Source organism: Pinus tabuliformis, chromosome 6 (assembly GCF_031772625.1).
Source record: "Pinus tabuliformis cultivar Carrire ecotype Pingquan chromosome 6, CPIR1, whole genome shotgun sequence".
Taxonomy (NCBI): domain Eukaryota; kingdom Viridiplantae; phylum Streptophyta; class Pinopsida; order Pinales; family Pinaceae; genus Pinus; species Pinus tabuliformis.
In genome coordinates this window covers 1,300,614,861-1,300,759,039 of record NC_142292.1, presented here as the reverse complement: position 1 = coordinate 1,300,759,039, position 144,179 = coordinate 1,300,614,861, and positions in this window count along the sequence as shown.

Genomic DNA, 144,179 nt, shown 5'->3' with positions numbered 1-144,179 from the left:
CTATTGGTATAGGTAGCTAACAGTGGCTCCACTTGGGGATGGTTTTTCTTCTTGAAAGACCAAGAACAGCAGGTCAGACTGCCTTGGCTTGTGACTTCTCTTCAAAACTTGAAAACTTTCTCTTTGTACTTCAAAACTGGAGGCTTTCACCTCTGTGGAAATTTTGAAACATAAAGCTTTTTTTTTTTTTTTTTTTAATTACAGCAACTTCTTAAACTGAACTATTTGTATGCTGAAAGGAACTATATACAACAGATTATGTACAGAAGGAGAAACCCTACTATATACATGGAAAGTAGTCAAAGTAGTGCTTCAACATCCGGCCATTCACAGGGCCCTCTTCAACTTCAATGCCATCCAAATTCTTCAAAAAGTAAGTATTATTTCCTTGTACTGCCTGAATTACAAAAGGCCCCCTCCAAAGGGAGTCAAATTTTCCATGTTTTCCCTTGTCTTCTCTTCTTGAATCCCATTTAAGCACTTTGTCACCAATAAAGAAGTCTTCAGCTTTGGTTCTTCTATCAAAAGTTTTCTTTAACTTTTCTTGTAAAGCTTGAACTCTACTATAAACTTGGTCTCTAGTTTGCTGCAAACATATTATTTGATTGATCCTTCTTTGCATATCATTTGGTTCAGCTTGACTTTCTTGAAGAAGTTTCATGACAGGGATCCCTAAAGATGAAGGGAATTTGGCTTCTAATCCATAGACTAACTCATATGGGCTGACCCCAATGGATCTCTTGGTTGTTAGCCTGTCTGCCCATAAGGCATTTACAAGCTTTTTGTGCCAATTCTTCTTATTTTCTCCCAACACCTTCTTTATGATGTTTACAAGGCTTTTATTTGATGATTCAGCTAAGCCGTTTCCTTGAGGGTAGTATGCAGTGAAATGGCCCAAAGTAATATGAAATCTGTGGCAGAAGTTCACCATATTCTTGGATCTAAAAGCAGCAGCATTGTCTGTTATAATCTTGTCAGGACAGCCAAATCTAGAAAGAATATTAGCCTCCAGAAATTGAATGATAGTAGAATCATTTGCTTGTCTACATGGAACAGCCTCAATCCATTTGGTGAAGTAATCTGTGGCTGTTAGTATCCATCTATGTTGGCCTGAAGAAGAAGGATGAATTTCCCCAATGAAGTCCAGGCCCCATTGCTGAAAGGGCTTCTCTGTTGCAATAGGCCTCAAAGGAAGGGGCAGTAATTTTCTCTTTCCCTCAAATACTTGACACTTGTGACATGAAGTGGTAAATTTTTTAACATCAGAGAACAGAGTAGGCCAATAGTAACCTGCTCTTAATATCTTGTCCACAGTGGACTTCCAGTACAAATGTCCACCACAATCACCTGCATGAAATTCTTTCATAACATTATCAGTTTCATCCATATTCAAACAGTTCAGCAGTATACCTTCATGATTTTTCCATAGTAAGTTACCATCTATGACACAAAATCTTGAAGCTTTCATTTTTAGAAATCTAGATTTGGTTCTGGACAATCCTGGGGGAGCACACAGGTTTTGCAATATATAACAAATATCAGAATACCATAGGGATTGTTCAAAGGCTACATTGATCTTTGGAGTCGCCAGCTCCAGTTCGTTGTCCAGTTGGTTAATGTCCAAGGCTTGGAAATTTGTTTCAGACATTAATTTAGCCAAACCTTGCCCTTTTATCAGTTTTGTGGGTTTTATTTCAATGTCAAATTCTAAAATGTTGGCAATCCATTTTCCTCTTCTGCCCTCCAAGTTTTCTTGAGTGAGTATGTCTTTCACAATGGGACTTGGTACATAAGCTATAACATGGGAGTACAGGATGTATATCCTGAAGTCTTTGATGGCTTTGACCAAAGCATAAGCTTGTTTTTCCATGATCTGATATTTCAGAGGTGCATCTCTAAGAGCTCTACTAAAGAAAGCAATAGGTTTCTCATTTCCTTGGTCATCTTTCTGTAGTAAGACAGCAGCAATGGTATGCTGGGAGGCAAAAGAGAAAATGATGAACTCTTTGTCGAATTGAGGATTTGTTAAGACTGGAGTTTGGGTAAGGGCCAATTTGATACCTTCAAAAGCTTGATTTGCTTCTACTGTCCACTTTACTTTTGAATCCTTTTTTAGCATGTTGTTTAGTAATCTGATCAGTTCCGCTAGGTTTGGGATAAACCTCCTTAAAAAGTTGATCTTTCCCAAAAAGGCTTGCAATTCTTTGATGTTTCTTGGATGGGGCATTTGCAAGATGGCCTGTATTCTGTTGGGGTCAATTCTAATGCCATCCTTAGAAATGATGTGACCTAACAGCTTACCTTCTTCCAAGCCAAATAGAGACTTCTTAGGATTTAAGGAAATCCCATATTTTCTACATGTTATGAATATCTGTCTCAAGTGTTTCAGATGTTCTTGGTCAGATTTTGAGAAAGGTGTGAGGTCATCTAAGTAAATGACAAGAAAGTCATGGATCTCTTTAGCAAAAGCAATATCCATTGCTCTTTGAAATGTAGCTCCTGCATTTTTCAATCCAAAAGGCATTTTAACATATTTGAAAGTTCCCCATGGGGTTGTGAATGCTGTTTTATCTTGATCATCAGGGTGGACTAGGATCTGATTGAAGCCTGAGAATCCATCAAGTAATGATATTCTTGAAGCCCCCACCACTCTTTGGAGAATGTGATCCATTTTAGGTAAGGGATAATTGTCTTTGAGGGATACTTGGTTTAAATTCCTTAGATCAACGCAAAGCCTAATCTCACCGGTTTTCTTTCTTGTGGGCACCAAATTTGAAATCCAGTCTGAGAACCTGATTGGGGCTATGATACCAGCTTTAAACATTTTTTGTACCTCTTTTTCAATTGAAGGGAGAAGCATAGGATTGATCCTTCTCAATTTTTGCTTGAATGGTTTTTGGTTAGGCTTGAGAGGGATGGTGTGTTGGATAACAGAGGTGTCATAGGATTTCAAATCCTCATAACTCCATGCAAACACATCTTGGAACTCTTTAAAGAGGTCAATGTATTTAGGCTTCTGGTCAGGAGGTAAAGATGCAGACAATTTTATTATTTTGGGTTTTTCAGGAGTCCCAATGTTGCATTCTTCAATGGCAGCATTGAGGGGCTGCATTTTCGGTTTTCTAGGGACATCATTTGAGTCAAAGATGTCCTCCAATGGAGTTAGGCCTGTTGGTAAAAAGTTATCTTTTAGTTCTATGATATCAGCCTCTGTACCAGCTACTTCATCCACATGCAATTGTTCAAGTTCTTGTATTTTCTTCTTGTCAAAGTTTGTTGGACAAAGCATTTGATTTGTTGTTTTGGGAGATATTGCTGTTTGGTCCTGTTCACTCAATGGCTGTGTGTCTTTCACAGAATCAACATCAAGGTTCAAACCTGAAAATTCGTGCTGCAAGGTTAAGAAATTATTTATCTGTGTGTCATCCTCAAATACTTGCCAGTCTTTAACATTGTTTGGGACAGAAGGTCTGTGTTTTATCTCAGCTGTAAAATAGTGATTAGGTTCAAAAGGCAATTTGCATGTACTAGCAAATGTGGCTAAACTGTGTGCATGAAGATTGTGGGCTCTAGCTATCTTGGTTATCTGAAATTCAGTGAAAGTTTTAAGCATTTCAATAGCAGCAGACCTATATGACCTTAGTCTTTTGTCATTGGTGACAAAATTGCCTTTCACTTGTTGGATAATAAGGTCTGAATCTCCCATGATTGAAAGTTTTGTGACCTCTAATGACTTTACCAGTTTGAGGCCTATCAAAAGAGCCTCATATTCTGCCATATTGTTGGTACATCTGAAATTAAGCCTATAGGCCCGACCTTGTGCATGATTGCTTTGTTTGTTATGAATCCACACTCCAGCTCCTGCCCCTAATTTGTTGACTGATCCATCAAACTCAAGAAACCATAAGATCTCCCGATTTAAGGGATTTTCAACATCCTTTCTGTAACTTGGGATTATCAGTTGGAGTTCTTGTCTTTCATCTGTTTTATCTTTTAGGACTGACTCATCAATTGGTTTCTCAATCTTGACTTCTTGGGGACTCGGTTGCTTATTCTCATGCATATTTTGTTCAAGTGTGACCGATTTATTATCACTCTCAGGACTTGTATCATCATTGAACAGAATAAAGGAATCCATATCTGAATGGACTGCATAAATGGGGAAATTTTGAGGTTTTTCTTCACTGCTCACCATGTATTTCATAAGTGACTCTCTATATAGCCTCTTGGGTTGACCAAAGACTGAGATGGTGGCATATGACATGTCTAATTGCAGGGAACCTTGGAGTTTAGCCCCCCATGATCTTGATAACAGCATTCCATATTTGGGTGGGATATCAGCAACTACAACATCCATTAAGATTGTTTTGTTTGGATACTGGACAAGGGATACACATAGATCTTTTATCAAACCTAAACACTTAACTTGGCTAGAGTCAAATGAAAATAGATCCTTATATGGTCTTGTAATGTCTAGGTTGAGTCTCTCCATCACTGATTTAGGCATAAGGTTATGAGAGGCACCTGAATCAAACATTGCATTATGTAATATCTTATCATGAACATGCAAGCTGACATAGAAAGGTAGGATCCTAGTAGCTGCTGTTTTTCCATCAACCTCTGGACCAAAAAGCAGTTCAGGGGTGTCATCCAACACATTGACATCATCTTTATTGTGAGTGAGTTGAAGGGATTTCTTGATTTGTTGTTTGTATATGCTATGCTTAGCTAGCTCTGAAAGAGGGATGGCTATCTTCAATTTTCCAATTTCAGCTTCAAAATCAAACGGTCTTTCAGATTGGGTCTTGGTGTCTTGTTTAACAACTTTTTCTTTGGTAATTAAGTTTTCTTCTTGACTCTCACTTTGATCTTGAGGCTTGTCCTTCTTGTCTATCTTTTGAAAAGTGTTGCCTGGATTATGCTGCAAGGGTGAAGTAGCCATTGGTTGTTGTTTGGAGGGAGATGCTTCAGTTATTTCTTCAACTGTTACTTCATTTCTTATTGGATCAGTTTTGTCAATTGGCTCTGTGACAATGGTTTTCTTAGGCAGTGGAGTGTCCTTTGTTTTGTCAGGCTGTGTCACATTTATAGTTCTGCTCCTTAGCTTGTATTGCTTATGAACTTCATAAACAGCTGTGTCATAGCCTTGTTTAAAATCAAATGACTCACCCGATTTGGTTTGGAACTGCTTAATGTCATCATCCTTATGATCTTCTTGACTTAGAAAAATTTGCTGATCGTCGTTCAGGCCCATTAGGTTAATGTGGGTATCATCTATCTGTTCATTTGAAGTGGATGTTTCAGCATAGTTTTCCTGGAATGGTGGTCTAATTTCTGGTTCAGGGCTTGCTCTACCAACATTAGGATTCTGATTTCTCCTAAAATTTGGATTCCTGATAGGGTTATTCTGCGGTGCTTCCCATGATGACTTCCTCTCAACTGATTCTACTCGGTCACCTAATCTATGCATCCCAGTGATTATTGCATCTAATTTCTGATCCCAGCCTGAAGGCTCTTCTTTGAAGGTAGTTTTTCTTTCAGTTCTAGTCCTATTCCTCTTGGCTATCAGGTTGGCTTCCACACTCACTGCTATGTCTTGCATTTCAGCTAAAGTCCGAGGAGCTCTTTCTCTTAATTGGTATGCCATATCCGAATCAAACCCATCAGGAAAGGTGTATAGAGCTAAATCAGGTGGGGGTCTGAGATTTTGGGGAATAGCATTGTAGACATTGTTAAAACGAGCACAATAGTCCAAGACAGTTTCTTGGGGACCTCTTTTGATAGTATTGTATTCAGATAAAATATGAAGTGGGTCCTTTTTCTTCTCCCATCGGTTGATAAAGCTTTGATACAGGGCTTCAGGGTCAGCTATAGAGTTTGCTGCTAGTGATCTAAACCATGTTCTTACATCTCCTGTTAGGCTTTGCACAAAAATTTTCATCCTTACCCCATCATCATCTATCTCGTAATTTTCAAAGTAATCCTGCAATTTTTTAGTATGTTGAAGGGCTGAATAAGAGCCAGTACCATCAAAATATGATATCTTAGTTTGATAATCTTGAGGCATAGGCCCTAGATTAGCTGGTAACTGCAGTGGGGCATATCTATTAGCCATGTTTGGTGGGACAACAGGGATAACAGGGATGAATGGGACAAGTGGAGGAAATGGGATGAAAGGGGTGTGTGTAGTTGATGGAGTGGTTGAAAGGATACCTTGTGAAGTGGATGAAGAGCTAGGAGATTGTGGACCAGTTGTATAAGGATGTAGAGAAGCCTTAGCAGGGGTTGGAATGTCAGTTTGAAGACCTACTTCAGAACTTGAATCTGATAAAGTCCCTTCTGATTTGTGTCTCTTGAGGATTTTTGAAATCAAGTTTGGATTTTGAAACTCAGGTGCTGGATCAGGATCTGGGTTTGATCTTGTGTAACGAGTTTTCTTCTTAGGAGCCAGCTTCTATAATTTTCTTCAAGAGAATTTCTAAGGAGGCAGTGATATTTTGACAAGGACTGGTCAGTTATGGCCCAACTATATGAAAATTAACACTGAATAAAGATTGACTGAGGCAGCTTTTATATACTCCTGCAAATGCAAAGCAAAGGCAGTTTCTAAGGCTATCTGGCTGTCACTCAGGCTTTATCTACAGCATTAAGATTCAGACAGGAGGTTACAAAGTTCATCGAGGTCCCCAGTGGAGTCGCCATTTATGTTAACACCCAGGTTGTTCCCTTTGACTCCTGAGGGAATACGGCCGGGGTAACCACTAACCAAGCTTTGGATCACAGGTTCTAGCCAACCTGTAATCAGAGAGGGCTCTCTCTTTGACTGTTTAACTTTGTTCTTAAGAATCTTAGGCTAGATATGAGGTGAGGGTTTGGTTTGAAATTTTGGTTGAATGATGTCTTTTAGTACCTAAGATGAGATCTTCAGACAGTTTTAGTCCATTGGGCAATGGAGTCTATGGCTGTAGGTTGTTTGACATGTTGAGTGGGATTGTCTAAACTGCAGGGCCATTTAAATATTCCATGAAACAAACTTAAAATTGAGGTGATGAAATATGGTTAGCCAGCGGAAAGCAATTAAGAGTTTTCCACTAAACTGGTGATATGAGAATAAGATGTATTGCACAGGAGCAGGCTTGAATTCCTGAACAATGACCCCTTGTGAAAATTATAGTCTGAAGGTGCAGCAATTAAGAATTACACTATCATAACTATAACTGAGGAAAACATTCATAACAGCATAGATTGAGTTCAGGGTATTCCATGAATAAATCCTGAAACTATTCTTTTTCTTTGCTATCAAACTGCAGAACATAGAACACGAATGGGTTATGAAGGAATGAAACACATAATGAAAAGGTTAAAGAAAAACTTATTGTGTCATGAAATAAGCAGGGATCCTGTAACATTCGGCAAGCACACCACAACGCATCAAACAACCCAAAACTTTCGAAATTCCATCAGCTCTTTGTATTAAACTCTGAATATTTACAACATAGGATGTCTTCAAGAGAAAATCAACAACCCCTGCAAGCTTATGCGAGGGGGAATATATACAATCGGTTATACAAAAATATCTGAACCGCTGAGTCACTTGATAAATAAATACGCTCACCAACTTTACAGAATAGCAGATAAGGAAGTTATTGCTGCTCTAAATACAAAATGAATACTCTTTAATTCTGTCAGAAGTCTTTTTGACCTTTGGAGGCCACTGAGTCGGTTGAGCGTTCTGCATTAATGCTGAATGATGTGTCTTTATGGCTTTGTCATGCTGTAGCTTTCTCGGCCCTGTCACCTGTAGCTGTCAGTGTTGCTTTAGTGGCCGAATTGGTTTGCTGAGTTGGCTCAGTCCATTCTTCTCCAGACATACTGAATGCATCAAATTTTCTGAACATGATGATTTATGTTTTTTGATGAAAAAACTTGATGAAAGCCTCTTGTTTATAGTAACAACTGTATCATTCTGGTCCACCATTCCTGTGTAGGCAGTTGATGTCTCAAAATTGCATCTAAGGTTTCATCTGCCTCTGTATATTTGTAGAAGTTTGGAGGCACTTCAAACAAATGTCTGATCTCATTCATAATAAAAAATAAGTTCTCTACTCTGTCATAGAGACTTTGCCCAGATGCTGGCCCTGTTTCCTCTGAGGTACTTGATCCTGCAGTGATCTCATTAGTGGCAAATGTGTTCACCCTTTTGGCATAATTTTCATGTGATAGTAGCCTCCCTGCGCTGTTCAGCAAGCCAGGAAGGCCTCTGCTCTGTAATGCTGCAAACTTATCCATGAATTTGTTTACTTCTGTTTGCATGTCCTGGCTTCTTCTATCCAATGTTTGTACCAGGCTTCTCAATGTGAGGACCCTCTTTATCAGCAGGATGGTTTCAGTTCTATTAGGGATTCCTATTGCTGCCAGCTGAGGACCTGTACGGTTATTGAGAACATTAATCATTCTGTTGGCTATCTCAGGCATATTGCCTAGAGATGCCCTTGCTCTTTGGACTTCCCTGTGTGCTTTGCCTATGAGCTCCATTTGCTCATGAATAGTCTCTATATACTGCCATTGATCTGTTATTGATTGGCCAATGTTGGCCCATAAGACTTTCTTGATTTCAGTTACAACCTTGTCAAGGGTGAGCTCTTTCTCCAGCTCCTTTATCTTCTCCTTGAGAGCCTTTATTTCTCTTCCTTTTTCAGCTACATTTTGCTTGGACTTGTCATATTTTTCATTCAGCTTAGCTAAATTCTCCTTGGCTTCATTTAGCTCTGCCATCTGGGCTTCCAGGGCTTGAATCTCATTCATCAGCTTCTGCATGTCAAGGCTTGGAGCCTGCTCTGATGTTGGTGCTGGTGCTGATGTTGATGGAGCTGTCTCAACTGTTTGCACTGTAGGAGGAGTGACAATTTGAGGGGGTTCCTCAAGGTTGATTACTTGTGGAGGGGGCTGAAATGTTTGGCCTCCTTCTTTCTGCTGTAGGGCTGCCTGCAATGCAGCCTCTGTTTCTACCAATTTTCCCTCTGTCTGGACAAGTTGTTTATGTAGTGTTACCAGCAATGTTGATACATCCTGGTCCTTTCTTTGCTGGGCAACCTCCTCTGTTTGAGGGTGAAGGGTTGCTGGGATCTTTATCATCTTTCTTAGAGCTGCAATGTCTGAATCTCTTATCTTTAGCAGCTCCTTTATAGCTTTAGGGTCCTTTGGGTCATGCCCAAGCTCTATGATTATATCCTCCAAAGACCTTATCCTGTTGTCTTTGGCCTGAGAGGATGCCTTCTCCAACTCAAGTTGGGCGGTTGTATTGTTCAGGCTATTTTCCAACCTATGTGCCAAGAAGGTCTTATCTGCAAGTGTCGAATACACCATCTCACCCGTTTGCTTGTGAAGTTCTATTTGATCCATAGGGTGGATGTCTTTTGCAAGAACCTCAAGGTTGGTCCTTATATAGTCTGCAGCTGACTGTGGCTGCAGCATGGTTGGCATGAAATGACTCATGGTCATTTTTCCCTCTGTTATGTCATAAGCTGACATAAGCCTCTGCTGGTTTGTAGGGGCCATTTTAAGCAATTGATTATAGATCTGGAGCCTGAGTGGCTCATTTCTCTTTTTTATGTCAATGAATTGTTGCTTGATGCCTGTTTCGGCTCTCCTTTGCTGACTTGAGGAGCTGATCTCTCCTCCGATTATTCTTTCTTGTTCCTGCTGAAAGGAACTGGCAGATGCCTCCATGCTTGGTGGGCCCATGCCCAAGGATTGCCCAATAGGCATCTCTTCTTCTGAAAGGGGATTTATCCTCTGCCTTTTCTCCCCTTGAGTTGTGGATGTGGTAAGGGGAGTCTCCTGCTCTCTATCCCTCTTTCGGTTTCTGTCTTCATTCTGAGGAGTTTGGAGCACCGAGGCCTCCACTGTCGTTTCCTGCCTAGGAGGCACAGTTTCTTGAGCCTGTTGCCCAGTGGATATTGGGGCCTCAGCTGTTTGTTCTTGCTGCATTGGCTGCTCTTCTTTTTGCTGTTCTTCTGTAGGAGGTGGTTGTTCCTGCTCCATCTGCTTTTCTTTACCCTTGCTTGACACCTGATGAACCGTTCTAGCTGCTTGCTGCTGGGCTGTAGAAGATGAGGCAGCTGCTCCAAGTTGCCTTTGATAGGAAGAGGAAACCTGCCCACAAGTTTCCAAGTCAGCCTCTTTCTCAATATTCTTTGCCTCTCTTTGTAGCATTTTCTCTCTAGTAATTGCCTCTTCTAGAGTGCCTTCTTTCCAACTTAATAAATTGGCATATTTCTCAATATGAGGCAATCTGATGTGAGCATAGCCACCCAATTTATGTCTTACCCTCCTGAGAGAAATGAAATGATTAGGGTCATAAGGTACCCAGCGGAAACTGGTTTCTAATTGGAGGGTCTCTAGGATCATATCTGCTTCCTTCCATCCCTCCTCCCTTTTGTTGTAAAGAAATGGGCCTAGCTGGTTCCTGACCTTCAGTTGCACCTTCTTGTTTTTACTGTGGAAATGGACCTGGTCTGCATTTCCAAATTGCCTGAAATACTCCAAGGCAAAGAGTCTCATAGGGACATATCTTGGCAGCCTATAAGGGTCCAACTCACAGCCATATATTCTGATTACTGTATGGTGTTGGTAAAAGTACCAATCACCAATGCTGTAGGCCTTTGAGAGGTGGAGTATTCTTTGCATCTCATCGGTCAATCTTGGAGGAGGGACACCAAATAGCAAGGTCATAGCTGGATGGATAAAAAGGTCTATGAATTCACAGTATGTGTATGGTGAATAGGAGGTGTGATGAAAAACTGAAGTCCAAAATACTACAGACCTTGGGTTTCCCTGGGCATCAAGTTTCTTGAGAGGAATAGGGAAACTGTCAGGTTGATAAAATAAGAGCAAATGATAGATGTATGAGGTGTATCTAAACACCTTCTCCCTCTCTAGATTCATTAATTGCTCATGAATCTTATTGGCAATGTATGTAGCATAATCATAGTGCACAGCAGGAGGCTTTCCAGGGGAAAATATGGACAGCATGGCCATAATGGTGTCATCAACATCCTCAACTCCCCTGTACCCCAGGACATAACTGATCAAGTCCACAAGCATTTTGCCCAAGTCATTGAGATATGGATTTCCAATAGGAGGTGTTCTCACAGCTTCAGAGCTTGGCTGAACAAATAACTGATTAATCTTGATGACCTGGGCACTGGACAGCTTGCCCCCCTTCTTTAATAAATCCATCATGGAAAGAGGAGTTAGTGGCTTTGCAGTGTGAAAGTGCAGCATCTCATTTATGGCCTCAGGGGTGATATGGAACAAGACTGAACCTGTGGGACTGAGAACAGCTCTTTGACATGGATCATAGTTTTCACAGCATCTATGGATCAAGTCTGGAAGGACATTGACTTGAGGAAGGTTAAAAATGGGCAAATTGGAGTCCCAAATCCCTAAAATATCAGCTCCACTGAGGTGTTGAGCCTTTAACTCATTTAGCATATGAATGTTAAATTTGGAATTCATTGAGAATGTCTCTGTCATCTGATAATCTTTATCACCCAGGGCCTTCCACTCTAACTCTCTGTGTGGGGCATTCAGAGGTGGGACATTTAATGCTACTGGTGTTTCCATGGCTAATTAGGACTCTGAATTGTATAAGGATTTGCTCTACTGGACAAAGCAACACAGAGGGGTATTTTGCAAGAGTGAGGCAATTTGCAAGGAAAGAACTGGGTAAATTGTGGTGAGAATAGTTTGAAATGCTCCGAAGAGAGTTTGAATGAGCAACTGCTGGGACTAGTACCACTGTTTTCCCGGTGAATTAGTGCAGCTCAGGTTTCAAGTCCACGAATGCGCGGACTGACTGTAATTTTTATGAAAACTTGGCTAAATGTGGACTGTGCAGGTGAATTTCGACCCTACAACTGAAAATGGATGCCAGTCACTGGAGAATTGCTGGTAATTACAGTGATTTTGACTCTTTTTATGCTTGCTTGGTAAATTATACTCAAAACCAGGCACGGATGGGAAACTCGGATAAATACCTGGTGAATTGCCGGCAATGGTTACAATGCAGGTAGATTGGAAGCGCCCACGGCCTTTGGCTCGATTTCTGCAGGTTGGCGACAGAATGGTCGTAATTCGCATGCAGAGGGGAGCAATAGTTCTTTAGGCGAAAGTGACAAAAAACACGACTTTTGGCGAAAATATGGACTTTTTGGGTTATTGGCGCTTTTTTTGGATGACGTCAGCATGACGTCATCGGGGTGGGGTCGGGTACGGAAGGGTGACGTGGCGGCCTGTGAGTGGTCCACGGGGATTGGTGAGGTGGCGGACAGGTCGGAGCAGTGGCGGGCCGGGCGCTGACACGGTGCTGAGTGGTTATGACGTGGGCACGCCGTAGCGGTGACGAGGACGTGACGGGATAAGCGGTAAACAATAAGCGGTAAGTGGTTTGCTCGGACCGCTCTGGATACGGTCGCGGTATTGTCAGAGGGTGGCCCGATGAGATTTGGGAGCGACGTGTGGCAAAGGCCTGACGTCACCCTCTGACAATTTCTCGGGAGGTAACGTTCGGTCATCGGGGCCGACCCGATATGGATGGGGGCCGTCGGATGGGAAAGCCCAGATCCGACGGTCGACGGGTCAATAAGATGGCAGGACAATACGGCAGCGGGCGGGGTATATTTTATTGCTTTTCTGGAAATATGCGCCCAGACCGAACCTTTAGACTTTGACGGATTTTATGGGTTTTTCAATGCTTTTTTGTAAAAGTGCGCATTTGCAAATAAACTTTGGATAAACGGAAAAATGGGTTTATTTGGTGTTTTTTGTGTTGAAATGCGCATTACAGCAAACTTAGGATAAGGGGTAAAGGTGGGTTTTTTACAAGGCTTTTTTGCAAGTAGAGTGGGTAAATGATTTCAAAGGGTTGTAAAGGGAAAAGGGGTATAGCTTAGGTTATCAAACTGACCAGAGGTCAATTTAATCCCTGACTTCATACAACCACATGCAAGCAGACTTTATTCCTGCATGATTTTCCAATATTCAAGCATATGGCTATAATGCCAAGGGGGAGGGAATATGTACATATTTGGGATTTGTTCTATAGGATTATCCTAATAATAGGGGAAAGGGAGTATAGGGAGTTAAATAAATAGGAAATTAGGAGTTAATATGAGTGGAAGAGGTGGATGAAGGGGGAAAAACACTAAGTTTTATATGGAATCAACTTAGTTTAGGAAGTAGATCAAAATGAAAAGAATTTTACACAAGAAATGTGGCTTTTAAAGAAACAAGAATCAACAAAAGAGTTTGACTTTCTTTCATGAACATAGGTAGTATTGGGATGTTAGCAATGAATGTGATGGGGGATAATCTGGAAGTTAGACATGCTTCATTGTACTGTTGCAAAACTGCTGAATAAGAGACCTGCACTGGCACCATGTTTTTCCTTTGCTTGGGCCAGTGACAAAGGAATCATGCTTCTGCAACCCCATCTACCTACCCACTCTATTGCCTAGCATTTTTTGTTACTCCAAGGAGGGTGCACTTAGACTTGCAAACCCTTATGTGCCTTTTCTTTCCTTTGGCTTTTTCTTTTGATTTTCTATCTAAAGCTAGCCTTATTGCTTCCAAGGCCCCAGATTAAACAGTTGGGAACCTTCATTCTCTACCTAACTACTTTATCTGCCAAGATTGAACTGTTTGGACAGATTTCTTTCTCTAATCTACAACACAAAATTGAAACATGGCATGACCCAGCTTAGACTGTTGGATCACCCATTCAGAAGTAGGACCACATCAACCAACTGTAAATATGTGTCTTTCACCCAAAATATGAGATCTTTGCATCCTCAAAGTAGATCATATTGGCACTTCCCCTGCCAATCATGAGAAATGAAACCTATTGGTATAGGTAGCTAACAGTGGCTCCACTTGGGGATGGTTTTTCTTCTTGAAAGACCAAGAACAGCAGGTCAGACTGCCTTGGCTTGTGACTTCTCTTCAAAACTTGAAAACTTTCTCTTTGTACTTCAAAACTGGAGGCTTTCACCTCTGTGGAAATTTTGAAACATAAAGCTTTTTTTTTTTTTATTTACAGCAACTTCTTAAACTGAACTATTTGTATGCTGAAAGGAACTATATACAACTGATTATGTACAGAAGGAGAAACCCTGCTATATACATGGAAAGTAGTCAAAGTAGTGCTTCAACATCCGGCCATTCACAGGGCCCTCTTCAACTTCAATGCCGTCCAAATTCTTCAAAAAGTAAGTATTATTTCCTTGTACTGCCTGAATTACAAAAGGCCCCCTCCAAAGGGAGTCAAATTTGCCATGCTTTCCCTTGTCTTCTCTTCTTGAATCCCATTTAAGCACTTTGTCACCAATAAAGAAGTCTTCAGCTTTGGTTCTTCTATCAAAAGCTTTCTTTAACTTTTCTTGTAAAACTTGAACTCTACTATAAACTTGGTCTCTAGTTTGCTGCAAACATATTATTTGATTGATCCTTCTTTGCATATCATTTGGTTCAGCTTGACTTTCTTGAAGAAGTTTCATGACAAGGATCCCTAAGGATGAAGGGAATTTGGCTTCTAATCCATAGACTAACTCATATGGGCTGACCCTAATGGATCTCTTGGTTGTTAGCCTGTCTGCCCATAAGGCATTTACAAGCTTTTTGTGCCAATTCTTCTTATTTTCTTCCAACACCTTCTTTATGATGTTTACAAGGCTTTTATTTGATGATTCAGCTAGGCTGTTTCCTTGAGGGTAGTATGCAGTGGAATGGCCCAAAGTAATATGAAATCTGTGGCAGAAGTTCACCATCTTCTTGGATCTAAAAGCAGCAGCATTGTCTGTTATAATCTTGTCAGGACAGCCAAATCTAGAAAGAATATTAGCCTCCAGAAACTGAATGATAGTAGAATCATTTGCTTGTCTACATGGAACAGCCTCAATCCATTTGGTGAAGTAATCTGTGGCTGTTAGTATCCATCTATGTTGGCCTGAAGAAGAAGGATGAATTTCCCCAATGAAGTCCAGGCCCCATTGCTGAAAGGGCTTCTCTGTTGCAATAGGCCTCAAAGGAAGGGGCAATAATTTTCTCTTTCCCTCAAATACTTGACACTTGTGACATGAAGTGGTAAATTTTTTAACATCAGAGAACAGAGTAGGCCAATAGTAACCTGCTCTTAATATCTTGTCCACAGTGGACTTCCAGTACAAATGTCCACCACAATCACCTGCATGAAATTCTTTCATAACATTATCAGTTTCATCCATATTCAAACAGTTCAGCAGTATACCTTCATGATTTTTCCATAGTAAGTTACCATTTATGACACAAAATCTTGAAGCTTTCATTTTTAGAAATCTAGATTTGGTTCTGGACAATCCTGGGGGAGCACACAGGTTTTGCAATATATAACAAATATCAGAATACCATAGGGATTGTTCAAAGGCTACATTGATCTTTGGAGTCGCCAGCTCCGGTTCGTTGTCCAGTTGGTTAATGTCCAAGGCTTGGAAATTTGTTTCAGACATTAATTTAGCCAAACCTTGCCCTTTTATCAGTTTTTTGGGTTTTATTTCAATGTCAAATTCTAAAATGTTGGCAATCCATTTTCCTCTTCTGCCCTCCAAGTTTTCTTGAGTGAGTATGTCTTTCACAATGGGACTTGGTACATAAGCTATAACATGGGAGTATAGGATGTAGATCCTGAAGTCTTTGATGGCTTTGACCAAAGCATAAGCTTGTTTTTCCATGATCTGATATTTGAGAGGTGCATCTCTAAGAGCTCTACTAAAGAAAGCAATAGGTTTCTCATTTCCTTGGTCATCTTTCTGTAGTAAGACAGCAGCAATGGTATGTTGGGAGGCAAAAGAGAAAATGATGAACTCTTTGTCGAATTGAGGATTTGTTAAGACTGGAGTTTGGGTAAGGGCCAATTTGATACCTTCAAAAGCTTGATTTGCTTCTACTGTCCACTTTACTTTTGAATCCTTTTTTAGCATGTTGTTTAGTAATCTGATCAATTCTGCTAGGTTTGGGATAAACCTCCTTAAAAAGTTGATCTTTCCCAAAAAGGCTTGCAATTCTTTGATGTTTCTTGGATGGGGCATTTGCAAGATGGCATGTATTCTGTCGGGGTCAATTCTAATGCCATCCTTAGAAATGATGTGACCTAACAGCTTACCTTCTTCCAAGCCAAATAGAGACTTCTTAGGATTTAAGGAAATCCCATATTTTCTACATGTTATGAATATCTGTCTCAAGTGTTTCAAATGTTCTTGGTCAGATTTTGAGAAAGGTGTGAGGTCATCTAAGTAAATGACAAGAAAGTCATGGATCTCTTTAGCAAAAGCAATATCCATTGCTCTTTGAAATGTAGCTCCTGCATTTTTCAATCCAAAAGGCATTTTAACATATTTGAAAGTTCCCCATGGGGTTGTGAATGCTGTTTTATCTTGATCATCAGGGTGGACTAGGATCTGATTGAAGCCTGAGAATCCATCAAGTAATGATATTCTTGAAGCCCCCACCACTCTTTGGAGAATGTGATCCATTTTAGGTAAGGGATAATTGTCTTTGAGGGATACTTGGTTTAAATTCCTTAGATCAACGCAAAGCCTAATCTCACCGGTTTTCTTTCTTGTGGGCACCAAATTTGAAATCCAGTCTGAGAACCTGATTGGGGCTATGATACCAGCTTTAAACATTTTTTGTACCTCTTTTTCAATTGAAGGGAGAAGCATAGGATTGATCCTTCTCAATTTTTGCTTGAATGGTTTTTGGTTAGGCTTGAGAGGGATGGTGTGTTGGATAACAGAGGTGTCATAGGATTTCAAATCCTCATAACTCCATGCAAACACATCTTGGAACTCTTTAAAGAGATCAATGTATTTAGGCTTCTGGTCAGGAGGTAAAGATGCAGACAATTTTATTATTTTGGGTTTTTCAGGAGTCCCAATGTTGCATTCTTCAATGGCAGCATTGAGGGGCTGCATTTTCGGTTTTCTAGGGACATCATTTGAGTCAAAGATGTCCTCCAATGGAGTCAGGCCTGTTGGTAAAAAGTTATCTTTTAGTTCTATGATATCAGCCTCTGTACCAGCTACTTCATCCACATGCAATTGTTCAAGTTCTTGTATTTTCTTCTTGTCAAAGTTTGTTGGACAAAGCATTTGATTTGCTGTTTTGGGAGATATTGCTATTTGGTCCTGTTCACTCAATGGTTGTGTGTCTTTCACAGAATCAACATCAATGTTCAAACCTGAAAATTCGTGCTGCAAGGTTAAGAAATTATTTATCTGTGTGTCATCCTCAAATACTTGCCAGTCTTTAACATTGTTTGGGACAGAAGGTCTGTGTTTTATCTCAGCTGTAAAACAGTGGTTAGGTTCAAAAGGCAATTTGCATGTACTAGCAAATGTGGCTAAACTGTGTGCATGAAGATTGTGGGCTCTAGCTATCTTGGTTATCTGAAATTCAGTGAAAGTTTTAAGCATTTCAATAGCAGCAGACCTATATGACCTTAGTCTTTTGTCATTGGTGACAAAATTGCCTTTCACTTGTTGGATAATAAGGTCTGAATCTCCCATGATTGAAAGTTTTGTGACCTCTAATGACTTTACCAGTTTGAGGCCTAGCAAAAGAGCCTCATATTCTGCCATATTGTTGGTACATCTGAAATTAAGCCTATAGGCCCGACCTTGTGCATGATTGCCTTGTTTGTTATGAATCCACACTCCAGCTCCTGCCCCTAATTTGTTGACTGATCCATCAAACTCAAGAAACCATAAGATCTCCCGATTTAAGGGATTTTCAACATCCTTTCTATAAGTTGGGATTATCAGTTGGAGTTCTTGTCTTTCATCTGTTTTATCTTTTAGGACTGACTCATCAATTGGTTTCTCAATCTTGACTTCTTGGGGACTCGGTTGCTTATTCTCATGCATATTTTGTTCAAGTGTGACAGATTTATTATCACTCTCAGGACTTGTATCATCATTGAACAGAATAAAGGAATCCATATCTGAATGGACTGCATAAATGGGGAAATTTTGAGGTTTTTCTTCACTGCTCACCATGTATTTCATAAGTGACTCTCTATATAGCCTCTTGGGTTGACCAAAGACTGAGATGGTGGCATATGACATGTCTAATTGCAGGGAACCTTGGAGTTTAGCCCCCCATGATCTTGATAACAACATTCCATATTTGGGTGGGATATCAGCAACTACAACATCCATTAAGATTGTTTTGTTTGGATACTGGACAAGGGATACACATAGATCTTTTATCAAACCTAAACACTTAACTTGGCTAGAGTCAAATGAAAATAGATCCTTATATGGTCTTGTAATGTCTAGGTTGAGTCTCTCCATCACTGATTTAGGCATAAGGTTATGAGAGGCACCTGAATCAAACATTGCATTATGTAATATCTTATCATGAACATGCAAGCTGACATAGAAAGGTAGGATCCCAGTAGCTGCTGTTTTTCCATCAACCTCTGGACCAAAAAGCAGTTCAGGGGTGTCATCCAACACATTAACATCATCTTTGTTGTGAGTGAGTTGAAGGGATTTCTTGATTTGTTGTTTGTATATGCTATGCTTAGCTAGCTCTGAAAGAGGGATGGCTATCTTCAATTTTCCAATTTCAGCTTCAAAATCAAACGGTCTTTCAGATTGGGTCTTGGTGTCTTGTTTAACAACTTTTTCTTTGGTAATTAAGTTTTCTTCTTGACTCTCACTTTGATCTTGAGGCTTGTCCTTCTTGTCTATCTTTTGAAAAGTGTTGCCTGGATTATGCTGCAAGGGTGAAGTAGCCATTGGTTGTTGTTTGGAGGGAGATGCTTTAGTTATTTCTTCAACTGTTACTTCATTTCTTATTGGATCAGTTTTGTCAATTGGCTCTGTGACAATGGTTTTCTTAGGCAGTGGAGAGTCCTTTGTTTTGTCAGGCTGTGTCACATTTATAGTTTTGCTCCTTAGCTTGTATTGCTTATGAACCTCATAAACAACTGTGTCATAGCCTTGTTTAAAATCAAATGACTCACCCGATTTGGTTTGGAACTGCTTAATGTCATCCTCCTTATGATCTTCTTGACTTAGAAAAATTTGCTGATCGTCGTTCAGGCCCATTAGGTTAATGTGGGTATCATCTATCTGTTCATTTGAAGTGGATGTTTCAGCATAGTTTTCCTGGAATGGTGGTCTAATTTCTGGTTCAGGGCTTGCTCTACCAACATTAGGATTCTGATTTCTCCTAAAATTTGGATTCCTGATAGGGTTATTCTGCGGTGCTTCCCATGATGACTTCCTCTCAACTGATTCTACTCGGTCACCTAATCTATGCATCCTAGTGATTATTGCATCTAATTTCTGATCCCAGCCTGAAGGCTCTTCTTTGAAGGTAGTTTTTCTTTCAGTTCTAGTACTATTCCTCTTGGCTATCAGGTTGGCTTCCACACTCACTGCTATGTCTTGCATTTCAGCTAAAGTCCGAGGAGCTCTTTCTCTTAATTGGTATGCCATATCCGAATCAAACCCATCAGGAAAGGTGTATAGAGCTAAATCAGGTGGGGGTCTGAGATTTTGGGGAATAGCATTGTAGACATTGTTAAAACGAGCACAATAGTCCAAGACAGTTTCTTGGGGACCTCTTTTGATAGTATTGTATTCAGATAAAATATGAAGTGGGTCCTTTTTCTTCTCCCATCAGTTGATAAAGCTTTGATACAGGGCTTCAGGGTCAGCTATAGAGTTTTCTGCTAGTGATCTAAACCATGTTCTTACATCTCCTGTTAGGCTTTGCACAAAAATTTTCATCCTTACCCCATCATCATCTATCTCGTAATTTTCAAAGTAATCCTGCAATTTTTTAGTATGTTGAAGGGCTGAATAAGAGCCAGTACCATCAAAATATGATATCTTAGTTTGATAATCTTGAGGCATAGGCCCTAGATTAGCTGGTAACTGCAGTGGGGCATATCTATTAGCCATGTTTGGTGGGACAACAGGGATAACAGGGATGAATGGGACAAGTGGAGGAAATGGGATGAAAGGGGTGTGTGTAGTTGATGGAGTGGTTGAAAGGATACTTTGTGAAGTGGATGAAGAGCTAGGAGATTGTGGACCAGTTGTATAAGGATGTAGAGAAGCCTTAGCAGGGGTTGGAATGTCAGTTTGAAGACCTACTTCAGAACTTGAATCTGATAAAGTCCCTTCTGATTTGTGTCTCTTGAGGATTTTTGAAATCAAGTTTGGATTTTGAAACTCAGGTGCTGGATCAGGATCTGGGTTTGATCTTGTGTAACGAGTTTTCTTCTTAGGAGCGAGCTTCTATAATTTTCTTCAAGAGAATTTCGAAGGAGGCAGTGATATTTTGACAAGGACTGGTCAGTTATGGCCCAACTATATGAAAATTAACACTGAATAAAGATTGACTGAGGCAGCTTTTATATACTCCTGTAAATGCAAAGCAAAGGCAGTTTCTAAGGCTATCTGGCTGTCACTTAGGCTTTATCTATAGCATTAAGATTCAGATAGGAGGTTACAAAGTTCATCGAGGTCCCCAGTGGAGTCGCCATTTATGTTAACACCCAGGTTGTTCCCTTTGACTCCTGAGGGAATACGGCCGAGGTAACCACTAACCAAGCTTTGGATCACAGGTTCTAGCCAACCTGTAATCAGAGAGGGCTCTCTCTTTGACTGTTTAACTTTGTTCTTAAGAATCTTAGGCTAGATATGAGGTGAGGGTTTGGTTTGAAATTTTGGTTGAATGATGTCTTTTAGTACCTAAGATGAGATCTTCAGACAGTTTTAGTCCATTGGGCAATGGAGTCTATGGCTGTAGGTTGTTTGACATGTTGAGTGGGATTGTCTAAACTGCAGGGCCATTTAAATATTCCATAAAACAAACTTAAAATTGAGGTGATGAAATATGGTTAGCCAGCGGAAAGCAATTAAGAGTTTTCCACTAAACTGGTGATATGAGAATAAGATGTATTGCACAGGAGCAGGCTTGAATTCATGAACAATGACCCCTTGTGAAAATTATAGTCTGAAGGTGCAACAATTAAGAATTACACTATCATAACTATAACTGAGGAAAACATTCATAACAACATAGATTGAGTTCAGGGTATTCCATGAATAAATCCTGAAACTATTCTTTTTCTTTGCTATCAAACTGCAGAACATAGAACACGAATGGGTTATGAAGGAATGAAACACATAATGAAAAGGTTAAAGAAAAACTTATTGTGTCATGAAATAAGTAGGGATCCTATAACATTCGGCAAGCACACCACAACGCATCAAACAACCCAAAACTTTCAAAATTCCATCAGCTCTTTGTATTAAACTCTGAATATTTACAACATAGGATGTCTTCAAGAGAAAATCAACAACCCCTGCAAGCTTATGCGAGGGGGAATATATATAATTGGTTATACAAAAATATCTGAACCGCTAAGTCACTTGATAAATAAATACGCTCATCAACTTTACAGAATAGCAGATAAGGAAGTTATTGCTGCTCTAAATACAAAATGAATCCTCTTTAATTCTGTCAGAAGTCTTTTTGACCTTTGGAGGCCACTAAGTCGGTTGAGCGTTCTGCATTAATGTTGAATGATGTATCTTTATGGCTTTGTCATGCTGTAGCTTTCTCGGCCCTCTCACCTGTAGCTGTCAGTGTTGCTTTAGTGGCTGCATTGGTTTGCTGAGTTCGCTCAGTCCATTCTTCTCCAGACATACTGAATGCATCAAATTTTCTGAACATGATGATTTATGTTTTTTGATGAAAAAACTTGATGAAAGCCTCTTGTTTATAGTAACAACTGTATCATTCTGGTCCACCATTCCTGTGTAGGCAGTTGATGTCTCAAAATTGCATCTAAGGTTTCATCTGCCTCTGTATATTTGTAGAAGTTTGGAGGCACTTCAAATAAATCTCTGATCTCATTCATAATAAAAAACAAGTTCTCTACTCTGTCATAGAGACTTTGCCCAGATGCTGGCCCTGTTTCCTCTGAGGTACTTGATCCTGCAGTGATCTCATTAGTGGCAAATGTGTTCACCCTTTTGGCATAATTTTCATGTGATAGTAGCCTCCCTGCGCTGTTCAGCAAGCCAGGAAGGCCTCTGCTCTGTAATGCTGCAAACTTATCCATGAATTTGTTTACTTCTGTTTGCATGTCCTGGCTTCTTCTATCCAATGTTTGTACCAGGCTTCTCAATGTGAGGACCCTCTTTATCAGCAGGATGGTTTCAGTTCTATTAGGGATTCCTATTGCTGCCAGCTGAGGACCTGTACGGTTATTGAGAACATTAATCATTCAGTTGGCTATCTCAGGCATATTGCCTAGAGATGCCCTTGCTCTTTAGACTTCCCTGTGTGCTTTGCCTATGAGCTCCATTTGCTCATGAATAGTCTCTATATATTGCCATTGATCTGTTATTGATTGGCCAATGTTGGCCCATAAGACTTTCTTGATTTCAGTTACAACCTTGTCAAGGGTGAGCTCTTTCTCCAGCTCCTTTATCTTCTCCTTGAGAGCCTTTATTTCTCTTCCTTTTTCAGCTACATTTTGCTTGGACTTGTCATATTTTTCATTCAGCTTAGCTAAATTCTCTCTGGCTTCATTTAGCTCTGCCATCTGGGCTTCCAGGGATTGAATCTCATTCATCAGCTTCTGCATGTCAAGGCTTGGAGCCTGCTCTGATGTTGGTGCTGGTGCTGATGTTGATGGAGCTGTCTCAACTGTTTGCATTGTAGGAGGAGTGACAATTTGAGGGGGTTCCCCAAGGTTGATTACTTGTAGAGGGGGCTGAAATGTTTGGCCTCCTTCTTTCTGTTGTAGGGCTGCCTGCAATGCAGCCTCTGTTTCTACCAATTTTCCCTCTGTCTGGACAAGTTGTTTATGTAGTGCTACCAGCAATGTCGATACATCCTGGTCCTTTATTTGCTGGGCAACCTCCTCTGTTTGAGGGTGAATGGTTGCTGGGATCTTTATCATCTTTCTTAAAGTTGCAATGTCTGAATCTCTTATTTTTAGCAGGTCCTTTATAGCTTTAGGGTCCTTTGGGTCATGCCCAAGCTCTATGATTATATCCTCCAAAGACCTTATCTTGTTGTCTTTGGCCTGAGAGGATGCCTTCTCCAACTCAAGTTGGGCGGTTGTATTGTTCAGGCTATTTTCCAACCTATGTGCCAAGAAGATCTTATCTGCAAGTGTCGAATACACCATCTCACCCATTTGCTTGTGAAGTTCTATTTGATCCATAGGGTGGATGTCTTTTGCAAGAACCTCAAGGTTGGTCCTTATATAGTCTGCTGCTGACTGTGGCTGCAGCATGGTTGGCATGAAATGACTCATGGTCATTTTTCCCTCTGTTATGTCATAAGCTGACATAAGCCTCTGCTGGTTTGTAGGGGCCATTTTAAGCAACTAATTATAGATCTGGAGCCTGAGTGGCTCATTTCTCTTTTTTATGTCAATGAATTATTGCTTGATGCCCTTTTTGGCTCTGCTTTGCTGACTTGAGGAGCTGATCTCTCCTCCAATTATTCTTTCTTGTTCCTGCTGAAAGGAACTGGCAGATGCCTCCATGCTTGGTGGGCCCATGCCCAAGGATTGCCCAATAGGCATCTCTTCTTCTGAAAGGGGATTTATCCTCTGCCTTTTCTCCCCTTGAGTTGTGGATGTGGTAAGGGGAGTCTCTTGCTCCCTATCCCTCTTTCGGTTTCTGTCTTCATTCTGAGGAGTTTGGAGCACCGAGGCCTCCACTGTCGTTTCCTGCCTAGGAGGCACAGTTTCTTGAGCCTGTTTCCCGGTGGATATTGGGGCCTCAGCTGTTTCTTCCTACTGCATTGGCTGCTCTTCTTTTTGCTGTTCTGCTGTAGGAGGTGGTTGTTCTTGCTCCATCTGCTTTACTTTACCCTTGCTTGACACCTGATGAACCGTTCTAGCTGCTTGCTGTTGGGCTGTAGAAGATGAGGCAGCTGCTCCAAGTTGCCTTTGATAGGAAGAGGAAACCTGCCCACAAGTTTCCAAGTCAGCCTCTTTCTCAAGATTCTTTGCCTCTCTTTGTAGCATTTTCTCTCTAGTAATTGCCTCTTCTAGAGTGCCTTCTTTCCAACTTAATAAATTGGCATATTTCTCAATATGAGGCAATCTGATGTGAGCATAGCCACCCAATTTATGTCTTACCCTCCTGAGAGAAATGAAATGATTAGGGTCATAAGGTACCCAGCGGAAACTGGTTTCTAATTGGAGGGTATCTAGGATCATATCTGCTTCCTTCCATCCCTCCTCCCTTTTGTTGTAAAGAAATGGGCCTAGCTGGTTCCTGACCTTCAGTTGCACCTTCTTGTTTTTACTGTGGAAATGGACCTGGTCTGCATTTCCAAATTGCCTGAAATACTCCAAGGCAAAGAGTCTCATAGGGACATATCTTGGGAGCCTATAAGGGTCCAACTCATAGCCATATATTCTGATTACTGTATGGTGTTGGTAAAAGTACCAATCACCAATGCTGTAGGCCTTTGAGAGGTGGAGTATTCTTTGCATCTCATCGGTCAATCTTGGAGGAGGGACACCAAATAGCAAGGTCATAGCTGGATGGATAAAAAGGTCTATGAATTCACAGTATGTGTATGGTGAATAGGAGGTGTGATGAAAAACTGAAGTCCAAAATACTACAGACCTTGGGTTTCCCTGGGCATCAAGTTTCTTGAGAGGAATAGGGAAACTGTCAGGTTGATAAAATAAGAACAAATGATAGATGTATGAGGTGTATTTAAACACCTCCTCCCTCTCTAGATTCATTAATTGCTCATGAATCGTATTGGCAATGTATGTAGCATAATCATAGTGCACAGCAGGAGGCTTTCCAGGGGAAAATATGGACAGCATGGCCATAATCGTGTCATCAACATCCTCAACTCCCCTGTACCCCAGGACATAACTGATCAAGTCCACAAGCAATTTGCCCAAGTCATTCAGATATGGATTTCCAATAGGAGGTGTTCTCACAGCTTCAGAGCTTGGCTGAACAAATAACTGATTAATCTTGATGATCTGGGCACTGGACAGCTTGCCCCCCTTCTTTAATAAATCCATCATGGAAAAGGGAGTTAGTGGCTTTGCAGTGTGAAAGTGCAGCATCTCATTTATGGCGTCAGGGGTGATATGGAACAAGACTGAACCTGTGGGACTGAGAACAGCTCTTTGACATGGATCATAGTTTTCACAGCATCTATGGATCAAGTCTGGAAGGGCATTGACTTGAGGAAGGTTAAAAATGGGCAAATTGGAGTCCCAAATTCCTAAAATATCAGCTCCACTGAGGTGTTGAGCCTTTAACTCATTTAGCATATGAATGTTAAATTTGGAATTCATTGAGAATGTCTTTGTCATCTGATAATCTTTATCACCCAGGGCCTTCCACTCTAACTCTCTGTGTGGGGCATTCAGAGGTGGGACATTTAATGCTACTGGTGTTTCCATGGCTAATTAGGACTCTGAATTGTATAAGGATTTGCTCTACTAGACAAAGCAACACAGAGGGGTATTTTGCAAGAGTGAGGCAATTTGCAAGGAAATAACTGGGTAAATTGTGGTGAAATAGTCTGGAATGCTCCGAAGAGAGTTTGAATGTGCAACTGCTGGGACTAGTACCACTGTTTTCCCGGTGAATTGGTACAGCTCAGGTTTCAAGTCCACGAATGCGCGGACTGACTGTAATTTTTATGAAAACTTGGCTAAATGTGGACTGTGCAGGTGAATTTCGACCCTACAACTGAAAATGGAGGCCAGTCACTGGAGAATTGCTGGTAATTACAGTGATTTTGACTCTTTTTATGCTTGCTTGGTAAATTATACTCAAAACCAGGCACGGATGGTAAACTCGGATAAATACTTGGTGACTTGCCGGCAATGGTTACAATGCAGGTAGATTGGAAGCGCCCACGGCCTTTGGCTCGATTTCTGCAGGTTGGCAACAGAATCGTCGTAATTCGCATGCAGAGGGGAGCAATAGTTCTTTAGGCGAAAGTGACAAAAAACACGACTTTTGGCGAAAATATGGACTTTTTGGGTTATTGGCGCTTTTTTTGGATGATGTCAGCATGACGTCATCGGGGTGGGGTCGGGTACGGAAGGGTGACGTGGCGGCCTGTGAGTGGTCCATGGGGATTGGTGAGGTGGCGGCCAGGTCGGAGCAGTGGCGGGCTGGGCGCTGACACGGTGCTGAGTGGTTATGACGTGGGCACGCCATAGTGGTGACGAGGACGTGACGGGATAAGCGGTAAACAATAGGCGGTAAGTGGTTTGCTCAGACCACTCTGGATATGGTCACGGTATTGTCAGAGGGTGGCCCGATGAGATTTGGGAACGACGTGTGGCAAAGGCCTGACGTCACCCTCTGACAATTTCTCAGGAGGTAACATTCGGTCATCAGGGCCGACCTAATATGGATGGGGGCCGTCGGATGGGAGAGCCCAGATCCGACGGTCGATGGGTCAATAAGATGGCAGGACAATACGGCAGCGGGCGGGGTATATTTTATTGCTTTTCTGGAAATATGCGCTCAGACTGAACCTTTAGATTTTGACGGATTTTATGGGTTTATCAATGCTTTTTTGTAAAAGTGCGCATTTGCAAATAAACTTTGGATAAAACGAAAAAATGGGTTCATTTGGTGTTTCTTGTGTTGAAATGCGCATTACAGCAAACTTAGGATAAGGGGTAAAGGTGGGTTTTTTACAAGGCTTTTTTGCAAGTAGAGTGGGTAAATGATTTCAAAGGGTTGTAAAGGGAAAAAGGGGTATAGCTTAGGTTATCAAACTGACCAGAGGTCAATTTAATCCCTGACTTCATACAACCACATGCAAGCAGACTTTATGCCTGCATGATTTTCCAATATTCAAGCATATGGCTATAATGCCAAGGGGGAGGGAATATGTACATATTTGGTATTTGTTCTATAGGATTATCCTAATAATAGGGGAAAGGGAGTATAGGGAGTTAAATAAATAGGAAATTAGGAGTTAATATGAGTGGAAGAGGTGGATGAAGGGGGAAAAACACTAAGTTTTATATGGAATCAACTTAGTTTAGGAAGTAGATCAAAATGAAAAGAATTTTACACAAGAAATGTGGCTTTTAGAGAAACAAGAATCAAAAAAAGAGTTTGACTTTCTTTCATGAACATAGGTAGTATTGGGATGTTAGCAATGAATGTGATGGGGGATAATCTGGAAGTTAGACATGCTTCATTGTACTGTTGCAAAACTGCTGAATAAGAGACCTGCACTGGCACCATGTTTTTGCTTTGCTTGAGCCAGTGACAAAGGAATCATGCTTCTGCAACCCCATCTACCTACCCACTCTATTGCCTAGCATTTTTTGTTACTCCAAGGAGGGTGCACTTAGACTTGCAAACCCTTATGTGCCTTTTCTTTTCCTTTGGGCTTTTTCTTTTGATTTTCTATCTAAAACTAGCCTTATTGCTTCCAAGGCCCCAGATTAAATAGTTGGGAACCTTCATTCTCTACCTAACTACTTTATCTGCCAAGATTGAACTGTTTGGAAAGATTTCTTTCTCTAATCTGCAACACAAAATTGAAACATGGCATGACCCAGCTTAGACTGTTGGATCACCCATTCAGAAGTAGGACCACATCAACCAACTGTAAATATGTGTCTTTCACACAAAATATGAGATCTTTGCATCCTCAAAGTAGATCATATTGGCACTTCCCCTGCCAATCATGAGAAATGAAACCTATTGGTATAGGTAGCTAACAAAACCAAGCACTTTCCAAGCAGTTGAGGAAAGGATAATCACTGATGCACCTTCATCTATAATAGTGCCAGACACGATCATTTTACAAACTTGTACTATGATCTAGAAAGGTACATAGGAAGGAAGGCGGGATCTTGCTAGTCGATCCCATTTAAAGGAAGTGACTAGACTACTTGGATGGGGTACCGAAGAAACGAGAGAATTACCTCCTTGAGTTATAAGAACTGGAGGATTTTCCTCCTATCTTGAAGGTACAGGTGGATTACCCCCAATCTCATTAGAATCCAAAGTAACAAAAAGAACTTGAACAGTATCATTTTCACTCTCTTCGGGAAGGTATGATTAGCTGAAGGTGAAATTGGGTCAACTGTTACCTCGACCTGTTGACTTTGGTTGGGTATAGACTCATAAGATTCACTTTCAAAGAGAGTGGTTTCGATCAATGGTTGATTTAAGTCAGTCGATTTTTCAACTAGTGAAGGACTTAGGGAGAGTTTCCTGTAACCAGATGGAAGTCATTGCGGTGAAGCAAGACGGTTATCCAACACTCTTTTGGCTTCATCCAAAAAAGGAAAAAGGTGAAGGGAATGATTACCTTCACATAACCTACATGGAATCCTGACCTTTCCCTTTCGTCCATGAACTTTACTATCACTAGTTGATGGTGTGTTACCAACATGATCTCCAGAGGTTGATGACACGGGATGGTGTGAATGGGAAGACCATTCTTTCAAGATCCGAGGAAAGTAAGGACATTCTCAATGAAAATGGTCTCCCGCACAAATTATGCACAGATATTTAGCTTTGGGAAGTTTAATGGACATATTTTCATTAGATGATGCATTCAAAGCAATGGTTGCTTGGTTGCCCCCTTGCTGAATTAGCTTCTTCTTCTTCTCCTTCCCTTTCTTCTTCTTCTCAGTCACCTGGTTACTAGTATCACTACTTTCACCAAGCGAAGAGGAAGAAGGGGAGGGAGAAACAAATGAGGAAGAAGGCAAAGGGTCAATTTTAGGTTCAACTAGAGGTGTACTCAATTGTGGAGAAATCACGACATTTTTCACCACAAAAGTTGAGAACAACCATACTGGCAGGCCAATGGTAAGCCTTGAAAGGGACAATGTAGCCATATAAGGAGCACCAATATTTCCCCAAGAAGGAAAAGGACTAGGATTCCCCTCAAAAGGGATTCCTTGATCAGTGGACTCCAGATTCGTCGCCATATGTCTCAACCTAAGATCAACTAAGGAACAGGTATGTTATTTTGAATTCAATTAATTTTAATGACCCTTGGACACAACTTTGATTTTTCAATTTTTAAGAGTCGAGAAAAAGCTAAAGATGACTCTAGTCTCCTTAAACTTTTAATGAGCCTCAAAGGACAAGTGCTCAGATGAACCCTTTCCTTTAAAGAGTCGAAAAGGAATGAAATCGACTACTCTAGAATATCTAGACAGCGGGATTACCAAATCAATCGAAAAACTGCAATATACACATTGGTGATAAATTAAAAAGAAATTACCAAGGACTTATGTACGACAGTCAATCTTCTTGAATGCTGTGTTTAGTGCATTGCGATCAAAAGGGCGGTAGACTCAGCTTCCTATGGATAAAGGATATAAGCCTATTGTGGTCTCCCAATATATACGTGATGGTATGGGGAGCACAAGTTCATGCTAGCACTTGTCATATCAAGGAGGACGAATCACCCAACCTTCAATGAAAACGATACCCACTAGTTTTAACGATGTCGAAACATGTCACTAGTCTAAACCTCTAGATATGTTGCGTTAAGTTCCAAAGCGTTGTTAGGTTCATTGAAGTTCATTTTAAAGCTAATATTGTTTAGAGTTTATCTTTCAATGGTTCACCGCGTGATGATGATCTAAAATTCCTAAGATGCAATCTACAATGATAAACAATTGTTGTTTATTTGAACAATGAAAATCCTAGCTACTAGGGAAAGAAGATAATAGTGCTTTTTAACAAAGAGCAAAGAGCACACACTAGTGCATTTCCCTAAATCTTCTTTTCACACACAAATAAAAAAATATGCTAAATGAAAATGCATGTATTTGTTTTCATTCTTCTTAACGTGAAAAATGCCAAAAAGGGAAACTAAATGCTGCAAAGATCGGGAATATTTCACTCAAAATGACATTTTCGACAATTTCTTCTTCAAAAGAGAAAGGAAGACTCCACGAAACTTTTCAATTTTGAATAGAAATGCTTTAGACACTTCGAATATAAATAAATCAAATCAAATGCATGAAGAAAAAGTTCAATCGATTATCAAGGGAAGGAAGAATTCACGACACTTCTCTTTTCGACACAAAACGACAATTACGACACTTTTTATACCAAAGCAACAAATCGATTTAAACAACTTTTCGACAAAGGATTGTAAATGAAAAAGAAATACAAAAAAAACATTCACTAATCCTAATATAATTGAGGCTGATCTAAGTGATACAAATAAGCTTCAGTAAAGAGGAATTGTTCATATGCAACAAAACAACCAAACAAAACCGAAAACAAGGTAAAAACCCTCAATTTCTAGAATGGAAAAAGATTTCAGTCAATCATCACACCTAGGCTTCACAGAATATGAGATGCATCACACTTACTACACTCGGGAGGTGCTATGCATACTGAGTCACAGTGGGAGACAGTGCGATGGTCTAGGGAGCGCAACTGAAATGGGTTTTGGCTCAAATGTGGAGCTATTTTCAATGAGTTAAGGTGAGTTTTGATGAACAATAAAGAGCAAAGTATGATGGAGTGTCTTGAGAGGTTACTGAGCTACCAAAAGGGCATCTAGATGTGCTTGTAAGTCAAATGTTTAATTCATAAACTAAACCAGAGATTGACTGAAGCAACATTCATCTACTATGCAATTACAAAGCAAGAGCAGTTCAAAAGCTACCTGGCTGACTTCAGGCTCTGTCTATAGTTTATCAAATTGAACATAAAACAAACAATAATAACAAACAAACATCTAATCGTTCCCCAGTGGAGTCGCCGATTTGTTTCTAGGAAAACTACTATTCCTAAACAATGCTAGCCCTCTAGGTTTGGCAGCTACCCTGAAAACAACAATTTAAAGCAATTCAACAATTTCTTCTATGTGTAACAGATAAGAGAAAGATAATGGGACCAACTTGGAACTTCTGCTTGATCCCTTGCTTGATCTCTCTCCCCTTTGATAGAACCCGCAAATCCTCCTCGTACTTAACACGCTTGGAGAGTACCTGCACAAGTACAACAACAAAGAACCGTCAAAGCATCATGATCTATTACAACATAAACATTACAGAATATATAATGAACAAATGATAGCATTCACAAATGATAACATTCGCAAATGATAACATTCACAATTGCACAATCATATGGAAGAAAACTTGAAGAGCTTTATTGATAGAAGGCAGAATTTCAACCCAGTTTTCTGATCCAACATCATCCTCCCAGATTCAATCCTTCTTCACCTCATGAAATAGCAAGATCACTCCAACAATATAATGCTCTTTCCTCATTTACAAACTATCAACACTTACTTGCAATTCACAACATTCCAACCTCTGGATCTCTTAGATGAGGGATCCATTTATAGATGTGTGCAAGGGTGTGAGTCATCCATGGGGTTTGATTAGTGTCATTCCACTTGTTGCAATTGGTTTCACAAGAGAAGGGATAACTGAAGGTTTAAGATCCCTTATTCATCCTTGGGTGAATTCAGAGAGGCAAGTGGCACAGGGGAAGTTTCTAGAAGATTGCATGAGCATCCACTTAGAAATTGTCCCAGAAATTTGTCCATCCTCACCCATCACACCCTATAGAAGGCCTAAATAGTATGCATCACACCCTAGTAGTGGAGCAGTCAGTATGCATCACACTTTGCCAGTGAGCAATTAGTATGGTTCAATTTATGCAATTTCTAGACGATTTCTCAGATGGAACTTTTGGGGAATGATGTATTCAGATGACTATGTTATTTTAGGGGACGAAACAAATCTTTTAGGGGTTGAATGAACCTTAGTACATCGACATATAAGTTTTGGGTTGATGTGCCCAAATATGTCTATAACACCTTGGCACTGTGCTTTTTCCTTAGGCACGCAAATGAGGAATGGCTTGCATTTTTGGAAAGCCCTTGGCATCCTCTCAAGACAAATTTCTTCATATTTTCCAGAGGGCCCAAATTTTGAGAAAAAAGGGCAAAAGTGGCCAAAAATCAGCTTTTTGGACCTCTTTTTGATAGGCACTGCGCTTCTGGAGTGACCTTCGGAGATTGGATTTGTGTAGGGCTTCCCATGGGTCATTTTCACAAATTCAAGGTGTTTTGGAAACTAGACCTGAAAATTTAGTTGAATGTTATTTCAGATATTCATTGGTACCTCCGGAATGCACCTTAAATTTGGCTCAAAGTAGGCACTGCTCTTTTGCAATTTCGTGTGTTTTTTATTCTAAATTTCACTATGTAAATTTCCTAGTTTTGAGTTTGACTTGGTCAAAGTCAAAACTCTTGATGTAATTGAACTTGGTTTGAAGTTATATGATATAGGAATGAATAAATTCACATGATAGGTTGTTTTTTATGTTTAATAGGTCTCATTAAGGATTTATAATCCAAATCAAAGTCTACAACAAGTGTTTGTATTTGACCTTCTCACTCTCACTTGTTGGTTGAGAGAAACTTGCACTCAGTTCCACCACCTAGCAATTCGAATCCTGAAGGTGGGGAAGTGGTTCAATTGAGTCTATATGTACTATTTCTCATTTAGAGAGAAGGTTTGGACTTTTGTGGAGGAAGCTTGTATGTTATGATCTTTTCAGCTAATACAAGAGCAGTTGCAACTATTTTTCAGGAACTTTAGTTCTGTGAGTCTATGGTGTTTGATCAATCTTTATATCAGTTTCTAATAGCTAAGTCATCTTTCTTCACATGATTTGTCTTCTTTCTATGAATTACCTTACAGTTAAATAGACAAGATTCTTTATTTCAAGCTCTGTTTATGTGGTGTTCACAGTTGTGTTTATTTCTTCTAAAGCTAATGAACTCATAATTACATATGCTCATTAGTCTCTTCCAAACTTTCTAATCTATACTACATTGACAAAATTTCAAGTATACCATAACCTACTGATACCTAGCTCCTTTCTATACTTGTATATGCATTCTTAAAGCCTAGACCTAATCACTTGCTCTAAACCCTAGTCCAGCAAAACTTAAAATATCAAATTCACAAATACACAAACAAATTTGCATAACTAGCCTAAAGACTTTGTTCTTTAAGGCTATTCATTAATAAAAAACTTTGAGAGATCCCTCTCTGGCTCAATAAGGTTAGCTACTAAGCTGAAAGTAGGTTTGAGGTTACCTCTTTCGATTTCCTCCTTAGCCTAGGAAATTGTAGAGGATACAATTTTTTGCACCGTTGATAGGGAAACAATGGGTAAATTAGTTCTGGGAGATATCTTAGAGCTTTCAAGAGAACTGGTTCCTTAGTTGGCAGTTTCCAGTATCCAAACATAGGCTGGTTTTACAAATTTCATCAATCTTAAGGTGAGACAAAATTCTCGCTTTTAAAAGATATACCAAGTCAAATCCTAACCCAAATCCACCCTTTATTGTTGAAGATCCTTAAAAACTGCTCAAAAAACTTAAATTACCTATCACTAAAAGTGCAACTCGAAAATTAAAAGGACAACTTCTCTACCTAGAAATCTATTTTCTTTTGAGGAGCTTCCTTTTGATAATTAGTTAGAGTTGTCCCTGTTATGTTCCTCTACTAATAGGTGTCATATATCATGATTGACTTGGTTTAGATTTGACATATGTACATACCTTTGCTTGTTGCAAATGTTTTCCATATTTGCAAAAAATAAAAAAATGTAAAGAGGGTATGCCCTAAAAGAAAAATCAAAGGGAAAAATGAATGAAAAGGTCAAAAGATGAAAGAAAATGAACCCCAAAGAAAAGGAAAAAAGACCATAAAAGTGTGCAAGTCCAAATGCCACTACTATTTTACTTTTTGTATAATAAAGATTGTGTGCAACTTGTTACTTATGCCACAATCCATGGTAACCAAATAGTTTAATCTTGGTTATTCCATGTTTATAGAGATAGAGAATAAAATCTAACCAAACTATTTAATCCTGGCAGATAAGTAGATAGGTAGAGTGAATAAAAGAAGCTCAATAGTTTAATCTGAGCCCTTGGATGTAATAAGGTTAGACTTAGTGAAAATACCATTGTAAAAGAAAAGAAAAAGTCTGATAAGGGTTTGCTAGTTTAAGTGCACTCTAATAAAAGAAGTAAAAATGGTAGGATGTGTAGGGGGGTAAGTAGATGATTGGTTGCAGAATTATGTATGATGAATGGTCAAGTTAAAAGCTCAAGTCATATACTCTCATGATCAAAAGCACTTAAAGATATGGATGACAATGAAGACATTTACATCATAGAGAAAAGTCAAACTAATTAACTTCCTCACTCATTTTTGTTCGCTAAAATTTACTAATTTCCCATAAGTACTAAAGGCATCAACAACCTGAAAGTTAAAGGGGCTCAGAGCATTTCTCTGACTTCTGGAGAGACCGGACCCTTGGCCTAATAACTTGTAAGGCCTAAGTGCTAAAGCCCCTTCATCAAAATTCACCTCCTCCATAATTCATCCATTCCCTTCAAATCCTTTTCCTATGTTAAAATCACTCTTTTACTTAGGAAAAATAAATGGTTCTTTATGAAAACACCCTCAAACACATTTTAGCCTAAGTCATAATGTTGGATGATGAATGTATTTTCAGAAACATTTACTTAGCGCATTTTCTTTTCCCATGGTCATATTAACTTTTAATTGTTATTATTTATTTAACTCCCGAAACACATTACCCTTCCCCGTATTATTATTAATAAAAATCCCAAAATCAATAAATATCCTGTCCCTATGGTTTGAGAAATAAACTACAAATAAAGTTAATTAAATTGGATTAGTTAATCGAATCGCGATTAATTAAGAGCCAAACCCCCAATGTGTTAAAAAGGGATTAATTAGTCATCTGGATTAATTAATAACCTATCCACCAATAAAATCATTCCCGATATAGTTAAAGACATTTAATCATGATGATCATGCCATCGGGTCCCCACCATTAATGCCCCAACACCTTCTACCACTGACTGTCGTCCAATCTACTTTCATTCATCCAACGGCCCTCGCTCATATCACGTGGACCTTTTGGTCGAACATTAACCACGCGATATAAGTTGTTTTGAATTTTCGCCGATGCTACGTGTCATTCAATTTGTGGCATCGCGCGAACCTCTACCAAAACCACGAACCTCCCAAAACTTGTGCGATGAAAACCATTACCGCTCCCACTTATAGCTTTTGCTAAATGACAAAGCATCCCATCGGTCAGTTAACTCCAATTGTCGTTTTCCATTCACCCACCAAATTCCAAAAGTTCATTGACTTTGCACATAAAACAAAAATACTAACAGTTTTCTCTTTTTACCGAAAAAGGAAAGTTCTACTTCCATGCATGCATAGAGTACGTCTAGACCAGCAAATTATTCCCAAATTCCAACCACTATCAGTTGTTGAACTCCAGGCCATTGCAGACTACTGTGCGCACCTTGCAAAACATTCACCATAGCCATTTGTCCCGACAATCAATTATAAACAGGTATTTACTGCATTTCCTTCTCAGAAACATTGTTTTTGTACTAAACTTCCACTAAATTTCTCTAAACTCAAATAATTCAGTACAATTAAAGCTGTTTCCTAGTCCCAAGACTTCCCCAAGCACTTGTTTTATCTGAAACCCTTGAAAACCCCAACTTTCTTCCTTGAATACACAAGAACCAAGGATGGAAGTTCCTGTTGCCCTAAATGTCATGCCAATCACTACTCCCCATAGGGATTTGGACTACCTTCCCTTGGCCGATAAAGATTTTCAAATTAAGGACCTTACTTTTGATGAAACCCCCTTGAAGCTATATTGCAAGTATTGGGACAATTATTTGAACAATGCTGATAAAATAGGTCTTTGGGAGTCCAACCTCCCTAAATATCAATTCCCCACTGTCCATATTTTCCCAGATATTGTCCACCAATGCCATGCAAACTACAACCCCAATCTGAGAGTTGTAATGTCCCCTAACCAGGAAGTCCTTTTCACCATTACAGCTGAGTCTATAAATGAAATGTTGCAATTACAGCCTGGCCAGGACCTCACTCCCCTTTCCATTGCTGATTTACTTGATAAATCTTCAAGGCTGTCCAGTTTTGAAATTAACCAAGTCTGTTAGACCTTCATGGAAGAAAAATACAGGCCAAAATAACCCCCTCCTTATATGTCAAGCTTCTTTACAAGTCTGGGCCAAGATATCATCACCATGATTGCTTGCATTTTGGGTTTTACTACTAGTGAGTATGTAGATGAGTTGACCTTAGCCTACATGTCTATTTTCACCCCTGGTCAACCTCCTGCAACCAAATATGACTATGCTACATTCATTGTTGATAAGATGCATGACCAATTCATGAGATTAGAGAATGAGAGGGTATTTAAATATTCTTAAATCTTGTATCACCTTTTCCTTTACTACCAAACTGATAAATTCCCTTTATATGTACAAAAGCTTGACACTAGAGGGAACCCCAGGTCAGCTATCTTTTGGACATCCATTTTTGACAATTCACCTTCTTCTCCCTATCCTTATACACATTTTATTGATCAATTTGTGCATCGATTAAATACCATGTTGATAGGAAGTCCCCCTCCTAGAATCAGTGATGATATCAACAGAATTCTTCAGTTATCCAAGCGATATAAGGTTGGAGACTGGTACTTATACTAGAATCATACCTAGATCAAGATTTATGGATGTGATCTACCTCCATTTAAACTACCCAAATACCTCCCCATGTGATTATTTGCCCTAGAGTACTACAGGAAAATGATCAACTTTGATGAAATCCATTTTATGAAAGCTAAGAAGAAAGCTCAGTTAAGGATAAAGGATCACCTAGGACCATTTGTTTGAAACAACAAAAAGGCATGGAAAGAGGTAGAGGAAATCCTTGAGAGATTCAGATTGAAAAAGAGTTTCATCTGGCCTTATGATCCTCATAGTTTCATCTATGACAGAAGAAAGAAGCATAAAATATCGCCCTACATCCATCATAGAATTCCAGAAATAGAACAGTATGCGAATCAAAATGAATGGGTGGAGGGAAAACTTATAGAACAAGATAGTGAACAAGTTGAAGTAGAAAATGTTATGAAAGATTTGGAAAGACAACTTGATCTAGATTCCTTTGTACAGGTGCTTGAAGAATCTTCACAGAGACCAACATAGGAGGATAGTGCATAGACATTAGGACAACCAGAGACTTCAGGACAGGGAAAAGATTCAGGATCACAGACCATTTCTGAGGAGTTGACCCAAACTGATACAAACATGGGCAACCCTCCAGTATTGCAGACCCCTCTTAATGAGGAACGAATTCAAAAAAGAAGTAGGAATGAGGCTAGCCCTTCTACAATGCCATTGGACCAAGTATATGTAAAGAGATAGAGATTGAATCCTTTGTCTGAGCAAGAATATGAAGAGACAAGAAGTGACACAGTGCAGACAACACTAGTAGAGGAGACACCATCTACATCTCAAACATAGGCACTAAATAGGCAAACAAGTGTAGAAGTGTCATCACTAAGGACAGCTTCAGAGCAAAGCCAGGATTTGAAAGAAAATTACAAAGAGATTAAGGCTAGGAATGAGAAGCTCAAAGCTCAAACCTATGCCAAATATCTGAAAATGGCTCCTACAAATCAGACAAGGTTGATGTCAGCCTTTGACATTGAAGAGGTAAAGATGTAGATGAGCTTTTTGAAGCCCATAGTACAACAGCCACAATCCATGGTTGATTATTTTAAAACAAAATCTGAAGTTATTGCTAGAGACATCCATCCAACTGATCAGATTAATCTCCATAAGCGAACGGGTGAGATGGTCTATTCGACATTGACCAACAAAGCCATCATTGCACATCAGTTGAATAATTCTTTGAGTAATACTAAAACGCAGTTACAGTTGGAAAAAGCCTCTTCTCAGGCTAAGGAAACAAGGATAAAATCATTAGAAGACCTAGTGATTGAGTTTGGACATGATCCCAAAGATGTTAAAGTAGCTGAATGTTTGATAAAGAAAAATAATGATGACATTGCTGCACTCAAGAAAAAACTCAAACTCTCTCCCCTCATACAACCACAAACTGCATAAGTAATTGAGAAACAAAATGAGGAAGAACTTATGGACTTGATCCTTAAGTTGAATGAGCAGTTGAAAGAAATAGAACAGGAACTAGAAAAAGCTTTGCAATCCAAACAGGGTGAGTCAAGCACCATGCCTCAGATTGTAATACCCATGGTTTCTACAACAGTGCCATCTACTATTGCAACATCTTTGGCACCCAACATTCCTCTAGCAAAAGCTCTACCAGTAACAACAACAACAGGTACATCAGAAGCAGAAGCAAATTCAACAAAGCAAACAGAAGAATTAATAAAGTCCATGGAAAAAATGAAAATCCAAGCTACTGAAATAAAGCAACTAAAAGAAACAGTTACCATCTTGGAAATAAATTATGAGTTATCACAGATTAATTACACTAAAGAAGAGAGGAAAAATAGAAGAATGACTGAAATAATCAAGACATTAGAGTATGAATTAACATTGGAAAAGCCTTTGAGAGATATCAAAGAGATTTTATGGACCAATATCATTGATTCTATCAATGATAGTTCGTCTGCTATTCAGATCATTTTTTAACAGATATAGTTAGTCAAACTAGCTACAGAGGCTATACATAATGCTAGGGAAGAATTGGGGGAGAAACCTGAAGAGGCAACCCAATTAATCAACTTCTTGAATAGCCAAAACAGGCAACAGCTAGAATGATGCGATATCAAAGATTGAACTGGTACTATCCTTGAAATTAAGAAAGTTCTAACCAAAAAAACTTTATGCTTAACCTAGAAAGAAGATGTCAAACTATCCAAGAAGACATAAATGAGTTTATGGTAAAGTATAACATTCTAAGGGGTAAAGGACTTCCAAAACTACAGGTCATAAATGACAAACTAAAGACTCATGATGACTACATTGAAATACTACACAAACAAGCCAAGAGTCAAGCCAGCTCTTCCACAGTGAAAGCACTACCCACAGGAAAAGTGCTATATGATGGTTTGGAAAATGCTTTCTATATTGAGCATGATGTTAAGCACCTGTTCACAGTTTAGCCCAATTTTGCAAAATACACTGAAGCTGACGAAATATATAGGAAATTGATCAGGATGAAGATACCAAATGAAGAATAGTCGACCAATATGCTCGATATCATATAATTTACTATGGTAGTTTAGAGGTATATAGAAATATTTACTAAGGTAAAGGTTGGTAAATAGGTAAAGAGTATCAGAAACAGGTAAAGAGTATCAATAGGGAAAGTAAGAAAATATCTAGCACATAATTACTAAAGAAACAACAAGAGGAAAATCCGAGTCTCAACCTCCAGCTCTTCCATAAATAAAGGGACAGCATCAATCAGTTTTACATCTATCTCTATATTTTTGTAAAAGATATTTTGCATTCCCTAGAATAAATCTCATGTAGTTATGAGATATTTTTGATGTAATTTTTGTATAAATAATTCTCCATTCGAATTATTGTGGGTGGATTCTATAACATCTCTGTAACTCTATGCTATCAAGCTGAGAAAGATTTTGTACTCAAATCTGGATTTTTTGCTGGAAAATGAATGAAAGTTGAGGACATTTCATCAGATTCTTGTGCAATATAATTGCAAATAAGTATTCTATCCTTGTGATTTTATGTGTTTTCTATATGTTTCAATGTTTCATGCATCTGAAATCTAAATGGTAAAATAGTCAAAGTATATCAGAATTAGCTTTATCGCTCTCTGCTATCAACAGTCTACCATTTATATGTTTTCTTCTAAACTATTTCAATAAAGGAATTCTTAACTGCTCCTCTATCCCTGTATTTTTTCTATAATAAGTCCCTGATATAGGATTCTTAAATTCCCTTTGCTGGTCGACCTATCTTCCCTTCTTCTTTCCTATCCTAACTTGAGGATTCTTAATTTCCCTCTAGTTTTGAGAAGAACTATCATCCATTCAAGCCCCAAAGTTTGTTTTTATTCTGTTATCCTGCCTGTCGAACTCATACCTCAGCAATTTGACTTAATCTAGTGAATTATCCCTGATTGACTCCAAGCCCAATGGCCTAAAAGCCTAGTTTGCCCATTTGTTTTAGAACTCCACCAATCTCAAACAAAACTACCTCCCTGAACATTAATACTAGCCTAAAATCTTTTCAAACATAGCTAAATCATAAAGAGAGAACCCTCTCTAAACTAGGTGGGCTAGCACCTAAGTCTAAAAGTTGGTTTGTAGTTACCTTGGATCCTTTCCTTATTTCAATAACTTCTAAGGAAAATTTGAGTGATAACATAGTGGCGACCATACTGGGGAATGAACAATTCCTTAGTTGAAATAAACCTTTAAGAAATCTAAAAATCTTGATTTAAAATATCTTAAAGGAGTTATAGAAGTTATTTTGAAAAATCCATAAAATAATAGCATTGAAAAAACTTGAAATCTGGCTTCAGGAAGGACTCATTAAACTAGGGCCAATCTTGATCCTAATCCACCCCCTGTGTTTGAAAATCCTAACCTGATTCCTAGAATCATCAGAAGACAAGAAAGTTCATTGAGTCCTAGACCTTTGTTCAGATCAAGTTCCTGCCCTATTGAGTGGCTTTTCCTAGAAGATCTTCCTTTTGATGAACACTTTGAACTCTCTCTATTTGGAACCACTTCTGATAGTGAATTATTGGACCTAGTCCAAGATCCATAATTCCTTAGAGAACTTGAAATCTAACAAGCCAAATTGTCAATTGATCGATATTTGTAGAATTCCACTCAGTTATCTCTTACCACCGATAAAACACCTGAACTTTCTGAGACTACTTCTCTTTTTGCTATTTCATCATTATTCCCTCACTCTTCTAAAATCCATTCCACTCCTCCCTTCATCCCTTCACTTCCTCTTCAATCAATCATCACTCAACACCCTACCACTTCCTCTAGTTCTTCTTCCACAACCCAAACACCTCCTATTACCCCAACTCCCATTCATACCACTACCAAACCTACAATCATGGACAATAGATATGGTCCCCTTGTGTTGTCTGCTGCCCCAGGTGCTATTCCATAGGATTATCAGAGTAAAATTACTACTTTTGATGGCACTGGGACCTACACAACTCAGCAACATACTAGGAAAATGATAGACTACTTTGAACTTCATGAGATCGACACAGCACATGTCCAAATGAGAATTTTCGTCCAAAGTCTATCTGGAGAAGTTAGAACCTAGTTTAGATCTTTAGCTCCCCAAAGCATAGATAGTTTAAGAGTCCTTTACCAACAATTCTTGAATAGGTGGGAGAAAAAGAAGGAACCCCTTCAAATTTTATCTGAATATGAGAACCTTAAAAGGGGACCTCATGAAACCGTTTAGGACTATTGCTCTAGGTTAAATAATGTATATAGTGCCATTCCAGTTGACCTTAGGCCCCCACCAGGCTTATCCTTGATTAGATTTCCCGATGGATTTGATTCAGATATGGCTTTCTAGTTAAGAGAAAGGAACCGCCCCACTCTGGAGGAAATGCAGAGTGTGGTAGTAAGTGTTGAGGATAACCTACATTCCAAAAGAGCCAAAGCTAGAAATGAAAGAAGAATACCTATAAAAGATGAAAGTACACCCTTTGAACAAAATCTTGATGCTATTGTCAAAGGAATGGATAAATTGATGGAAAGAGTTGAAATTATTGAAAGGAAATCTCCTTGGGATGGCCAACAGGATAATTCAGGGAGAAATCCCAACTTTAGAACAAATTAGAACCAAAATACTGGAAAAAATATTCCTGACCAGAATATCAGACCACCTTTCCAAGAAAAATATGTAGAGGACCCCCACTCAGAAGACCCTAAACAAGACACTCAGATAAATTTAATGGGTCTAAATGATGAGGAAGATGTCTTCCTAACTCAAGACGGCCAGGAGTCCCATGTATTGAAACAATTCCAAACCCAAACCAGAGAGTCATTTGATTTCAAACAGGGATATGATTATGCTATTTTTGAGGTACATAAGCAGTATAACTTAAGAAGTAGAAAAAGTATTGATGCCTCAGAACCAAACCAGAAAACAGGTCCTAATCAACCTAAAAAGGGTAAAACAGTTCCAGTGACAAAAACACTTCAAATCCTTTCTAGAACAAATCAAAATCCTCCCACCCCCACCATAGAAGATGTGTATGATAATCAACCCAATAATGAAAAACCTTCCACTTCATTTCCCTCCAAGGAAACAGTGGAAGAATCTTCAAAGATCAGATTAGAAAAATCAGCAAAGAATGTCCTTAATCATGAAAGAGAAGAAAACATAAAAAACATTGTTGCTAGAAACCCAAAAGTTCAAACAGACAAAGAAATCCTGCCCTTTAATCTTGAAGCAGAGGTTTCCAAGCTTCAAATTTTAGTTCCCTTGGTAGAACTAGTAAAACATGATTCTTACAGGTCTCAGATAAACAAATCATTAAAAATCACTAAAAATAAAGACTTTGTAAATCTCTTTAATGACCAGCCTGAGTTAATTTTTGGCCCTGAAGTAAATGGGAAGCCAATGGAAGGTGGGATGCCACCCTTCTATGTCAGTCTCAATATCCATGACAAGATTTTGCTTAATGCCATGTTTGACTCTGGTGCCTCGCACAATCTCATGCCCAAGTCTGTTGTGGAGAAGCTCAACTTAGACATCACTAGACCCTATAAGGATTTATTTTCCTTTGATTTGAGCCAAGTGAGGTGTCTAGGACTTATAAAGGATTTGTGTATCTCTTTGGTTCAGTACCCTACCAAAACTATACTTATGGATATAGTGGTAGCAGGCATTCCACCCAAGTATGGTATGCTATTGTCCAGATCCTGGGGTGCCAAACTTCAGGAGTCTCTACAATTAGACATGTCATATGCTACCATATCTGTTTTTGGACAACCAAAGAAGCTATATAGAGAAGCTTTAATGAAGTATGTAGTGAGTAGTTAAGAGAGACCTCAAAATTTTCCTATTTACTTAGTGCATTCTGATATGGATTCCTTTATTCTCTATAATGCATAAACGAATCTAGAAGATACTCCAAATGATATAGCAGTGGAACCAAAACAAATTATAAAAGAAAAAGCAATTGTCCAAATTCAAGAGATATTACATGACAAAGAAAACCCAAATGCCTTAGTTAAGAAATATTCCACTACCCTAGATGAAAACTATGAACATGAAATCTTATGGCATTTAGAGTTTGATGGTTCAGTAAACAAATTAGGTGTAAGAGCGGGAGTATGGATACATAACCTAGAAAATGATCATGTAGAGGGACATGCCTATAGATTAAATTTCAAATGTACAAACAATATGGCAGAATATGAAGCACTCCTGCTAGGCCTCAAGCTAGTTAAAATATTAGGAGCTATAAGGATATCAATCATGGGAGATTCTAAACTGATAGTTAAATAGATTAAAGGAGTTTACATAACCAGAGACCCTAGATTAGGACTTTACAGAGTTACAGTTGTCAAAATCCTTAACACTTTTTTAGAAGCCAATCTTACAACCATCCCTAGAAAACATAACATGCAAGCTCATAGCCTGGCTATGTTTGCCAGCATCTACAAATTTCCTTTTTAGCGCAATCACCAGTATACTGCTGTGGTCAGGCACAAGCTAGCTATACCTGATAATCTTAAGAACTGCCAAGTTTTTGAAAACGATAAGCAGATTAATCACTTTCTGACATTAGATGAATAATTTACTAGTATTAATATAGATGTAGACATCATTTCAGATTTTTATCACACTAATGAGTTAGACATTAACAAATTGGAAGAAAATTCAATAAACATGCTTCACCCTACTAAATTCATGAAAACAGATATTCAGGACTTAAAGCAAATGGATATTGATGAAGTAATTGATGATGAAACTGAAGTCATAAATCTTAAAGATAACCAATTACCCAAGGGATTAACTCCTTTGGAGGACTTATTTGACTCTAATGATATTCCTAAAAAGCCTAAGATGGAGCCCTTGAAAGCAAACATTGAAGAATTCAACATAGGAACTCAAGAGAATCCTAAACTGATAAAATTGTCTGAATAATTACCCCTCGATGAAATGCTGAAATATATTGAACTATTGAAAGAATTCCAGGATGTTTTTGCCTAGAGTTACGAAGACTTAAAATCCTATGATACCATTATTATACAATACACTATCCATTTGAAACAAGATCAGAAACCTTTTAGGCAAAAGCTAAGAAGAATTAATCCTGTTTTATTACCTTCCATTGAAAAAGAGATCAAACAAATGTATGAAGTAGGGATCATTGCCCTTATTAGGTTTTCAGATTTGGTATCTAATCTTGTACCTACAAGAAAGAAAACAAGAGAAATCAGACTATGTGTTGACCTTAGAAATTTGAACAAAGTCTCACTCAAAGATAACTATCCCTTACCTAAAATGGATCATATACTGCAAAGAGCAGTAGGTTCTACAAGGATTTCACTGTTAGATGGATTCTCAAGTTACAACCAAATTTTAGTCCATCTTGATGATCAAGAAAAAACTGCATTCACAACACCATGGGGCACCTTCATGTATGTCAAAATGCCCTTTGGATTGAAAAATTCAGGGGCCACCTTTCAAAGGGCAATGGATATTGCCTTTGAAAAAGAAATCCATGATTTCCTGGTTATATACCTTGATGATATAACAGTCTTTTCTAAGTCAGGTCAACAACCCCTGGATCATCTCAGGCAAGTTTTCCTTAAATGAAAAAAATTTGGCATCTCACTTGTTATCAGGAAATCTAGTGTCTATGCAGAGCTGCTAGTCCCACTAAGGCTGGTAGCTACCTTAGAAACAAACAAACTAAAACCTCTTTCGTTTTCCTTTATGAGAAATAGATAAGAGGGGAATAAAGGAGACCAACCTCTGTCTTGCGCTTGGTTCCTTGCTTGATTCCTCTCCCTTCTGATAGATCTTTGCCACTCGCTTCCTTGTCTACCCAGCTTCAAAGAGCACCTGTAGAATCAATGCAGCATAACACTATCCAAGAACATAGATCTATTATCATAAACAATATAGGACCAGATATATATTGACCACACAAATGCATATATCATCAATCATACAAGAATGTGGAAGAAAACTTGATTAGATTTATTAATAATCAAGAATAGCAAAGAGGATTACAACCAATTGTTCTGACCCAGCATCATCCTCTCAGCAAGAAAGCCCTTCTTCACCTCATGAAAAGCTTAGATCACCCAACACTATGATGTTACACCAAGAAACCAGCAGCACTTCCTTACAAGATACAAAATTCCAGCCTCCAACCCCTGGATCTCTGGGATGAGAGATCTATATATAGATATTTGCAGAGGTGTGAGTTAGCTCTGGGTTTTTGATTAGTTTCTTCTCTCTGATAGTTCTTGTTTCCACTTGGAGATCTCATTGATCTCTTACTCATCCTTGGGCGATTCTGAGAGGCAAGTGTCACAGGAGAAGTTTCTGGAAGATTCCATGATCATCCACCTCGCAAACTGTCTCCACCACTTGTCTATTCTCGTCCATCACACCCTATAGAAGGGATTTTCAGTATGCATCGCACCTCCCATGTGCATTTAGGTGGGATGCATCGCACCCTCAGCCTTGAGCAATCAGTATGGTCCGGTTTTGACCATTTCTGAGTAGTTTTTCATGGAGAACTTTTGGGAGATGATGTAATCAGTTGACCTTATTCTTTTAGGGGTTGGAACAAAACTTTTAGGGATGTAGGAGCCCTTAGTTTATGGACATTTATGATTGGGGTTGAAGTGCCCAAAAATTTCTATAACAGTTTCCCCCTAAAGCATGAGGTCATTAATCTTTTAATGTCGAGTGAAATGCTTTATCATGAGGATCCGAAGTTTTTTTAAGCTGGAAGGTGACCTGTAATAAGATACAATACAATACATTATTTTCATAATATTTTCATGATCTAGTTGAGGCAGGAATTCCTATGCTCAGCTTTATAAATTCATTTTCATGTACATAAGACAGACAATCGTCTGAGTGTAGACTGATGATTCTGTTAGAGCCATCATCCCTTGGATTGGATGATTATCTGTGCAGCAATGATGTACATTTGATGTCTTTATTTTCCTGAATATATATCACAGCCTGGATGGATGAAACTAGATCTGGGGTCTTCAATCTCGTTCAATCTTCACTCAAAGTACAAGTTGATCCATGTGAGAGATGTTTTGGAGTCGAACATGGAAAGACATTGCCTGATTACCAGCCAGTGATGTAAGCTGTTAACAGGCGCGAGAGGAATCACCGATAATGATGATGACCCTCAAGGTACGACAATACAATTCACGTGGTGTGAAAAATGGACTTGGTGTCAAACACCACGCAAAATCTCTCGGTCGAAGGCCATTGATGTATACTTGTCGCCGGAAGTGAGAAACTTGCCATTGAGGCATGCAAGCTTCAAAGTACTGAAAGGGTTGTTCCTAGATCGACTTCCTGGATAATGAGCTAATGTTGACAAGAAGTGATCCGTCATAGGAGGGCCTTAATGAATCCCACATCTACGACACAGAACGGAGCAAATGATTTTAATGGAGGTGAAAACGATCTAATGATATAAGGTTCAGGGTGGACGCCATGAAAGAATGGAGCATAAATGTATTGCAGTGGATGAGACATAGGTGAATTCTCTGAGCGACTTCTCTTGAACATATCGGCGACACTGACATGATGGATTGGTAGCGTTAACCCCAAATTGGATGGTGTGATGGACCAATGGTGATATGACTAGTGAACGCAACTACCCAACCCGACTTGGATGCAGAGTGAAAGTGTCATGTTCAAGAGCGACTTGCTATCAATAAAGTTTCTTCAAGTTTTCTTCCCTATTTTTCCCCAGTCATTGCTGACCAGTACCTCTTTATTTTTGTCAAGCTTGAGGAGGATAACATATGCTTGTTCTATAATTTGCCCTTCGGGACATTAAAACCGAATAGCGACAAAACTTGTCCATTAAGGAAAATTATAGAACAAGCATATGTTATCCATTGAGGAGGATTTCCTGGTTATATACCTTGATGATATAATAGTCTTTTCTAAGTCAGGTCAACAACCCCTGGATCATCTCAGGCAAGTTTTCCTTAAATGAAAAAAATTTGGCATCTCACTTGTTACGTTCCATACAAGTTTCTCTGTATGGAAAAGTTTTTCGCTATTCGGTTTTAACGAGTTTAACGACAAAGATAACTCGGTCCTTTTCAATTTTAGAGAGTCTGAAAAGGGACGTAAAGAAAACTCCAATAATCCTTTTTCGTCATATAATCCCTTGAGTCTGAAAAAGTATAAAATAATACAAAAGGGATGAATTTTCGGTAATTTTAACGAGCTAAACAAAACAAGCGCTCGATCTTTTTGTGTAATAATCCCTTAGGTCCAAAAAGATTAAAATCTAAAAGAGGGATAGCACTTCTGGTCACTTTAACAAGCTGGAGAGGCCAATTGCATGGCAATCTTTTCATATTTTATGAGTCAGATGAAAAGAGCTTAAAGGAGACTCGTTTTTTGAGGAACGAGTGATAAATTCGGGTAGCAGCTAATTCCAGGTAAGGTTTGGAATTTTCCAATCACGGTAGTGTCACAAGGATGGCTAACAGGATCACTCTTCGCAGCTGTTCCTCAAAAAGGGTAAAAAATCACTATGGAGGTGAATGATCGGCCAATACAGAGTGGAGGTGATGATGAGAACACGACCAAGGCTTCAAAGGTTGATGATAATGCATTCACGATGTTCTTTACCGGAAATTGGTTCATTTTTTAATGAGCTTAAACTCTGGGGAATGTTTGCTCAATGCTTATGTTTATTTTTTAACGAGCTTGAATTCCGCATTAAAACTGCTCGAGGCGGGTTTATTTTTTAACGAGCTTGAACCCTATGGTAATATTGCTCGTGATAAGTTTGCATGCCCCTAGCATAATAACGCAAATCGAGGTGAATGCCCCCCAAGCTTCATTGCACTCATCTCAGTGGTTGGAATGAAGGTTTACCTTCGAGATCTTCAAAAGACTCGACTTTGATCTTATGAGATCGTAATCAAAGACTCGATTTGGAAAGGGAGTCGTTTCATTTTTTAATGAGGTTGACACAGTAAAAGAGCTATCCTCATGACTCCTTGTTTCATTTTTTAATGAGGTCGACATGAGATAAGAACTGTCCTCAGAATCCACCGTATTTACAGTATTTGATAGAAAATCAAAAACTAAAGGATGATTAAGGTTGTTGGAATAATCTTCGTGGTAATCCGGAAGATGGGAGTGATGGTGGTAATCTTCCCATGGTGCCTCTCCTTTCATCATTGATTGAATGATTCCTTCGTCTGTAGAATGCACATGCGACCAAGGATCTGAAGAGGTGCCATATTCCTTAGACCTATCTATCCAAACACTAGATGAGCATTGGTTTGGGTCTGCCCCCTAGGCCAAGAAAATTGATTGCTACAATATTTCTAAAATGGCGATGATCCATGTTGACAAAATGTTTAGGAGTCTTCCGAATCCATTAGATATAGAAGATTTCATATTGCAGGTTTCCACTATGGCCACTTCCACCAGATTACTCGGAGGCGGTAGGGAAAAAGTACCCATTAAGGCAGGGTATTTTAGGAGGGCTACTCCAATATTTTGAAGCGAATGATTGCTTCCATGGATCATTGGAATGCTTCCCGTAACTTGTGAATTGTTGGGGAGAAATGTTTCTTGGTCGACGATTGTAATTACTCCTTGGAAGGGAAATGCAATCTTCCTGAAGTAGGTCGACACAACTGCAGTCATGGCATATATCCAGGGCCTTCCCAGTAGGATGTTGTAATCGAGGTTTCCGTTGATTACTTCAACATCAATTTCTACTATTTTTCCCCCCAGTTCAACTTGCAAGTTACTTAAAATTCCGTATGGAGTGTATGATCATCCATTAAATGCTTTTAACATCGTTGACGATCGCGACAAGGGTGGTGAGCCCAAATTTTTCCAGCAACTCATCGACATAATACATGTAGATGCCCCCTCATCAATAATTGTTCGATGAACAGTTTTGTTGAGGGCTTTCACTTGAATAAGGAAAGGCAGTTGAGCCAGTAACTGAGGGTCATATCCTTTGTGATTAAAGGATACAAGATTGGAATCCGTTGGCTCAATCCCACCTATTACTGATAATAGAGCCTGCTTTTGGGAGGGGAAATTTTGCGGTACCTCAAGTGTCGACATAGCGGACGATGATTGGGCTAGGTCCTCTACTATATTATAATTCTTTGCTACTTTAGCACAAGGATTAAATGCTGATTTGTGTACTACTCCCTTTGGCGGCTTTATCATTAGCTCAAGAATGATGGGTGGCATAACTTCGGTTGAAGTTGTTGTCGAACTACTTAGTTGATCAGTAGCCTTGTTGTTCGACAGCTGTGGATTCCCGTAATCTTTATTCATTGTCGATATCAAAGCATCATTTTGCTGTTTTGAAATGGACAACATAAGCACTTGGGATCGGGAAGCATTTTGATTAGCAACCAGTTTGTTTCCTGGGTTTGGAAATGGATCAGTCAATACCGTTGAGGTTTTTGAACTCTTGAAGAGTTTCTTAACTTCAGCTTTATGTGGGCAATCTCTTGTCCGATGATCCTCATCGCATATCTGACACCCCGCAGGGGGTTTCCTTTGCCCAAAAGGGTTTGTAGAAGGTTTTTCAGGAGATGACTCATCCTGCTTCTTTTTTCTCCCTTTCTTTTTCTTCTTTCCCCCTGGTTGCTTCAGTTGTTTGCCCTTGTTGGTCGACACAGCATTTACCTCTGAGGCGAGAAGTTCTTGATTTGCATTTTGATCAGAAATCTTACAGGCTTTCTTAGATGTAGCCTTTGTTGATTTCGTGTCTGTCGTACCAATCACGCCATCGCCCGCATGAGAGTCATTGTTCGATTTAGGAGGAGGAGGAACGGAAAATTATGGCCTGGGAGCGTTAGGGATTTTATTGTAGAGCGTGCCAGACTGAGTATAAATCAAGTCTAAATATTGCGCATGAGCAATAACTTGCTCTTTAGTGACGACTCCTCCTTTTGCCACATCTTCTGTAATGGAAGGTAATAATGACTTTATAAACCATTCAGCTAAAAGCTGATCAGGAACATACGTTTTTACCATTCTACGATGGCATCGCCACTCATGAATATGATCGGATATATGAGTGGCCGTCGTTTGTTTGAAATTGGTAAGGAGTTCTGTTCCCGTTTCGTACCTTATGGGTAACTGAAAATGGGTTATTTAGATTTTGGCTATGGTACTGAAGTTATCAAACGAAGCTCTAGGTAATTCGATATACCATTTTGTTGCCAGATTAGTTAACGTTCTCTGAAAAAGGCGAAGTATAATCGAATCATCATTTAGGGTGTTTGACGAACACAACAGATGAAAGGTCATCACATGATTCAACGGGTCTTCACCCGGATTTCCATTAAATTTAGGAATATCTGACAGAAGTTTATGCGGAATCGCTGGCCACCAAGGGGTGTAAGCAATTGGATCATTCGTTAGCCGATTTAGATCTGGTAACTCTAAAGTTGCCACGAAGGGTAACTGTTGATTCAGGTTTGGTGAAGCATACCCAGGATAAGATGGAATTTCCTGGGCAGTTGGTATTTTCATACTAGCATAATGCATTTGATGCTGGTAACTCTCATAAGGTTGATGGGCATAACCATTGTAGAATGGTTGATTTTGACCATTTTGAATATATGGCTGCCCATTATTTGCAAAGATTTGTTGCTCAAATCATTGGTAAACTTGTTGGAATTGCGGTTGTTGATATTGCACTAGCCATGGTTGTGAAGCCATGTGCTATTGTCTAATACTGGCTGTTTGACCAAGATGAGGGGTAATTGTACCCGTTTGGGCCTGTGTCATTCCACTAGTTGGCGATTGTGGTTGAGTCGCAGGGACAAGAGGCTGTTGCATTACAACCTGCGAAAGCTGAGGTTGGCATACAAAAGGCAATGCTTGTACTTGCAACACCGTCACAATAGCTGGTGTAGTTGGTATATTTGACATAGGTAAACATTGTTGCATCGAGTATACAACTCTTGGTTGTTGAGGCAGTATTGGCACCCAACCGCTAGATGTAATTCCAGCATAGCCTGAATTTTGTTGCGAACTCTCGTATGGTTGTCCTCCCAGAGGAGACAATGAAAGGTTATATTGCCCCCCATACAGTGGTAATCTGGTACTCAAAGGAACGGTTTGTCCTTGAGGACCGAATTGCCCAAATTGACACCGTGAAGGATCAATTTGCTAAGACTTAACATAAGAGTTCCCGGATATTATTCCGGATGAACAAATAGGAACGGACCATACTGTCGAAATAGCCCCTGAGTGGGCCCCATCTAGCGATTGAGAGCTAGTTGGGACAGATGGTATGCCGGCGAACATTGTTGGAGTGACAGCAGGAAGTTCTGTCGTTGTTGTGTCGGATGACACAGTCCTAGATGTCGACGGTTGTTCAGACATTTCTAGTCTATCCAAAAGATTTCCTAGTGATTCTACAGGAGCTTCTGATAACGGTATACTAATTTCTGATGAATAAGGATATAGGGTGATCCCGACTCCAAATTGCGATGGAGTACTTGATGGAGGAACCTCCACAATCTCTTCTATAGTAATCAGACCAGGTGGAAGAGGAAGACCGTCAGGTCCGTAAAATATTTCTGGTGTCGAAGAAGGTATAGAATTTGTAGCGATAGATGTTTGGGGAACAACACCTTCCGAATCAGCTATAGATGGAGCTGGTTCAATAATACAAGTGTTTACTTTCACACTAGGATCAGCTCTACTGTCCTTTGCTGGCTGCGGAACTTCTTCTGTAAAGGCAGGGATACCATAAATTTTTGGAGTAACTGGAGTCTCCAATGGTGTCAGAACACTTGTTCTAACTTTACCAGGGGATTTGGAATAGGTTAAACGAGTTCACTTCATCAGTAACAGTTTTGATTCTGGAGCCAAAGACGGTTGACTCGTAAGCCTCCACAAACGACGGGGTTTCAATTGACTTTCTTCCACAATTTCGGATTACTTGACCAACTAAAAATAAAGGGGAAATATGTTTCTGAATTAAAAGAATTTTAGATGCTTTGACACAACTTGTTTTTTCAATTTTTAAGAGTCGAGAAAAAAATAAAAGATGACTCTAGTCGCCTTCAATTTTTAATGAGCTTGAAGTGACAAGTGCTCAGATGGACCTTTTCCTTTAAGGAGTCTAAAAAGGAATGAAAGAGACTACTCTAGAAACCTAGACAGAGGGATTACCAAACCAATCACAAAACTGCAGAATACTTTTTACGGTACGACAGTCAATCTTTCCGAATGTTGTGTTCAGTGCATTGCGATCGATAGGGCGGCAGACACGGCTTCCTATGGATAAAGGATAAAGCCTATTATGGTCTCCCAATATATACTCGACAGTACATGGGAGCACAAGTCCGTACTGGCACTTGTCGTCTCAAAGTGGAGGAATCACCCAACCAGCAATGACAACAACAGTTACCAGGCTTTACGAAGCCGGAGTATGTCTCTAGCCTAGACTTCTAAATGTTGTGCATTAGGTTCCAAAGCATTTTTAGATTCATTAAATTTATTTTACAGTTGATCTTTCTTAAGAAATTTTCCTTTCAGGTTCACCGCATGATGTAGATATACAATTCCTAAAATTCAGTCTAAGATGATAAACAATCATTTAATCTTCTTTTTGCAATGAAAATCCTAGCTACTAAAGAAAGAGAGATGATATTCTTTCAACAAAGAGCAGAGAGTACACACTATATGCACTGTCCTAAATCAAACCAACAGATAGTCAAAATGCAAATGCACATGCATGTATTTGTTTTCAGCCTTCTTAATGTGTGAATGATAAAAAGAAAGCTAAGCGCAAATCTAAATTATTTTTCAAAGCGACATTACTAACAAGCTTCTTTTCAAGACAAAATGAAGACAATGACGACACTTTGTGATTTGGAATTGAAAACTTGCTTTCGACACTTGAAAACTATTAATTCAAATCAAATACAAGAGTAACAGTGTAATCGACTATCAAGAACAATCGGATTCTCTTCTATTACTGAAAACGACACTTTTGACACTTCCAAATCAAGAAACAACAGTTCAATTACGTTACTTCTTTGTAAAAGAGGACTGAAAATGGCTCACAATACATAAAAACATTTACAGTTCTTTGCACAATGGAGGTGGAATAATGGCAAGGAAGGGGGTTTCCAACAGAGGTATACTGACTACAGACAGCAAAACTCCTGAATAGAGTTGAAAAGAGTGAAAAAACCAAAGACTGAAGGCAAAATTAGCCCTTTCTGATTAGCGCACCTGTTACACAAGGATTCTAGTATGCATCCCACCTACAGCACACGGGAAGTGCGATGCATACTGATATCTTTGAAGAGAGCGTGCGATGGTACAGTGCGACACTTTTGATCTAGTTCTTGATCACAGTTTGCAGCACAGTTCAGGGATTTTGGCCGAGCAAGTGGTAATCAGTAAATAAATCATAGGGGTAGATCTAAGGAGGTTACTAGAGCCACCACAAGGGCAATTAGAGAGCTTGTAAATCAATTGTTCAGTTCATAAACAAAAACCGGAGATAGACTGAAGCAGCATTGATCTACTTTGCACTTGCATAGCAAATTCAGTTCGAAGGCTAGCTGGCTTGACTTCAGGCTCCATCTGTAAGTTTATAAAGCAAACAAATATAGAAAAACAAACAATCTATTCGCTCCCCAGTGGTGTCGCCATTTTGTTATCAGGAAATCTATTGTCTATGCAGAGCTGCTAGTCCCACTAAGGCTAGTAGCTACCTTAGAAACAAACAAACTAAAACCACTTTCATTTTCCTTTATGAGAAATAGATAAGAGGGGAATAAAGGAGACCAACATCTGTCTTGCGCTTGGTTCCTTGCTTGATTCCTCTCCCTTCTGATAGATATTTGCCACTCGCTTCCTCGTCTACCCAGCTTCAAAGAGCACCTGTAGAATCAAAGCAGCATAACACTATCCAAGAACATAGATCTATTATCATAAACAATATAGGACCAGATATATATTGACCACACAAATGCATATATCATCAATCATACGAGAATGTGGAAGAAAACTTGAATAGCTTTATTAATAATCAAGAATAACAAAGAGGATTACAACCAATTTTTCTGACCCAACATCATCCTCTCAGCAAGAAAGCCCTTCTTCACCTCATGAAAAGCTTAGATCACCCAGCACTATGATGTTACACCAAGAAACCAGCAGCGCTTCCTTACAAGATACAAAATTCTAGCCTCCAACCCCCAGATCTCTGGGATGAGAGATATATATATAGATATTTGCAGAGGTGTGAGTCAGCTCTGGGTTTTTTATTAGTGTCTTCTCTCTAATAGTTCTTGTTTCCACTTGGAGATCTCATTGATCTCTTACTCATCCTTGGGCAATTCTGAGAGGCAAGTGTCACAGGAGAAGTTTCTGGAAGATTCCATGATCGTCCACCTCGCAAACTATCTCCGCCACTTATCTATTCTCATCCATCACACCATATAGAAGGGCTTTTCAGTATGCATCGTACCTCCTGTGTGCATTTAGGTGGGATGCATCGCACCCTCAGCACTTAGCAATCAGTATGGTCCGGTTTTGACCATTTCTGAGTAGTTTTTCGTGGAGAACTTCTGGGAGATGATGTAATCAGTTGACCTTGTTCTTTTAGGGGTTGGAACAACACTTTTAGGGACTTAGGATCCCTTGGTTTATGGACATTTATGATTGGGGTTGCAGTGCCCAAAAATGTCTATAACATCACTGAACCCAAAGAAGTCTTTATTTGGTTTGGAAGAAGGAAAACTGTTAGGCCAAATTATCTCTAAAGATGGGATCTGGATTGACCCAACCAAGATTGAAGCTATTTTGCAAATATCTCACCCAAGAAACATTAAAGAACTTCAGGCATTTTTAGGAAAAATAATTTTTTTAAGGAGATTCATCTCTAACTTAGCTGAACTAATTAGATTATTGAATAACATGTTGAAAAAGGATTCGACTATTAAGTGGACAGTAGAGGCTAAACAATCATTCAAAGAAATAAAATTAGCCTTAACTCAAAAACCATTCCTCACAAGCCCAAAAATTGACAGAGACTTCATTATCTTTTCCTTTGCATCAGAACACACCATAGTTGTAGTCTTACTACAAAAGGATGATCAAGGATGTGAAAAACCAATAGCCTTTTTTAGTAAAGCTCTTAGAGATGCCTCATTAAAGTATAAAATAATGGAGAAACAAGCTTTTGCTTTGGTAAAAGCTATTAAATATTTCAGAGTGTATATTTTGTATTCTCATGTAGTAGCTTATGTTCCCAATGTTGTGGTCAAAGATATCCTGACACAGGATGGAGTTGATGGCAAGAGGGGAAAATGGATAGCTACTATTTTAGAATATGATATAGAGATAAAACCTACCAAGTTAATTAAAGGTCAGGGGTTGGCCAAACTTATGGCAGAAACAAATTGCCAGACATCAATCTGATTGCAGAACTGGATAATGAACAGGAGATGGTGAATCCACAGATCAACTAGCCTTTTCTAGATTCCCCCTAGTATGCTGATATTATATATGTTCTACAAAACCTGCAGGCTCCTCCAGGGTTATCCAAAACTAAAAGTAGGTTTTTAAAAATGAAAGCTTCGAAATTTGGCATTATGGATAATACTTTATTTTGGAAAAATCATGAAGCCATTTTGTTAAAATGTTTATTAAAACAAGAATCTGACAAAGTAAATCAAGAATTTCATGCAAGGGATTGTGGTGGACATCTCTACTGGAAGTTAACTGCTGACAAAATTCTAAGAGCTAGATTTTACTGGTCAACCTTGTTTTCAGATATCAAAAAAATTTGTAACTTCCAGCGATAAATGCCAGATCTTCGAAGGCAAAAGAAAACTCTTACCCTTACCTTTGAAACCTATTTCCATCGAAAAACCTTTTCAACAATGCGGTCTTGACTTCATTGGAGAAATTCATCCACCCTCTTCATCTTAGCATAAATGGATACTCATTGCAACTAATTACTTTACCAAATGGATAAAAGCTATTCCCTCTAGACAGGTCACTGATACTGTAATAATAGGTTTTCTAGAGGCTAATATTCTATCTAGGTTTGGTTGTCCTGACAAAATTATCACAGATAATGCTGCAGCCTTCAAGTCAAAGAAAATGATTTATTTTTGTCACAAATATCATATAACACTTGGTCATTCCACAGCTTACTATCCTCAAGGAAATGGGCTTGCAGAATCCTCCAATAAAATTCTAATGAATATTATCAAAAACTATTGGAAGACAATAAGAAAACTTGGAATAAGAAATTAACCAATGCTTTGTGGGAAGATAGGCTTACAATTAAGAAATCAATTGGAACTAGTCCCTATGAGCTAGTGTATGGAATGGAGGAAGTTTTCCCCTCATCTTTGGGAGTTCCAGTCATGAAATTACTTCAAGAAGCTCAAGTGGAACCAAATGATATATAGAGGAGAATTAACTAGATTATCCATTTATAGCAAACCAGGGAGGAAGTATACAACATAACCCAAGTACTGCAAGAAAAGCTTAAGAAGATATTTGACAAAAGGACCAAAGCAGAAGACTTCTATCTGGGAGACAAAGTGTTATAGTAGGATTCAAGAAGAGAGGACAAAGGGAAACATAGGAAGTTTGACTTCATATGGAAAGGTCCATACATAATACATGCCTTTAGAGGAAATAATTCATATTTTCTTAAAGAATTGGATGGTGCAGAGATCGAAGGAGGACTAGTTAATGGTCGAATGTTAAAGAACTACATTGACCCAATTTACTAATTTTACCAGTTCAGTTGTACATACTCTATCCTTCATAATGTTTAGTGTTGATTGGATGGTAATTTTGGAGTTGAAGCCCGAAGAGAAGGCCCTAAACTTCAAAAGTATTACTATCATAAATATCAATAAAGCAGCAAGGTAAAGGAGATTTACAGAGCACAATCAAAGTTTTTCAAAGGCCATTGATCTATAGTTCTTGACTTTCCACCAGGAAAAGACATCCCCAAGTGGAGCCACTGTTATGTTCCTATACCTATAGGTGTCATATATCACGATTGACTTGGTTTAGCTCTGAAATATGTACAAACCTTTGCTTGTTGCAAATGTTTTCCATATTTGTAAAAAATCAAAAAAATTAAAAAATGTAAAGAGGGTATGCCCTAAAAGAAAAATCAAAGGGAAAAAAGAATGAAAAGTTCAAAAGATGAAAGAAAATGAACCCCAAAGAAAAAGAAAAAAGACCATAAAAGTGTGCCAGTCCAAATGCCACTGCTATTTTACCTTTTGTATAATAAAGACTGTGTGCAACTTGTTACTTATGCCAAAATCCATGGTAACCAAATAGTTTAATCTTGGTTATTCCATGTTTTGAATTTCATGTTTATGGAGATAGAGAATAAAATCTGACCAAACTGTTTAATCTTGGTAGATAAGCAGATAGGTAGAGCTAATAAAAGGAGCTCAACAGTTTAATCTGAGCCCTTGGATGTAATAAGGTTAGACTTAGTGAAAATACCATTGTAAAGAAAAGAAAAAGTCTGATAAGGGTTTGACAGTTTAAGTGCACCCTAATAAAAGAAGTAAAAATGGTAGGATGTGTAGGTGGGTAAGTAGATGATTGGTTGCAGAATTATGTATGATGAATGGTTAAGTTAAAAGCTCAAGTCATATACTCTCATGATCAAAAGCACTTAAAGATATGGATGACAATGAAGACATTTACATCATAGACGAAAGTCAAACTAATTAACTTCGTCACTCATTTTTTTCCCTAAACTTTACTAATTTCCCATAAGTACTAAAGGCACCAACAACTTGAAAGTTAAAGGGGCTCAGAGCATTTCTCTAACTTATGGAGGGACCGGACCCTTGGCCCAATAACTTGTAAGGCCTAAGTGCTAAAGTCCCTTCATCAAAATTCACCCCCTCCGTAATTCATTCATTCCCTTCAAATCCTTTTCCTAAGTTAAAATCACTCTTTTACTTAGGAAAAATAAAAGGTTCTTTATAAAAACCCCCTCGAACACACTTTAGCCTAAGTCACAATGTTGGATAATGAATGTATTTTTGGAAACATTTACCTAGCACATTTTCTTTTCCCATGGTCATATTAACTTTTAGTTCTTATTATTTATTTAACTCCCAAAACACATTACCGTTCCCCATATTATTATTAATAAAAATCCCAAAATCAATAAATATCCCGTCCTTATGGTTTGAAAAATAAACTACAAATAAAGTTAATTAAATTGGATTAGTTAATCGAATCACTATTAATTAAGAGCCAAACCCCCAACGTGTTAAAAAGGGATTAATTAGTCATCTGGATTAATTAATAACCTATCCACCAATAAAATCATTCCCGATATAGTTAAAGACATTTAATCATGATGATTATGCTGTTGGGTCCCCACCAGTAACGCCCCAACACCTTCCGCCACTAACTATTGTCCGATATCCTTTCCTTCATCCAATGGTCCTCGCTCATATTGCGTAGACCTTTTGGTCGAACATTAATGACGCGATATAAGTTGTTTTGACTTTTCGTTGATGCTACGTGTCATTCAATTTGTGTCATCATGCGACTCTCTGCCAAAACCACCAACCTCCCAAAACCTGTGCGATGAAAACCATTACCGCTCCCGCTTACAGCTTTCGCTAAATGACAAAGCATCCCATCAGTCAGTTAACTCCAATTGTCATTTTCCATTCACCCACCAAATTCCAAAAGGTCATTAACTTTGTACATAAAACAAAAATATTCACGGTTTTCTCTTTTTACCTAAAAAGTAAAGTTCTTCTTCCATGCATGCACAAAACATGTCCAGACCAGCAAATTATTCCCAACTGCCAACCACTATCAGTTGCTAAACTCCAGGCCACTGAAGACTATTGTGCGCACCTTGCAAAACATTCACCATAGCCATTTGTCCTGACAGTCAACTATAAATAGGTATTTACCACATTTCCTTCTCATAAACCTTGTTTTTGTACTGAACTTCCACTAAATTGCTCTAAAATCAAATAATTCAGTACAATTAAAGATGTTTCCTAGTCCCAAGACTTCCCCAAGCACCTGTTTTATCTGAAACCCTTGAAAACCCCAACTTTCTTCCTTGAATACATAAGAACCAAGGATGGAAGTTCTTGTCACCCTAAATGTCACACCAATCACTACTCCCCATGGGGATTTGGACCACCTTCCCTTGGCCGATAAAGATTTTCAAATTAAGGACCTTACTTTTGATGAAACCCCCTTGAAGCTATACTGCAGGTATCGGGACAATTATCTGAACAATGCTGATAAAATAGGTCTTTGGGAGTCCAACCTCCCTAAATATCAATTCCCCACTGTCCATATTTTCCCAGATATTGTCCACCAATGCCATGCAAACTACAACCCCAATCTGAGAGCTGTAATGTCCCCCAACCAGGAGGTCTTTTTCACAATTACAACTGAGTCTATAAATGAAATGTTGCAATTATAGTGTGGCCAAGACCTCACTCCCCTTTCCATTGCTAATTTACTTGATAAATCTTCAATGCTATCCAATTCCGAAATTAACCAAGTCTGTCAGACCTTCATGGAAGAAAAATACAGGGCAAAAGAACCCCCTCTTTATATGTCAAGCTTCTTTACAAGTCTGGGCCAGGATATCATCACCATGATTGCTTGCATTTTGGGCTTTACTACTAGTCAGTATGTAGATGAGTTGACCTTAGCCTACATGTCTATTTTCACCCCTAGTCAACCTCCTACAGCCAAATATGACTATGCTACATTCATTGCTGATAAGATGCATGACCAATTCATGAGATTAGAGAATGAGAGGGTATTTAAATATTCTTCAGTCCTGTATCATCTTTTCCTTTACTACCAAATTGATAAATTCCCTTTCTCTATACAAAAGCTTGACACTAGAGGGAACCCCAATTTAGCTATCTTTTGGACTTCCATTTTTGACAATTCACCTTCTTCTCCCTATCCTTATACACATTTTATTGATCAATTTGTGCATCCAGTAACTACCATGTTGATAGGAAGTCCCCCTCCTAGAATCAGTGATGATATCAAGAGAATTCTTCAGTTATCCAAGCAATATAAGGTTGGAGACTGGTACTTATACTAGAATCATACCAAGATCAGGATTTATGGATGTGACTTGCCTCCCTTGAAACTACCCAAATACCTCCCCATGCGATTATTTTCCCTGGAGTACTACAGGAAAATGATCAACTTTGATGAAATCCATTTTATGAAAGCTAAGAAGAAAGCTCAGTGAAGGATAAAGGATCACCTAGGACCATTTGTTTGCAACAATAGAAAGGTAGGGAAAGAGGCAGAGGAAATCCTTGAGAGATTCAGATTGAAAAAGAGTTTCATTTGGCCTTATGATCCTCATAGCTTCATCTCTGACAAAAGACAAAAGCATAAACTATCCCCCTACATCCATCATAGAATTCCAAAAATAGAACAATATGCAAATCAAAATGAATGGGTGGAGGGAACACTTATAGAACAAGATAGTGAACAAGTTGAAGTAGAAAATGTTATGAAATATTTGGAAAGACAACTTGATCTAGATTCCTTTGTACAGGTGCTTGAAGAATCTTCATAGAGACCAACACAGGAGGATAGTGCACAGACATCAGGACAACCAGAGACTTCAGGATAGGGAAAAGATTCAGGATCACAGAGCATTTCTGAGGAGTTGACCCAAATTGATACAAACATGGGCAACCCTCTAGTATTGCAGACCCCTCTTAATGAGGAACGAATTCCAAAAAGAAGTAGGAATGAGGCTAGCCCTTCTACAATTCCATTGGACCAAGTATATGTAAAGAGATAGAGATTAAATCCTTTGTCTGAGCAGGAATATGAAGAGACTAGAAGTGACATAGTGCAAACAACACTAGTAGAGGAGACACCATTTACCTCTCAAACACAGGCACTAAACAGGCAGCTAAGTGTAGAAGTGTCATCACTAAGGATAGTTTCAGAGAAAAGCCAGGATTTGAAAGAAAATTACAAAGAGATTAAGGCTAGGAATGAGCAGCTCAAAGCTCAAACCTATACCAAATATCTGAAAATGGCTCCTACAAATCAGACAAGGTTGATGTCAGCCTTTGACATCAAAGAGGGAAAGATGCAGATGAGCTTTTTGAAGCCCACAGTACAACAACCACAGTCCATGGCTGATTATTTTAAAACAAATTTTGAATTTCTTGCTAGAGACATCCACCCAATTGATCAGATTGAGCTCCATAAGCAAATGGGTGAGATGGTCTATTCCACATTGACCAACAAAGCCATCATTGCACATCAGTTGCAGAATTCTTTGAGTAATACTACAACACAGTTATAGTTGGAAAAAGCCTCTTCTCAAGCTAAGGACACAAGGATAAAATCATTAGAAGACCTGGTGATTGAGTTGGGACATGATCCCAAAGATGTTAAAGTAGCTGAAAGTTTGATAAAGAAAAAGAATGATGACATTGCTACACTCAGGAAACAACTCAAACTCCCTCCCCTCATACATCCACAAACTGCAGAAGTAATTAAGAAACAAAATGAGGAAGAAGTTATGGACTTGATCCTTAAGTTGAATGAGTAGTTGAAATAAATAGAATAGGAACTAGAAAAATATTTTCAGTCCAAATAGGGTGAGTCGACCACCATGCCTCAGACTATAATACCCATGGTTTCTACAACAATGCCATCTACTATTGCAACATCTTTGGCACCCAACATTCCTCTAGCAACAGCTTTACCAGTAACAACAATAGCAGGTACATCAGAAGCAACAGTGACTTCAACAAAGCAAACATAAGACTTAATAAAGTCCATGGAAGAAATGAAAATCCAAGCAACTGAAATAAAGCAACTAAAAGAAATAGTTACCAGCTTGGAAAGAAATTATGAGTTATCACAGATTAATTACATTGAAGAAGAGAGGAAAAATAGAAGAATGACTAAAAGAATCAAGACATTAGAGCAGGACTTAACATTGGAAAATCCTTTGAGAGATGTCAGAGAGATTTTATGGACCAATATCATTTATTCTATCAATGATATTTGGTCTGCTATTCAGATCATTTTTGAACAGATAGAGTTAGTCAAACAAGCTATAGAGGCTATACAGAAGACCAGGGAATAATTGGGGCAGAAACCTGAAGAGGCAACCCAATTAATCAACTTCTTGAATAGCCAAAATAGGTAATAGTTGGAACGATGGGATATCGAAGATTGAACTGGTACTACCCTTGAAATTAAGAAAGTTTTGACCAAAGAGAACTTAATGCTTAACTTGGAGAGAAGATGTCAAAGTATCCAAGAAGACATAAATGAGTTTATGGTAAAGTATAACATTCTAAGGAATAAAGGACTTCCAAACCTACTGGTCATAAATGACAAACTGATGACTCATGATGACTACATTGAAATACTACACAAACAAGCCAAGAGTCAAGCCAGCTCTTCCACAGTGAAAGCACTACCCATAGGAAAAGTGCTATATGATGGTTTGGAAAATATTTTCTATATTGAGCATGAAGTTAAGCACCTGTTCACAGTTCAGTCCAATTTTGCAAAATACACTGAAGCTGATGAAATATACAGGAAATTGATCAGGATGAAGATACCAAATGAAGAATGGTGGACCAATATGCTTGATATCCTATAATTTACTATGGTAATTCAGAGGTAAATAGAAATATTTACTAAGGTAAAGGTTGGTAAATAGGTAAAGAGTATCAGTAGGGAAAAGTAAGCAAATATCCAACACACAATTACTAAAGCAACAACAAGAGGCAAATCTGAGTTTCAACCTCCAACTCTTCCATAAATAAAGGGACAACATCAATCAATTTTACATCTGTCTCTATATTTTTGTAAAAGATATTTTGTATTCCCTAGAATAAATCTCATGTAGTTATGAGATATTTTTGATGTAATTTTTGTATAAATACTTCTCCATTTGAAGTATTGTGGGTGGATTCTATAACATCTCTGTAACTCTAAGCTATCAAGCTAAGAAAGATTTTGTACTCAAATTTGGATTTTTTACTGGAAAAGGAATGAAAGTTGGGGACATTTCATCAGATTCTTGTGCAGTATAATTGCAAATAAGTATTCTACCCTTGTGATTTTATGTGTTTTCTATATGTTTCAATGTTTCATGCATATGAAATTTAAATGGTAAAATAGTCAAAGTATATCAGAATTAGCTTTATCGCTCTCTGCTATCAACAGTCTACCATTTATATATTTTCTTCTAAACTATTTCGATAAAGGAATTCTTAGTTGCTCCTTTATCCTTGTAGTTTTTCTATAATAAGTCCCTAGTATAGGATTCTTAAATTCCCTTTGTTGGTCGACCTATCTTCCCTTCTTCTTTCTTATCCTAACTTGAGGATTCTTGATTGCCCTCTTGTTTTGAGAAGAGTTATCATTCATTCAAGCCCCAAAGTTTGTTTTCACTCTGTTATCCTACCTATTGAACTCATAACTCAGCAATTTGACTTAATCTAGTGAATTATCCCTAATTGAATCCATAACCCAATGGCCTAAAAGCCTAGTTTTCCCATTTGTTTTAGAACTCCACCAATCTCAAACAAAACAACCTCCCTGAACATTAATACTAGCCTAAAATCTTTTAAAACATAGCTAAATCATAAAGAGAGAGCCCTCTCTGGACTAGGTGGGCTAGCACCTAAGTCTAAAAGTTGGTTTGTAGTTACCTTGGATCCTTTCCTTCCTTTAATAACTTCTAAGGAAAATCTGAGAGATAACAGTCCCCTTCAAGGTCAAAATCTAAGTTTTCATTTCTAAAGTAATATCTGAACCTCTTCAATTTGTATCTCATTCTCGTTCTTCAGAATCTCTATCTGCTAGAGTTGATCATGAGTTGTGGTTGAATTTTGACAAACTTCAAAGTCTTGATGACCAGCTCCAAATTACTACTGAAAAAGCCTACACTCAATATTAGCTTGAATACTTAACTGTTGTCTTATCCTCCACTACACACCCAAATACATCCACTACACCTCCAAGTACATCTATTACATTTCCAAGTACCTCAGTCACCTCATCCTTTCTTATACCACCTCCATCAGTATCATCATATTTACCTGCACAACTTATTGTAATACCTCCACCACCTCCAACAATCATGGCATGATTTGCGCCCCTCATACTACCTACTCAACTTGCTTCTTTACCTCAAAACTATGGTTAAAGACTTCCTCTATTTAATGGGAGTTTAGAAATCTCTGCTCAACATCATGTTCATAAATTGATAGATTTTATTGACCTGGAAGAAATTGATGAAGATGATGCTAAGATGAGAATCATAGCTCAGAGATTTTCATGGCATGTGAAGAAGTGGTTTCACAGCCTAGCTGCTAATTCTGTCAATAACTCACAGAGGTTGATTGAGTTGTTCCTAGCTCGTTGGCAAGAGAAGAAGAATCCATTGCAGATATTGGTTGAGTATAACTCAATGAAAAGAAATGCAAATGAGACAGTTCAAGAATTTACAACAAGATTCAATTTGGTATACAATTCTATTCCTGATGATATGAAGCCTCCACCTGGCTAGCACTTCTCCATTATCCTGATGCCTTTGACCCAGACATGGCATATCAGCTCAGAGAGAGAGACCCTGCTACTCTTGAAGAAATGCAGTGAAATGCAGTGAGTGTTGAAGCCAATCTGCTTATCAAGAAGTCTAAATCAAAGCCTGAGAGGATTGAGAAGAAAGTTGTGTTTAAAGAAGAACCTTCATCATCTTCAGATGTAAATCTTGACACTCTGATCAAAACCATGGAGAGAATGATGGATAGAATATCCATAACTGATCGACAAGTGGCGCCTTCAATGAGGAATCCAAACTTTCGTGGCTAGCAAAAACATCAATTTAGGAATAGACAGAAAGAGAAGCGAAATCAAGATCCTCAAGGACAAGTAAGACTGCCATTTCAGCAAAATTATACTAAAGGCCAACAAGAAGATGAAGAAGATATTGTGGAAGCAAATCACTTCTTTGAAGAAGATGAGTTGCCTACCCTTTTGACAGAAGAAGATTAGTTTTCTGAAGATTCTTTCATACCAAGTGATCAAAAACTTGTACTTGCAAGTGACGATCTATGGGATGTTCAAACTGAATAATATCAAAGAGGATATTGGAATGCTCTTAGTCATTTGCAAAAGCATTACAACTTGAGGAACATAAATGTACCTGTTACATTGAACCAGAAGAGGAAAAATCTGCAGAAAGGCACACCAAGCAAAGAAGTAGTTCCTCTGAATCAGAATAAAGAAAAAGAAGTTGTTATACTGAGCCGGGATAAAACAAATGAGGCATCTACCAGTAATGTGAGAAAGGACAAGGAGTTTCAAAGTGAAATTCACAAGAAGGAATCTCAAGCTAAAGGGCAGATTGAAAAGAAGGATATCGCTACAAAGGAGGTAGAAAAGCAATCTAATCTTTTTAGTTTGGAAAATGAAATTTCTAAGTTAAAATTTTCAATTCCTCTCATTGAATTAGTGAAGAATGACAAATATAAATTTCAGATTGCAAAAATGCTTAAGGTTGACGAGATGTTAGATATTGTTAATGTGGCTAATGATGAGCCAACAATCCTTTTTGGTCCAGCCTTAGAAGGAAGTCCTAAAGATAGTGAAATTCCACCTTTTTATCTCAGTCTCAAACTTCATGACTTTATCCTCCATAATGCCATGCTAGATTCCATTGTCTCACATAATCTTATGCCCAAAGTTATCATGGAAAAACTAGGACTGAGTATCACCCGACCTTATCATGACCTATATTCTTTTGATTTGGGTAGGGTGAAATGTCTTGGCCTCATTAAAGACTTGGTAGTGTCCTTGGACCAAATACCATCCAAGAATGTGCAGATGGATGTAGTAGTTGCTAATATTCCTCCTAGGTTTGGTACGTTACTTTCAAGGTCTTGAGGAGAAAAACTAAAGGGAACTCTATAGCTTGACTTTTCATATGCCACTATCCTAGTATTTGACTAGCTTAGGAAACTCGATCGGGAAAAGAAAATGAAATTCATGATCAGCAGTAAGGAAAAGCCAACCAATCATCCTATACATGCTGTGCATACTGATATGGACTCTTTCATTTTATATAGTGATATGAATTCAGCTGATGATGAAAGTTAGCTTGTAGAAATTTCAGAAGTTCCAAGGGTTATAAGAAACATGTATAAAGTTATCATAGCTAAAGGGAAACAGATGGATGAAAGGTGTTTGCTGCTAGCAAATGCTCTTGAAGAGATTGCTGAGATCATGTAGAAAACAGAGTGTCTTCAAATAGCCAGTCATCCTGCAAAAGATTAGACAGTTCAGCCTTCAGAATCCTTTTTCCAGATGAAAAAAATGCTCTTTCGAACATGGAGTTTGATGGTGCATTAGGAAGAGAAGGAGCTTGGATTGTTGTTTGGATTCATGGTCCATTACATAAATCATGTAAAATTCCTTACAATGTAAGAATGAGTTCTTACAAGTTAGCTTTTGAATGTTCAAACAATGAGGCGGAGTATGAGGCATTGATTGATGGCCTCAAAATTCTGAAGAAGTTGGGAGAAAATAAAAGTTATGTTTATGGCAACTCCCAGTTAGAAATCAAACAAGTTAAAGGGGAATACCAGGCCAAGCATCCAAGAATAAGAGCTTATCGCAATGCTGTACTGAATCCTTAAAACTTTTATAGAATATGATTTGTCTCTTATTCCTAGAACTCATAATGTTATAGCTGACTCTCTTGCTACTGCAGCCAGTATGGTGAAGATCCATATTCACTCTAATAAAAAATATTCTATCCATGTCAAACACCTCCCAGATGTATCTGATAATATGAGATTTTGGCAAGTGTTTTGGGATGATAAACAGATCGACAATTTTCTGCAATTGGAAGGAGAATTTCAGAATTCTCGCATTGATGATACATCCAATATGAATGATCCAGACATTCAATCAGCTGAGATTGAAATATTGTAGTTGAAGGACAACAACATTCCAAGAGGCTTGGTACCTTTGGAAGAGTTTTTTGATCGTGATGATGTTGCCAAAAAGCCCACCATGGTTCCCATAGAAAAATGTGTTGAAGATGTAAACGTTGGTGCAGCTAACAAGCCTAAGATGGTCAAAATATTAAAGTCTTATCTCCTGAAATGAAAGGTAAGTACATAGCCTTAATGAAAGAATTTTTTGACGTATTTGCTTGGGACTATTCAGATCTGAAATTTTATGACAAGAGTATCATTTAGCACACCATTCCGATAAAGTCTGATCTTAATCCATTTCGCTAGAAATTGAGAAGTATTAATCCTAAGCTATTGCCATCAATTGAAAAAGAGGTGAATAGGATTTATAAGTCTTGTATTATAGTTCATATTCTATTTTCTAAATGGATGTCTAATCTAGTTCCAGTAAGAAAGAAGACCGGGGAGATTCATATTTGCATTGATTTCAGAAATTTAAACAAATTTTCCCTGAAAGATAATTATGCCTTTCCAAAGATGGATCATATACTTCAGAGGGTAGTTGGGTCTTCTAGAATGTCATTGCTAGATGGATATTTTGGGTACAATCAAATTCTGGTGTATAAAGATGATCAGTTGAAAACAACCTTCACAACACCATGGGGTACATTCATGTATGCCAAGATGCCATTGGGATTAAAGAATGCAGGAGTGAAATTTCAGTAGGCTATGGACATGGCTTTTGCCAATGAAAAGATGTATTTCTAGTTATATATTTAGATGATCTCACGGTATTTTCCAAGTCTGATGAAGATCATTTACATCATTTGATAATTGTTTTTCAGAAATACAGAGATTTGGTATCTCACTTAACCCAAAGAAGAGTCTATTCACCATGGAAGAAGGTAAGCTACTCAGACACATCATCTCTAAGGATGGAATTCACATTGATCCTGCAAGAGTGCAAGCCATTGAGCAATTAGATTTCCCAAGAAACAAGAAATAGATTCAATGTCTTAATGGGAAAATTAATTTTTTGAGAAGATTCATCCCCAATCTAGCTAAACATTTGAAAGAGATGATAGACATGCTGAAGAAGGATAGTGAGGTAAAGTGGTCTTTAGAGGCCAAGAAATCATTTCATGCAGTAAATTTTGCATTATCTACTGCTCCTATTATGATTAGTCGAGATTATACTTCAGATTTCATTATCTCTTCATTTGCCTCTAAGCATACATTAGCAGCAGTCCTAATGCAAAAGAAAGATCAGAAAAATGAGCAACCCATAGCATTTTTTAGTCACACCATAAGAGATGCAACACTAAGATAGAACATCATTGAGAAGTAGGCCTTGGCTTTGGTGAAAGCTATCAAAGATTCTCGAGTTTATATTCTACATTCTCACACCATTACTTATGTTCCTATAATAGCAGTGGAAAAATTCTTGTGCAAATAGATCCTGAAGGCAGAAGGGTAAAATGGATTGCAGCCATGCTGGAGTATGATTTGGAGATAAAGCCTACAAATCTCATCAAGGGACAAGGTTTGGCTAAGCTTATGGCTGAATCTAATCTACATGCACTAGAAATTAATATGATTGCACCACTTTATGAATTAGAAGAAGAAGAAGACCCATACTTACAGGTATCCGACATGTTCCTTTCCTCTCCATGGTATTCTCACATTGTCTATGTCTTGCAGCATTTAAATCCTCCACCAGAAGTTCCCAAAGGTAAAGCTAGATCATTCAAGTTGAAAGCTTCAAAGTATTGTATTCTTGATGGTGTTTTATACTAGAAAGATCTTGGTGGTGTGCTGTTGAATTGTTTTGTAGAAAATAAAGCTAAGGATGTGATGAAATATTTTCACAAGGGAGATTGTGGTGGTCATCACTTCTGGAAGACTACAACAAAAAATATCTTGAGATCTAGCTTATATTGACCCACTCTCTTTTCTGATGTATATAAAACAATGATGAGCTGTCATGAATGTCAGATTTTCCAAGGAAAGAGAAAGACTTTTCCATTACCCTTGCTGTGGTGAAGTAAAATTATAAGTGCAGACACAAACAAATTCCTCTAGCCCGATAATGGTTCTAGCCACAATAGATACATTCTATGGAAGATTTCCTTAGGTTATAACCAATTAAGATGGCCTACCTCTTAGTATAGTTATCGCATTTGATGATGTCCTTGCTTGCTCTCTCCAGCTATCTCTCACTTCCTTCTTCAAGCATCCGAAACAAGTAAATAATAGCAAACAATAATTGTGATAATAGACAAATTGTAATTCAACCTACTTAACAAGCCAAGAAAAATTAAGCCATGAATATGTAACTTGACAAAACATGTAGGAAATCAATTGATAGTTGCATATATATTGATATTAAGAAGAGATTACACCATTGTCTTGATGTTGCAGTTCTCCTCTGACAAGACTAGGTTCCCACACACTTTTGCTAGCATTCCATGATGGCCTCAATCAACAATAGTTTTAACGCTTTTCCCTCTAGGATTCACTCCAAACCAAATAACACTTCTCCCTCACACAACTAGATAGCTACAACTATGAATAGCTTACTCTTTACTCCAAACCAAAATAGCACAAGCACACTAACAACAACACTAGCTTGTGCTTGGGAAGAAGGGAGGTTTATATAGGAAAAATGAATGGGAGATGGATCCACTCCTCATCGGAGAAGGTCTTATCCCTTGAGGTAGTTCCATAATTATAGGGGAAAGGAGACCAAACTGACATCCTCAACCCCATCCTGCCAAATTATTTAGCAGACTTCCATTATGAAGCTTCTAGAGTTGGAAGCTTCGACTCTTAATTTAAAAAACTTTCCATAACAGAACTGGCACGACTCGAACACAGCTCAGTCGCTCTGGTCAACGCTAGGGATAGTGCTAATCTCTACACATCAGCACGAGGGAGACAAAGGTCATTAGCATTGGTCTTGTAAACTAGGAAAAATAGAAGCTTTAGGGGAAATGATGCAAAATGGAATTGATCTGCTAATGAAGAGGGACATAATGGGAGTTTCTAAATGAAGGAAACGCATGTGGCGTTCACTGTAGAGGTCCTCTAGGATCAAGGAATGGGGAGTACGCAGACAGTGATAAAATGTTATGTAATAGATGCCCCCTAAAGCATGAAGGCTGAGCTAGAGTGAGGGATGAAATTCTTTATGAATCAGTGCGGGGAACTGTAGTCTTTCATCGGAAAACTTGCAAGAAAGTATAGATACATATACATAACTGAGCACTCTGTCAAACAATACATGAATTGTGGCATGGATGCATCCATCTAGAGAATGATCATGTGAATGGATCCAAGTATGGGCACAACCATCCAAAAATGAGAAGGATCACATATGATAACTCATGGTATGGTCGCAACCATCCATTTGAAAGACACATGTATATCAACATAACCATGTCACATCACTTCGCAGCCTGGACTTTTGTAATCTGAGTCTAGGGTCTTGCGCTCCAACCTAACCCGATCAAAGTACAAATTCTAACATGCGAATAGATGTGTTGACGTCGAACATGCTAGAAGGTCGCTTGATTACCAGTCAATAATGTAAATTGTTAACAAGCGTGAGAGAAACCACCAATAATGAAAATGGTCCTCAAGGTACTATTAGCACAATCCACAAAATTTGAATAAAGGAACTGAAGTCGAATCCATGTGAAATCACTTGATCGAAAGCCAATGATGCAAACTTGTTGTCGAGTGTGAAGAACTTGCCATTAGGGCATGCAAGCTCTAAGGTACTGGAAGGGAGTCTCTCGGTCAACTTCCCAGATAATGAGTTGAAGTCGACAGGAAGAAACCATGTCAAAGGAGGGCCATAATGTATCTCACATCATTGACACGAGACAAAGGGATGCAAAATGATTCTGGATGATATAGAGAATCAGGGGTAAGTGTAACTGCAGAAGGAAAACTCTTGAACATATTAGTGACACAACTGGAAGTTTGGTAGCTTTTGAATCCATAGTATTGTTGGTCATGATGATGTGGCAGAGATCAAATGGAAGGCAAAAATGAATAGCCCAAACCCAAGAAGGTCAATGATACAAAGGAGGATATCCCAACCCGACACGAAGCAAAAGTGTCATGTTTAAGAGTGAGCTACCGACACAGCTGAAAGATTTCCAAATTTTCCCCCACCATTTCTAGCAAGTACCCCAATTATTTTTTAATTGAAAGCTTGAAGGGGATAGCATATGCTTGCACTGTAAGTTCATCCTTTGGATAAATCTGACCTAGTAGGTTTAACAAGCCCTAGGAAGTAGAAGCTCATGTTCATCATGGTGATGAATCCGATTTCATTTAATAGTTTAACGAGTCCGACAAAGGTGTAACTCAATATATTTTTCATTTTTAGAGAGTTTCAAAAACACATGTAAAAGAAAACTCCACATGGTCCCTTTTCATACATTTGTGTCTCTTGAGCCTGAAAAGGTAGAAAACAATACTTGAGAGAACCTCTTAACCATTTCAGTCAAGGAGTACTTGTTTCGTAAATAGTGCCTCCTAGCCCGAAAAATGGGTAAAATTATATTGGCCACACGATGCTTCACATACATTAACGAGTTCGAAACGACAAGGGCTTGTCCATGTTTTCACTTTGAAATGGTTGGAGAAGAGCTTGAAAGTAGATCCCCCATTTTATTTTCTTTTACAAGTTAAAAGGGAAAAACACTCCACAATATTTTCATATGAGTTTAACGAGTCGAGAAAAGAGCTGAAACATGACTCATCATCATCATCAAACATCCATCACCTATCACTGCGCAAAAAGATAAAGTGTATTATCTAGTTCTTGAGGAAAAATAGGTTAAAATATTTACAAAAACCTGATATTTTCATGAAAAAATGAATAAAAAGGAGAAAAGTAAATATATTTTTACCATTTACCATTTTACCTTGTGAAAACTTTTTACTCACTTTTACCCTAATTGTTATGGAGCAGATTGCAGGAGATCCGAGAGGTCAATTGTCGAGCCGCCAGTTACAAGTAAAATCCAAAGCCCTGAGCTCCATTTTCATGTCCTTTATTTATGTTTTTAACCATTTTTTTAGTTTTTTGAGGGGATTTTGCAAAAAAAAAATTGCCCTTGGTCGGCGCAACTTCTGGGCATAGAATCATGCTAGCCAAGGATGATTAACAAAGCCAGTTGCACCATTAGTGCAACTATTTTTGAAATGGGCACAACAACGCCGTGAATAGGGAGAAACCCTATTTCCTCAAAAAATCACCGCTAAAACTCAAACTTTATGGGCCAAGCATTATTGTTGACTAAAATTAATGGCTTTTATAGGAAATAATTGCTAAAAGTGGTGGACTGAAAAGAACGGGAACATGGGGATGTTGACACCTAGGCAATGAATGACCCAAATTTCCTAGAATCTTTGAGGGCTTACAGGATCGTCAAATTATTTCTCACACCAGGGATGTGGGCCCAACCCGAGTTGCTTCAGTCCCTGATTAGTCTTTGGGAAATTAATCGGGAGATATTTGTCATTCGTGACTAGGAGCTGGAATTGGAAACTTCAGATATATACTTCATCACTGGCATGTCCCGAAGAGGGGAACCAGTGAACTTGTATGGGTCACGACCAATTGGGCCAAGCATATCTTCATTTCTTGCTGAACACTGCCCTAAGGCCTTGAAATCCAAGAGTGGGAAGATAGAGATTTCCAGTGTTCGGGATTTGACACTGATAATGCTTCTGTTGACCATCAAGAGAGTGGTGGGGTCTCAGGCAGAACATGAGACCAATAAGTCGAAATTCCTTTATGCTATCGACTGTACAGCTCCTATGATCTTCAACTGGGCAAAGGCCATGAAAACCAACATCAAGCGCCAGCTGTCTAAAGCTAAGGTGGGGAATTTGAAGCAATTTTGCTTCAATCTGTGCTCGTGAACTTTTTCTGGAACAAGTGCCACAGTTCCAGTATCAGCTGACTGAGGTAGATCCTCCTATGCCACGTGATCTGTGGATGGCTCGTTGGAGTTGTTTGATGCCCAGGATCACTAGGGTTAGCACATGTCATACAAACCTGCATTATTTTCATGGCTACGATGACAAAAGATCATTGTCGAGGACTGTCCATACAGTGGCACTGACTTCCGTGGAGATCTGGACATGCCCTTACCGGATGGAGAGAATTTTGACGACGAAGGTAAAAAATAAACTTTTTAATTTTGAGATTTTTTAATTGTTTTTGGTATATATGTGCTTATAACATTTCTTTTGTTAATGCAGACGTTGGACGAGAGTGGCCTGCTGGGATGTCCCCAATAGCCAGGTGCGTCCCCCGCCCTATTGATGTTGTCACTCCTTATTAAGAAGGGAGTGAAAACAAGGACAAAATCACGAGGAACCTTAAGGGATTGACTCGTGGCATCCCAGAGTATGCTCAAGTAGGAGACATTCAACGTCAGTACCAGAGATACATGGTGGGAGTCTCGGATCAAATCCGTCAATTGTTGACTCGTGTTGCACAAGCTGTATAATGCTACCCTGATCACCATGCTGATTAGTTCCCAGGTCTAGTATGTTAGGGTCCTATAATAATAGGATTCATAATTTTGAATTGGCTATGGTTATTCTTGTGATATTTTACATACTTTTTCCTTTTACAAAATGTTTTCCCATATTATAAATAAAAAATGTAAAGAGGGTGAGTCCTAAAATAATAATCAAAGGAGTAAAATAAAGAAAAATATCAAAAAGGTATAAGATATGAACCCCACAAAAATAGATAAGAATAGATCATGAAAGTGAGAAAATTCAAATGCCACTACTTTTTACTTTACTTTGAAAAATAATATTGAGTGCACCTTCTAAAAAATGCCACAATCCATGATGGTCAAAGTATTTTAAACTTGATTCATTCATGCTTTAAATTTTAGGTTAATTGATAGAGAATAAAGATCTAGCCAAACTGTTTAATCTTGGCAGATCAGTAGTTAGGTGGAGAATAATAATGAGCTCATTAGTTTAATCTAAGCCATTGGAAGTTATAGGGTTATAATTAGATAGTTTTCTTATCAAAGAAAAAGAAATGAAGGGTCAACAAGCTCAAATGCACCCAACGAATGAAGAGAAAATGCTAGGGTAAATAAAGGGTAGGTAGAAGAAGTTTTGGAAGTGCACAAGGTTGCTAAGTCAAAAGCACCTTCATCATGCTTAATGTTATGTGTCATGTGTAGGAGGAATTTTCAAAGAGAAAGGACATTCACTAAAGCTTATTTACTAATTTCTTCTCATTTCACTAGACCCCCCACATACTTAGTTTATTAATTTCCCCTCATTATCCCTTCATTACTTCTAAAAACCCTGTCCCTTCATTACTTCTAAAAACCGTTTCCCCTCATTTTGACCTTTTATCCCTTTGTTTCACACATTTCCCTTGATATTACACTTCAAAAATCACTCCCCCTTCCCAAAACCCATTTCCCTAATGTGAAACACATTCCCATCACAAATAATACATTCCCCCCTTATTAATTTCCCCTTTCCCCTTAAAAACCCACTAAACCCCTTTTATCCTATGTTATTTCCTAAACTATACCCCCGCATTATGTAATTAAAGTCCCCAGTGTTATAATTCCCTGACACCCTTTTAACTCACCAAACCTTGATGTGTAGTTAAAACCTCCACCATATAAACCATGGTCCCCACCTTTTATTGACCCATTGCTTATATTAAAGTCCCGTGATTACTTTTTAATTAATCACATTTCATTGTAATTAAACCCTGGGCCCCACCTACCACTCCCCAGCTCCATCTGTGCAACTTCGCCATGCGATAGTCCTCCGATCTCCCACCTCCAGATCTAACGATGCATATCCATATCACGCAGTTTCATCATCCGACAGTTAAAAGTTCAAAAGCACACAAGATTCGCAGATTTGGCCTAGCACTGTTTCCCTACATGGCGGCACTAGGTTATATCGCGTGCTCGCAAAAAATACCACCCTCCACCCAAAAGTGGTGCAATATGGCCTAAAATGCCTCCCCATGTAAACGAAAACTTCCCACTATTCATTTACCAAATCTCACACCAAAAAGTAATCGTTGTTGGTTAAAAGGCCGAAAAGGCCCCCTTTTGCTCTTTTCACTCATTTTCGTTGAAAAACCTCTGTTAACCAATTCTGACACCATGAACCTCTACGCAACCATTTTAACCACCTTTTCCAACCATAAGACATTACAGACACCAAGTTGAAGCAACGATTAGACAATTGAAGCCTCAAAAACCTCTGCTGCTACCACAGAACCTTGTCTGTGCGCTAAATCGTCATTTTCCAGGTATTCTTGAAAGAACCAGATTGGCCCTTTAATTTAAGTTATACACAGTAATTATTAAAAGGTTAATTAATTAACTTAATTAAAAAACCTTGCTAGATTGAAGAAAACCTTACTATGCATCCAAAAGTTGTTTTTTATAGACCGTATTTGCCCTCCCCACTGTTCCAAAGCTTCTAATCTTACTCCTAAAGACAAAGAAAATCTAATTTAGTTGAATAAACCGAATTATGGCTTCCCAAAGATCTTTGGATGTAAGACCTCTACAAACCCCTCACCTAGATATTTACCACCTCCCATTAGTCGACAAAGAATTTCAAATTAAAGACACTATTTCCCCTAGCCACCTACTGAAACTCCACTGCTATAGTAAAGGTAAGTTCCTGAACCAAAATGATGACATTCACCTCTGGGAATCAAATTTTCCCAAGTACTTGTTCCCACAAGTACACCTATTCCCAGAAATCATCCACTTCTGCCAAGATTGCTATGTCCACAGTCAAAGATCCATAGTCTCCCCTAACCAACAGGTTTTATTCACTATTATTGTAGAGTCAATAAATCAAATGCTATAGATCCATCCAAGCCCAAATGAGACCCCACTTTCCATTGAAGCTTTACTTGAACTCTACACAAAGCTAGACCTACCCAAGAAAGCCCAAATCTTTAATACTTTCAACATAGAAGAGTCACATACTCCTACAGATAGTCCTCCATATGCTGCCACCATCTTTCCTAAGAGAGCCAAACAAATTATAACCATGCTCTCTTGTATTCTAGGATACACCACTGATGAGCATGTGGATGAGGTTATACTTTCTTTCCTTTCTATATTTTTCCCAAGCAAGCCTCCAGTTGCAGTTTACAACTTTTCTTAGTTCTTGGCAGACATAATCCATGAACAGTTTATTAGATCGCCAAATAAGAGAGTATTCAAATGCTCATCAATATTATTCCATATGTTCTTATACTTTTAGTCAGAAAAGTTTCGAGTGAGCATCCAAAAGTTAGACACCAAAGGCCATCCACTATTTTTAGTTATAAAGAGTTCATTGATTCATTTGTTCATCCAGTTATAAACATGCTAACCAATAGCTATCAACCCAGGATAAATGAGGATATGAAGAGAGTTTTACAGTTGGCTAAGAACGGTAGAGAGGGAGACTAGTATCTATACTAGGACCACACAAAAATCAGGATATATGGATGCCAACTCACTCCCTACAAACTGCCCAAATACCTCCCCATGAGGATATTTTCATTAGATTATTTCAGGTAGATCATAAACTCTGATGAAGTTAATTTTCTGTCATCTAGCAAGAAAACTCAGTTTAAAAGAAAAAATAATTTGGGCCCTTTTATTTGTAATAATAGGGAAGTTAGACAAGAGGTAGAGAAAATCTTACAGCAAATGAACTTCAAAAGCAATTTCATGTGGCAGTTTGACCCTAATGGAGTCATAAACAAACTAAGGCTCAAACTCAAGTTAATTCCCTTCATACATGAGCCCAGGACAGACATTGAAAGATATGCCAACCAGTCAAAATGGTTGGAGAATACTTTAATAGATGTGGAAAATCAGATTGATACTAGTTCCTTTCTGTAGGTTCCATCCCTACAAGAACAGATGGATATTACTCCCATTCTACAGACTCTAGCCAATGACAGAAATGTAAAAAGAACTAGGGAAGAAGGTTCTAACTCTGGGATGGACACTACAGATGACAGGTTTGAAATTAGTTATAGGAAGTGGCCCAAGCTTAATCCTATAAATGAGCAAGAAGACACCATTGAGACAGTTGAAATCATTGATAATGACACAATGGTTGGAAGGAGTAAAGGTCCAAGAGTTCATAGGAAACTCATCAGCCTTCTACCTCAAACACTCAACTTATTGAAAAGAAGCTTAGCATTGAAGTCTCTTCATTCAACAAACCAGTGGATAAATAGAAAGATATAAAAGAGAAGTACAAAGAAATCAAGTTGAGGAATGAGGCATTAAAGGCTGAAACATATGCCTAGTGCTTCAAATAGACACCTTCCAATCAAAATAGATTAATGTTAGCCTTTGACATTAAAATTGGTAAAATGAAAATGACATTTATGCAGCATACAGTCCAGCAGCCTAGAACATCAGCGAACTACAGGAAGACAAAATTTGAAGTTTTGGCCAGGGATGTTCACCCTATTGACCAAATTGAATTCCACAAACAGGCGGGTGAAATGATTTACTCCACAATGACTAACAAAGCAATGATTGTGTAGAAACTTCAAAGCTCACTAGATAACATCAAAGCACAACTTAAGCTAGAAAAGGCATCCTCATAGACCAAGGATAATAGAATTAAGTCACTGGAAGACTTGGTGATTGAGATTGGAAATAATCCAAGTGACATCGAGGCTACAGAGAAACTAATAAAGAAGAAAAATGAGGATATTGTTGCTTTGAAGAAGCAACTGAAGTTGCCTCATTTAGAACATCCACAGACCAAGGAGGTCCTAGAGAGCTAAACCTAGCAGGAGGAAATGATGGATCTAATTCTTCAACTAAACGCTCAATTGAAAGAAATGGAGAAGGAATTGGATGAGTTAATATAGTTGAAACAAGCTAGCCTTGAGACAACTACTACCACTGCTATCCCTACAGTCACTACAACAGTTCCTTCAACTTTGGTAGCTTCATTGGCCCCAACATCTCCACTAGCTACAACACTTCTACCTGCAACAACAACTACATTAGCAACGGGTTCAACAACAGCACCATCTCATCCAAGTGATGAAGCCAGTAAACTGGTCAAAGCCATGGAGGACATGTCCATTCAAACCACTGAAATAAATAAACTCAAAGAACAGATAACAAGTCTAGAGGATGAGAAGAAACTGGCTCAGATTATGCATAAAAATGAAGTACAGAAGTCAAACAGGTTGACTGAGAGGATAAAGAATTTGGAAAAATAATTAACATTGAAGGAGCCACTTGCCCAAGCAAAAGAACTATGGGCCAATATCATTGACTCTGTCAATGATATTTGGCCATCTATACAAGTTATCTTTGAAAAAAATGATTTAGTCAAAGAGGGTACTCAAGAAAACCAAAGAGTTAAGGCTGAACTTGAAAATGTGACGGAAGAAGCCTCAAGAATAATCTAATTCCTTAACTCTAAAAATAAATATGAATTGCAGGAGCTAGACATAACTAACAGGACTAGCACTATACTATAGGTGAAGAAAGTACTCACCAAGAGGAACTTAATGATGCAACTTGAGGACAAATGCCAAACCATGGAGCTGGCTATAGGTAGGTTCATGGTTAAATTTCATGCTTTGAGGTAGAAAGGTTTGCGAAATCCCTTGGTAATAAATGACAGATTAATGCCACATGAAGACTATAACAGCAAAATCAGAGAAGTCGCAAGAGATCAAGCCAATAATTCCTCTATGAAAGGGATGCCTACAAGAAAGGTTCTGTACCAGACTTTTGAGAACCTCAATTACCTCCAGCATGAGGTAAAACACCTTTTCTTAAACAAGCCCACCTTTAGAAAATACATAGAAGTATATGAAGTCTATAGAAGAATGGTAAATATTAAATTACCAGACATAGAGACTTGGGAAAATTAAATGATTTACTGCAAAATTGCAAGGTAAAAGTGGATACAAAACAATGAAAGAAAAGCAGCAGGTCAACTTAGTCAAAGAGTATCAGATGAAAGTGTATCAGTGAAAGGGAAAAGTAAAAAGAACATTCAACGTGGAAGACAAATTGAAAAGGAGAAAAGGTAGCAAAAGATTTCAAAGTAGAGCCAAATAAACAGGGATAGCTTGCAACAGTTACATATCTGTCTCTATCTTCTTGCATGAAGATATTTCTTTTTCCTAGAAGAATTCCCAAAGTAGTTTGGGATATTTTGTAATAAGTTTTTGTATAAATAATTCATAATTCAAAGTATAGAAGGTGGATTGCTTGAAATTTCTATAGTTGTATTGTCTGAAACCTAAGGGTTCATTGTACCATTTTTTCAAGTCAGTAGACTGAACTAAGTAATAAAGACATTGCATTATAGGATTCATGTGTTGGGCCACTTCAGTGAAGTATTTTATGTTTGTCAAATTGTTATCTTCTGAAGTTTTTCACATACTTTCATATTATCTAAATTGAATGAAATATCTGGAAAATTATTACAGAATTTGTTTAAGTACACTTTGTCTTGAATAGTTAATCATTTTAATGTTTTTTCTGATATCCAGAGTAAGGAATCCTTCATTGCTCCCTAGTTTCGATTGACCTCTATTTTCTCTCTCACTTTCCAGTTTGAGGAACCTTTAACTGCTCCTTGACCCTGATTGAAAAACCACTTCACCATTCAACCTAAGAGATCTGAATTTACTCAACTACCTTGCCCTATAAACACTATCTTCAGAACTTGATTCAGTCTTGTTTTCTTGACACTTGACCCCAAAGCCCAATGGTAAAGGACATCCCTCTATCCATCTAAGTCAGTGATGCCACCACCAAATCAAAATCAAAACCCAATCAAAGCTTAAATAACTAGCCTAAAATCAATTAACTGAACAAAGTTAAATCATAAAGAGAGAGCCCTCTCTGAGAATTAGGGAGGCTAGATCTTGATCTCAAAAGTAGGTTTGTGGTTACCTATAATATTTCTTTGACACGAGATAACAACTCTAGGGAAATTTTAGAGTGTTAACATAGTGGCGACCATACTAGGGATAGTCCTCAATTTAATAAAACTTTAAGGAAATATTAAATCTCATATTTTCCACCTTAATTTCATTTTAGAGTTGTTAAAAGGTTTCACTTAAAAAATTAAAATTCTGTCTCCTAAAAGAACACATTATACCGGGCACATCCAAATCCAAAACCTGCTATAATAGTTGATGGTCCTGACATAATTTTAATAAAACCAAGAAAGGTAGAAACTCAAGGAAGTAGTAGTCAATTAATTAAAGCAAATTCACGTCCTAAAGAATTATCAAGTTTAGAGGATATTCAATTTGATTTATCATGTGAGCTTTCTTTGTTTCGTACCAAATCTGAAAATTCAATTCATGATACTGTAATAGAACCCAATTTTGTTCAATTTATTGAGTCAAAGAAGGTTCCTATACATCCAGATTTAGATAAACATGTTTTGGATACTTTTGACAAACTAGAAGCTTTAACCTCAACTTTGATAAGGCATATAGATGAAGCCTATCTTCAACAATCAATTGAATTAGCTGCCCTAAGTGTTGCTACCCATGAAATTTCTACAGATTCTTCAAAAACTGTAAATATAGTTTCACTTACTACCACCTCACCTATAATATCAACCACAGTTCATGCCCCTAAACCATTCATTCCTCAACTTCCTCTTCAACCAAACATCTCAAGTTCATCTACTTCATCTACAACCATCTCAAGTTTTTCTTCAAGAACCACTATTTTAACCCCCAGTCAAACCAGAACCTCAGCCATTGCAGACAAATATGCACCTTTGGTCTTACCAGATCAAATAAATGCAATGCCCCAAGACTACCAAAGTAAAATCTTTTTGTTTGATGCTATTGGTCAGTATACTACCCAACAACATGTAAACAAAATGACTAATTATTTTGGGTTACATGAGATTGATGAGTCTGATGTGCAAATGAGGTTATTTTCCTAAACACTAGTAGGAGATGTTAAAAATTATTTAAAGGTTTACGTGCTAATCATATTGCTGATTTATCTGATTTCCATAGATTGTTTATTAATAGATGGGAAAGAAAGAAAACCCTTTACAAATATTGTCTGAATATGAAAATATTAGAAGAGCTCCTAATGAATCTATTCATGATTATTGTACTAGGTTCAACGGTATTTATAACGCAATCCCTACAAATATCAAACTTCCACTAGACTTAACATTAATCAAATTTCCTGATGGTTTTGACACTGATATGTCTTACCAATTGAGAGAAAGAAACCCTGAAACATTGGAACAGATGCAAAGTGAAGTTGTTAGTGCAGAAGAAAATTTATTAGCTAAGAAAGGTAGGATGAGAAATGAAAAAAGAGTTACCATTAAAGAGGAACTATCCACTTTAGATGGCAAGATAGAAAATTTAGCTAGAAGTGTAGAAAGGATAATGGATAGATTAGAAAATATGGAAAGAAAATCTCAGTGGGAAAATCAACAATAAGAAACCCCAACTTTAGAAAAAATCCTAATACTGGAAAAACAAGAGATGTTATACCTGATCAACAAATTAGACCACATTTCCAGGAAAATTATGCTGAAGGTTCACAAAACCATGAAGAAGAGGAGGATACCTAGATAAACCTACTCGGGATTAAAAATGAAGATGTTGTTTTTCTTACTCACGAAGAACAGGAATTATACATGCTATAGCAATTACAATTAGGATTTGGAGAGTCCTTTGACTACAAACAAGGTTATGAATCTGCTATCTATGAAGTTCACAAACAATATAGCCTTAGAAGAAAAAAGAATACTGAAGTTCCCATTAAGAAATCAATCCAAACCCAAACTAAAAAAATAACAGAAGCTCTTGTGACCAAAGTTCTACAAATTCTCCCTAGAGGAACTCAGGAGACTTCCAACCCAAAAATTGTAGACATAACTTCAGCTGAAACTCAAACTTCAACTGTTACTCAAACTATTCCAAATAAGAAAATTCAAAACAAAACTGTTGGTACACAAATTGAGTTGCCAAGTGCTGATAAAGAAGATAAAAGTACATAGACCACAATTTCTAAGGAAGATCTCCTACAATCAGGAAAAACTCAGTTGTCATTCAATACTAACATTGAGATAGCCAAATTGAAAATATTAGTTCCTGTGAAAGAGTTAGTGAAATTGAATCACGCAAAGCATAAATCACTGAAACACTAAACAAAGGTGAAGGAGAAGATGTTGTAAACCTTAATGATGATCAACCTGAGTTATTATTTGGTCCAGAAGTAAATGGCACCCATCAACAAGGGGGTATCCCTCTATTCTACATTAGGTTAAATGTTCATGATAAAATCTTACATAACGCTGTGCTAGATTTAGGGGCATCCCATAACTACTTCCTAAAGCAATCATGGAAAGATTAAATTTAGATATCACCATAACCTACAAGGACCTGTTTTCCTTTGCTTCTAGCCAAGTCAAATGCCTTGGCGTGATTAAATATTTGTGTGTAACTTTAGTCTAGTACCCAGCAAAGAGTATTTTTATGGACATAGTAGTCGTTGATATCCCACCCAAGTATCGAATGCTATTATCTCGATCATGGGGAGAAAAGTTGCAGGGATCTCTACAGTTAGACATGTCATATGCTACCATCTCTGTATTTGGTTAGCAAAGAAAGATTTACAGGGAAACCTTGATGAAATACATGGTAAGTAGTGCAGAAAAACCACATAATTTCCCTATATACTCCATGCATTCTGATATGGACTCATTTATCTTGTATAATTCAAACAATGACAAAAATGAAATCACAGCTGTAGAAGAAAAATACAAAGCACCTGATAGTGAAAACATAACACATGAGTCTCTATGGCATTTAGATTTTGATGGCTCTATAAATAGATTAGGAGTAGGTGTAGGAGTTTGGATTCATAACATAGAAAATAATCATTCTGAAGGTCATGCCTTTAGATTAAACTTTAAATGCACAAAGAACATGGCAGAGTATGAGGCTTTAATCTTAGGACTGCACATTGTAAGAAAACTTGGAGCCAAGATAGTTTCTATCATGGGACGTTCAAAATTGATCATAAAACAAATTAAAGGAGAATATTTTGTGAATAATCCTAGACTTAGCCAATATAGAGAAACTGTTCTAGATCTTATTAAGGAACTTCTTGAAACTGATTTTGCTACTATTCCTAGGAAATAGAACATGCAAGCTCATAGTTTGGCTACTTTTTCTAGCACTTGCAAATTACCTTTTCAGCCCAACCACCAGTACACTGCTGAAGTAAGACACATATCTGTTATACCTGATAATCTGAAATATTGGCATATTTTTTCAGAAGATTCTCAAATCTATGATTTCATGAATGCCGAGGGAGAATTTCAAAATTGTAACATAGATAATGATTGTATAGTAGATAACATCATAAATAGTGAGATAGATACAAATGCTTTAAATGTAAATAAACCCACTAAATTCACTAAAGTAGAAATAGATAACTTAGAAAAAGTAGAAATAGAAGAAATAATCAACAATGATTATGAGATTTTAAACATTAAAAATAAATTTTTGCTTAAGGGATTAGTCCCATTAGAAGATTTATTTGATTCAAATGATGTATCTAGAAAAAAAAATGGAGCCTTTAAGATTAGACATAGAAGAATGTAACATAGGAATAGAAGAAAAACCCAAGTTTATCAAAATATCCAAAGAATTACCTCCAGATGAAAAGCTGAAATACATAAGTCTATTCAAAGAGTTTCAAGATGTCTTTGCCTGGAGTTATGAAGACCTTAAGTCTTATGATACCAACATTATTCAACATAAGATACCCATCAAAGAAGATTAGAAACCCTTTAAACAAAAGCTTAGGAGAATTAATCCAGTTCTTATGCCATTAATTGAAAAAGAAGTAAAAAGGATGTATGATGCACAAATCATAGCACCAATTAGATATTCAGATTGGGTATCTAATTTAGTCACTACAAGAAAGAAAACAGGAGAAATTAGACTCTGTGTTGATTTCAAAAACTTGAATAAAGTATCACTAAAAGATAACTATCCCCTCCCAAAAATGGACCACATTTTCCAAAGGGTAGTAGGGTCATCTAGAATTTCATTGCTTGATGGATTCTCTGGATACAACCAAATCTTAGTTCAACCAGAGGATCAAGCAAAGACTGCATTTACCACTCCCTGGGGTACTTTCATGTATTTAAAGATGCCTTTTGGACTGATGAATGTTGGAGAAACATTCCAAAGAGCAATGGACATAGCTTTTGCAAAAGAAATCCATGACTTTCTAGTTGTTTACCAAGATGACATCACAATGTTTTCCAAATTAGATAATGAACATCTAGATCACCTAAGGAGAGTTTTTATTAAATGTAGAAAATTTGGCATTTCCTTGAATCCCAAAAAGACACTCTTTGGGCTAGAAGAAGGTAAACTCTTGGGACACATAATATCAAAAGATGGAATTAGAATAGATCCAGCTAGAATAGAGGAAATCCTAAACATCACTCATCCTAGAAACATCAAAGAATTACAATCATTCTTAGGAAAAATAAATTTTCTTAGGAGATTCATTTCTAACTTAGTAGAACTAATTAGAGAATTAAATAACATGTTAAAGAAAGATTCAGCACTTAAGTGGACAATAGAGGCTAAACAATCTTTTGAGGCAATCAAAGAAGCCCTTACTAAAACACTAGTCCTCATAAGTCCTGATTTCAAAAAATATTTTATAATTTTTTCTTTTGCTTCAGAACATACTATTGTAGCAGTCTTGTTGCAAAAGAATGATCAAGGCTATGAGTAGCCTATTGCATTTTTCAACAAATCTTTGAGAGATGCTACACTAAAGTACAACATAATGGAAAAATAAGCACTTGTTTTAGTGAAAGCTATTAAAGATTTTAGAGTGTACATTTTATACTCACACATCATTGCATATGTTCCAAATTCAGTAGTAAAGGACATTTTAACACAGAATGGGCCTAAAGGAAAGAGAGGCAAATGGATTGCCACCATTTTGGAATATGACATTGAAATAAAGCCTACAAAACTTATCAAAGGCCAAGGTTTAGCTAAACTCATGGCTGAATCAAATTGTCAGGCCTTAGATATAAATTTCATTGGTGCCCTAGATGATCAGGAAGAGATGGCGACTCCACAGATCAGTGAAGCTTTCATAGATTCACCTTGGTATGCAGATATCATATTTGTTTTACTAAACTTACAAGCTCCTCCTAGTTTATCTAGAACTAAAGGTAGATTTTTTAAAATGAAATCAATGAAATATTGTATCATAGACAATGCTTTATTTTGGGAAGATAATTGTGGCATTTTCTTGAATTGTTTATTAAAAGATGAAGCTGACAAAGTTATGCAAGAATATCATGTAGGAGAAAGTGGAGGACACCTATACTGGAAAACAACTGCTGATAAGATTTTAAGGGTAGGTTTTTACTAGCCCACCCTTTTTGCAGATGTCAAGAAATATGTGACCTCCTATCACAAGTGCCAAATATTTCAAGGAAAAAAGAAACTATTACCATTACCTCTCAAACCCATCTCCACAAAAATGCCTTTTCAGCAATGGGGTTTGGACTTCAATGGGGAAATTCACCCATCCTCCTCAGCCCAACATAAATGGATTTTGACAACCACTGACTACTTTAATAAATGGATAGAAGCCTTCCCTTCTAGATAAGCCACAGACTCTGTCATCATTTCATTCCTTGAGAACAACATCCTTTCTAGATTTGGATGCCCTCAAAAGCTCATTACTAATAATGTAGCTGCTTTCAAACCCAAGAAAATGGTAGACTTTTGTAAAAGATATCACATTACCCTTGGCCATTCCATTGCATATTACCCTCAAGGTAATGGACTTGGAAAATCCTCAAACAAAAGCCTTGTTAATATCATCAAGAAACTACTAAAAGACAATAAGAAGACCTGGAACAAAAAGTTTGTTAATTCCTTATGCACAGAAAGACTAACTACCAAAAAATCCATTGGTACATCTCCTTATCAGCTAGTATATGGAATAAATGTTGTTTTCCCATCTTCTTTCGAAGTACCAGTGACGAAAATAATTCAAGAGTTGCAGGTAGAACCAAATGATATCCAAAGGAGGATAAATCAGACAATACACTTGCACCAAACCAGAGAAGAAGCCTATGTCAAATCACAAGTGATCCAGGATAAAATCAAAAAGATTTTTGATAAGAAAACCAAAGCTAATGATTTTTACATAGCTGATAAAGTACTGAAATGGGATTCTAGAAGAGCAGAAAAGGGTAAACATGGTAAATTTGATTTCCTATAGCAAGGCCCTTATATCATTTATGCTTATAGAGATAACAATGCATTTTTCTTGAGACATTTAGATGGAACAAATCTGCGAGGAGGACCAGTAAATGGTAAAATGTTGAAGCATTACTTGTCGACAGGTTAACATTAGTTCATTTGTTTACTTTGTTCATTGTATATAACATTGAAAAGTTTAGATTGGATTGGATGATAATATTTTGAGGTTGAAGCTTGAAGAGAAGGCCCTGAACTTTGAAAGGTGTACCATCATATGTATGAATAAAGCATATCACAAAGAAGCAGTTATAAGGCAACCATAGTCAAAGTTTCAAAGGCTATTGATCTTAAAGTTCTTGACATTTCACTAGGAAATTCCATCCCCATGTGGAGCCACTCTTATGGTCCTATATTAATAGGATTCATAATTTTGAATTGGCTATGGTTAGTCTTGTGATATTGTACATACTTTGCTTTCTGCAAAATGTTTTCCCATATTAAAAATAAAAAATGTAAAGAGGGTGAGTTTTAAAAGAATAAAAAAAGGACTAAAAAAAAGAAAAAGATCAAAAAGGTATAAGATATGAACCCCACAAAAAGAGATAAGAATAGATCATGAAAGTGTGAAAATTCAAATTCCACTACTTTTTACTTTACTTTGCAAAATAATATTGTGTGCACCTTCTAAAAAATGCCACAATCCATGATGGTCAAAGTAGTTTAAACTTGATTCATTCATGATTTAAATTTTAGGTTAATAGATAGAGAATAAATATCTAGCCAAACTGTTTAATCTTGGCAGATCAGTAGTTAGGTAGAGAATAATAATGAGGTCATCGTTTTAATCTGAGCCATTGGAAGTTATAAGGTTAGAAATAGGTAGTTTTCTTATCAAAGAAAAAGAAATGAAGGGTCAACAAGCTCAAATGCACCCAATGAATGAAGAGAAAATGATGGGGTAAATAAAGGGTAGGTAGAAGAAGTTTTGGAAGTGCGCAAGGTTGCTAAGTCAAAAGCACCTTCATCATGCTTAATGCTATGTGTCATGTGCAGGAGGAACTGTCAAAGAGAAAGGACATTCACTAAATCTTATTTACTAATTTCCTCTCATTTCACTAGACCCCCCACATACTTAGTTTATTAATTTCCCCTCATTATACCTTCATTACTTGTAAAAACCCTTTCCCCTCATTTTGACCTTTTATCCCTTTGTTTCACACATTTTCCTAGACATTACCTTTCAAAGATAATTCCCCCTTCCCAAAACCCATTTCCCTAGTGTCAAACATATTCCTATCACAAATAATACATTCCCCCTTATTAATTTACCCTTTTCCCCTTAAAACCCCACTAAACCCCTTTTATCCTAAGTTATTTCCTAAACTATACCCCTGCATTATGTAATTAAAGTCCCCCACGTTATAATTCCCCGACACCCTTTTAACTCACCAAACCTTATGTATAGTTAAAACCTCCACGATATAAACCTTGGTCCCCACCTTTTACTAACCCATTTCTTATATTAAAGTCCCATGATTACTTTTTAATTAATCACATTTAATTGTAATTAAACCCTAAGCCCCACCTACCACTCCCTAGCTTCATCCGTGCAACTTCATCGCACGATATCCCTATGATCTCCGACCTCCAGATCCAATGGCGCATATCCATAGCGCGCAGTTTCATCATCTGACAGTTAAAAGTCCAAAAGAATGCGAGATTCACGATTTTGGCCAAGCACTGTTTTGCTACGTGGTTATATCGTGTGCTCGTGAAAAATACTACCCTCCACCCAAAAGTGGTGCGATATGGCCTAAAACTGCCTCCCTACGTAAACGAAAACTACCCACTGTTCATTTACCAAATCTCATGCCAAAAAGTAACCGTTGTTGGTTAAAAGGCCTAAAAGGCCCCCTTTTGCTCTTTTCACTCATTTTCACTGAAACCCTCTTTTAACCAATTCTGACACCTTGAACATGTACGCAACCATTTTAATCACCTTTCGCAACCAAAAACGCTGCAGACACCAAATTGAAGTAACAATTAGACAATTGAAGCCTCAAAAACCTCTGCTACTACCACAGAACCATGTCTATGCACTAAATCGTCATTTTCCAGGTATTCTTGAAAGAACCAGACAAGCCCTGTAATTTAAGATATACACAGTAATTATCAAAAGGTTAATTAATTAAATTAATTAAAAAAACTTGCTAGGCTGAAGAAAACCTTACTCTGCATCCAAAAGCCCTTTTTATAGGCTATAATTACCCTCCCCACTATTCCTGAGTTTCTAACCTTACTCCTAAAGCCAAAGAAAAGCTAATTTAGTTAAATAAACCAAATTATGGCTTCCCAAAGCTCTTTGGATGTAAGACCCATGCAAACCCCTCACCTAGATATTGACCACCTCACATTAGCCGACAGAGAATTTCAAATTAAAGACATTATTTCCCCTAGCCACCTACTGCAACTCCACTGTTGGAGTAAAGATAAGTTCCTGAACCAAAATGATGACATTCACCTCTGGGAATCAAATTTTCCCAAGTACATGTTCCCATAGGTACACCTATTCCCAGAAATCATCCACTTCTGCCAAGCTTGCTATGTCCCCAGTCAAAGATCCATAGTCTCCCCTGACCAACAGGTTTTATTCACTATTACTGCAGAGTCAATAAATCAAATGCTACAGATCCATCCAAGCCCAAATGAGACCCCACTTTCCATTGAAGCTTTACTTGAACTCTACACAAAGCTAGACCTACCCAAGAAAGCCAAAATCTTTCAGACTTTAATCATAGAAGAGTCTCATACTCCTACAGATGGTCCTCCATGTGCTGCCACCATATTTTCTGAGAGAGCTAGACGAATTATAACCATGCTCTCTTGTATTGTAGGATACATCACTGATGAGCATGTGGATGAGGTTATACTTGCTTTTCTTTCTCCTTTTTGCCCAGGCAAGCCTCCAGCTACAATTCACAACTTTGCTTAGTTCTTGACAGAGAAAATCCATGAAAAATTTATCGGATTTCGAAATGAGAGAGTATTCAAATACTCATCAGTATTGTTTCATATGTTCTGATACTTTCAATCAGATAAGTTTCTAGTCAGCATCCAAAAGTTAGACACCAAGGTCCATCCACGATCTGTCATCTTTTGGACACCATTGATCCAAAGATATTCCACTGTTTTTAGTTATAAAGAGTTCATTGATTCATTTGTTCATCCAGTTATAAACATGCTAACCAATAGCTATCAACCCAGGATCAATGAGGAGATTAAGAGAGTTTTACAATTGGCTAAGAAAAGTAGAGTGGGAGACTGGTATCTATACCAGGACCACACAGAAATCAGGATATATGGATGCCAACTCACTCCCTACAAACTGCCCAAATACCTCCCCATGAGGATATTTGCATTAGAGTATTTCAGGCAGATCATAAACTTTGATGAGGTTAATTTTCTATCATCTAGGAAGAAAACTCAATTAAAAATCAAAAATCAATTGGGACCTTTTATTTGTAATAATAGGGAATTTGGACAAGAGGCAGAGAAAATCTTATAGCAAATGAACTTCAAAAGCATTTTCATGTGGTAGTATGACCCTAATGGAGTCATAAACAAACTAAGGCTCAAACTCAAGTTAAGTCCTTTCATACATGAGCCTAGGCTAGACATTGAAAGATATGCCAACTAGTCAGAATGGTTGGAGAATACTTTAATAGATGTGGAAAAGCAGATTGATACTAGTTCCTTTTTGCAAGTTCCATCCCTATAAAAACAGATGGGTATTACTACCATTCTACAGACTCTAGCCAATGAGGACATAAATTTTAAAAGAACCAAGGAAGAAGGTTCTAGCTCTGGGATGGACACTACAGATGTTAGGTTTGAAATCAGTTATAGGAAGAGGCCCAAGCTTAATCCTGTAACTGAGAAAGAAGACACCATTGAGACAGTTGGAATCACTGATACTAACACAATGGTTGGAAGGAGTAAAGGTCCAACAGTTTCAGAGGAAACTCATCAGCCTTATACCCCGAAAACTCGACTTATTGAAAAGGAGCTTAGCATTGAAGTCTCTTCATCCAACAAACCAGTGGATAAAGAGAAAGATACAAAAGAGAAGTACAAGGAAATCAAGTTGAGGAATGAGGCATTAAAGGCTTAAACATATTCCTAGTACTTCAAACAAACACCTACTAATCAAAATAGACTAATGTTAGCCTTTGACATTAAAATTGGTAAAATGAAAATGACATTTATGCAGCCTATAGTCCAGCAACCCAGATCATCAGTAGACTACAGGAAGACAGAATTTGAAGTTTTGTCTAGGGATGTTCACCATATTGACCAAATTGAATTCCACAAATAGTTAGGTGAAATGATTTACTCCATAATGACTAACAAAAGTAATGACTGTATAGAAACTTCAAATCTCATTGGATAACATCACAACACAGCTTAAGCTAGAAAAGGCATCCTCATAGGCCAAGGATAATATAATAAAGTCACTGGAAGACTTGGTGATTGAGATTGGATATAATCCAAGTGACATCAAGGCTGCAGAGAAACTAATAAACAAGAAAAATGAGGATATTGCTGCTTTGAAGAAGCAACTAAAGATGCCTCATTCAGAACATCCACAGACCAAGGAGGTCCTAGAGAGCCAAACCCAGCAGGAGGAAATGATGGATCTCATTCTTCAACTAAACACTCAATTGAAAGAAATGGAGAAGGAATTGGATGAGTTAATACAGCTGAAACAAGCCAGCCTTGAGACAACCACTACCACTGCTATCCCTATAGTTACTACAACAATTCCTTCAACTTTGGCAGCTTCATTGGCCCCAACAGCTCCACTAGTTGCAACACTTCTAGCTGCAACATCAACTACATCAGCAACAAGTTCAGCAATAGCACCATCTCATCCAAGTGATGAAGCCACTAAACTGGTCAAAGCCATGGGGGACATGTCAATTCAGACCACTGAAATAAATAAACTCAAAGAATAGATAACAATTATGGAGGATGAGAAGAAACTGGCTCAGATTATGCATAAGAATGAAGTGTAGAAGTCAAACAGGTTGATTGAGAGGATAAAGAATTTGGAAAAAGAATTAACATTCAAGGAGCCACTTGCCCAAGCAAAAGAATAGCTATGGGCCAATATCATTGACTCTGTTAATGATATTTGGCCATCTATACAATTATCTTTGAAAAAAATGATTTAGTCAAAGAGGCTACTGAAGCAATTCAAAGAGTGAAGGTTGAACTTGGAAATATGCCGGAAGAAGCCTCAAGAATAATCCAATTCCTTAACTCTAAAAATAAATATGAATTGTAGGAGCTGGACATAGTTGACAAGACTGGCACTATACTAGAGGTGAAGAAAGTACTCACCAAGAGGAACTTAATGATGCAGCTTGAGGACAAATGCCAAACCATGGAGCTGGCTATAGGCAGGTTCATGGTTAAATTTGATGCTTTGAGGTAGAAAGGTCTGCCAAATCCCTTGGTAATAAATGATAGATTAATGCCACAGGAAGACTATAATAGCAAAATCAGAGAAGTGGCAAAAAATCAAGCCAATAATTCCTCTATGAAAGGGATGCCTATGGGAAAGGTTTTGTACCAGACTTTTGGGAACCTCTTTTACCTCTAGCATGAGGTAAAACACTTTTTTGTAAACAAGACCACCTTTGCAAAATACACAGAAGGAGATGAAGTCTACAGAATAATGGTAAATATTAAATTACCAGACACAGAGACTTGGGAAAAGTTAAATGATTTACTGTGAAATTGCAAGGTAAGAGTGGATACAGAACAGTGAAAGAAAAGTAGTAGGTCAGCTTAGTCAAAGAGTATCAGATGAAAGAGTATCAGTTAAAGGGGAAAGTAAAAAGAACAGTCAGCGTGGAAGACAAACTATAAAGGAGAAAAGGCAGCAAAATATCTAACAGTAGAGCCAAATAAATAGGTATAGCTTGCAGTAGTTACATATCTGTCTCTATCTTCTTGCATGAAGATATTTCTTTTTCCTAGAATAATTCCCAAAACAGTTTGGGATATTTTGTAATAAGTTTTTGTATAAATACTTCATATTTCGAAGTATAGAGGGTGGATTGATTGACATTTCTATAGTTGTATTGATCTGAAACCTAAGGGTTCATTGTACCATTTTTTCAGGTTAGTAGACTGGACTGAGTAATAAGGACATTGCATTATAGGATTCATGTGTTGGGCCACTTCAGTGAAGTATTTTCTAGTTTTCAAATTTTTATCTTCTTAAGTTTTTCACATACTTGCATGTTATCTAAATTGAATGAAATAACTAGAAAATTATTACAGAATTTGTTTAAGTACACTCTGTCTTGAATAGTTAATAATTTTAATGTTTTCTTCTAATATCCAGAGTAGGGAATCCTTCATTGCTCCCTATTTTTTATTGACCTCTATCATCTCTCTCACTATCTGGTTTGAGGAATCCTTAACTACTCCTTGACCCTGTTTGAAAAACCACTTCACCATCCAGCCTAAAATATCTTAGTTTACTCAGCTACCTTTCCCTGTAAACACTATCTTTAGAACTTGATTCATTTCTGTTTTCTTGACACTTGACCCCATATCCCAATGGTAAAGGACATCCCTCTATCCATCTAAGTCAGTAATTCCACCACCAAATCAAAATCAAAACCCAATCAAGGCTTAAATAACTAGCCTAAAATCAATTAACTCAACAGAGTTAAATCATAAAGAGAGAGCCCTCTCTAAGAATTAGGAAGGCTAGATCCTGATCTCAAAAGTAGGTTTGTGGTTACCTCTAATATTTCTTTCACACAAGATAACAACTCTAGGAAAATTTTAGAGTGCTAACACAACATGTACATTTTTGACACCTGCATGTCGCAGATATATGAGGCCTGCAAGCCGTTGATGTTATTTTGGATACATATATTATTTTTTGGGGTTCTGATGTATCAAACATTATCACCAGATATATATATATATATATATATATATATATATATATGTGTGTGTGTATTTTCTTGTCTACTATGGTACAAATGGTTTGTTTTATCTTTTCACTTGTTTTTTAAATGTCTATCCAACACATGATTAGCTAATGCATATGTCATTGTATTCATGCGTCTAGGAATATGATGATAAGTAATGTAATCAAAATGTCTTTCCAATAGATGGATATGGAGATACATTCTTAATATTTGAGGGTTTCTGATGGCATATTTCTTGTTGAGTTGAACGACGACAAGTTGTGAATCCCAGTTGACAACCAACTCTCTAATGTCAAGAGCAATGGCTTCTGACAACAGTTTGATGACCACACTATATTCAGAAATGTTGTTAGTTGTGCGACCTAGACAGATACCTTGAAGGTCAATCAACTCACCGTTAGGGTCATAAATAGCCCATGCCATGGATGATAGGTTCTGGGTACTATGGAAAGCACCATCAACGAAACCAATGTGGGGAGTCGCAAACATCTGCAAAGAAAGAAAAAGCATAGTAAACAAGAAAGCTATTTGAAAACTAACACACAAAATCACACTACACAAAAATGAATGACACACTAATGTACATAAGTAACCATGCAAGATGACCTAAGCATAGTACTTCTTGAGGTAAAGCCCGTTTCAAGGCTTATCGAGAGGATTTACTTCATAATCAATAAGCTCATAGGCTCCTTTTTGCAAAAGGCATTTCACAATATAGGGCCCATGCCACATGGGTTTGAACTTGCCTGCCCCTAGCTTATTGTTAACTTGGTCATATAGTAAGACCAAATCACCCTCATAGAACAAGTGAGGGGAGACCAATTGATTGAAATGGGATTTGACCTGTTTCTTTTGTGTTTCCATGACCAAGGTGGCAAGACGATGAGTCTCGTCCAGTCATTCTAAATATAAGAGGTGTTCCTCTTGAGGTGACGTTTCGGGGAGGATTTCAATAGCTAAATTGAGTGAAGGAATTTCACATTTGATCAGCAATGTTGCTTCCAGACCATAGACCAGCTGGAATGGTGTGAAACTAGTTGTGTCTTTGGTTGAGGTTCGGTAGGCCCACAGAGCTGAAAAGAGCATGAGATGCCAATTTGACTTTTGCATCCCAATAGTACATTGAAGCATTGCTACCAAGACTTTGTTCACTTCTTCAACTTGGCCATTGGCCTAAGGGTAATATGGGGTCGAGCCATCGTGGTGCAAGCCCAATGCAGATGTCAGATTAGCCATCATTTAATCTCTAAAATGGGAGCCATGGTCTGTGACAATGGCTTGAGGTACGCCGAACCTGGAAATAACATGGTTGAAAATGAATTGAGCTTCCATCTTACTATCTGCAAAGTATGTAGGCATCACTTCGGCCCATTTGGTGAAATAATCCACAACGGCGATAATATAGCCATGTCCCCCACCTGAACAAGGGTTGCATGTCATATAATGATGCCCCATTTGGCAAAAGGACCAATGGTAATGACGGGGTGTAGGTGAGCGAGTGGGGCACACATCTTGCATTGGTAAATTTGGCATTTGTGGCACTTGTGAACAACAACAATGCAATCCTTGAAGATAGATGGCCAGAAATAATCAGCGCAAAGGATTTTTTAAGTGATAGTGTAAATAGACATATGACCACCACAGGCCCCAGAATGGCAATCATTTAGAACTCTTTCAGCTTCCTCGATTGTAAGGCATCGACGAAGAATTGAATCGACACCAACACAATATAAAGTAGTGCCAATAATACGATACGGTTGGGAGTGATGCCGAATCCTTCGGCGATCATCTTTAGTCAACGCAGATTGAAACGTGGACATCTGGAGATACACGTTGATATCATCATACCATGATCAAGGGCGCTAATCAGAAAGAGGGTCTCATCCAGAAGTTGTTCATCTGCACCAGCAGGAAGAGACTTAGAGGGAAGGGAACAAATCAATTCAGCGAAAATGAGTGACTTCTTATATTTGACAGTAGTAAATACCAAATCAAATTCTTGTAGGATCATGATCCATTTAGAATATTCCCCCCCCAGCAACTGATGAGTCAAGATATAGGTCATGGGGTTACATTTAGAAATCACTGTGGTCATACGCAGAAGGATATAGTGCCGAAAGCATTAAACAACCTGGATGATAGCCAAAGCCAACTTCTCAACATGTGCATAACATGTTTTAGTGTCGAGGAGATTCCGACTAAGGTAGTAGATCACATGTTCGTTTCCTTCGTTATCGTCTTTGACCAAGACCATAGCAATGGTGCTAGGGGCCGCAACTAGGTAAAGGAAGTAATCTCGATAATAATTCGGTGGGTGCAATAGAGGATTATTTACGAGGATGGCCTTGAGATCATCAAAAGATTTTTGGGCCACCTCGTCCCATACAAAGGGTGTTCCTTGTTTTAGCAACCGGGTAAATCCTGTGGCTAGCATGACATAATTGGCTATAAAACGATAGAGAAAGTTGGCATTTCCTTGCAGGATCTGGAGTTGATGTAGTGAAGATGGAGTAGGTAAATTTACAATGGCCTTGACTTTTAGCAGATCTAGGCGAATACCATCCTTGGAAATGATGAAGCCGAGGAGTCGTCCAAATTATACGTAGAAAACACAATTGTGTGGGTTTAACCGAATGTTATAGTGTCTGCAGCGTAGAAAAATCTGTCGAAGATGGTCTGGGTGATCTTCGCACCTATGAGAATAAGCAGGAAGGTCATCCAAGTAAGGCTAGACAATGTTACGAATATCATGAAAGGCATAGGACATTGTGCACTGAAACGTAGCCCCAACATTTTTTAGGCCAAAAGGGAGCTTGTACCCTATAGATAGACAAAAGGTGTCTTTTCTTGGTCAGCCGGTGCAATGTTGATCTAGTTATAACCATAAAAACCATCCATAAAGGAAAAGATCTCGCTTCTGGCATATTCATCAATGATTTTATCAATGAAGGGAGTAGGATAGTTTTCTTTAGGATAGGTGTTATAGACATTTTTGGGCACTGCAACCCCAATCATAAATGTCCATAAACCAAGGGCTCTTAGTCCCTAAAAGTGTTGCTCCAACCTCTAAAAGAACAAGGTCATCTGATTACATCTTCTCCCAGAGGTTCTCCATGAAAAACTGCTCAGAACTGGACCATCTCACCTGCTCCATGGTCAAAGTGTGCTGCATCCCACCTAAATACACACAGGAGGTGTGATACGTACTGAAAATCCCTTCTATGGGGTGCTATGGGCGAGAGTGGACAAATGGCAGGGTCAATCTGCAAGGTGGAGGATCATGGAATCTTCCAGAAACTTCTCCTGTGACACTTGCCTCTCTGCATTCACCCAGGGATGAGTAAGAGATCATCAATCTCCAAGTGGAATCAAGAACTATCAGAGAGAGGACACTAATCAAATCTCAAAAGATGACTCACCCCCCTTGCAAACATCTATATATGGATCCCTCATCCCAGAGATCTAGAGGCTGGAACTTTGTATCTTGTAAGGAAGTGCTGCTGGTTTCTTGGTGCAACATCATAGTGTTGGGTGATCTAAGCTTTTCATGAGGTGAAGAAGGGCTTTCTTGCTGAGAGGATGATGTTGGGTCAGAACAATTGGTTGTAATCCTCTTTGCTATTCTTGATTATTAATAAAGTTATTCAAGCTTTCCTCCACATTCTTGTATGATTGATGATATATGCATTTGTGGGGTCAATATATATCTGGTCCTATATTGTTTATGATAGTAGATCTATGTTCTTGGATAGTGTTATGCTACTTTGATTCTACAAGTGCTCTTTGAAGCTGGGTAGACAAGGAAGCGAGCGGCAAAGATCTATCAGAAAGGAGAGGAATCAAGCAAGGAACCAAGCACAAGACAGAGGTTGGTCTCCTTTATTCCCCTCTTATCTACTTCTCATAAAGGAAAACGAAAGTGGTTTTAGTTTGTTTGTTTCTAAGGTAGCTACCAGCCTTAGTGGGACTAGCAGCTCTGCATAGACACTAGATTTCCTGATAACAAAATGGCGACTCCACTGGGGAGCGAATAGATTGTTTGTTTGTCTATATTTGTTTTCTTTATAAACTTATAGATAGAGCCTGAAGTCAAGCCAGCTAGCCTTCGAACTGCATTTGCTATGCAAGTGCTAAGTAGATCAATGTTGCTTCAGTCTATCTCTGGGTTTTGTTTATGAACTAAACAATTGATTTACAAGCTCTCTAATTGCCCTTGTAGTGGATCTAGTAACCTCTTTAGATCTACCCCTGTGATTGATTTACTGATTACCACTTGCTCAGCCTAAATCCCTGAACTGAGCTACAAACTATGACCCGGAACCCAGTTGAAGTCTCATCCTTGTACCATCGCACTGTCTCTTCTTTGGATTCTGGATGCATCACACTTCCCGAGTGTGGTAGGTGCGTTGCATCTCACTTTCCTTGTGTTACAGGTGCGCTGATCAGACAAGGCGTCTTCTGCTCTTAGATTTTGGTTTCTGTGTTCACTCTTTTCAGCTCTATTCAGGAGTTTTGTTGCCTGTAGTCAGTACACCTCTGTTGAAAACCCCTTCCTTGCCATTATTCCGCCTCCATTGTGAAAAGAACTGTAAATGTTTTTATGTATTTTGAGCCATTTTCAGTTCTCTTTACAAAGAATTAGCGTAATTGAACTGTGGTTTCTTGATTTGAAAGTGTCGCAAGTGTCATTTTCAGTCATAGAAGAGAATCCGATTGTTCTTGATAGTCAATTACACTGTTACTCTTGTATTTGATTTTAATTAGTAGTTTTTCAAGTGTCGAAAGCAAGTTTTCAATTCCAAATCGCAGAGTGTCGTCATTGTCTTCATTTTGTCTTGAAAAGAAACTTGTTAGTAATGTCGCTTTGAAAAATAATTCAGATTTGCGCTTATCTTTCTTTTTATCATTCACACATTAAGAAGGCTGAAAATAAATACATGCATGTGCATTTGCATTTAGACTGTTTGTTGGTTTGATTTAGGACAGTGCATATAGTGTGTGCTCTCTGCTCTATGTTGAAATAATGTCATCTCTCTTTCCTTAGTAGCTAGGATTTTCATTGCAAAAAGAAGATTAAATGATTGTTTATCATCTTAGACTGCATTTTAGAATTGTACATCTACATCACGCGGTGAACCTGAAAGGAAAATTTCTTAAGCAAGATCAACTGTAAAATAAATTTAATGAATCTAAAAATGCTTTGGAACCTAACGCACAAGATTTAGAAGTCTAGGCTAGAGACGTATTCCGGCATCATAAAGCCTGGTAACTGTTGTTTTCATTGTTGGTTGCGTGATTCCTCCACTTTGAGACGATAAGTGCCAGTACCGACTTGTGCTCCCACGTACCATCGAGTATATATTGGGAGACCACAATAGGATTTATCCTTTATCCATAAGAAGCTGTGTCTGCCACCCTATCGATCGCAATGCACTGAACACAGCATTCGGGAAGATTGAATGCCGTACCATAAAAAGTATTCTACAGTTTTGCGATTGGTTTGGTAATCCCTCTGTCTAGATTTCCAGAGCAGTCTCTTTCATTCCTTTTCAGACTCCTTAAAGGAAAAGGTCCATCTGAGCACTCGTCACTTCAGGCTCATTAAAAATCGAAGGCAACTAGAGTCATCTCTTGTTTTTTCTTGACTCTTAAAAATTGAAAAAGCAAGTTGTGTCAAAGCACCTAAACTTCATTTAATTCGGAAACATATTTCCCCTTGATTTTTAGTTGATCGATTGATCCACAATCGTGGAAGAAAGTCAATTGAAACCCCGTCGTTCGCGGAGGCTCACGAGTCAACCGTCTTTGTCCCCAGAATCAAAACTGTTACGGATGAAGCGAACTCATTTAACCAGTTCCAAATCCCCTGGTAAAGTTAGAACAAGTGTTCCAACATCATCAGAAGCTCTGGTTACTCCAACCATTTCTGGTATCCCTGCCTTTATGGAAGAAGTTCCCTAGCCACCAATGGACAGTAGAACCGATCCTAGTGTGAAGGTAAACACCGGTATTACTGAACCAGCTCCATCTACAGCTAATTCGGAAGGTGTTATTCCCCAAACATCTGTCGCTGCAGATTCTATACCTTCTTCGGCACCCGAAATATTTTACAGACCTGACGGTCTACCTCTTCCACCTGGTCTGATTGCTATAGAAGAGATTGTGGAGGATCCTCCATTTAGTACTCCATCGCAATTTGGAGTCGGGATCACTCTATATCCTTCTTCATCGAAAATTAGTCTACCGTCATCAGAAGCTCCTGTAGAATCGCTAGGCAATCTTTTGGATAGACTAGAAATGTTTGAACAACCGTCAACATCTAGGATTGTGTTATCCGACACAGCAACGACAGAACTTCCTGCTGTCACTCCTACAATGTTTGTCGGCATACCATCTGTCCCAACTAGCTCTCAATTGCTAGAAGGGGCCCACTCAGGGGCTATTTCGACAGTATGGTCTGTTCCTATTTGTTCATCCGGAATAGTATCCAGGAACTCTTATGTTGAGTCTCAACAAATTGATCCTTCAGGGTGTCAATTTAGGTAGTCTGGTCCTCAAGGACAAACAATTCCTTTGAGTACCAGATTACTGCCATATGGGGGGCAATATACCCTTTCATTGTCTCCTCCGGGAGGACAACCATACGAGAGTTCACAACAAAATTCAGGTTATGCTGGAATTACATCTAGCGGTTGGGTGCCAATACTGCCTCAACAACCAAGAGTTGTATATTCGATGCAACAATGTTTACCTATGTCAAATATACCAACTACGCCGGCTATTGTGACGGTATCACAAGTACAAGCGTTGCCTGTTGTATGCCAACCTCAAGTTTCTCAGGTTGTAATGCAACAGCCTCTTGTCCCTGCAACTCAACCACAATCGCCAACTAGTGGAATGACAAAGGCCCAAACGGGTACAATTACCCCTCATCTTGGTCAAATGGCCAGTATTGGACGACAGCACATGGCTTCACAACCATGGCTCGTGCAATACCAACAACCATAATTCCAACAAGTATACCAAGGATCTGAGCAACAAATCTTTGCAAATAATGGGCAGCCGTATATTCAAACGGTCAAAATCAACCATTCTACAATGGTTATGCCCACCAACCTTACCAAAGTTACCAGCATCAAATGCATTATGCTGATATGAAAAGACCAACTGCTCAGGCCATTCCATCCTATCCTGGGTATGCTTCGCCAAACTTGAATCAACAGCTACCCTTCATGGCAACTTTAGAGTTACCAGATCTAAATCAGCTAACGAATGATCCAATTTCTTACACCCCTTGGTGGCTAGCGATTCCACATAAAATTCCGTTAGATATTCCTAAATTTAATGGAAATCTGGGTGAAGACCTATCGAATCATGTGATGACATTTCATCTGTGGTGTTCATCAAACACCCTAAACGATGATTCGATTAGGCTTTGCCTTTTTCAGAGGATGTTAACTGGTCTGGCAGCAAAATGGTATATCGAGTTACCCAGAGCTTCGTTTGACAACTTCAGTGCCCTAGCCACAACCTTTTTAACCCATTTTCAGTTACCAATAAGGTACGAAATGGGAACAAAACTTCTTACCAATTTCAAGCAAACAACGGCCACTCACATATCCGATCATATTCATGAGTGGCGACGTCGTCGTAGAATGGTAAAAACGTATGTTCCTGATCAACTTTTAGCTGAATGGTTTATTAAGTCATTATTACCTTCCATTATAGAAGATGTGGCAAAAGGAGGAGTCATCATTGAAGAGCAAGTTAGTGCTCGTGCGCAATATTTAGACTTGATTTATACTCAGTCTGGCACACTCTACAATAAAATCCCTGACACTCCCAGACTGGAATTTTCCGTCCCTCCTCCTCCTAAATCAAACAATGACTCTCATGCCAGCGATGGCGTGATTGGTACGACAGACACGAAATCAACAAAGGATACATCTAAAAAGGCCCATAAGATTTCTAGTCAAAATGCAAAAGAAGAACTTCTCACCTCGGAAGTAAATGCCGTATCGACTGATAAAGGCAAAGAAACCAAGCAACCAGGAGGTAAGAAGAAAAACAAAGGGAAGAAGAAGAAACAGGAGGAATCATCACCTGAAAAATCTTCTGCAAACCCTTCTAGAGATAAGAAACCAAGTCATCCATGTATTATATGTGATGAGGATCATTGGACAAGAGATTGTCCGTATAAAGCTGAGCTTAGAAAATTCTTCAAGAATTCAAAAACCTCGGCGGTATTGACTGATTCGTTTCCAAATCCAGGAACAAATTTGGTTGCTAGTGAAAATGATTCCCTGTCCCAAGTGCTGATGTTGTCGGTTTCGAAACAGCAAAATGATGCTTTGATATCGACAAGGAATAAATATTACGGGAATCCATAGCTGTCGAACAACAAGGATAAAGCTCAACCTAGTAGTTCGACAACAACTTTGACAGAAGTTGCATTGCCCATCATTCCAGAGCTAACAATAAAACTGCCAAAGGGAGTAGTACACAAGTCGACATTTAATCCTCGTGGCAGAGCAGCATAGCATTATAATATAGTGGAAGATCTGGCCCAATCGCCATCCGCTATGTCGACACTTGAGGTACTGCAAAATTGCCCCTCCCAAAGGTAGGATTTATTGTCAGCAATAGGTGGGATAGACCCAAAGGATTCTAATCTTGTGTCCTTTAATCACAAAGGATATGATCCTCAGTTACCAGCTCAACTAGCTTTCCTCATTCAAGTGAAGGCCCTCAACAAAACTGTTCATCAAACAATTATTGATGAGGGGGCATCTACATGTATTATGTCAATGAGTTGCTGGAAAACTTTAGGATCTCCAACCTTGTCGCGACCTTCGATGACATTAAAAGCATTTGATGGACAAACATATACCCCATATGGGATTCTAAATAACTTGCAAGTTGAACTGGGGGGAAAAATAGTAGAAATAGATGTTGAAGTAATCGACGGAAACCTCGATTACAACATCCTACTGGGAAGGCCCTGGATATATGCTATGGTGGCGGTCGTGTCGACATAATTTAGGAATATTGCATTTCCTTTCCAAGGAGGAATTACAATCGTCGACCAACAAACATTTCTCCCCAATAGTTCCCAAGTTACGGGAAGCATTCCGATGATCCATGGAAGCCCCCATTTGCTTCAAAATATCAGAGTAGGCCTACTAAAAGACCCTATATTAATGGGGAATTTTACCCTCCCGCCTCCAATAAATCTGGCGGAAGTGGCAACGGTAGGAACCTACAATATGATATCTTCGATTCAAAAGATCTCAGAAAACGATATTAACATGGATCATCTGTAGGTATTACCTCCAAACCCAATAGAAATATTGTAGCAATAAATGTTTTCGGCATGGGAGGTAGAATCGAATCAACGCTCATTAAGCGTTTGGATAGATAGGTCTAAGGAATATGGCACCCCTTCAGATCCTTGGTCACAAGTGCATTACACCGATGAAGGAATTGTTCAGTCAATGATAATTGAAGGGGCGCCATGGGAAGATTACCACCATCGTTCGCATCTTCCGTATTGTCAAGAAGATACTCCTGATGACCTTCATCATCCTTCAGTTTTTGATTTCCTATCAAATACTGTAAACACGGTGGATTTTGAGAGAAACTTGTCCAATATTGAAGAGACTATCGCCATAAACATCTCAACCAAAATGGATGTTGTAGAGAATATTTATGTTGGCAAATGTTGTTCTCCTTCAGAATTGGAAATATATAACGCTATTTTTCGCGAATTCAGAGATGTCTTTGCTTGGTCATATGATGAAATGCCAGGCATTGGCTCGAGTATAGTTGAACATGAAACAAGGATGTATTCAGATGTCAAACCAGTATGACAACGGCTACGGCAGGTGCACCCCAAGAAAGCCGCTGCCATCAAGGCAGAAGTTGAAAAACTTCTCCATGCTAGTTTTATTTGCCCAGTTCCTCTAACCGATTGGGTATCAAACATTGTTCCTGTGATGAAAAAGCAAGGAACGATTAGAGTGTGCGTCGATTATAGGGATGTAAATCAAGCTTGTCTGAAAGACAACTACCCTACACCCTTTATTGACCAGATAATTGATGAATGCACCAGATGTGAAATATTTTCATTTATGGATGGATTCTCTGGGTATAATCAAATAAGTATCCGCCCACAGGACTAGTCAAAGATTGCATTTATTTTTCCGTGGGGCACATTTGCATATCGCAAATTACTCTTTGGTTTAAAGAACGTAGGGGAAACATTTCAGAGGGCAATGAATTATGCCTTCCATGACATCAAGAACATCATTCAACCATATCTCGACAACCTTCCGGCTCATTTACAAAAGCGGATCGATCATCCGCAGCATTTGAGAGCGATATTTCTACGTTGCTGACACTACAAGATACGACTCAATCCACACAAATGTGTGTTCTGTGTCAGTTCTGGTCATTTTCTTGGCTTTGTAGTCTCGAAGGACAGGATCCGTCTCGACCCATGTAAGGTTCAGGCAATCATAAATTTGCCTCCACCTTCAAGTTTGCTTTAGATTCAGAAACTCCAAGGGAAAGAAAACTTTCTGAGGAAGTTCATTCCAAATTATGCCGAACTTGCTAAAGGTTATACACGTCTATTGAAAAAAGAAGTACCCTTCATATGGGATCAGGTCACGCAAGCTTCCTTTGATACTTTAAAAGAATCCCTAATGAAAGCATCATTAATGTACGCTCCTGATTATCAAAAAGACTTTAACCTGTATCTGGCTGCAGCGGATACAACCATCGCAATGGTTTTAGTTCAAGAAGACAACGGAATTGAACATCCTATATATTATTTGAGTAAGAACTTAAATGATATAGAAAGAAAGTATTCCTATGTTGAAAAGTTGGCTCTCGGAGCTGTTCAAGCGATACAGAGATTTCGACACTATGCCCTCTTTCGAAAAACTACCATTTTGTCAGATTGCAACTCCATGACTTATATATTGTCACGACAGTTGCTGGGGGGCAAATATTCAAAATGGACACCAATTCTTCAAGAGTTTGATCTGGAATTCGTAAAATCCAAATCAAAGAAATCCCTGGTTTTCACGGAATTACTATGCGATCTCCCATCGTCGTCCAACAATGAAACATACGAAGAAACCATCGTGGATGAATCTTTGTTTCTGATATCTTTAAGCAATCTGTGGTATGGAGATATAATCATCTATCTCCAAACCCAAAAATATAGGTCTAATACCTCTCGCTCGGAACAAAAACGTATTCGATACCAATCAAAAGACTACATGATCGTCAGTGATACACTTTATCGTCGTGGTGTCGATACAGTTCTTAGGAGGTGCCTCACCCATGAGGAGGCCAAAAAAGTCCTGAATGATTGCCATTCAGGCGCGTGTGGGGGAAATCAATCTGGTTATGCTACGGTGCAAAAAAAATTACGAGCAGGATACTTCTGGCCAACAATGTTCAAAGATTGCATAACCGCAGTCAGAAGTTGCCATGCATGTCAAATTTTCGATAGCAAAACCAGAAAAACACCCGCACCTCTGGAACCGATAGTTGTTGTTGGGCCATTCACCAAATGGGGCATTGATTTCATGACATGTAACCCCACCTCGACCGGGGGCATGGGTATATCATAGTCGCGGTAGACTATTTTACCAAATGGGCCGAGGCGATGCCTACATTAGATAACACTGGTGAAACAACTGCCCTTTTCTTTTTCAATCATGTAGTCGCCAGATTCGGCGTTCCACAGGCTATAGTCACAGATCATGGATTGCATTTTCACAATCACATGATGGTTGAATTGGCTGCCAAATTAGGGTTGTCCCATGACAGCTCTACTCCATATTACCCGCAAGCCAATGGGCAAGTTGAAGCAATCAACAAAGTCCTGAAGCGGATGCTGCAAAGGATGATTGGAGTCCACAAAAGGAGTTGGCACCTAATCTTGTACTTAGCCTTGTGGGCATACCGAACATCGGTAAGAAATGCAACCGGGTTTACACCTTTTCAACTGGTGTATGGCCTAGAAGCAATCTTACCAGTTCAGTGTGAAATCTTGTCCCTCAAACTCGCAGTCGACCTTCTCCCCGGAACTTCAAAAGAGGAGGCTCGTTTCTTGGAACTAATCCAATTGGATGAAACCCGTCGTGATGCTGCTTTGGCTAACAAAGCCCATAAGAAACGAGTCAAGGTGCAGTTCGACAAGAATGTCAAACCCCATGTCTTCTCAGAAGGTGACTTGGTCTTACTTTACGACCAAGAATCCGATAAATTGGGAGCAGGTAAGTTCAAGTCTTTGTGGATGGGCCCCTATATTGTTAAGTGTGTGTTAGCAAAAGGAGCCTATGAGTTAATGGATTATGACGGGATTCCACTGGCGCAACCCCGTAACGGGTTGTACCTTAAGCGTTACTACGCATGATTCAGTGTGGTAACCCATATGCTTTTGTTACATTTTTGTTTTCGCTAAGAGTAATTGTTTTGGTCAAGTAATCCATTTTTTACATTTGTCGCAGATGTCGAACCTATTGGAATCTTTTTTTGGATATGCCGACGGAGCGAGTCGTAGTTCGCGGAACCTATCTTCTGCGGCCTGGGCCATTTTTGATCCAAGCAGCAAGTTAGTAAGTTTCAGAGGGGTATGTATTGGTCGGTCAACAAATAACATCGCTGAATATAGCGCATTGATAGAACTTCTCTCTGATGCCATCACACATGGCATAAGCCGACTTGTTGTCAGGCTAGACTCACAGCTCGTCATACTACAACTCACTGGTATCTACTCTGTCCGAAATCCAGCTATCTATCGCATGTTCCTAATGGTCAAGATTTCGGAAAGACAATTTGATTTTATTCAATATCAACATATTTTTAGAAACTTAAACACATTAACAGACTCATTGGAAAATTATGTGTTAGATAGACATTTGCAACATTTATAAAAAGAAGCATTTCATCAGTATTTGCATCAAGATCATGTAACTTAACCAAAATAAAACTCTGAAAATCAAAAATATATATATATATATATATATATATATAACTGTTTATGGTTTACACATAATGTTCTGTAACCGAGACAAAATTGGTCAGATGACCCAAAACTCAAAACGCTAGGGGGCACCCTAGTCTAATGATGCTGGTGATAACAAGTCACCGCCTGTGCAATCATGCGTAAAAGCCTAGTCCACCGACTCAGCATGCCGGTAGTATGTCGCTGCAACCTCAGAGGCAGCTCGTTAGTCCTCACGTCCGGAATACCAAGAGTGAGGCCTTCGACCTGATCCTGCAATGCTGAAAGAGTCTCGACCACATCAAGGTCGCGAAGGATAGCCCTTCCCACACCCTCTCCTGCTGGAGAAGCAGCTGGCACTCTCAAGCGTACTACTGGCCGAACTAGTCCAACATCCGCATGAGCACATGAGTCTTGATTAGTCCTGATAGAAGAAAGCACAAGAACATTATAAAGAGAAATGATAAATAGAGATATTGTCAGAGAATTTACCGATGACACCCCACTGCTCGCCAGCCGGCAGTACCAAATCCGGATCACCCCAGAAGTCCATACCAACATATGGATACTCGGAGAAAACCATCTCCTGACGGTTGAACCACTTGAAAAAGGTATCAGAAAAGGAAACCTGGGACTGACCAGCATGTCTGGCCATAAGTTCGACCCATCTTTGCATTTGTGGCTCAGTTGGTGGAGGTAAACCAAGTGAAACATATTGCGGCTGCATCAGTGGGATCTTTTCCAAGGCGAAAGCTGTCAAGATAGAACCATATCCAAAGTTCTTCAACCTTCCATTTTTCACCTTGGTCAGTTTTTATTTCGTCACAGAGAGTACTGCATCACACCAGTTTAACACCTTTGGTTCAAGGCATTCCAACGCGTACTTCATATAAGACCTGTTGGCCACGTGAAGTGCCGCACTACCAGCCAGTCTAGAAAAAGTGAACAGAATGGTCCTCAGGGACCTGTCAATGACATCTTGGATATTGATCTTGCCATCCTTACTCGGCTGAGATCCCTCTCTGCAATACCTGTGAATGTAATCTCTCACAGATTCACCCCCATGGGCCGAACCTGATAATGAGATAGGGGCACCCCACCTCGATAAGCCGGTCAAAAAATAGATGTCCACGACAGTTAAGGGGATGGACTTGCCCCTAATCTGGAACAACTGGGTGGTAGGATCCCATGCATCGAGAAAATATTGCAACAGGTTGATTTTTTGCCTCATGCAAGAGATGCGAAAAACTTGAACAAGCCACAGTTCCGCAGTGCATTTACTGTAACCGGATCATGTAAAGCAAGCATGTCCTCTTGTTCATGCTCACGTTCTCGCCATGTAGTAGGAATTTTTCTCCAATAAATCTCTGAAACAAACAAGAGAAGAGTCAAGATCCTGATTTGGTGAAAAACAGGAAAAAAATTCCATGAAAAACTGTGCATAAATTGCCCTCTTTGCACCCATCGCACCCCCAGAAGTGTTCTAGGTGGGATGCATGCTGACTGGCCAATGGCCAAGCCATCATGCATCACACCTTTTGATATAGAAGAGGTACGATGGAGCCAGGGCGAGTTTTTCAAACCCCAGAGGCTTAGAAAAACCAGAAACCATGCTCATAATTCAAAAAGGAAAGGATGAAATTAAAGAGCTCAGGTTTAGCTCCTACCTGGTCCAGACGGCACTAAGAATCGTCCACAAAATCTCCCTGAATCAGCTAGTGAAAATCAAGGGGGAAAGCACCTCCAAAGCTCCAACAAATGAAAGTTCAAATGAAATGGTAAAATGAGAGGTGAAAAGCACTTTTAAATTACTTTTCACGTAATCCAAGTAAAATATTAGTGTTTTAACTCATTTTTCAAACATATATTGTTCATTTCTAACTAGTTTGATGAAGCAATTGAGCAGGCAGTACAACCTTTGAAAGAACAAAGTTTTCAATGGTAAAATCAAGATAATCAATGACCATTATATTGAGCAGTTTTAACGTGGAATTCAAGCTCGTTAAAAAATAAACATAAGCAATGAGAAAATGTTCCCCCAGAGTTTAAGCTCATTAAAAAATGAACCATTTTCCGGTAAATAACCATTGTGAATGTATTATCATCAGCCTTTGAAGCCTTGGTCGTGTTCTCATCATCACCTCCACTCTGTATTGGCCGATCATTCACCTCCATTTGATTGTTTACCCCTTTTTTAGGAACAACTGCGAAGAGTGATCCTGTTAGCCATCCTTGTGACACTGCCATGATTGGAAAATTCCAAACCTTACCTGGAATCAGCTGCTACCCAAATTTATCACTCGTTCCTCAAAAAACGAGTCTCCTTTAAGCTCTTTTCAACTGACTCGTAAAATATGAAAATATTGCCGAGCAATTGGCCTCTCCAGCTCGTTAAAGGGACTAGAAGTGCTATCCCTCCTTTAGATTTTAATCTTTTTGGACTTGAGGGATTATTACACAAAAAGATCGAGCACTTGTCTTGTTCAGCTCGTTAAAAGTACCGAAAACTCATCCCTTTTGTATTGTTTTATACTTTTTTGGACTCAAGGGATTATGTGATGAAAAAGGATTATTGGAGTTTTCTTTACGTCCCTTTTTCAGACTCTCTAAAATTGAAAAGGACCGAGTTATCTTTGTCGTTAAACTTGTTAAAACGAAATGGCGACAAACTTGTCCGTACAGACAAGAATGAGTTTCACTATCACTAGGCTCATTAAAACATAGCGATGGGTTTGCCCGAAGGGAAAATTATAGAACAAGCATATGTTATCCTCCTCAAGCTTGACAAAAATAAAGAGGTACTGGTTAGCAATGACTGGGGAAAAATTGGGAAGAAAACTTGAAGAAACTTTATTGGTAGCAAGTCGCTCTTGAACATGACATTTTCACTCCGCATCCGAGTCGGGTTGGGTTGTTCCGTTCACTAGTCATATCACCATGGGTCCATCACACCATCCATATTTGGGGTTAACGCTACCAATCCATCATGTCAGTGTCACCGATATGTTCAAGAGAAGTCACTCAGAGAATTCACTTGTGTCTCATCCACTGCAACACATTTACGCTCCATTATTTCATGACCACCACCCTGAACCTTATATCACCAGATTGTTTTCAACTCCATTAAAATTGTTTGCTCCGTTCCATGTCATTGATGTGGGATTCACTAGGGCCCTCCTATGATGGATCACTTCTTGTCGACATCAACTCATTATCCAAGAATTCGATCTAGGAACAACCCTTTCAGTACTTTGAAACTTGCATGCCTCAATGGCAAGTTTCTCACTTCTGGCGATAGGTTTACATCAATGTTCTTCGACCGAAAGACTTTGCGTGGTGTTTGACGCCAAGTCCCTTATTCACACCACGTGAATTGTACTGTAGTACCTTGAGGGTCATCATCATTATCAGTGATTCCTCTCGCGCCTGTTAACAGCTTACATCATCGGCTGGTAATCAGGGGATGTTTTTCCATGTTCGACTCCAGAACATCTCTCACATGGATCGACTTGTACTTTGAGTGAAGATCGAATGAGATTGAAGACCTCGGATCTAGTTTCATCCATCCGGGCTGCGATATATATTCAGGAAAATAAAGACATCAAATGTACATCATTACTGCACAGATAATCATCCAATCCAAGGGATGATGGCTCTACCAGGATCATCAGTCTACACTCAGACGATTGTTTGTCTTATGTACATGAAAATGAATTTATAAAGCTGAGCATGGGAATGCCCGCCTCAGCTAGATCATGAAAATATTATGAAGATAATGCATTGTATTGTATCTTATTACAAGTCGCCTTCCAGCTTGAAAAAACTTCAAATCCTCATGATAAAGCATTTCACCCGACATCAACAGATTAACGACCTCATGCTTTAGGGGGCAACTGTTATAGACATTTTGGGGCAATGCAACCCCAATCATAAATGTCCATAAACCAAGGGATCTTAAGTCCCTAAAAGTGTTGTTCCAACCTCTAAAAGAACAGGTCAACTGATTACATCTTCTCCTAGAAGTTCTCCATGAAAAATTGCTCAGAACTGGTAAAAACTAGACCATCTCACTTGCTCCATGGTCAAAGTGTGGTGCATCCCACCTAAAAACACACGGGAGGTGCGATGCATACTGAAAAGCCCTTCTATGGGGTGCGATGGGCGAGAGTGGAAAAATGACAGGGTCAATCTGCAAGGTGGAGGATCATGGAATCTTCCAGAAACTTCTCTTGTGACACTTGCCTCTCTGCATTCGCCCAGGGATGAGTAAGAGATCATCAATCTCCAAGTGGAATCAAGAACTATTAGAGAGAGGACACTAATCAAATCTCAAAAGCTGACTCACCCCCTTGCAAACATCTATATATGGATCCCTCATCCCAGAGATCCAGAGGCTGGAACTTTGTATCTTGTAAGGAAGTGCTGTTGGTTTCTTGGTACAACATCATAGTGTTGGGTGATCTAAGATTTTCATGAGGTGAAGAAGGGCTTTCTTGCTGAGAGGATGATGCTGGGTCAGATCAATTGGTTGTAATCCCCTTTCCTATTCTTGATTATTAAAAAAGCTATTCAAGTTTTCCTCCACATTCTTGTATGATTGATGATATATGCATTTGTGGGGTCAATATATATCTAGTCCTATATTGTTTATGATAGTAGATCTATGTTCTTGGATAGTGTTATGCTGCTTTGATTCTACAGGTGCTCTTTGAAGCTGGGTAGACGAGGAAGCGAGTGGCAAAGATCTATCAGAAAGGAGAGGAATCAAGCAAGGAACCAAGCGCAAGACAGAGGTTGGTCTCCTTTATTCCCCTCTTATTTACTTCTCATAAAGGAAAACGAAAGTAGTTTTAGTTTGTTTGTTTCTAAGGTAGCTACCAGCCTTAGTGGGACTAGTAGCTCTGCATAGACACTAGATTTCCCGATAACAATAGGCACGATTGAGATCTCGATAATCAATGCAAACACGGATCGTGCCCTGTTTTTTCATCACCGGGACAATATTGGACACCCAAAATATAAGGGGGATGGGATAGATGAACCCAGCTTTGAGAAGCTTTTCAACTTCACCCTTAATAGCAACGGCCTTCCTAGGGTGTACCAGGCGAGGCCGTTGGCAAACGGGCTTCACGTGCGGATAAGTTCATATTTCATGCACTACAATGCTAGGATCAATGCCAGGAATTTCTTCATAGGACCACACAAACACATCATGGAATTCCTAAAATAGATGAGTATATGTCTTGATCTCATATGGAGAAAAACATACCCCAATATTAATGCATTCAATGATATCGGGTTTGATAGAAATATCAATCGACATCATTTGGGTAATATTACCCAGATTTCCTTTCGACCATACTTCGTGAGTGATGATCGGTAGTGGAAACAGAGAAGAGGACTCTTAAAAAATGGTAGGCATGACTGTCGGGCGAGGTAGGAACAAGGAGCGATGATGAGTATCGATCCATGGCAATTCCTTGAGAGACATGACTTCCATGATACCTTCATCAGCACGAAAGGTATCAGCTAAGGGATCAGGTGATTCCTAAGTGCCAAGCCACGAGGATTGAGAGTACCTATCGAGAGAGGTCCTCAACATAAAAGAATCAGAGGATGCAGAACTAGAAGTTGAAACAATTTCCATGTAATTGACTTCGACGGGACTAAGCAGCATAACCTCGCCCAAGGTATCAACATGATCTAGTGAAGGTATGACCCAAGGATCAGATTTGACTGAGATCATGTTGACAGAGGAAACATGAGGAGGTGGGAGTGGAAAAATTCCCATTAAGGTAGAATCTTCGAAAAAACCTGCCCACACACTCTCATAGGGAGCACCTATGTGCTTGACGTATGGAACATTTCCATTTAAGGAGGAAGAGGCAAAGAAAGACAGTTGGTTGACAGTGACAATCTTCACTTGATGGGGAAAATGAATCACACGAAATAAATAGGAGGCCATGACATGCATGGCATGGGTCCATCTTCAGCCAAGTGGCAGATTATAATTGAGATTAGCATCAACAATTTCTACCTCGACTTGCACTGTCTTGCCTTCCAGAGTGATGGAAAGGTTAGGTAAGACACCAAAATGTCACAAATTGCACCAATTGAAAGCTTCCAAAGTGTTCCTTCCAACATGCGGTCAACATGATGCAGGTGGAAGCACCTTCATCAATGATAGCCTGGTGGATGGTCTTCTCATTGATGATTACCTGAATGAGAAAGGCAATCTGATGAGGGAGGCATGGAACATGGTTATCTAGATCAAAACATATCAAATTGGAATCAGTAGGATCAATGCCCCCGATAGTTGACAACAAAGATTTCCACTGTGATGGGCAGCCTTGGAGCACCTCGAGAGCCGACATGGTTGATGGCACTTGAGCCAAATCCTCAACAATATTGTAGTGTTGGGTAGCTCGGGTGTTGGGATTATACGAGGATTTCTGCAGAACACCTCGAGAGGGTGGTCGTATAGTGGAACCAGGGTTAGGGTGCTCAATATGCAAAGGTCCAGAACTCAGGGTAGAAGAAGAAGGTCAAGCTTCTTTCTCTTTCCCAACTATTGAAGAGGAGTTTGATAATCTTTCGATCTAGTAGCCACATTAATAGGCATACTCATCATGAACACTTGAGATCCGAAGGAAGCAGATTGGGGTTGGTCTACCATTTGGTTTCACTGAGATGGAAACGACTCTTTGAGGACGTCAAAATTCCCTTTGAGCAAGTGAATAACTTTGGATCATCGCATAAAATCCTTAGTGTAGTGATATTCATCACAAATGAGGCAAGGATACTTAGGTTTTTGTTGCAAAGATTCGCCAGCACATGATTTGGGAGGACCCTGTTTCGAGGCATCGGCTTTGCCTTTGCCTCTGCCTTTCTTCTTTCCTTTTGAGGATTTGTCTGTTGCGGTAGACTGGACAGTGTGGACCTCTGAGTTTTTACTAGGGCCAGGTGGATTCTGGGATGAACTATTAGGAACAACATTTGAGACTGACTTATGTTTGGAAGAAGATTTAGCAAGGGTCTGGGATACTGAACCAATAACTCCATCAACAGGAGGTACAACTTGTGACTTTGATTGTTAAGTCCCTATACTACTTTTTTTTTCTCTGCAAAGACTAAAATCTATTAATTGAAAGGAAGAATAATTTTACAAGGAGTTGAGGCCTCAGAGAACAAAACCCGAGAGCACTCAACACAGCAGAACTGCCCCCTTACAAAAAGAACCTAGGGAGACCAATTACAAAGAGTTAGAAGACAGATATAGAACCCAGAGATAGACTTGTAGAATGTAGATAGAGACATTGATAGCAAAAAAGCCTAAGTACTTGGCAAACCAGCCGGTAAATAAACAACCACTTCCCCGAAGGGAAGCCAGAACAACAGGTTGAAGATGCTGAACCTTGACTGTGAGCAGTGTTTCCTAGAAGTGGTCATCTGAGCAATATCAAAACCAAAAATGGAGAAAAAATAGACCCAGGTGGCATTAAACTTCCACATCCTCACCGGGAGTCTTCTCCGCTACCAGACACACGCTACCAATCCTCAAATTTTCATTGCCACCCGTCTCACTTGCTGGGTTCGCCAAGGAATAACTTGTAGCTCCAAAATTCCCTTCCCTGACCACTGGACTTATGTCCTCAAGAGGTGGAATGCTTCTGGGAATTTCATCCTGACCAAACTTATCATTCGTCCGATTCTCCGGGCTTCCCTCATCCATTAAATGCTCACTGCTTTGAGAAGGATCAGGAGCCATGCATCACAGAGGGGAGATTTGATTTTCTTCTTCCGAAAAGGATTATAGTGATGTGAGCAATAATCATATGCCTATTCAGATTGCTTTGGAATTTGAAATGCGTGGTTTGGAAAGCACTATTTGGAATTGGCTTGCGCACAAGGCTCGGAGGAGGCGCATCCACATGAGAGGAGGGAAGATTGATAGGCAACTGTTTAGGGTTCACATAATGACTAGCAGTTGGACGTTTTTCGCTTCCATGTCACCCCCCGGAACGATTCTTCCCACCCTGGAGAACCATTATGAAGAGCGAAGGGGAAGGCATAGAGAAACCAGAGACAACAACACGAGGGATAAAATGATTGACACAGAGACCGAATCAAACGCACAGAGAATGCCCGAGACAAAGATGCAACACGTCCAGTTCTAAATTCAAAAGCTTTAGAAAGCTTACCCCTTAAAGCCGTGATAATCCTAGGGTGGGGAACCTTAGCATAATAGTACCTCTTCCAGAAAAACAGAGAGCTAGCCTGGAGCTTTCCTCTGTTTGCAAGGTTCTGCCTGTCACCAAAAACCACATCAAACCAGGGCCCGAAACAATAAGACTGAGTGCGAGGTGTGAAGAGAACATACAGGATCGCCATGATTATAACAACCATAGTTTTTCCTTGAACAGTGCACTCCATTAATGCAAAAATCCTACAGTATCCATCCTTAATAATGTTATCCCTCTTGCGCGAGGTGAGAACCTGGGAAGCCACGCTGCCCTACAGCTAGCAGTACCTGGTCTTACAATCTGTTATGACTATCATTTAAGTTGTTTGTGTCACCCGCATTCGGGGTAAGTCCCTATACTACTAGTGTAACCCCTTATTGTTATTAGTACAACCCCCTTATTATATTGTTGTGCCTATGTAGTCCCCATATTGTTATTATTGTGCCCCATAGAAGCCCACTATTGTTATTATTATGCCCTTACATTATTATGGTTATGTCAACTCTGATTATATTATGACCCCTTAGACTCCTATATATAAAAAGGAGGTCTTTTCATTTGTATAATCCAAGAATTGTTTAATTGTGTAATGTAAATGAGGTTTCCCCCTCGAAGAGGTTGAATTCTAAGGCGTTGATCTATCTTTTCTATCTTTTTTTGAGCTGGTTTCATGACATTTGGTATCAAAGCTTTGGATTCTAGGGTTTCGCTACTCCAAATAGGTCATCGTGGCATTTTCGCTATAACTTTGTTTCTGTGAAGTTTCAGAAGATAAACAAAAAACATTTGAGATGAAATCGCACTGAATCGCCGATCAGAATTTCAGATTTTTTCTCACTATATTTGCGGAGATATGATCTACGGAATTTAGGGTTTTTGCAAGCTCTATAATTTCATCTAAAATAGGTCATTGTGATATTTTCACAATAACTCTTTCACTACGAAGTTGAAAAAGCTAAAAACAAAACCCGTTTGAGAAGAAATCATTCTGAATCTCGGCTCTAAATTTTAGATCCTGTCTTGCTATATTTTCGGAGATATAGTCTGAGGAAGTTAGGGTTTTTGTAGATCCCCGAATTACATTCTAAACAGGTCACCTTGGGAAAGTCATCATAACTGTCTCTCTGAGCATCGGATTAAAATTTAGTAAGAAGTTACAGAAATAGGATGGACTGTAGTTTCTTGTGTATATCTTTCAAATCCAAAGGTCAAAACAGTTACACATGGCACTTCATACAATTTCGCTCTTCTGAAAAGGTATATAATCAAGTCATATTGGGAGATTATGCATAACGCTTTCTTGGAGAATCCAATTTTGATCAGACTGGTGGCATTGGAAAGAGGACACAGAGTGCTACTATAGGTAGCAATTTTAGAACTCGAAGAGCCAAAATTACAAAGTTATAGTTGTTTCAAGATCGAGTTCCTAAAATCAAGAAAAGGCGATATGAGGAAGTTTGATGGCAAGGATCCATAAATTGGATACTCCAGATGGAGCAATATTTTGATATACATGAGGTGCAATTGTTACAAAAGGTACTTATTGCATCTTCATATTTAGAACGAGATCAATTTTTATGGTATAAAGGGCTTTGTTGTCATAAACCACTTGTTACGTGGTCAATTTTCATGGAGGAAATGATAGCACATTATGAGGATACAAAGCGAAACACCTTCTTTAGCCAATTGATAAATCTCAAACAAAATTGTTCAATGGCAAAGCACATTAAGGACTTTCAAAAACTGATTATAATGGTAAATAATATTCCAGAGAAGCAAAGGATTGATGTCTTCATAGGTACTTTAAAGGATAACATTCAACATGAGGTTCGTCTTTGGGAACTTGATTCATTGGAGAAGGCATTCAAGTGAGCAAGAAAAATTGAAAGCGAAATTATGGAAACAAGGAAGTATATCCCTCACAACTATAAATATGGAAGTATTGTTTCTCCTATCCTTCCACAACCTACAAGGTTGACACCACAACAATTGGAAGAAAAAAGAGCAAAAGGGCTTTGTTACAATTGTGATAAAAAATACACTAAAGGTCATAAGTGTGCTGAGAAGAAATTATTTTACATAGATTATGAAGAGGAGGAAGAAAAGGATCAAGAAACATCAAAAGAAGAGGATATACACTAGGAACCAACCCTAGAGAAAGAAGAAATGAATCCGACCATATCTTGTAAAGCATTGCCAAGAATTGCCACTCTTCAAACTCTCAAGATAGAAGGACACATCAAGAAGAAAAAGGTTCAAGAAGTGAAAGATCACATCGAGAAAGAAGAAATGAATCTGACCATATCTTGTAATGCATTGGATGGAATTACCACTCCTCAAACTATCATATAGAAGGACATATCGAGAACAAAAACATTTAAGAAGTGAAAGATCACATCGAGCATCAAGAAATGAATTCCTCCATATCTTATAATGCATTCGAAGAAATTACCACTCCTCAAACTCTCAAGATAGAAGGACATATCAAGAAGAAAAATATTCAAGCGATGAAAGATCACATCGAGAATCAACAACAAGTTCTCCAACTTTTAAAGGATAACGCCACTTTGGTGCAGAATTGAATGAAACAACAAGCAGAACAACATCACAATGAAAGAAGTTTTGATGTAGATGATTGGGTATTTTTACAGCTACATCTCAAGCAAGAAATTTATGAGAATGAAATTTTGGCAATATTACATGCACTTACGAAATGGCGACCTTACCTAATGGGAAGACACTTCAAGGTAAAGATGGATCATGATAGTCTTAAACACTTTTTAAAACAAAGATTATCTTTAGAAGAACAAAAAAATGGGTCACAAATATGTTGGGTTATGACTTTGAAATCATCTACAAAAAATGGAAGAAAAATGTTGTTGCAGATGCACTCTCAAGAAAGGATGAGGATGTGGAAGCATTGTTTTGTGCTATTTCTATTATCCAACTAGATTGGATACACAAAAAAAGGGATGAATGGAAAAAGGATGAAGAAGTGTGGCCACTCATTCAAAAGTTTCATAAGATCCCAGTTCAAACAATATTGCTAGAACTTTACAAGGAAGGAAAAATCATATTGGAACCTGGAGCATTCACAGAAACAAGAACCCAACAGCTACAAAATCAATCAATTTCAGAGTATCTCATCAAGTGGAAGAAATTACCCACTGAAGATTCCACATGGGAGGACAAGAATTGTTTACAGAAGCATCAAGAACTACTCAAACATTGAGGACAACACTTTTTGAAGGAGAGGGGCATATTAGGTCCCTATACTACTAGTGTAACCCCTTATTGTTATTAGTACAACCCCTTTATTATATTGTTGTGCCTATGTAGTCCCCATATTGTTATTATTGTACCCCATAGAAGCCCACTATTGTTATTATTGTGCCCTTACATTATTATTATGTCGGCTCTGATTATATTATGACCCCTTAGACTCCTATATATAGAAAGGAGGTCTTGTCATTTGTATCATCCAAGAATTACTCAATTGTATAATGTAAAGGAGGTTTCCCCCTTGAAGAGGTTGAATTATAAGGCGTTGATCTATCTTTTCTATATTTTTGTGAGCTGGTTTCATAACATTGATGTTGTGGGATCGGATGATGGTCGCAGAGCATTGGGTAATAACTCATACAAAATGCCAGACTAAGATTAAACTAGATCCAAGTACTGGGCATGAGAGATGGCTTGCTCTTCAATAACGCATCCACCCATAGCTATATCATGAGAAATTGGGGCCACGAATGATTTGGTTAACCATTCAGTGAGCAGTTGATTAGCAATCTCAAATTTGATCGGGCGACGTCTACGTCTCCATTCATGGATATGATCAAAGATGTGTGTCACAGTATCTTGCTTAAGCGATGTGAGCAAATAGGTGTCAGTTTCATAGTGAACTGACAATCAAAAATGAGTGAGGAAAGCCATGGATAAAAAGTTAAAGTCATGGTAAGTACTTCGAGGTAGCTCGATGTACCACTTGGCTGCAGCGCTCGTGAGGGTTCATTGGAAGAGACGGAGACGAATGGAATGGTCAACATACGAGTTCGACGAGAACCAAAGGTGATATGTCATCACATGGGCTTGAGTATCTTATTTAGCTTTCCCATCGAACTTTGGACAATCGCTTGGTATCTTGGACGACATCGGAGGCTAGTATGGCGAATGAAGGATTGGATCATTCGTAAGGCGAGATACATCTGGCAACTCGAGTGTAGCCAAGAATGGAAATTGGGTGTTAAAAGGCATGGGAGGTTAATAAGCAGGTCTGAATGGAGGAGCCCATCCCTGCTGGTAAGGATTTTGGCCCCACAGTGGGGGATTTTGGCCATATGGCATTTGAGGTTGCCCCCATTGCGGATTACCTTGACCATAGGGAGGATTTTGACCTTGAATACCTTGGAACTATCCGGCCATAGGTTGTTGATAAGAAATGTACGGGTTAAAAGGCAGTTGAGCCTGTTGACCTTGGACACATGTATATTAGACCTGTTTTCCTTGAACATACGGGTGATGAACCTATTGCCCCTGAACAAGAGGATTTTGGACTTGCTGTCCTTGGGCATAAGGTTGATACACTTGTTGCTCTTGGACATAGGTATTTTGTACCTATTTCCCTTGACCAAAAGTATATTGAACCAGGTGACCTAGGGTGTTAGGTTTTTGTACCTGATTCCCTTGGCCAGTAGGATTCTGGACTTGTTGACCTAGGACATTAGGATTTTGTGTCTGTTGCTGTAGGACTTGACCTTAACCCTTACCTTGCAAGGGTTGACCCTACTGATATGTATACAAGGGTTGTTGATGCCCTGGTTGGTTTTATTGTTGCAAGGGTTGGCCTTGCAGTTGCAAAATTTGTCCCTGAGGCTGTAGAGGTTGGCCCTGCGAGGACATGGGCTGGGAGGTTTACGGAGCATATTGCATCTACTACTGCATGGTTTGTTGTAACTGTTTCAAGGGTTGACATTGCGTTTGTTTCAATTGACCTTGATGCATGATCATTTGCCCTTGTGGTTGAACGGAGAGCCCTTGCTACAACAAAGGTTTCCCTTGCAGTAAAAAAGGCTACCCTTGCTATTGTAGAGGTTGTCCTTGTTGTTGCAAGGGTACTTGAACAATGCCCAGGAAATTTCCGAACTAAATCTGGCCATAACTAGGCTGAATGTACTGCCTAGATTAGAGGGTGTGAGGTTGATTAACCATTCCTTGAGAACCATATGAAATGTAAGGAGTTTAGTGCTATACCTAAGCCCCATAGGCATTTCTTGATCCAGACGAACCAACAAGATTCTGAACCTGTTGGTACTAGACATTGCTTGACCCAGTAGGATCAGCAGGGTTGTGAATAATACCAGAAGAAGGTTGGTTCATACTAAGCATGTGAGCTTGTGAGCCACTCACATTGGTGGCACCTAACACCATAGAAACATTTAGGTTTTGCCCCCCAAGTAGTGGCATAGCCTGGCCACTGACTTGAGAGATGGAAGAACTAACAGAGACATTCTTCGAAAATGTCGGTTGTGCCTAACGTGTAACTAGGATTAACGATACAAGGGTATTTGGAATGGTGGGTTGCACTGGGACTGAGGTAACAACCTATTGGGAAGTTGTGTTTGCAATGAATGGACTTGACGTAGGCATGGTACCTGACACCCAAATAGGGTTATGGTAAAATGATGAGGCACTAGGTGTACCTGAAACAAACTGTGCCAAGGGCACATAGTTGGGTGGAAAACTAGCGGGAATACCTACTGAATAGGGGAAACCCTCGGGAGGAAAAGGCGACTCTTCCCCCTTGATAGTATGTGGAGTAGAAACTTTGGACTCTTCCAGAGAGGTGACTAGAGCATCACCTTTGGGTTCCATGTCTGGAAACAAACGACGACGAATGGTCGAAGAAGTATGAGGGGATAGTTACAAAGGAACGCTCGGCTAGTCGTATAGACTGTAAGGACATTGCGGTGATATCACAATAGGGTCAAACAGAGGATTCAGAAGATAGATAACCAGTGCAAGCTAACCATCAGTGGTCAGTGAGTCCTCAGGAGTTTGAACAGGATTGTCCGGAGATTCTGAGCCAAGATCAGTAGATGACCTAGTATCAAAAGTAGGCGAAGGATGAGATGAAAAAGATTGAATACTCAGAAAAATTCTGAGTTCAACACCTTGGTCCTCGAGTGACTCTGGTAACTTAGGAAATAGCTCCTCAGACAATCTTTCAGATAGAGAAGAGGAAGAGGAATTGGGTGAACCAGATGGTTTAGCCACGATGACCTTATCTTAGTCGAGAGAAAAAATAAATTTAAGGATTTAAAATGTTCTTTAAGGGAAACTCATGATTTGGTCTCAAAAAAGACTGATTGGGTGTTTTCGGATCACTTGCAATCAATTATTAAGACGCATAAAAGATTGGTGCTCTTTCATTTTTTAAGAGTTGAGAAAGAAACAAAGATGACTCTATCACTTTCGATTGGAAACGAGCTCAAAAGGACAAGCGCTCGAATTATCTTTTAAGTTTAATGAGTCAAAAAAATCAAATGACTGTTCTGGATGACCTAGGTAAATAGGGCTACCAGGTAACCATGAACTGCAAAATACCTCTTAGCGAACTGAGAAGTACAAGCAGGCAATCTCCTCTAATGCTATGTTTAGTGTATCACGTTTGCAAGGTGGCCGACTCGGCTTCCTAAGGATAAAGGATTGCAACCTAGAGGAGTCTCTCATTATATACTCGATGGTATGGGGAGCAAAAATCCGTACTATCACTGTCTAATGCTTAAGCTAAGATAGCTACTAGGTTTAAAGATGTTGAAACACGTCTCTAGCCAAGACCTTCTAGATATGATTATTAAATGTCAAATGTGACTTAGGTTAATTGAATTCATTTTAAAGTTTATCTTGAGTTATGTTTTAGTTTTCAGGTCTTAGCGATGCGACTCGAAAAACCTTAAATGCAACTAAATGAGGCAAGACCCTTCAATTCGATGAAATGCCTACACTAGAGAGGGTAGAAACTACTCAATCGAATGAAAATAATCGAGCAACTGAAAGTGAAATTATCTTTCACTACCTTACTTTTTCGAAAAATAAACTAATGAAAAATGCATTCCAATTCCTAATTCCCTGACAAGCACATATCTAATAGTCCTTTCAAAAGAAAAAGAGTTCTTTTCCTTTTCCAAATTCTAGTGCAATTCTAGTCTTTCAATGATGCAAGCTATCATAGTACAATGATGCAACAAACTAGAATTTCATATTTTTTCATGAAACAACGAAATAAACTTTTCGCATACAACTCTTCAATGAAAATGTTTTCGAGACAGAAAGCTCTTCAAGGAGATGAAAACATGAAAAGAGAAGCTCATTCAGACTAATGAAACACCGACTTTACCAACAACAAGACAAGCAACATGATCCATGCCAGAAAAGAAATGTTTAGACAAGAAAACGAAAACATTTCAAATTTGTGTAATAGAGGTCAAAGTCGTAAAAGGACCAAAAATGAAATACAAGGAGAAAGTACACCTACAACCCAACTTACTGAGTTCAAAAATAGCTGAATGGATGACAATCTAGATGCCCTAGTGTTACTGACCAGCCAATGACTCGAGAAATCAAGCAAAAAGATGATAAGCCAACAAGCAAACAAAACCATATGAAAAAAAACTTTCTAGTCAAGGAGAAAACAATCCAAAAGGTTTACGGGGTCAAAATCATAAGAGCAGAACACACTGGCCAAGATTGGAATCAAACCCTAATCTTCACTTACAGGCATCAGTGCGACTGCCTAACTGACAACAAGCGCCAAAGGCTGGTCGGCGCAACTATTCCTAGCATATCACACTGATCGACCTAACTGTCAGCGGATTAAGCACGCTGATCGAGAGATATAAGAAAAAAATAAAAAAAATTTGAAATAGAGAGTAGATCTGCTACTATGAATTTTAAACTCAGGCCATAAATATGAGAAAGAAACAGAACCAAAGGGAAAAGTGGAACTAGAAAATTTCTCACGAAATCATGAAATCCAAGATAAACAAAAGATGGGTTCCCCATTGGAGTCGCCAATCTATGGTGAAGTAAAATTATAAGTGTGGACACAAACGAATTCCTCTAGCCCGATAATGGGTCTAGCCACAACAGATATATTCTATGGAATATTTCCTTAGGTTAGAACCAATTAAGAGGGCCTACCTCTTAGTACACTTATTGCATTTGATGATGTCCTTGCTTGCTCACTCCAGCTATTTTTCGCTTCCTTCTTCAAGCACCTGAAACAAGTAAACAACAACCATTATAACAGACAAATTGTAATTCAACCTACTTAACAAGTCAAGAAACATTAAGCCATGAATATGTAATAGGAAAAAACATGTAGGAAATCAATCGACAGTTGCATATATATTGATATCAAGAAGAGATTACAACCATTGTCTTGACATTACTGTTCTCCTCTAACAAGACCAGGTTCCCACACACTTCTACTAGCATTCCATGATGGCCTCAATCAACAATAGTTTTAAGGGTCTTCCCTTTAGGCTTCACTCCAAACCAAATCACACTTCTTCCTCACACACCTAGATAGCTACAACTATGAATAGCTTGTTTTTTACTCCAAACCAAAATAACATTAGCACACCAACATCAACACTAGCTTGTGCTTGGGAAGAAGGGAGGTTTACATAGGAAAAATGGATGGGAGATGGATCCACTCCTCATGGGAGAAGGTCTTATCCCTTGAGGTAGTTCCATCATTATAGGGGAGAGGAACCCAAACTGACATCCTCGACCCCATCCAGCCAAAAAACAAGCCTCTTTCCTCTTTTGTACATCCTAGTCACCTCAGATTTAGGTGCTTTATGAAACCAGCTCAAGAAAAGATAGAAAAGATAGATCAACACCTTAGAATTCAGCCTCTTCGAGGGGGCAACCTCCTTTACATTACATAAATGAACAATTCTTGGATGATACAAATGAAAATACCTCCTTTCTATATATAGGAGTCTAAGGGGACATAACATAATCAGAGCCGACATAACAATAATAATGTAAGGGCACAATAATAACAATAGTGGGCTTCTATGGGGCACAAGAGTAACAATATGGGCACTACATGGGTACATCAATATAATAAGGGGGTTGTACTAATAACAATAAGGGGTTACACTAGTAGTATAGGGGCCTAACATGCCCCTCTCCTTCAAAAAGCATTGTCCTCAACGCTTGAGTAGTTCTTGATGCTTCTGTATAAAATTCTTGTCCTCCCATGTGGAATCTTCAGTAGGTAAGTTCTTCTACTTGATGAGATACTCTGAAATTGATCGATTTCGTAGCTGTCGGGTTCTTGTTTCTGTGACTACTCCAGGTTCCAATATGATTTTTCCTTCCTCTTCAATTTCTGGCAATATTGTTTGCATTGGAATCTTTTTCAACTTTTGAATAAGTGGCCATTCTTCTTTGTCCTTCTTCCATTCATCCCTTGCTTCATTTATCCAATCTAGTTGGATAATATAAATAGCACAAAACAATGTTTCCACATCCTCATCCTTGAAGAGTCTTCCCATTCGGTAAGGTCGCCATTTGTTAAGTGCATGTAGTATTGCCCACATTTCCTTCTCATAAATAGTTTTATTTATATGTAGCAGCAAGAATACCCAATCACCTACATCAAAACGTTTTTCACTATGATGTTGATCTACCTGTTGTTTCATTTGATTTTGCACCAAAGTGGCGTTATCCTTTAAAAGTTGGAGAACTTGTTGTTGATGCTCGATGTGATCTTTCACCGCTTGAACCTTTTTCTTCTTGATATGTCCTTCTATCTTTAGAGTTTGAGGAGTGGTAATTTCTTCCAATCCTTTACAAGATATGGTCGGATTCATTTCTTGATGCTCGATGTGATCTTTCACTTCTTGAACATTTTTCTTCTTGATATGTCCTTCTAGCTTGGTAGTTTGAGGAGTGGTAATTCCGACCAATGAATTACAAGATATGGTTGGATTCATTTCTTCTTTCTTGACGTGATCTTTCACTTCTTTCACATTTTTCTTCTTGATATGTCCTTCTATCTTGAGAGTTTGAGGAGTGGTCTTTCTTGCTAATAGTTTACAAGATATGGTCTGATTCTTTTCTTCTTTCTCTCGGGTTGAGTCCTGGCATATATCCTCTTCTTTTGATGTTTCTTGATCCTTTTCTTCCTCCTCTTCATACTCTATGTAAAATAATTTCTTCTCGACACACTTATGACCTTTAGTGCATTTGCTATCACAATTGTAACAAAGCCCTTTTTCTCTTTTTTCTTCCAATTGTTGTGGTGTAACCCTTGTAGGTTTTGGAAGGCTTGGAGAAACAACACTTCCATCTTTATAGTTGTGAGGGGTAGACTTCCTTGTTGCCATAATTTTACTTTCCAATATGTCACAAAGCCCTTTTACTCTTTCCAATTGTTGTGGTGTTGCTCTAAAGAAGGTGTTGCTCTTTGTATCCTCATAATGTGCTATCATTTCCTCCGTGAGAATTGACCACGTAACAAGTTGTTTACGAGAACAAAGCCCTTTATACCATAAAAGTTGATCCGGTTCTAAATATGAAGATGCAATACATACCTTTTGTAACAGTGGTACACCATGTAGATCAAAATATTGCTCCATCTGAAGTATCCAATTTACTGGATCCTTGCCATCAAACTTCCTCATCTTGCTTTTTCTTGATTTTAGGATCTCGATCTTGCAACGACTATAACTTTGTACTTTCAGATATTTAAGTTCTGAAATTTCTACCTGTAGTAGCCCTCTGTGTCCTATTTCCAATGCCACAAGTCTGACCCAAATTGGCTTCTCTAAGAAAGAGTTATGCACAATCTCCCAAGATGACCTGATTATAGACCTTTCTAGAAGAGCGAAATTGTATGAAGTGCCACGTGTCACTGTTTCAACCTTTGGATCTGAAAAAAGCATACAAGAAACTAAAGTCCATCCTCTTTCAGTACCTTTTTATGAAATTTCAATCCGATTCCCAGAGAGAAAGTTATGGTGATTTTCCCTAGGTCACCTGTTTTGAATGTAATTCAGGAGTCTGCAAAAAGACCAACTTCCTCAGATCATAGCTCCGCAAATATCGTGTTAAAAGCTCTGAAATTCGGACCCAAGGTTCAACACGATTTCTTCTCAAATGAGTTTTTTTTGCGACTTCTGAAACATCACAGAAAAAAAGTTATAGCGAAAATGGCACGATGACCTGTTTGGAGCAGTGAAACCATAGAATCCAAAGCTCTGATACCAAATGTTATGAAACCAGCTCAAGAAAAGATAGAAAAGATAGATCAACGCCTTAGAATTCAGCCTCTTCGAGGGGGCAACCTCCTTTACATTACATAAATGAACAATTCTTGGATGATACAAATGAAAATACCTCCTTTCTATATATAGGAGTCTAAGGGGGCATAACATAATCAAAGCCGACATAACAATAATAATGTAAGGGCACAATAATAACAATAGTGGGCTTCTATGGGGCACAAGAGTAACAATAGGGGCACTACATGGGTACATCAATATAATAAGGGGGTTGTACTAATAACAATAAGGGGTTACATTAGTAGTATAGGGGCCTAACAGACCCAATCTCCATTTGTTGTGTTGGAATGCTAGAATGTTGAACTACCACATTGGATTCATTCCATTTCAAGTTGTCTCCAAGAAAGATCCGATGTCATATTCTTCTTTGCAAGTTGATGAAGCACTACAGTCTTGATCAGACTATGATGAAAGAGACTAGGATAGTGTTCTTTTCTCTTCACCTCTACTTTCTCTGACATCTTGGAAAGGCTCCTCCATAGATAGTTGCACATGTTTAGAGTTTTCTGATCTGTAAAGTGCATTAGAAGCCAAATGTGATAGGCATATAGTCTCAAGAACCTTCCTTCACATGTGAAGAATTTCATGATAACTTTCATTAAAGGATCATACTTCTCCAACTGGTACCTAAAAGGCATGATATGAGTATGGGTTTCTATGTATATTGTTTTCAAGAAAGATCTATAATGTACAAGATCTAGGTTCATCCCCTTGAACCAATATTCACCATGATTTGGTATCATTGTAGCAAGTGAAATAGTAGCCACTGAAAATGTGAACTCAACACCAGCAATAATGGCACTTTCAACTTTCAAATGAATAGTAACCCAATCTGTCAACTGCTTATGGAAAACTACTTCACACACCCTTTTACAAAAATCTAGACAATTCACATCTTCAAAGCACTGTTTCATAAAGGGTGATGAATTGATCTCATTGCAGTTGGATGGTTCATATATGAGAATTTTTCATCCCTTGTGGTGTTTCTTCCTTTTTGGTGAATAGTCTCATTCCATGATGACAGAAACTCTAACAACAGGAAAATGAGAAAAAACTGTGAGGGATGAGTGAAAAATGAAATGATGGGTAGGTGGAGTGGAAAAAATGGCAAGGGGAATTGTAGGAGGTGGATATGGAATATGAACAAATTATGAAGATTAAAGGAGGTGAAGTGAAGGAATGGTGTATTTGTGGAAAAGGAAAAATAGGGTTTCTAGGAAAATTGTCCAAATTCCATAGAAATGAGCTAGGGTTTCATTTTTGGTCAAGTAATTTAGTGGCTTGTAGTTAGTTCAGTAGTTCATGATGTATATTAAACATGTATAGAGGTGTAGGATGAGGTTTTACATGTTTAAAATTATGAAAACTAGATCACCATCATCAACCCTCACATCATTTCATGACAAATTCACTAGAAACCCTAAATGAAGAAATCTTTAGCTTTGAATTCATCTTGCAAAATAAAAAGGTGAGTAAGATGATGCACTTTGCAAGAAGAAAAATTTGCAAGCTTTAAATTTCGATTTGGGTGAGTTATGGGCAATTTTGAGCTACTCTGGCACAAGCGCAGCGTAGTCTCTGGAAGCCTAGCGTAGTGCCTAGAAGCACAATGCCGGTCTGAGAAGTGCAACACAGTCTTTGGATGCGCAACACCTGGAGTCTTTTTGCTAATTTTTCCTTAAAAACCAAGTTTTTCTCACCAATGGGAGGGAGAGCTTGATGCACAAGGAAGAATAAGAGGGAAATAAAATAATTTTGGGGCTTTTTGGTTTATATAGGCAAGTTAGTTTCCTCTTTGAAAATAAATGAGCCCCAAACCTTTTGAAAAACTGATTTTTCACCTTTAAAACTGAGTCACCTTAGAACGCTGAAACCTGGGCTGTATTTTCATTTTTTGAACATTAGAACTTCTTCTCCTAGAGCCTTTCAAATTGAAATCATGATGAACTTGTGAAAACTCAACAAGTTAATGTCAAAGAGTTGCTTGTCATGCTTTATTCAATGTTGGATTTACACGTGATAATGACGGACCTTGAAAACCCTAATGACCTAATGAAAAAACCTGAAATTGAATGGAGTGATGATGATGACTGATATAAGGAAAATATTGCTTTTATTATGACACCTTCATCTGAATGAGATAGGTGACCAGCATATGTGACTTTCCAAAAAGACTAAACTCATTCCTAGACCAACTAAATAATAACCAAATTTTACTCTGTAAACCTAGTGACATGGTAAAATTTGACTTTGAGACTCCTGACAGACTTGGTAAAAGCATATTTGATCACTTGTGACAAGAAAACAAGACTGACACTAACATTGGCTCCAGATGGGGATGGCAGCTCCTTGGATGTATCAAGAATACCACAAACCAAGTAGCCTTATTCATTGGGCAATGGAGTCAATATGCAAAAAACCAAACTTTGACTCAAAAAATGACTGACTTTTTGACATGACAGGACTACAAAAGTAAAATAAAAACAACAGCTAACCAAAGAAGCCTTAGGGCCTTCCCTTCGGGATTCAAACTCCTATGATAGCCACTTAGATATTGGAATATAAAAAACACACTGATATATAAAATGGTGATGAAATTTCATAACGTTTTCAAACATGGTAGTGCTTGAGAAGCCTAGCATTGATCGCTCCTCCTGAGTAATCTTCTCCATTCCTTTCCTCCAATAACAAAGCATTCTTTCCTCTGAAAACAAAAATTCTATAGGGTCCCATCCACAAGTTTTCAAATTTGCCATGTTTGTGCTTTTCTTCATTTCTAGCATCCCAATGAAGAACTACATCTCCTAAATTGAAATTTTCTTCCCTGGTCTTGTGATCATAGGCCTTGTTAATCCTCTCCTAAATTTTATAGGTATTTTGAAGAAATTCCTCTCTAGTCTGCTATAGATGAATCATATGATTTATCCTTCTTTGCATATCATTGGTCTCACTGTCTAATTCCCGCAGAATTTTCATGACCGGGACAACAAGAGATGAAGGAAACACTATGTCAATTCCATACACCAACTGAAAAGGATACATACCTATTGATTTCTTAGTGCTAACTCTATCTGCCCATAAGGCATTAATGAGCGATTCCAGTTCTTCTTGTTCACGTATAAAACCTTCTTAATGATGTTAATCAAAGATTTGTTGGAAGATTCGACCAGACCATTTCCTTTTGGATGATAAGTAGTGGAATGTCCTAATACAATATGGTACTTAGCACAAAAGTCCACCATCCTTTTTGACTTAAAGGCAACATCATTATCAATAATTATTTTCTACAAGCAACCAAATCTAGACAAGATATTAGATTCCATAAAATGAATGATAACAGAATCAGTAGCTTGCCTGGATGGAATTGCCTCAATCCATTTTGTAAAGTATTTTGTGGCTATCAAAATCCATTTATGCTATGTTGATGATGAAGGATGGATCTCGCCAATGAAGTCAAGACTCCATTGCTGAAAAGGAGCTGAAATTGAGATGGGTTACAAGTGTTACACAACATTTTGTCACTGTCCCTGTACTCCCCGTTCCTTGATCCTGGACGACCTCTACAGTGAACCCCACATGCTTTGCCTTCATGAAGAAACTCCCATTATCTCCCTCTTCATGAGTATATCAATTCCCTTTTGCACCATTTCCCCTAAAACTTCTATTTTTCCCAGTTTACAAGACCAATGCTAATTACCTTTGTCTCCCCCATGTTGATGTGCAGAGATTAGCACTATCCCTAGCGCTAGGGATAGTGCCAATCTCTGCACATCAGCATAGGGGAGACAAAGGTAATTAGCATTGGTCTTGTAAATTGGGAAAAACAAAAGTTTCAAGGGAAATGGTGAAAAAGGGAATTGATCTGCTCATGAAGAGGGAGATAATGGGAGTTTCTTCATGAAGGCAAAGCATGTGGGGTTCACTGTAGAGGTCCTCCAGGATCAAGGAACGGGGAGTACAAGGACAGTGACAACATTTTTGTAACACTTGCAACCCATCTCAATTTCACCTCCTTTTCAGCAATGGGGTCTTGACTTCATTGGTGAGATCCATCCTTCATCATCAACATAGCATAAATGGATTTTAATAGCCACAGAATACTTTACAAAATGGATTGAGGCAATCCCAACCAGGCAAGCTACTGATTCTGTTATCATTCAATTTATGGAATCTAATATCTTGTCTAGATTTGGTTGCCTGTAGAAAATAATTATTGATAATGATGTTGCCTTCAAGTCAAAAAGGATGGTGGAGTTTTGTGCTAAGTACCATATTGTATTAGGACATTCCACTGCTTATCATCCAAAAGGGAATGGTTTGGCCGAATCTTCCAACAAATCTTTGATTAACATCATTAAGAAGGTTTTATAAGTGAACAAGAAGAACTGGAATAAAAAGCTCATTAATGCCTTATGGGCGGACAGAGTCAGCACTAATAAATCAATAGTTATGTATCCTTTTTAGTTGGTGTATGGAATTGACACAGTGTTTCCTTCATCTCTTACTGTCCCGGTCATGAAAATTCTGCAGGAATTAGATAGTGAGACCAATGATATCCAAAGAAGGATAAATCAGATGATTCATCTATAGCAGACTAGAGAGGAAGCTCTTCAAAGTACCTATAAAATTCAGGAGAGGATTAAAAAGGCCTATGATCGCAAGACCAAGGAATAAAATTTCAATTTAGGAGATGTGGTTCTTCGTTGGGATGCTAGAAATGAAGAAAAGCACAAACATGGAAAATTTGAAAACTTGTCGATGGGACCCAACAGAATTTTTTCTTTCAGAGGAAAGAATGCTTTGTTATTGGAGGAAAGGAATGGAGAAGATTACTCAGGAGGAGTGATCAATGCTAGGCTTCTCAAGCACTACCATGTTTGAAAGAGTTATGAAATTTCATCACCATTGTATATATCAATGTGTTTTTTATATTCCAATATCTAAGTGGCTATCATAGGAGTTTGAAGCTCAAAGAGAAGGCCCTAAGGCTTCTTTGATCAGCTGTTGTTTTTATTTTACTTTTGTAGTCCTGTCATGTCAAAAAGTCAGTCATTTTTTGAGTCAAAGTTTGGTTTTTTGCATATTGACTCCATTGCCCAATGAATAAGGCTACTTGGTCTGTGGTATTCTTGATACCTCCAAGGAGCTGCCATCCCCAGCTGGAGCTAATGTTAGTGTCAGTCTTGTTTTCCTATCACAAGTGATCAAATATGCTCTTACCAAGTCTGTCAAGAGTCTCAAAGTCAAATTTTACCATGTCACTAGGTTTACAGAGTAAAATTTGGTTACTATTTAGTTGGTCTAGGAATGAGTTTAGTCTTTTTGGAAAGTCACATATGCTGGTAACCTATCTGATTTAGATGAAGGTGTCATAATAAAATCAATATTTTCCTTCTATCATTCATCATCATCACTCCATTCAATTTCAGGTTTTTTCATTAGGTCATTAGGGTTTTCAAGGTTTGTCATTATCATGTGTAAATCTAACATTGAATAAAGCATGACAAGTAGCACTTTGACATTAGATTGTTGAGTTTTCACAAGTTCATCATGATTTCAGTTTGAAAGGCTCTACGAGAAGAAGTTCCAATGTTCAAAAAATGAAAATACAGCCCAGGTTTCAGCTTTCTAAGGTGACTCAGTTTTAAAGGTGAAAAGTCAGTTTTTCAAAAGGTTTGTGGGGCTCATTTATTTTCAAAGAGGAAATTAACTTGCCTATATAAACCAAAAAGCCCCAAACTCATTTTATTTCCCTCTTATTCTTCCTTGTGCATCGAGCTCTCCCTCCCATTGGTGAGAAAAACTTGGTTTTTAGGAAAAATTAGAAAAAAAAACTCCAGGTGTTGCACTTCCAAAGACTGCGTTGCACTTCTGAGACCAGCATTGTGCTTCTGGACACTGTGCTATGCTTCCAGAGACTACGCTGCGCTTGTGCCAGAGCAGCTCAAAATCACCCATAACTCACCCAAATCGAAATTTAAAGCTTGCAAATTGTTCTTCTTGCAAACATAGACTCATATACAAGTAAGTGCATCATCTTACTCACCTTTTTATTTTCCAAGATGAATTGAAAGCTAAAGATTTCTTCATTTAGGGTTTCTAGTGAATTTTTCATGAAATTATGCGAGGGTTGATGATGGTAATCTAGTTTTCATAAGTTTAAACATGTAAAACCTCACCCTACATCTCTATACATGTTTAATATACATCATGAACTACTGAACTAACTACAAACCACTAAATTACTTGACCAAAAATGAAACCCTAGCTCATTTCTATGGAATTTGGACAATTTTCCTAGAAACCATGTTTTTCCTTTTTCACAAATACACCATTCCTTCACTTCACCTCCTTTCATCTTCATTATTTGTTCATATTCCATATCCACCTCCTACAATTCCCCTTGCCATTTTTTCCACTCCACCTACCCATCATTTCATTTTCACTCATCCCTCACTGTTTTTCTCATTTTCCTATTGTTAGAGTTTCTGTCATCATGGAATGAGACTATTCACCAAAAAGGAAGAAACGCCACAAGGGAGGAAAAATTCTCATATATGAACCATCCAACTACAATGAGATCAATTCATCACCCTTTATGAAACAGTGCTTTGAAGATGTGAATTTTCTAGATTTTTGCAAAAGGGTGTGTGAAGTAGTTTTCCATGAGTAGTTGAAAGATTGGGTTACTACTCATTTGAAAGTTGAAAGTGCCATTATTGCTGGTGTTGAGTTCACATTTTTAGTGGCTACTATTTCACTTGCTACAAGGATACTAGATCATGGTGAATATTGGTTCAAGGGGATGAATCTAGATCTTGTACATTATAGATCTTTCTTGAAAACACCATACAGAGAAACCCATACTCATATCATGCCTTTCAGGTACTTTTTGGAGAAGTATGATCCATTAATGAAAGTTATCATGAAATTCTTCACATGTGAAGGAAGGTTCTTGAGACTATATGCCTATCACATTCGGCTTCTAATGCACTTGACAGCTCAGGAAACTCTAAACGTGTGCAATTATCTATGCAGGAGCCTTTCCAAGATGTCAGAGAAAGTAGAGGTGAAGAGAAAAGAACACTATCCTAGTCTCTTTCATCATAGTTTGATCAAGACTGTAGTGCTTCATCAACTTGCAGAGAAGAATATGACATGGGATCTTTCTTGGAGACAACTTTGAAACGAAATGAATCCAATGTGGTAGTTCAACATTCTAGCATGCCAACACAACAAATGGAGATTGGGTCCTCAAGTAGATCAATGGAAATTCCTAAAGCACCTAAACCTGAGGTGACTAGGATGTACAAAAGAGGAAAGATGCTTGTGTTTTCTTCTCATGTTGAGAAAGGGGCCAAGCCTTCTACATCAGCAAAACAGGGACCACCAGTGTAGGATAAATATTTGGTTGAGCATGAGTTTGAGTTGGTTAACTTAGAATCAGAAAATGAGCCTTCAAACATGCTACAGATCATCAAAGAGAAGGATTCTGAGATCATAGAACTCATGGATAACATGGCAAGGGCAAGATTTGCATTTCATTCTTAGAACAAGAAAAGGGTCAACTGAAGGCAAAACAACTAATCATGGAAAAGGAGAAAGCTAAACTATTGCAGGAAGAAGGAAATGGAAAAGAAATCTTAGAAATCAATGAGCCTGAAGGAACTCAAGAATAAGGTAAGAGAAATAGGCCAAGAACCAAAGGGCTTAAGAAGCCATTAAAAGAAGAGGAGAAACACATCTTACTGGATGAGGAACTAGAGTTAGAAGACAAAATTGCCTTAGAAGTCAATCCAGACAAAGAGTATTGGTTAGACAAGGATAATGATCACCTAGAGAAGCTTCTAGACAAGGCCAATAGAGACAATCAACTACTAAGGCACATGGCACATCACTACTAGGCCCAGGACATGATTTGCAATGTCAAGGTCAAACAACTTGAAAACAAGCTCAAAGAAGCTCTAAATGACCAAAATGATAAAGGCAACATAGAGATGCTTGTTGAAGCATCCATGAGGGCTTAATATACATCATTTTACAACTCTTGACAAATTTTGAAGAAATTTTGATCATTTTTGGTTTTTTGGAAATTTTAGTGCCTTATGCAGAAATTTGGCTAGTCATAGAAGCGCAGCGCCTTGGAGCTACGCTTTTTCTTCAAGCACCCAAATAAAGAAAGACTTACATTTTTGGAAATTCCTTGGCATCCTATCAAAACCAATTTCTTCATATTTTCCAGAGGGGGCCTAAATTTGGAGAAAAAAGGAAAAAAGTGGCAAAAAACCAACTTTCTAGACCTCTTTTTGACAGGCACTACGCTTCTGGAGTGAGCTTGGGCGATTGGATTTTTCAAGGTGTTCCCTTGGGTAATTTTCAAACATTCAAGGTGTTCTAGAAACTAGACTTGAAAATATAGTTTACCGTTCTTTCATATCTTCATTTGGACCTCCATAAGGCACCTTAAAGTGGGCTCAAAGTTAACACTGCACTTCTGCAATTTCCTCTGCTTTTTATTTTAAATTTCACTATGTAAATTTCCTAGTTTTTAGTTTGACTTGGTCAAAGTCAAAACTCTTGATGTAATTGAACTTGGTTCGAAGTTAGATGATGTAGGCATGAATAAATGCACATGATAGGTTGTTTTTGATGTTTAATAGGCCTCATTAAGGAAGTATAATCCAAATCAAAGTCTACAAGAAGTGTTTGTATTTGACCTTCTCACTCTCACCTGTTGGTTGAGAGAATCTTGCAATCAGTTCCACCACCTAGGAATTTGACTCCTGAAGGTGGGGAAGTGGTTCAATTGAGTCTATATGTACTATTTCTCATTCAGAGAGAAGGGTTGGACTTTTGTGGAGGAGGCTTGTATGTTATGATCTTTTCAGCTAATACAGGAGTAGTTGCAGCTATTTTTCAGGAACTCTAGTTCTGTGAGTCTATGGTGTTTGTTTAATATCTCTATTAGTTTCTGGTGGCTAATCATATTTATTCACATGATTTTTCTTCTTTCTACGAATTACCTTGCAGTTAAATATACAGGATTCTTGATTTCAAGCTCTGTTTATGTGGTGTTCACAATTGTGCTTATTTCTTCTAAAGCTAATGAACTCATACTTACATATGCTCATTAGTATCTTAAATACTTTATAATCTATACTACATTGACAACATTTCAAGTATACCATAGCCTACTGATACCTAGCTCCTTTCTATACTTGTCTCTACATTCCTAAAGCCTAGACCTAATCACTTGCTCTAAACCCTAGTCCAACAAACCTTAAAATCTCAAATTCACAAATACACAAACAAACTTTCATATATAGCCTAAAAACTTTGTTCTTTAAATCTATTCATTGATAAAAAACTTTGAGAGATCCCTCTCTGGCTCAATAGGGCTAGCTACTGAGATGAAAGTAGGTTTGAGGTTACCTCTTTCGATCTCCTCCTCGGCCTGGGAAATTGTAGAGGATATCACCTCATAAACCATTTCTTCTTCACAAGACAACTCTGAGATTAATTCTAAAAATACTAATGATTTCTTAGATTTGGCTGGAAAGAACTTGAGATCGAATTCTTGTAAAATAACAATCTATTTGTTATATTTTTGCCCAATCACACGCCTACGGAGAACAAACTGAAATGGGTTGACAATCGCTAAGATAGAAGTTTTTTTAAGCAGAATATAGTGTCGAAGATGCTGGACAACATGAACAACTGCCAAAGCTAATTTCTCTATAGGCAAGTATCGTAATTAGGACATAACAAGCCTTAGCTCATATAATAAATCACATGCTAATGGTGAGCGTCATCTTCCTGAACCAGAACCATACCAACGGTTGATTATGCTGTAGTGAGATATAAGAGGAATTTCTTGCTATAATCGAGTGGACTTAGTGAACGAGCAAAGGTCAATGCTTTTTTCAAAGCATAGAACGAGCACTGAGAGAAATCATCCCATAGAAATGGAACTCCTTTCTTTAGCAATCCCATCACTCCCTTTATGATCTCAACATAATTGATGATAAATATCCTCAAGAAATTGGCCTTTTCTTGGAGACTTTGAGGTTGATGGGGTGGGGTGGGGGGCGGGATTGTAGTATTGCCTCCACCTTGAAAGGATCTACATGAATCCCTTCAGTAGATATTATGAATCCCAATAACTGACCGAATGTGACACCAAAAAAACATTTATTTAGATTCAACCAGATTTTATAATAATGACATCACTAAAAAACTAATCGAATATGATGAGGATGATCAATTCTCTTTCAAGAATGAGCAACTAGGTCATCAAAATAAGCTTTGATGATATGCTCGATATCATGGAAAGCATAGGACATGGCCCGTTGAAAAGTCACTCCAACATTTTTAAGGTCAAAATTCATATTTTTGTATCAAAAAGTACCCGAGGGGTAGATAAAAGTTATCTTATGTTGATCTTCAAGACGGATAGTAATTTGATTATAACCCAAGAAACTGTGCATGAAGTAGAAAACCTCATTTCCTGCACATTCATTGATAATTTGATTAATAAAAGGTGTGGGAAAATTATATTTTGGACAAACCTTATTTAGATCCCTAAATTCTATGCATACATGGATTGTTCCTTGTTTTTTATCAACCGGGACTGGATTCGAGACCCACTCAGTTAACGGAATGAGGTATATGAAACCGATCTTAAGCATCTTCTCAACCTCAACTTTGATAGCTGGCACTTTCGTAGGTTTTATTGGTTGAAGCTTTTGCTGTATAGGCTTCACATTTATGTAAGTCGTGATGTCATGTTGGACTATTGATGAATCAATTCTAGGTATTTCCTCATAAGACAAAGCAAACAAATCACAAAACTCTTTAAAAATATCGGTATAAATTTGAATTTCTTCAGGGGAGAATTTGGCTCTGATGAAAACATTCCCTATTATATTGGGATCCCTGAAGATGTTCACCAGAACAGTTTCCGAAATGACAGAGACAAAGGGTTTAAAATTGTGTGAACACCACCAGCTGATGAAGGGCTAGTCAAACTTGATTCTACTTCACGCAAGTTTGGAAGAAAATATGATCGATGATGCAAATCATCTCATGGTATTTCTATACCCATAATTGCTTCTAGGATTTATTCCTCAGATGGTATAACATTATAAAGGTTGTCCATGGAAAAGTAGAGTCAAGAGTCCAAGCCGAAGCCACATATCCATCCAAATCCTCCAGTGAAAGAGGAGTAGGATCAAAATCCACAGTATTAACTATAATTGATAAGGAATTTCAGCTACAGACATGGAATATGCCATTCCACCCACTTGCCCTTCTTCTAATGTAGCGCCAGAAGAGGGTAAGGACCAAGGATCTGAAAAATTATGAGTGCTGAAGAACTCTCTTCGAGAAGGTGCCTTGGATGATGAAATAGAATTTATTCAAGAAATAGGAGAAGGAAGATCAAAAGTACCCATTAACAAGGAATATATTCCAACTCCTAAATTCTCAACAAGCTGCTTGGAATTCTTCAACAAGGGAACAAAAGAATCAGAGGATGCATTGGATTCTTTCAAAGGATAATCCATCTGATTAACAGTAACAATTCTCGCTTCACGGGGAAAGCATAGGATGCGAAATAATGATGAGACAATGGCATCCATTTCATAACTCCAATTTTGTCCCAATAGAAGATTATAATCCAAATTTGTATCAACTAGTTCTAGCTTGATATTGACCACCTTGCCCCCTGCACTGATGGGAAAGGTTGGAATAATTCCATGTGGTCTATGAGAATGATCATAAAATGCATTCAAGAGAGTAGGTGAAGGAGCAACTTGAGGAGATCTAGTAGCTTTCCAACATGCAATAGACATGACACATGTGGAAGTTCCCTCATCAACTAAAGTTCGAAATATATTGATCTTTCAATATGTAGATTTAATTTGGAAAGCCATGTGATGATGTAGTCTCTTCTTAATATTTGACATGTCAAATGTAATAATAAGAGAGTTTTTCAGATATGTTACCTCGATCGTAGTGAGAAGCACAGTCCTTTGTGATGGACATGATTGGAGTACCTCTAACGCAGACATCAAACAAGATATTTGAGCCAGATCTTCAATAATGGAGTAGTTATGGGCAGCCCTGACATTAGGGTTAGTCATCGAATGTTTTCAGAGCCTTTTTGCATATGAGGTATAGGCTCAACCACGGGCCTCTCAATATGGAGTGGGTCTTGAACATTAGGAGCGACCTTAGCCTTAAGGATTCTGGTTCACCATAATCATGTGATCTTGTAGCAATATCAACATGAGAACCCATCATGTATACATTCAATGTATTTTTCACTTCATGGATGCCCCCTATGGGGGTTCCAGTATTAGCATTCACGCCAGTGAACATTTGCTTCCCTTGGAGAAAAGAGTTAGTCAGAATAGGCTCGGAGCTAGAATAACCCTGCTGCACTAATAAGCGCTGAGCATCCTGAATCTTAGGACAAAGATGAGTTAAATGGTCTCCATTGCACAATTTGCAAGGAAAATTAACTTTCTTTTTGGACTCTTTTTTACCCTCCCCAGTATTATTATTAGGTTTGTTTGCATTACCCTTCCCATCCTTATCTTTCTTCTTACCACGTCACTTTTTCTTCCCATCAGATTGTTGATTTCCTTTGGGGTTAGAAGTTTGGACAATGTTAATAGCTAAAGATTGAGAAGGCATAGGTGCTAATAGTGATGCCTGAATTGAAGAAGTCGTTTGTAAAGAAAACTATTGTAATTGACTTAATAGGTTATCCATGCTATTATCAATCGATCCGACTATCCCATTAGCAGGGGGACTTGCCTTCAGTTTGGCTTAATCGATCTTGGATCGAGGAGAATAAAGAAAAACCTTTTCAAGAATCCTAGACTGAGAATATATAAGTTCTAATTGTTGGGCTCTAAATATAGCCTATTCTTCGGTGAATACCCCAGAGAGTGATACATCCTTAGAAATTTTTGGCTATAAATATTTTAAAAAGAATTCGAGAAGGAATACATTAGGAATATAGGCTTTAATGAGCCTCTTCCTTCTTTGCCATTCCTGAATATGGTAAAAAATGTGAGTTCCCTTATCTTGTTTCAAACTAGATAATAGGTCAGTTCCAACATCATATCGAATGAGTAACTGAAAATGGTTCAAAAACATAGTAGCCAACTCACGAGATGAAGAAAAGGTACCCCAACTAAGATCTATATACCACTTAGCAACATTTCTAGTTAACGTGCATTGGAACAATCTCAACTTGATTGAATCATCAATTAGGGAGTTACATGAACACCATAAATGGAATGTTGTTATATGGACAACTAGATCCTCCCTAGACTTTCCTTCGAATTTTGAAATATCTAATGGAAGCTTGGTGGAAACCGGAGGCCAAGCCGAATTATATCAGATCAGATCATTTGTCAATTTTGAGAGATCTGGAAAATTTAGGGTTGCTAGGAATGGTAAGCGTAGACGAGCTTGATAATTCCACCAAACATGAGTAATATTCCCAACATTTTGAAAATAATATCCCAGATTTGTAGAGGCACCATATTACCAAGGATTGTTTGTAGATGAAATTGAATCGTAAGGAAAACCTTGTGGTCCAGAAAAATTCAGAGATTGCCCACCTCCTGCCGAAAGGTTACCATACCCAAGAAAATTTCCCCCAAGTGAAATATTAAAAGGAGAGGAGAGCCCTTGGTAATGGTTCCACGTATTGGTGAAGGGAGAATAACCCTAAAAGGTACTAACGAAGGAGTAGGGCATGTTCCCCTATTGACCAAAAGAAAACTGATTCCCGACTCCAAAATCACTAAAGGAAGGATTAGTCCATCCTTAAAAATGATTATAACTTTTACCTTGAGTGGAGAAAGGTAGTGATCCTAAAGAAGGATTAGAATGAGGTATATGACCACTTCCAAAATGAAAACCTTGAAAAGAGGCTCAACCAATGGCCATAGAAGTCATAGTTTTCGAAACATCAGATGAGATGGTTAAAGGAACTAAGGGAATTACACTAGAAGGCATCCCAAAGGGGAAGGAACTAGTGTTGGAAGCAAAATCTTGGGTGCCCCCACTCGAATATGGAATGGAGGTAGAGCCAAATATTGTAGTACTAGGAGTGATAGTAGATATAGCAATAGTGCCTCCTCCTTGAACTGAAAGGTGAGTATGCTCACTAGTAGCATTCACATTCAGATTTGTTCTCCCAATTGTGGCCATTGAAGGAAAAGGATGATAAAAACCAGGGCTTGTCATCTTGTTAGTCGGTGTCCCAACGCATAATAGAACATCTTGATAATTTGGAGGAAGGAGTCACAAAGGACTCAGGAATATCTTCAACCTCAGCTTTGTCTTTCGATTGGAAGAGAACTATAGAAAGGACTGGAGTGTTCCTCTCCAAACCACAACTTGCACTAGGTCCACCCTGTGAAACTATAGCTTGAAGCAGAAAATCAATCTCTAATGCGTTCGCTACTACTGATTGAAAATCATGAGAAAAATTTCTCCTATACCTTCTAGAAGAAGGCTCAACACTCGTAGGTGAGAGCCCATGAAGCCTTTTAGACCGACGAATTGGTCGATCAACCACTTTTAATTATTGATAGAACTTGTAAAGACTAAAAAAATTACAAATATATGGCAATCTAGGAGCAAATAGCACTCATTGAAATGTCCTTAAAGATACAATCAATCAAGCTACTTTTAGGTATTTCCGCTCCAGGTGATTAGGACCAGACACCAAAATACAATAAATCGAAGTAAAGGACCTTCTGAAGATAGTTTGGGATAATGATGACCCAAGCCTACCAATGAAGGTAACAGAAGCAGTTACGCTGACCTCCAATCAAAAGCCTTTGACAATGAAAGTACCCGAGCTTTGCAAGAGAACCCTCCAAAAGTACTAATGAGAGTGATACAACATCTACCTTAGGTAACATAGGTATTCCCCCTGTAGTCACCTATGTGGTCCCTAGGAAGGGAAACTAAGGTCCCCAATTTGTATCAGCAGCTGGCCGGAACATTCTTTGGTCAGGATCCAATAAGTAGGATAGGGGGTATCTCTCTTCCCTACGTTCACTCGCCCTTGTGCTTAACTCCCAGAAGAGAAGAGATTTCCCGATCAACTTCATGACACTAGATTTCACTCTTTTAATCAACTTCTACTATTAAATTCAAAGTGGCCTTGGAGAGCTAACTCTCCAAACACCTATTCCAAGGCCCTAAATGACCTAGACTAGTTGATGTTACTATGACAAATCAAAAAATTCTAGTTCATTTTAATTTTAGCACTTGATTTTAATGGATTTTCTTAAGTCAAGGGTAAAATGGAAGTGAAAATTTATGATGTTATCAATGCAAAAATAAATCAATAGAAAACCTGGCTACATGCATATGCAACTTTTTTCTTCGATGAAAGAGATTTCTACAAGGTTCTACGAATAAACTATGAAAGAAAAAATTCTTTTTTATCTTTTTCAAAACATACACTCACACACTCAAAATCTACAAAAAGACCAAAAATGCTTACACTGCAACTATCCTAATGAAAACTAAAAAATTTAATGCAAGATTCTAAGGATTTCTCTTAAAACAAGAAAATGTGTTTCTCAAAGAGATCAAGAGGCCAAAACTTGACAAAAGGAAGAACAAATTCAATCTCAAACCTTTTCCCAAAATCAAGCAAATTCAACCTAATGAAAAGACTTCACACTTTCTCTAAATGATAAGAAGACCAAAAAGAAAAATAAAGGCAACAAAAGTGTTTTATCTTTTTTCTTTTTAAGGACACAAAGAATTATTGAGAAAACAAAAGCTACTAAAGGCTTCAAGATCAAATTCAAGTATAAAGAACCTCAACTTTCACAAGCCATAGGAATCATAAGCATGATGATACTTAAAGAGAAAAGAGTCTACAAACTCAAACAAACTGATTTGAACAACAATATAAAAACTCCAGCAAACAAGAAATATTTCAAGAAGACCAAGAAAAATTTTCAAGTTTGCAAGGAGGACTTTCTCAAAAAACCAAGAAAAAAACCAAAGATGCAAACTTTCAAGAAAGCATTGCAAATAAATGTAAAGGCTAGGTTGTAATTGAATTGAGACCAATTCCCTATTCCAAAAGCTCAAAAAAACCAATAACTTCACTGAGAAGCCTTGAAACCAAACACAGAAACCAAAACTTAACCAATAAGAAAACCCTAGGTTGACTAGGTTTTTCCACAAAGAGAGATAAGAAACTAAAAATATGCAAGAAGAAAGACTCTCCCAAACAATAAATGACTAAAAAAAGGCAATTAAAATCCATAAAAACCATTTACTGGACTCAGAATTTGAAAAATTCATTCGAAACCAAGCATACACGACTGTTCTCAAGGAAACACGTGTATACGTGTGTTTCTTTGGACAAAAGCATGTCTATATGTGATTGTGTAAACTAAAACTTGTGTATAAAAAAGTCAGCAAAGGAAAATAAAAATTTAGGCTTGATCCAGAAGATCAGACTTTTTGCTAGATTGCAAACAAGTCAAAGATACTTGAAAAATCAAGAAACCAAACAAAATGCCCAGATCAAGAGAAACAACCCAAACTAGGAAATACAAGATTGTATTCCCTAGTTGAGTCACCAATTCCGTTACGGGAATATTACACCATAGGGTATGGGTGATCACCCCAAGAGATCGAAGGGCATACACCAAAGAAGAAAGAAAAAAAGCAGTCCTAATGCTTAAACTACTAACTAGGAAGAAGAGATAGTACCTGAAGGTCCTATGTTTGAGGATGTTCACGTAGGGTCCAAACCCTCTACTTCCTCCAATGCTTTAAAACCTACAACTCATTCAAGAAAAAAATATACGCTAGTAGTAGTTCAAAGCATGTTCAAGCTATGAATGCTAGATCATATAAGCATATAGATATAAAACATGAAATCATACATAAGTAGATCATAACATGAATTAAGGAATTAATATCATAACATCAAGAACAAGGTTTAGCTTCTTTATCGATGACTACAAAATAATGTGGAAGAATACAACCTGATTTGTCCATGACTCCAAGTGAAACCTTCCTCTGGATCCATCCAGCCCAAGCCTCAACAATCCTCTTTCAAATGGATACACATAGATTCCATATAAAGGAGATGGACATCTCTATGAGGAAACAAGGGTTTCCTATAGCTGGGAGTGCAGGAGGCATAGGGATAAATCAGACTTGATCAGGGACCAATTGGATATAATATTTGTTATCTTTGATAACAATTAGAGATAGTTTGCTAAATTAGCTAAGTTTTTTTTTTACAAAGAAAAATAAAGATTTAGTCATGACCCAGAAGATCATATATTTTTCCCAGATTGCAAACAAATCAAAGATATTGGAAAAATCAAGAAACCAAACAAAAAGACCCAGATCAAGAGAAACAACCCAAACTAGGAAATACAAGATTGTATTCCCCAGTGTAGTCACCAATTTTTTTACGGGAATATTACACCCTAGGGTATGGGTTGAGCACCCCAACAGATCGAAGGGAATACACCAACAAGAAGCAAGCAAACAAGCAGTCCTAATGCTTAAACTACTAAAGTGGGAAGAAGAGATAGTACCTGAAGGTCCTACATTTGAGGATGTTCCTGTAGGGTCCAAACCCTATGCTTCCTCCAATACTTCAAAACCTGCAACTCATTCAAGAAAAGCATATATACTAGCAGTAGTTAAAAGCATGTTCAAGATATGAATGCTACATCATAAAAGCATATAGATATAAAACATGAAATCATACATAAGTAGATCATAACATGAATTAAAGCATTAAGATCATAAAATCAAGAACAAGACAGAGCTTATTTATTGATGACTACAAAATAATGTGGAAGAATATAGCCTGATTCGTCCACATCCAAGTGAAACCTTCCTCTAGATCCGTTCGACCCAAGCCTCA